The sequence below is a fragment of the Glycine soja genome, chromosome 15 (assembly GCF_004193775.1).
Source record: "Glycine soja cultivar W05 chromosome 15, ASM419377v2, whole genome shotgun sequence".
Taxonomy (NCBI): Eukaryota; Viridiplantae; Streptophyta; class Magnoliopsida; order Fabales; family Fabaceae; genus Glycine; species Glycine soja.
Genome location: NC_041016.1, coordinates 13,619,374 through 13,736,115, shown reverse-complemented (window position 1 = coordinate 13,736,115; position 116,742 = coordinate 13,619,374). Strand labels below are relative to the sequence as shown.

The following is a 116,742-nucleotide window of genomic DNA, read 5'->3' as shown; positions in this document are numbered from 1 at the left end:
TCACGAAGATCCATGAAGTGATCGATATCCTAAACTAAAATCATGTTTTACGATCAGTCTCGAACACTGCTGAGAAAGTGTCACGAAATGGCAGAACCTAGAACTTTGTTAAGATATCACTGAACTTTTCACTCTCCAACGACTTCAAAGCATCAGCAAATCCAAAAATAGTCTGAATGAAAGTGAAGTAAAGGGCCAAGAGGGCCCCAAGGGTTGAAATACCAACAATCCAGTTCCTCTAATATAAGGAATTTATTTATTTTTATTTAAAGGAAATATTTTGAAAATAAAAAAAATGTATATCTATGTCTTTATAAATACAAAAGGATAACAATTAACTTCGGATTCTTAATTATTAAATAGTGGCAACGTCTCACATTAGCATATATTTCCTTCGTTTTGTTTTAGTTGTCGGAAATTTTGAAGAATTTTTGTTCTTTTTAACTGTCGGCAATATCGACATTCTAATTAACAGTAATATGGACATTCAATTTTGTAATATATTTTCTCTTAAATAATTAAAGTGCAATTATATATATATATATATATATATATATATATATATATATATATATATATATATATATATATATATATGTCAAATCTTAGCCGTCTGTTTATTTTTTAATTATATCTAACGGTTCTAAAATGATAGACCACAGAGATGCACCACTTCATAAGTTATAAAATTATAGTGGTACATCTCTGCTTATGTGGGCTCGTTTTCGTCACCCTAACTAAAGCACAAATAATATAACGAAGGACGAATCCCAAGAATGTGATGATAACCAGCTACACGGGATTGAATTATCTCGCTAAGAAATTTAATAAGTTTTGCTAAGCTATCAAGGACACAATTTGTCACTTTTGATTGTCTTTTCACGTTCTCATACGCGGTAAGTTCCTAATGATATTTATATCGAAATGTGGATATATAAAATAAAATAAAATTATCTGTCAGGATTGTTGGGAGAATTAGGTCATGGTTATTTTTTTAATATCTTTATATAAGCTATGGATGATCAATTCTAATATATATACATATATCCTTGACAATGACCATTTTACAAAAGACTTACTAATATAAATAAATAAAAAGAAATTTTTATGGAGTTCGCAGTACAATATTCAGCCGCCTAGAAAAATAGCTTAGAGAGAAAAAAAGACTTACTAGAAAAGAAGTGTATTCTTTTTTATGTCAGTGCAATTTTTCTAGCAGTACAATATTCAGTGCAATTTTTCTATCTATTAATAGATAGAATGAGAGGGATAAACAGATAGATCAAAGAGAGAAGAAGTGTATTCTTCTTTATGTCAGTCGCCTCCCTATGTTAGTACATAGAGTTGTTAGAAAGTCTTTGTTGGTGAAAAAGTTAATTACATCACTGTGTCAAATATTATTCGCGTTGGGAATCCCATACTTCTATTTAAGTTACAATGGTGATTTGATTATTGTGTCGGTCTTGCATCTTATGCTGATGTTGCATTTGTTGTTGGTTTTTTTTTTTTTTTATCATGAGTTGGTCTTTCTTCTGTCTAGCCCGGGCTAGAGACAAGAAAGGCTGAAAAATTGCTGTCATAAAAAATTTCTTGTATCTAGCATAAAACTTAATTACCATGAAAAGGCTGAAAATTGCAAAGAAAACAAAAAAAAAATATTTATAGTTTAGCTTGTAAAAATAATTTATAAATATGAAAACAAATTATAAAAAAAGAAAAAATCAAATGAATTTTACCCTTCATAATTAGCTTAATCGGACTTTTTCTGAAATGATTTGGTTATAAAAAAAATTAAAAATTAAACATCTTTTTTTACAGAAAAAAATTAAACATCTGCAAAATAAAAATAATAAAATAAAAAATAAGAAAGAAGCAAAATAAAAGAGAAAAAAAATAGTAGCCCACAATTAGTTTTTAGAAAGGACCATGCGACTTAAAATTAATTCTCAATTGTAGTTGGACACAAGCAAGACCATGTCCTAGTCCTATTGAATCAAAATTACACTTTTGTAATTTAAATTTATTTATTTATTCTTTCATACGGCATAAAATAAACACCTTAAATTATACAATTTTTTGGAAAATCATCTTAAAATTCTAAATTTATTTTAATTTTTTTAATAGAAAAATACATTTAAAAATAGTTATTTGAAAACTGTCTTTAAATGTGACATAGATGATTATTTGAAAACTGTCTTTAAATATATTATAGAATATATTATAGAACTGATGTAGAAATATCTTTTTGTACTAATGTAAATTATCTTATGATCCGGTCTGCTTGATGCAATTCCAGAATGACAAAACATGAGAGGTACAAAAGCACAAGTCACGCTTGATGCAATTTCTTAATATGTTTGATTTCTTGTTGTCATTTGATACATATAAGAGATAATATTTTTTCTACATAATTTAAATAATGATTGTATGAAAGTGCTCAAGATTCCTACCAATATATTATATAGGATTATTGTTAGCCCATATTTTTGATGAGCTAAAAATATGCTCTAAATACGCATTCGATGTCGTCTTGAATTTTGAAGCGTATTAAAGAACAAGAAGCTTGCCAGATTCTGTTGAATCGAAAAGAAAGAAGAGTCTATTGAAAAGGATTCACAGGTTCAAGGAAGTATTTACAAAATACAAGGCTAAGACAAGAAAGAGGGTTTCGAACCATTGGGCGAATCGAGCTGGCATATGGTCGAATCGAAGTCAAGGCAACAAGATTTCTGGACTTAGCGCAATTTCTGACAAAACTTCACAAAATTAGTTCGACTTCGAGCAATATGGATAACCGTTCTAAGGAGTAGTTATGTGCATGCAAGGTGTACGTAGCAGGACACTTGGCATTAGGATAGTGTTCGACCGTTAGGGCAGTTTATTTTCGAATGTCTATATATAGCAGTTTTTTAGGCAGATTTCGGGGTCGCAAATCATTTCTACAAATCCTTATACACTCAAAGTACCCAGCGCAGAGAGAAACAAGTACGCAAGGAGAATGTATGATTGTGAACCATTTTAAGTTTCTGTAAACTTTACATTTCGAATGCAATGCAGTTTACGTTTCACTTTATAATTCCTGCCTTTTAAATGGTTCATTCGATCGAATGAACTCGCTGATCCTTTAAATTCTGCAATTTACCTTTCCCTTGTCAAGTTACTTCCAGCATTTCGATTCTGTCAAAGAATTTTACTTTCTGCAAATCTCAAACCAGTAAATGTTTGTTGCAATGATGAACATTAAAGGTTTTACATTTAATGCAAACACACAAATGACATGCTCCTGAGATTCACTAGTTGATCTCGCAAGCAATTAACTTAGACTAGCGATTGTTTACCAGATTTCAGCGTAAACAAATTGGCACGCCCGGTGGGACCAGTCAATTGTGTGTTTTTGCTTTAAATTATTATTAAAGTTTTATTCAGTGCTGTTGATTTATTGCACTTTTAATTGTTTTGATCTTGTATGCATTTAAGAAGTGGAAAATCTGTTCCACACTTAACAGAATTTAAAACTCGTACAAGGATGGCTAGACCACCCCCAAGTAATCGAAACAATGACCTTCCAAATATGGAGGGGCAACCAACGCAGACATCTGTTAGTAATGCCAATATAAATTCTGGCATAGGAGCAATTCCTGACCAAACTGTTGGCACGATAGGTTCGACCGCTTCGACGGTTATGAATCAGACAGGGGTAACTTCTCCCATGACCAACATGACGTTGGCAAGTTCGACCACGTCAGCGTCTGCTTTTGCCCCATGGAATAACCCCAGTTTAGGGAATCCCAGTGGAAGTCCCTTTCGACCGCTTCAAAACCCTCTATACGGTATGCCTACATCTTTGATGGCAGGGTTGCAAAACTCTCAACCAAATATAGAGAATCTTAATATGTCCTCTCCATCAGGGTCTGTAGCGGGCAATCAAGGTAGGGTAATTCCTCAACATTTAACCAATACATCCGTTTTGTCACTCAGACAACAAATGGATGAAAGTAACCATGATATGGTTAACATGTTAACACAACAAATAGGAACTGTCATTAACCCCTTAATTCAAAATACAAATGATAGTTACCAAATGTTAACAAATCAAATAAGTCGAATTGCTGACTTTTTTGGGGCACCACCCATACAGCAACCACCAATTCGACAGATCCAAATACAGGCGCCTGTCCAAGAGATACAGATGCCTAACAATCCAGGGATGCAAATGGCTCAAGCACCACAACCATTGGCACACATAGAGCCACCAGCCCAACAGGTCGAACCAAACCCTGGTATAGTTTTGGTAAATAGAAACCAAAATGCTGATGAAGTAATAGGGAATATTCAACAAAACCGTTTCGATAGGCAGAATAACCTGGCCCAAATGGTCGAAACAATTTTAGTACAGAATGGTTTGAACTTGGGCTTACACAGGCCCAATTTTGTGTCTCCATTATCTGAGTATGTGTTACAGACAGAGTTACCAAGGGGTGTGAAAATCCCTAAGTTTACTAAGTTTGCAGGAGAGACAAACGAGTCCACTGTCGAACACGTTGCTAGATATTTGGTCGAGGCAGGGGACTTGGCTAATAATGAAAATTTAAGAATGAAATATTTCCCTAATTCCTTAACTAAAAATGCTTTCACATGGTTTACAACCCTTCATCCTCATTCCATACATAATTGGAACCAATTGGAGAGGATTTTCCATGAGCAATTCTATATGGGACAGTCTAAGATAAGCCTTAAAGAGTTAGCCAGCGTTCGACGTAAGGCACCTGAATCAATTGATGATTATTTGAATAGATTCAGACTCTTAAAGGCAAGGTGTTTCACCCAAGTCCCTGAACATGAATTAGTCGAAATGGCTGCTGGTGGCCTAGACTATTCGATTAGAAAGAAATTAGATACCCAGTATTTAAGGGATATGGCTCAATTGGCTGATAGAGTTCGACAACTCGAACGATTGAAGGCTGAAAAGGCTAGAAATTCTAAGTTCCACAGGAAGGAAAAGGTTGCATATGTTGAAACCAATGACAGTGACCAGGAGTTCGATATTATTTATGAAGATATCGAGGACAATGAGGTTGATTTAGCAGAATTAAAACCTGGACCTCCTTATGTTTGTAAACTCCTTAGACCTTCCAATGGAAAAAACCCTGTTGAACCTAAAAATGATAAATTTGTGCCTAAAACTTATACATTTGACATAACTAAATGTGATGAAATATTTGATTTATTAGTCACAGATGGCCAAATTGTTGTTCCTAAGGGCTTGAAAGTACCCCCAATCGAACAACAGAAGAAAATGGGTTATTGTAAATTTCATAATTTCCTTGGCCATAAAACCTCACGTTGTGTTCTTTTCAGGGATTTGGTTCAAAAGGCTCTCAACGAAGGGAGGCTCAAATTTGGTGAGAAACCAAAGGTTGCCCAGGCAAATGCTGAAACATCCAAAGCTGCTGAAACTCTCTATGCAGAGCCCCAAGAAATAATGATGGTCGAGGCAATGGAGTTGTCTCAGGTGCAAGTTCAGGACATATCTGAAGAGGATTACAATGAACAAATGAAGGTTGTGTATCCTCAGGCTGAGGAGGATTTAATTGATTTCTTGAACAGATGCAAACTCGAAAACAAGATTGTGATGCTCTGCCCTCGCTGCAGTGCAGTATGTGATAGGGAGGCTACTGAGGGCCTCAAAAAATACCAAGTTGTTAACAAGGGGGCAAAGCAGAACCAACGTTTCGATAAAGGCAAAAGGGTTGTGGTGCAGTCGAACACTAATCAGAAGTCTGGTCGAAGGAATACTTTCGCTCCTCCTGGTTCAGTTCCGGTCGAAAAATGGATGCACCAGGGACTCATAAGGTTCAACAAAGGGGCCATGGAAGTAGGTGGTTCGAGTGGAACGAAGCAAATTGGCCCACAGGAGGCTAATAAATACTCTTATAGGAACAATTACAGAGGAAAGAATCCTATGACGAGGACCCAATGGCGCAGGTTCCAGCGTCAGAAGAAATTGGCTCAACAGAATCTGCAAACGGGCCAGTATAAAGAAGTGTCTAGGAGGCCAGTAAAGGAGAGACTCCTGCCTCCAGTGGACGAAGATAAGATGGAGGATGAGGATTTACTGGATTCTGAACCAGACTTTGATGTCATCTGTGTGGTATCTATCTTGCCATCTGAATATGATGTTCAGTCTGAGGTTACTGAGATCGAAGGTGAGTTCGATCATTTTGATATGGCTGACCCAAAGCCAGTGTGCTACTATGTTATGAACAATGGCTGTGTGGAAGAACAATTAGCTTATTTCGAAAAGCCAGATTTTCAGATGAAAAGTCATCTCAAACCTCTTTTCATCAGGGCAAAAGTTGAGAATGTTGGAATCAACAAAGTGCTCATAGATGGAGGAGCGGCTGTTAACTTAATGCCTCGATCTATGCTCTACAACATCGGGAAACATGACACTGATCTATCTGCTCACAACATTGTGCTCTCTAATTATGAGGGCAAAACTGGCTATTCTTTGGGAGCCATTCAAGTAGATGTTGCTGTAGGCAGTATAGTTCGACCAACTCTATTCCTGGTGATACAGTCCAAGGCCAATTTTAACTTGCTATTAGGAAGGGAATGGATCCATGGAGTTGGGGCTGTGCCATCTACTCTCCACCAGAAACTCATTATCTGGAGGGAGGATGGGATTGTTGAAAATATAGAGGCAGATCAAAGCTTCTATAAGTCAGAGGTTGATAATGTTACTCCACAAACCTTTGACAAAAATTTGGCTAACATAGCACCTTGTGGTGACAAGGAGGCTGTTTTCGAGTCAAGTGACAATGTTATCCACTCTGTCAAACTCCATCCTACCTATGGGTTTATATGGGAGAGGGAGGAAATTGATGTTGTTCCCTCTGAAGATGGAGTCATTCCACCAACTGGGTGGAATATATATGAAGATTAATATGACTGAGGCCACTGCATGGGCCAGAATTACGGCTTATATGGCCGAAAATAGACTAAATACGGCCTTTGAGGCTGAATCCCAACAAAATATGGCAGTTGAAGCCAAGATCGAAGATCATGAAAACAAAGAAATAAAGGATCGAAGATTGGATTGCATTTATGATGATGAGCCACTGGGTTTTGAGAAAAATCCCATAAGTGAGGTGCCAAAGATGCAGGCTCAAGATCCTTTGGAGGAGATCGACATTGGAGATGGCTCGATAAAAAGGCCAACCTATATCAGTGCCAATATCACCTCAAGTCTAAAAGAAAAGCTGGTGCCTCTTCTTAGAGAATTTAAAGACTGTTTTGCTTGGGATTACCACGAAATGCCTGGGTTAAGCAGAGAAATGGTCGAAATGAAATTACCTATTAAGGAAGGAAAAAGACCAGTAAAACAACTACCAAGAAGATTCGCACCAGAAATCATGTCCAAGATTAAGGAAGAGATCGAAAGGCTGCTGAGGTGTAAATTCATCAGGTCTGCCAGGTATGTCGAATGGTTAGCAAATATAGTCCCTGTCATTAAAAAGAATGGAACTCTTAGAGTATGCATAGATTTTAGGGATTTAAATAATGATACACCTAAAGATGAATATGCGATGCCGGTAGCAGAAATGTTGGTAGATTCAGCAGCTGGCTTCGAATTTTTAAGCATGTTAGATGGTTATTCGGGTTATAACCAAATATTTATTGCTGAAAGTGATGTGTCAAAAACAGCATTTCGATGCCCTGGTGCTCTAGGCACTTATGAATGGGTGGTTATGCCCTTTGGGTTGAAAAATGCTGGGGCCACTTATCAAAGGGCCATGAATTCCATGTTTCATGATTTTATTGACACATTTATGCAAGTTTATATTGATGATATAATCATCAAATCCTCTTCAGAAGATAGCCATTTGGATTACCTTAGGCAATCTTTCGAACGAATGAGGAAACATGGATTAAAAATGAATCCATTAAAGTGTGCTTTTTGTGTGCGTGCAGGAGATTTCCTTGGTTTTGTGGTGCATAAAAAAGGCATTGAGATAAATCAAAACAAGACAAAGGCTATTCTTGAGACGAAGCCTCCTTCGACCAAAAAACAGCTTCAGTCTTTGCTAGGAAAAATCAACTTCTTGAGGCGATTCATTTCGAATCTAAGTGGCAAAGCTCAAATTTTTTCGCCATTACTTCGACTCAAGAAAGATGAACCATTCAAATGGGGTGAAGAGCATCAAAAGGCTTTCGATGAAATTAAAGAATATCTTATCAAGCCTCCTGTGTTAATGCCTCCTAGTCGAAATAAGACTATGAAGTTGTATATTGCTGCGTCTGACAGGACCATTGGTAGCATGTTGGCTCAGGAAGATGATGATGGCATAGAACATGCAATTTATTATCTTAGTCGTGTACTAAATGATGTAGAAACTAGATATACTGCCATAGAAAAACTTTGTCTTTGTTTGTATTTCTCTTGTGCAAAACTTAAGCAATATATAAAGCCTGTTGATGTTTATGTGTATTCTCATTATGATATTATTAAGCACATGTTGTCAAAACCTATTCTACACAGTAGAATTGGAAAATGGGCTCTAGCATTAACAGAATATTCTTTAACGTACAAGCCTTGGAAATCTGTTAAAGGTCAAATTGTGGCAGATTTTATTGTTGATCACTCAGTGATCGAAATGCCGCAAGACTATGTCGATACAGAGCCTTGGATTTTGTATTTCGATGGTTCGAAACACAAACATGGAACTGGAATTGGAGTTTTAATAATATCCCCCAATAAAGTTCCAACTAAATTCAAATATAAAATCAAAGGGCTTTGTTCTAATAATGAGGCTCTAATTACAGGCCTTGAGATTTTAATTAGCCTGGGGGCAAGAAATGTTAACATAAGAGGTGATTCAGAATTAGTGTTGAGGCAATTAACACAAGAATACAAATGTGTTAATGAACACTTAGCAAAATATTTTGTTATAGCAAGTTCTCTTCTGAATCATTTCGATTACATTAACATTGAGCATATACCTCGACAAGAAAACCAAGAAGCAAATGATTTAGCCCAAATAGCTTCAGGGTACAAAATGTCGATGGAAAAGTTAACTCAGTTGATCGAAATAAAAGATAAACTGGTGTTACCAGAGCCATTAAGCACTAAATTGCCAATGCCAAAACTTGTGGGGGCAAGTATACCACAAAATAATGAAGATAAAAGCATGGATGATCTCCAGGAAAAAATTCAAATTTTGGCTATTGACAATATGTTAGATAATGATTGGAGAAAGTCCATTATTGAATATTTGGAAAATCCAATAGGCAATGTGGCTCGAAAGGTCAAATATAGGGCTTTAAATTACGTGGTTATGGGAAATGATTTGTTTAAAAAGACTGCAGAAGGAGTGTTGCTAAAATGTCTAAGTGAATCAGAAGCATACTTGGCAGTTTCCCATGTTCACAGTGGGGCCTGTGGATCGCATCAAGCAGGCCATAAAATGAAATGGCTTTTATTTCGACAAGGTTTGTATTGGCCTTCGATGTTAAAAGACTGCATAGAATTTGCTAAAGGCTGTCAGGAATGCCAAAAGCATGCAGGGATACAGCATGTACCTGCTAGTGAGTTACACTCCATAATCAAACCTTGGCCTTTCAGAGGATGGGCTTTGGACCTAATTGGTGAAATCAAGCCTGCTTCTTCTAAGAACCAGCGTTATATTATAGTTGGTATCGATTACTTTACAAAATGGATCGAAGCAGTCCCTTTGCCAAATGTTGATCAGGAAGCAGTAATTAGTTTCATTCAAAATCATATTATTTATAGGTATGGTATTCCTGAAACAATTACCACTGATCAAGGTTCAGTTTTTACTGGACGAAAAATGCAAGAATTTGCCCAAAAAACTGGTTTTCGATTATTAACCTCAACACCATATTACGCGCAAGCAAATGGTCAGGTCGAAGCAGCCAATAAGATTGTAATTAACTTGATTAAAAAACACATTGCCCAAAAGCCAAGAAATTGGAATAAAACGTTAGATCAGGTTCTATGGGCATGTAGAAATTCTCCTAAGGAATCAACTAATACTACCCCATTTCGACTGACTTATGGGCATGATGCTGTACTTCCGGTCGAAATACATTTGCAATCAGCCAGGGTACAAAAACAAATGGACATTCCAATCGACCATTATTGGAAAATGATGTCAGATGAGTTGGTTGATTTAGATGAGGAGAGATTAAGAGCATTAGAAGTTTTGACTAAACAAAAAGAAAGAGTTGCTAAAGCTTATAATAAGAAAGTGAAGTCAAAAACTTTTAATATTGGAGATTTAGTTTGGAAGGTTATCCTGCCCATGGATAGTAAGGATCGAGCCTTGGGCAAATGGTCCCCAAATTGGGAAGGACCGTTTAAAATAATTCAGATTTATTCGAATGGTGCTTATGAAGTGGAGGAGCTAACCCCTCAGAAACGTACTTTGAGTATAAATGGTAAATATTTGAAAAAATATAAACCAACATTGCTCGAAGTTAAAATAAGCATAGAATAAGAGAAATACTGGAAACATAAAAATGGCGATAACAGTAAATTGCCACAAAAGGGCATGTGTCAATATTACATCGAAAAGTAGAATCGAAATACAGAATTCGAAATAAAGAAATCATAAGTTCTACTAATTCATGACCAAATCCTCATACAGCTTTTTCAAGGTGGCCATCTCTTTAGTTAAGACCTGGTCAGCACTCTCCATAACTCTTGCCTCATCTGCTACAGCCTGAGATGCGCTAAAGGCCTTCAGGCCTTCCCTCCCTTTTTCAGCAACCAGTTTCTGAATCGAGTTAGCGGCCTTCTCCTGGAGTTCCTTGCGTTTGGCCTGCTCTGTCACAATTTTCTGCCTTAGATCATCGACCTGAAACAGCAGATCCGTAATAGTTGCCTCCCAGGAGGAGATGTTATCATCACAGTCTTTGATCTCAGAAGATCCTTCTTTCGCCTCTTTGGTGAGACGTTCGACTTCATGTTGAGCAGCTCGAGCTTTCTCGAGCAGAAGGATATGTGCCTGTTTCTGGGCATCTAGTCTTGCGCCATTTTCGCGTTTTTTCTGCACAGTACTTGCAAATTGGTCAATGATGGCCTCGATTTGGATAACTTTTCCTAGAATCTCATCAGAGGTAAGGGGGTTGTGCAATTTCTTCAAAAAGTTCAGGTGCCCAAAGGCAGCAGAGGGGTTCTCTTCAATGGATTTAAGCACATCTTTCCGTGCGTATTCCATGGATAACTTCAAGAGCAGAGAATCTTGGCGTACTGAAGAGTTTATTTCAGCATCAGATGAGGACGAAGCACCAGGAATCTTTTCACTTGAGGTGTTGGCTTGACTTGTGTTCAGCAGGAGTCGAAGGGCTGCAGCAGGGTCTTCGTCTTGCATTTGAATGAATGTATCTTCTGCGATCCCTATGCTAGCGGAAAGCTTAGATGTTGAAGACACTGGGTAAATGTCCGAACCTCCAGCTTCAGCCTCTTTTATGGCGTCTTCATCAAAAAAGTTTTCTTCAGATGAACTTTTCTGACTCGATTCATGAGGAGTGGTATTATCTGACTGGTTCGGCTCATGATGGTCATCGACCTCTGCCCAACCATGAGGACGACTGGATCCAATGCCTTGACCTTCACCCCATTCCTCAACATTCACTGCATCCGCCTCAGGAGCGGGAGATGTTCGAGCACATGAGGGTATTTCTTCTGCAGAAACATTTTGTTGTACCTGATTCGAATTGTCATGGAAAAAGGTTAACAAATAGTTTCGTATAAGCTATGATTAAAATCACATTAAGAGAATGATACCTCGACGGCAGGTTGTTCTTGTGGTAAGTTCGGTTGCTCGACAGGGTTGCCCATCTCAGCAATAGAAGGAGCAGCTTCGACTTCAGTGCCGTCAATATCGGTCGAAGGTGGTTGGACGTCAACAGGTTGATTGTCACCTTGTTCTTTTGAAGACTTGGTCTTTTTCTTTTTCTTCTTGGCTGGCTCACCACCCTCGACAGCCACAGAAGGTTCAGGCTCGACCTGCTTCACTTTCTTTTTCTTCTTAGGCATTTGAGCCTGGGAATTGCCTGCCTCTGTTTGTTCAGCAGACTTGGTCGAAGTCGTAGGTAACTTTCTTTTTCTTATGAGTGGTCTTTCCTCTTCTTCCTATATTACGAGGGTAAAGAATTGTCAGAGTATAGACTTGAAAGAAAGCTATAATATTGACATTAGAAATAAAACTTGCATCTTTCTCTTCGTCTAATTCGACGCCCGCATGCTTCGAGCGTTTGGAAGTCGTGGTAGTCTCAGTACTATCATCTTTCTTTTGACTCTGAAAAAATAAAGAAATATGAGGCAAGACGTTAAGATTAAAAGATAAGTCAGAAGAGTTACCTTTTCTTCTTGTTTCCCTTCTTGGATTTTCACCCCAGTGGGTTTCTTGGGTCTCACGTCAGCTCGAGACGTTTCAGCACTTTTCTTCGTCATGATTGTTTTGCCTGAAAGTAATAATATTAGAAAAGGCAAAAACACATATCAATTTAGAAAGTCAAAAGTAAGTTAATACCTCGAGCTTGAAGGTTTGAGCGAATATTCTCGACCGTTGGTTGTGTAAAACCACTCTCAAGCCTGGAGATCATGATAGTAGTGTCTCCAACTGAACGGGTCGAATAATATTTTTCCCACCAGGTAACAAACCCCATGGTGCAGAAGTGGGAATGGTTGAACTCAAAAGGATGCAGGTTATAGTTTTCATCAAGAGAAATCTTCAAAAACTTCTTGAAAGTCTTTTCCGAAAGATTGGCCCCTCTTATGACGTCTTGAGGATCTTCGAACAAGCTTTTAGGACGAATTTGCGAGAGGCCAAATTGTCTTGAAACCAAATTAGGCTGGTATCCAACCAGGCCTAAATAGTTCGATTGAACACCTGTACGACAAGACAGGATCTGTGGATTCAAGTAAAATGACCATATTTCGTTCACTTCTTCTTCATTGTCCGGATCGACGGTAGGGAAATAGTCAGTGAACCAGGCTGGGCCAACCTCTCGATTAATGAATGGAGCATGTTGGGGAAGAAACTTGTCAAAGCTCAGGAAGATCCTCATATACTTTAGGAACAGCTTTTGTGAGTTTTGATCCAAGGTCTTGGGTGTTAGTCGAAGTGCTCTCTGGCCTTCGATCGAGCGATTTGCAACTTCTTCAGCATAATCTTGTGGGATTATTAATCCCATTTCTTGTTCAAAAGTGGCATTAAGCCACAACTGGAGAAGCCACATAGGCCCAGACACTAAGAAGGAAGACCCATCCTTCGATTTCTTCAGATCATCGCATGCCTCACCAAGCGATTCGTATAGCACTGCTAACAAGAGGCGTCCAAATCCAAAGTTCTGACCTTCATGAATTTGTAATGCCATTGGAATAAATCTTTTGGCTACTTGCAAGGATTTCGTGCAGAAGACATAGTGAGATAGCCACAGGGTTAAGAAGGCTACGTGCTCTTCATCAGAAACCTCCTCTTCGACGGGTCCTTTGTGTTCAGCTATATATTTGGAAAAGGTGTTCTCCTTATATACTAGTTTGATATTATCACTAGAATTAGTGGGGTCGTAAGTTTCTCCGCTAGGTCTAAGACCTGTAAGGGCGGCCACATCTAAGAGAGTGGGGGTCATCATCCCACACTTAAACTGAAAGGTGTTGGTAGAAGATTCGAAGAAGTGCATGGCTGCTATCAGCATTTCTGGTCGATATTCAGGACCAGATCGAGAGAATTGTATCAAATCAAAGATGCCATATGTCTTCCAGAAATCCTCATACGCTTGTTCGACTCGATCAAGCCAAGGTAGGTAATCCCTATGGGCTATTGACGGGGCGGATCGAAAGAGTTTGTGGGGTTTGCTTAAACAATTAAAGTTGTAAGGCTCACTATCAAAAATCCTAGGTTCACAAGTTTGGTAGCAGGGAAATACCTTATTCATTTTACTTGAAAGTGATGCTTTGTCTGGTAGGGGGCCACCAAAAGCGTAAACTGTTCTTTCCACTGCAAAGGGGATCATCACCTCTGATTCCCAGGTTTCTGTTTGTTCTGCGTTACCATGGGGTTCTGGAACCACCTTTTCTCCATCATTCCTGACTGTAAAGCGTTGCCACTTCCCAGCGAACGGAACTGCTTGTCCTTGCGACATTGTAAGAAATCTGAAAAGGGATGATTCTTGCGAAGGGTTTGGTAACTGGTGGAATCAGTGAGTAAGAGCTTGGATTCACGAAGAACAGTGGCAAAGTTCAGAGATACGGTGAGGTTGATGATGAAAGGAATAACAAGTATCTGAAAATAAGAAAGTTTCGCCGGAGATAATGGATACGAATTAGAAGAAGAAGGGTTTTGGAAGCAAAGAAGAAGAAAGGTTTTGGAAGCAAAGAAGCTGAAGGGGTTTTTCTGAGGTTCTCTGCGCTATTTATGGAGTTTTTACTTTTAAACGAAAAAGCAATTTAATAATAATCAATGGTCGAAAATCAATCAAATCAGATTTCCTTTCCGACTCCCCAGCGTGACACGTATCCCACTCTGCCTAGAAAAGTGGAATTAATGATGGGTAGTGGGAGATCGAGGCGACGGTTACCAGTAAAACGTGCAATCATGTCGCCATTTCAGGAAAACTGGTAGAAGAAGAAAAAATGTCGACTTCTCATCTTCCTTCGATCTCGAATCGAAGCAGACATTTTTTGGGGGCAATTTGTTAGCCCATATTTTTGATGAGCTAAAAATATGCTCTAAATACGCATTCGATGTCGTCTTGAATTTTGAAGCGTATTAAAGAACAAGAAGCTTGCCAGATTCTGTTGAATCGAAAAGAAAGAAGAGTCTATTGAAAAGGATTCACAGGTTCAAGGAAGTATTTACAAAATACAAGGCTAAGACAAGAAAGAGGGTTTCGAACCATTGGGCGAATCGAGCTGGCATATGGTCGAATCGAAGTCAAGGCAACAAGATTTCTGGACTTAGCGCAATTTCTGACAAAACTTCACAAAATTAGTTCGACTTCGAGCAATATGGATAACCGTTCTAAGGAGCAGTTATGTGCATGCAAGGTGTACGTAGCAGGACACTTGGCATTAGGATAGTGTTCGACCGTTAGGGCAGTTTATTTTCGAATGTCTATATATAGCAGTTTTTTAGGCAGATTTCGGGGTCGCAAATCATTTCTACAAATCCTTATACACTCAAAGTACCCAGCGCAGAGAGAAACGAGTACGCAAGGAGAATGTATGATTGTGAACCATTTTAAGTTTCTGTAAACTTTACATTTCGAATGCAATGCAGTTTACGTTTCACTTTATAATTCCTGCCTTTTAAATGGTTCATTCGATCGAATGAACTCGCTGATCCTTTAAATTCTGCAATTTACCTTTCCCTTGTCAAGTTACTTCCAGCATTTCGATTCTGTCAAAGAATTTTACTTTCTGCAAATCTCAAACCAGTAAATGTTTGTTGCAATGATGAACATTAAAGGTTTTACATTTAATGCAAACACACAAATGACATGCTCCTGAGATTCACTAGTTGATCTCGCAAGCAATTAACTTAGACTAGCGATTGTTTACCAGATTTCAGCGTAAACAATTATGGAAGTTTTATTTTTAAGAAGTCATTTGCATAATTTATATAGGTATTGTATTTGTATTTCTCACTCGTGATCTCTTCATTTTGGCAAGATGGTGAGGAACTTTAAACTACCACATCTCAAGCTACAGGAATTTGGGAACATAGACCTCTGCTTTGCCAATGAGAATGACGCAGCTGAACTTTTAAGGTTACTGTTATTTGGATAAGACCTAGTTTTAAATTTTTTAACTTATGTATTTATTTATTTGAATGAAACATTTATCTATTGAATTGATTTGATGTTTTTGTCATAAGATATGAAATGAAGCAACCAAAGTTCCATGCAAAATTGTTTGCTATGAAATTAGAGTTTTGACAAGCTGCTGGTTGGAACAAGTTTCAAAGGAAAAATGGACCGAAGCCTATCATGATGGCAAAAGATATGGGTATGACAACCAACCTTGTTGAATGCATGAATTTTGTTTTAAAAGGAGCATGTGTCTTGCCTATAATTGTCTTGGTGAAAACAACATTTAAGAGAATAAAATTGTGATTTGTCTTGCCTATAATTGTCTTGGTGAAAACAACATTTAAGAGAATAAAATTGTGATTTGTTGAAAGAGGGGTGCATGTATCCTCCATATTATAGGCAGGACACGACTACCCCGAAGAGCTGGCTGTCATGTTGCAAGAAAATTGTTGTCGTGCCGAGATGCATAATGTGTACGTAAAGGTATACTCACGAAACATCTGAGTTTGAGGTACAAGAGCTAGCAAATCCCCAATTAGGCCGACAAACGATGACACATACTATTAAACTAAATGAATGGTGGTATGACTGTGTGGACTTCCAGGCATTGCGACTACCTTGCTCTCATATTATTGTAGTTGACTCCTCTTGCACTTACATATTGACTTGTTTGTTGATCCCATGTACAAGTTGCAAAACATTTACAAGGCTTATGAACTTCAATTTTACTCGACCTTGAAAATAAGGATTATTGGTCTCAATATATGGGTTCAAATTTTGTTCCTGATCCTAACATGCAACAATTTCAATCAGGCCAGCCAGCTACTAGTCGTATTCATAACGAAATGGATGAATTAATTTCAAATAGGCCGAAGAAATGTTTGGTGTATCGAAATGAAAGTCATCATCATGGTAATTGTCCATATAGGTAATGAACTATGTCAAATATTTTGTAATATTTAATCTTTCAAGCATAATTAATTATTATATAATGTTCTAACATATAAATTTCATCCATACACCACTTTACTTTTAATATATTATTTTTCTTTTTTAAAAAATTTAAAGCATCATAAATTTTAACATAAAAATAAAACTCATTAAAAAAACATATAACTGAAATTGTGGACTACAATACGATTTCAACTTTTTAAAAAGAAAAAAATATAGAAATCTTACCCCCCATCATACAATTTTATTAGAAAAAAGAAAAAAAAACTAAAATCATATTTTCATATATGATTTCAGTTCTTAGAGAGAAAAAAAAAATTGAACAAATGAAAAGTGAAATCCCGCTTTGAGATACAATTTTTTTTTGTGAAATTATATATCAAACAGAGTCTTATTATGCATTGTTGGTATATAATATTTCTAAGGATAAGGTTAGACATAAGATAGGTAAATGTTGTATGTTAAATGATTATTTTAATTAATTTTAATTTTGAACCATTAATTTTTCATTGGGGGAAGCATAACATTAGAGGATATGAAGGTTTTTGTTAGGTTATTTTGTTATGGAAGCTCCTGTCTTTTGCCTTGGTATCAATGTTGAGTAAAAGAAAATAGAACAAGAACTTATTGCAGTGTTTAAATTGTTGTTCAAATTTACGGCCAAAAGAACATACCATACTTCCAACGACTACACTGTTAATCGGTGCAACTTTTACTTTCAAAAGCGGCATTTCCAAATGGTGAGCACAAACGGTTTAAGTTGTGGAGGATGATTTGGGTTGGGTTGGTGGTTTGAGTGGTAGAACTCACAGGATGCAACAATGGACATGACAATGACGAAGTGGTAAGAAGCTTTAAAGCGCAAGAAGAAGAAGCTCCAAAGCACCAACATGTATGTCCCTTGCACAATTAGAAACTTTGATCCCCAAAGGGAGGCTTAAACTGAGAAGTACAAAGTGTTGGTTATTCACCAACACTTTTTCCTTCCAATTGGAAAGAGAATCAACTCCCAGCAACACTCATCAAGATCAATCTCTATAAAGTTTGAATATGGGTTTTTGCTGCAGAAAAAAAAAATGGTTTTTTGCTTAATTAGAAACCTCCCCAAAAGGGAGGCTTAAATTGTAAAAGGGAACACGTTGGTTATACACTCAAACACTCTCTACTTCACTATTGATCACATGATACAAATAAATTTAATTAAGAAAATATATTGTAGAACAATATTCAGCCAATAACAAGACAAAACAAAATTCTAACATCAAAGATCAAGCAAAAAAACTCCATCATTAATATGTCATCATCAAAATTCAACTAAGAACATATTGCGAAATTCCAGCACCTAAATTCCACAACTAAGAATAATATCAAAATTCAACTAATAACAATTTAAAAAACAACCAACACAAAGAAACTTCAACTAAGAACATTTTCAGCAACAAAACATACTGAAATTCAACCAACAATACAGAGCATGACCTCAAACTCACTAAAGAAACCTGTTATAACCAGCCAGATGCAATTTTATAACTATCCATGTACACATAATATAGTATGATTTATTTATTTTTGTTATAATTAAAATGGACAACTTAAAAGGTCAAGGTTTTGTTCTCTCCATTATCTTAATTATACATAATCAATACTCTCTCTCTTATCTTATTTGTATGACAAATGTTAATTAGTGTTTTAAAGATATTTGTTAAGAAATTTAAAATAAAAATATTTTTATTGAAAGGCAGAAAATTATATTATCTATGATTTTTTTTACAATTTTCTATGATTTATACAATAAATAATTTTTTTAATTCCTTAACGAAAAGTACTGATTAACAAGACCTTATCTGTATATGCATTTCACACACAAATCAGTTCCTCTGCAACTAGTTTTCTCTACAGCGGCCAATGTGCAACAGCTCATGTGCAACCAAATCTTAATTTTTGATTAGTTAATTCACGGTAATTTAAAGAAGAGAGAGAATATAGTGAATGATTCAAACTTTGGCTCCAGAGAAAAATGGTGGTGTAGAGGTAGTAGAGGATCAAGGTTCATTTCACACACTACTAACTAAATATAAAATTTCTTTTTTCAATCATCTCAAATTACTTTCATTTTATCATCATCAATGGCTATATTAATCAAAAGTAGCTAAAAAGTTAATTAAAAATTTAAAAATTAACCAGTAGTTGAGAGCTAGTTGGAAATTTTTAAGCTAATTTATTAAATTATAAATGTTTGAACTAAAAAATATAAAATAACATAAATAATATATTTTAAAAAGATAATAAGAAAATTGAATAAATATTTTAAAGAAAAAAATAAATAAATAATTTAAAAAAAATATCACTTAAAGTAACATTTTAAAAAACACTAAAAACTACTAAAAAAATACTATAAGCTACTTAAAAAAAATTATTTATCAAAAATTAAAAAAAAAACTTATAAATTAATAAAACAATTAAAAACTAACTAAGATAACTTACCTAAAATATGTTTAAAGTTTTCTTCTCCATATCATTAATTAAGGCCTTGATTGCTAGAAAAATAGTGAGGCATTTAGAACAAGATAAGAAATGTTCTTTTTATATATATATATATATATATATATATATATATATAGCAGAGAAGAAGTGTTCCTAAACATTTAAACATTAAATAAAGAAAATGAGTGGCTTAAGAAATGCATAGTTTGTGGAAGAGTTTCAATTAATCTAATATTAAGCCGCACAATGAAAACGGTGAAATGCTGTTTTGGGTCAATAGTTTGAAGAGTCCACTTTCTTTTCGTTTTGTCGCTTACTATATATATTCTAATACTGTCGCTGTTGTAAAAGCATCATGACCTATTGGCCCACAAAGAAAGCGCCAAAGCTACGAAGGTGTGGCTAATGGCTATCACCAAGTAAAGAATCATGATAAATAATAATGCCTGAATATTGTTTTATAGATATCTGTATTTTAAAGATATTTATTAAAGAATTTAAAAAAATATTTATTATAAAAATTATAAAAGAATATAAAAAATATCATTAATAATATAATTTTATATATTCTAATAAAAAAAATTTAATTCTTCAACGTGGTAAGAATACTAGTTAGCCTTTTGTCTTATTTTATTTAGAGCATTATCATGTTGCTGATTTATAAATTAATGTTTCTCAATTGACTAAAAGTAGGAATCTGCTTTTGATTCATAGTAGAATTAAGTTCGCACCCTCACTTACACCCTTAATCTGCTAAAGCTTCGTTTACAGACGTATTCCAATTATTAAAGGCTTTTAATTGGGTTTCCACTGTCTGTGGAAAAACTGAAGATTATGATCATGAAGATAAACAAAGTGGTGTCACTTTCTTCAGCTGCAGCTCTTAAATCTGTGTGTTCCAAAACTTTTTGAGGTAAAGTCTCAAAACTTTCTCTCTTTTCTCATTAATCACATTCTTGCTTAATTAGCTCTTCTTTTACAAATTCTTCTTCATTATATTCAGCTGCAGCTCTTAAATCTGTGTGCTCCAAAACTTTTTGAGGCGAAGTCTCAAAACTTTCTCTCTTTTCTCATTAATCACATTCTTGCTTAATTAGCTCTTCTTTTACAAATTCTTCTTCATTATATTCAGCTGCAGCTCTTAAATCTGTGTGTTCCAAAACTTTTTGAGGTAAAGTCTCAAAACTTTCTCTCTTTTCTCATTAATCACATTCTTGCTTAATTAGCTCTTCTTTTACAAATTTTTAATTCTTCATTATATAATTAGTTTGATAGTTGATAGTATATCACTCTAACTCTCAATCTTCCGTTCCTTTTTATCCTCCTTTTTGGTGGAAATAACTCTTCAACAAAAGATATATCTTCATAGAGGAGTTTCAAAATCATTCCTTACAATTTTTTGGGTGGGGGTTCTTTATCATGCTTCTTCTACCTCCCACCACCCCCTCTCTTCCTTTTTGTTTTCCAAGATAATCTTTCTTTAAAAAGAATCTATTTGAGGCACAGTGGGTTGTTAAATTCATGTACTTCTCTTAGCGAGAATTCGAACCTTAATTTGTTAATTAGGAGACTAACTTCTTCTGCTACACTCAATTCTGTTGGCTCCACCTCCCCTCTTGGATATGCAAACGAAACAAGCCCTTCTATCACACCAGTTTTCAAGTAACTTCCTTTTCTCATTCAGTCTATCATATTTTATCATACATCTTATGCTTCTCTAATTCGTAATAACCTTTACAAAGTATCAGTTGCATATAGAGTTCCTTTATCTTTCTTCCGATGCGTTTTCTGCTCCCTGATTCTGCTATTTTCCAACTTTGATCGCGGATTTCTTCCGTTATCTCCCAAACTCAGAAAAAAAAAAAAAAATACTCTCTTCTGTTTCTTATATATACAGGAACGTAGGTAGTATAATATACACTGACTTTGAGTAAGCCCAATTTTGGTTAACTGGAAAGTTAGCTAGCATACTGAAAGATCCTTTGCACAGACTTGAAATACGTTCAGGTATGTATGTATGTATGTATGGAATAACTGAATACGGATAGGTTGTTTGAGGTTTGAATTGCGAAGACTTGGTAGTTTGTAAGTCAATGTCCAAAAACTTTAAAGCAAAAAGATAATCACTTGTAGTTTAATACTACATTATTCTCTCGTGTGTCACGAAAGAGAGTGAGAGTTATCTGGCTGCACGTACCTAACTGACACGTTGCAAGTTAATATGATGATAGAATAAGACACAGGCATGAACACAGCCTCCTTTATTATTCTTCAGTACAAATTAATTTTTGTTTGATATGAGTAATATTATTATGAATGGGATTTTTTTTTAAACTGTTTTAGGTAACTATAAATAAGACTTGAAATTCAAATTATTAATTAAATTAGAATAAAGTTACATTACTTGTTGATCCACGTAATGGACGATTTATAGTCGTTGTAATGATCACGTTAATCTGTTCCCTGAAAGTGAAAAGAGGATTCCTCACCACACCACACCAACGACTCTATCTAATCTCTTTCGTGATTTCAGTTCCAACGTAAGAATCATACTGCTTTGGAACGTTGTTGCTATTTAATTTGCATGTGTATATATAAAATTAATATAATATTATCAAGACTCAATATATTACTAATAAGTAAAAGAAATACTCTCAATTAGCCTATTGGTTTTGGAGTTTGACTATAGCGTTGATCTTAAACAAGCGAACATTAGGTGTGGGCCACAATTGAACACCGGAGCTACAATGAATAATTGAATATTGTAAAAGGTTAGTACTGCGTCATTTGTAAAAAAAGGTAACTTTTTATTTTTTAAATTAAAATAATTATGTAATATGTATATAAATTAAATAAAGGATTAAGACACCAAATTCATGTTAGTTTATATATCACTTCGTTTTCTTTTATTTTCATTTTAAAAAATTAAATAAGAAAAATTGTACATATCTAAAGTTTTCTTCCTTTCTTCCAAATATCTTTAAAACACACCCTAAAATACTTGCTTATCAGAGTAAAGATTCTATGTTTGTTTTACAGAAACATGGATACGGTAAATGCAAACCCAGCAGCAACATCGTCACCATCACAAACGCAGGTGGTTGTTCCTATGGCTTCTGCTTATTTTTCAAGCCCTTCTGTTGAATTAACAACACAAGCACATGTGGTTCAGATGGCTTCTCCTCAACCTCGACACCCTTCCCGTCACATATTGGAAGATAAAAGTACTCTTTCTCTCTCCTATATTTTTATGCATGTATAATACTATATAGTTTCATTTTACTATAATTTTATGAAAATAATTACAAGAAAAATTAAGTCTGATTTAACTTTTAAGCTAGAGACAGCTATTAGAATCATGTGATGTCACAAATTTTGATTTCCAATTTTTAATCAATGCAATTACATAAATCAATTCATGAATTCACCATTGAAAAGATTATTAAGCATTTATTATCATATTGTAATACATTAGACACTATTATTTAGTGATAGTAACATCACTTTGAAAATAAAAGTCTTCGGTCCAATAGACACAAATACTGCCAAAACCAACTTCCAAAAACCAAATACGTCCTCAAACATGTTATAGTTGCAATTCGCAACATTAAAGAATCCACTTATTTTATCAATCATCTGTTTATTTTGCAAAGCCAACGCTAGCAATCATGGTACAAGATGTGGCCCCAATATAGGTGTGGACGTGTGGTTGTAAGAGACTAATCTAACTTATGTGGTCTCGAATTCGTGTTAGGAATGCAATTTGCATAAAATTTATCAGGGAGAGTTTTACCTCTTTAATTAGTATAGTATTATCAAAATAGGGTGATTAAATCCAAAATTAATAACTAACATGTGTTAGTCTAAATGATATTTGATTTGAATTCTTTAAATAAGATCTTGAATTCAAATATTGAGTAAAAAGAGGTCATTGATTGAGAGGAGAAATCTCAATAAAAGTTGGTGGATATTTGTTATGAACAAAATCATAAATACTGTTTGAATGTGTGTATCAGTCGCTTTGATTTTTTATTTTTTAATTTATTTATTAAGTTTTAAGGAGTTTGTTGTTAGGTTATTTGACTGTTATGTATCAGTCATTTAGTGGCTTAAGCTTAGTTGCTGAAGTTTAGTTAGTTGTTATTTTTTATTTTTCAGTTTTTAACTCAATCTATTTAAGTAATATCTGATGCAATCAATAAAGGTGTGCATTTTTGTTATTTACAATATTCAACTCTCTTCTTCTTTAATATATCTCCAACAAACTGGTATCAAGAGCTATTTTTCTCAAGGGGATCTGTGAATAATTCAACAACAAATCTTACCTTCCTTGATTCAATCCATAACATGGATTCTGAAACACCCTTTACAGCATTAGTGCCACAATAAAAAAATTATAAATTATGGGCAGCTAGGATGAAAGCCCACCTTAAAGCGAATGATCTTTGAGAAGCTGTTGAGGAAGACTATGGAGTTCTTCCCTTAATAGATAATCCAACCATGGCTCTAGCTCAAGAGTCATACTTTAAAGAAATCAAGGAAGTCCAAGACAAAACCTACATTATTTTTCGTTGTTCTAGAAGAGATTTTTACCAGAATCATGCACCAAAACTCAGCATTTGAATTTGGAATTTCTTTAAAACTGAATATGAAGGAGATGACAAACTTAAAGGTATGCAAGTGCTCAATCTAATTCGTGCGTTCGAGATGCAGTGAATGAAGGAGTCAGAGACGATCAATGAGTACACGAATAAACTTCTTAGCATTGCTAACCAAATAAGGCTGCTTGGTTTTGAATTTTTTGATTCTAGAATCGTTTAGAAAATATTGTAGGCTAACTTGCAAAGCAATCAAGGAAAGAAAGACAAAAGGTGGAGTTTTAAGAAGAATTTCAACCCAAGTGTTATAGCTAGCGAAAAGAAGAGGGACTTTCCTCTTTGCAAACATTGTAACTAAAAGGGTCATCCTCCTTTCAAATGTTGGAGAAGACCTGATGTAAAGTGTGGGAAGCGCAATAAACTTGGCCACCATGAAAGAATATGCAAAAACAATTCTCAACAGAAGAACGATGCACAAGTAGTAAGCGAACAAGAGGAAGAGCAACAACTGTTCATACCATTATGTTTTACAAGCAGCAATTCAAGCTCTAGTGATTGTTGACTTGTAGACAGTGGTTGTACTAATCACATGACTAGTAATGAAGAACTCATTAGAGATTTGGACAAGTCACAAGTATCCAAAGTTAGAATTGGTAATGGCGATTACATTACTATCAAAGGGAAGGGAATTGTTATTATAGAGAGTAGCACAAGTACAAAACAAATTTCTAATGTTTTGTATGCACCTGACATTGATAAGAATTTACTAAGTGTTAGGCAGCTACTTGAGAAGGGATTCAAAGTCTTCTTTGAGAACAAGCAATGCACAATCAAGGATCCGTATGACAATGAGGTCATAAGAATTAAAATGAGAGGCAAGAGTTTCTCACTTGACCCAATGGCGAAGGAGCAAGCAGCTTATATGGTTGCTATGACCAACACAAAGACTTGGCATAAGAGGCCAGGTCATTTTCATCATGCAGCAATTTTGAATATGCAAAAGAAGGAGTTAGTTTATGGCTTACGCACCATATTGAGTTTAATCTACCAAGCTGCAAGACATGTTATTTTGGTAAACAAGCAAAGCTTCCTTTCCAAAAGGGAGCTTGGAGAGCTAACATGAAGCTGCGACTCATTCATACAGATGTTGTCGAACCTCATAAAACTCCTTCACTAAATGGGAGTAAATATTATATTGTTTTTATTGACGATTATACAAGGATGTGTTGGGTCTATTTTCTTAGGTTCAAGTCAGAGGTTGCAGGTGTGTTCTTTAAATTCAAGAACTGGATTGAGAACCAAAGTGGTTTTAGGATTCAAGTTTTGAGGTCAAATAACGGAAAGGAATACACCTCAAATGAATTTGATAAATTCTGTGAGGAGGCTGGAATTGAGTATCAACTTATAGCACCATACACTCCACAACAAAATGGGGTCAATGAGTGGAAAAATAGAACCATAATGGAGATGACTAGATGTCTGCTTCATGAGAAGGAACTTCCTAGAGAATATTGGGCGGAGGCATCAAATACTGTTGTATTTTTGTTGAACAAACTTCCCACAAAAGCAGTTGATGGGAAGACTCCTTTTGAGTCCTGGTATGACTTTAAGCCACAATTAAAAAATCTGAAAGTTTTCGATTGTTTGTGTTTTACGAATGTACCACAGGTTAAGCGAGACAAGTTGGACAAAAGAGCGAAGCCCGACATATTTATCAGGTATAGCCTAACATCTAAAGCTTATAGAATTTTTCAACCTAACACAAGAAAATTCTAATAAGTAGGGATGTAAGCTTCATGGAGAATGAGAAGTGGAGCTGGAACAATGAAAAAAATCAGCAAACTGATGATTCGAATCAAGAAGAGTTAGTTGATTATCCTCTTGTTCGTGACACTAGATTAATTGCTGACATATATCAGAGGTGCAATGTTGCTGTGCTTGAACCAACAGGATATTAGGAAGCAGAAAAAGATCCTAAATGGAGGGATGCTATGCGGAAAGAGCTTGCTATGATAAAAAAAATCAGACCTGAGAATTAGTTGAAAGACCTCAACATCAGAAGATGATTGGAGTAAAGTGGGTGTCCTTAGTAAGTCTAATTTATATGTTAAAGGTGACAGTGATAATTCTTTTTGTGGTATCCTTATATATGGATGATCTCTTAGTCATTGGCAGCAACATTGAGCTTATTCAACAATTCAAAGAAGACATGATGCGAGTCTTTGAGATAACTGATCTTGGAGAAATGTCTTATTTCCTCGGAATAGAAATCGAGCAGAGACAAAATGAAATATTCATTTCTCAACAAAAGCATGCAGAGGAGATTCTAAAGAAGTTTCGCATGGGTAACTGTAAGAGTATGAGGACTCCTATGTGTCAAAAAGAGAAGTAGTGCAAGGATGATGGAACAACTAAAGTGGATGAGTTCGAATATAGAAGTTTGGTTGGCTGCTACAAGACCATATATTATGTATGTTGTAAGTGTTTTTTCAAGATATATGAATTGTGCTAATGAGTCTCATCTTAGAGCTGCAAAAAGAGTTCTCAAATATGTCAAGGGAACTGTAAGCTTCGGTGTTAAGTTTTTCTTGACACCAAGCTTTGAGTTACAAGGTTATTCTGACAGTGATTAGACTGGGTCTTTAAATGACATGAAGAGCACTTCTAGATTTTGTTTCAACTTCAGATCGGGAATATTTGCATGGAGTTCAAAGAAGCAAGAAATTGTGGCTCAATCAATAACTGAAGCATAGTTCATCATTACAACAACATCTGTTAATCATGCTTTATGGCTGAGAAAAATTTTAAATGATCTGCACTTAGAGCAAAAAACGAGTACCAAAGTCATGGTTGATAATCAATCGACTATAGCTAGCTATCTCAAACAATCCAGTTTTTCATGGCAAAACCAAGCATTTTAGCATCAAACTACTATTTGTCAGAGATGTTCAGAAAGATGGTACAGTTAGATTGAAGTATCGCAAAACTGAAGATCAACTGGCAGACATGTTCACAAAGCCTTTTGCAAAAAGCAGATTTGAAGATCTAAGAGAAAGACTTGAGATTTGCACCTACCGATCCATGATGCAAGGAGGAGTGTTTGAATGTGTGCATCAGTGGCTTTGATTTTTTATTCTTTAATTTATTTACCAAGTTTTAAGGAGTTTGTTGTTAGGTTGTTTGATTGTTATGTACTAGTCATTTAGTGGCTTAAGCTTAGATGCTGAAGTTTAGCTAGTTGTTATTTTCTGTTTTCAGATTTTAACTCAATCTATTTAAGCAATATTTGATGCAATCATGTGCATTTTTATTATTTACAATATTTAGCTCTCATCTTCTTTAATATATATATCTCCAACAAATACTTTATACTAATGACTTGGTGATAAAAATTAAAAATTAAAACCCAAATTAATACCAAATCAACTTAGAACTATTTTATACATAAATAAACTTATGTTGTCTTCAGCTGAAGTAAATTTTGCATTTTAATTTCTGCAGGGGAATACTTAGAGAAATGTATACCCCTTTATAAGCTAGCACTGAGAGGTGACTGGAATGCAGCCAGGCGCATGATAGATGCAGACATTAGTCTATTAAACGCTGCTATAACAAAGGAATGGGGTACACTACTTCATGTTGTGGCAGGAACAGACCGAGTACACTTTGTGAATCAGCTGGTGAAATTACTGAGCCCAGATGACTTAGAACTGCAAAATTTCAATGGAAACACCGCGTTTTGCTATGCTGCTGCATTTGGAAACTTGCAAATTGCTGCTATGATGATCAAGAAAAATGCTTGCCTACCGAAAATCCGGGGCGGAGAAGGAGCCACTCCTCTTTACATGGCTGCCTTACAAGGAAAAGGTGACATGGCTAGGCATCTCTATGATCTGACTTCCGAAATTTTAGAAGAAGACGAGTGGACTACATTGTTCTTCCTTTGCATAAAGAATGGATTGTATGGTGAGTGAATTTGCCTTAGTTTTTCCTCCATTCATGAAAATTTACAAGGTTACTAGATAATTAAGCATCTACATATATCAATTGAGAGGAGTGCATGATTTAGAATATGAGAAGGATTAACCTAAATCAAACAACAATACATGAATTGGTTAAGTTTAAAAATTGTTTAATAATCTCATAATCACTTAAAAAATTAGCATGACTTTTTGATTTAATCTTAATTTTTCATGATTTTATCTAATGATCAAACCCCACTTTCTTGCAAATATAATTAGATCTTAAATGATAAAGATTAAAAAAATATACATAATTTAGTCATGCATATGACCTTTAACTAAATTTTAATCTTGATCATTCATAATTATATGAAGATTTTATAATTCTTCTCATCATAAAAGGATTTCTCACTTGATATATCACTAATATTTTTCTGATAAATAGGAATCAAAGACGATGTGTCAAGATATTTATGATAACTCACTAATATTTATAAAAATAAATTCATCTGTTTACATGGGAATACCAAATTTATATAAATAGTTATATATTTTCCCTCACTTGAATTTTTCATTTGACATACACTTCGCATAAATTTTGAAAATAGAAACAAAAATCAAATTCAACGTTGTTAGCTACACTTAATACGTACGTTTGTCAACAGGGTCATTGTCTCATTTTTTTTACAATTTGATAGGCGAGTTATTGTCTCAGGAATAAATCATAAATGTTTCGTGGTCACATGTCATGTCTATCTATGTCCAACCTATAATATTGACTAATTAAAGGAGAATAATTAATACATTGAACTTTCAGTAATTCAGTTACACCAAATGAATATATATGTTCGTCTTTACAGAATTTCGAGAATGGACAAGAATGAGTTATGAGGATCACATACTAATTAACGGCTCAGGACATGAATTTTTTAGGCTAGACACACTGAATTAAGGAAAGTTTTATGACATTTTCACAGAGAAGCCAAGAGTATAATTCGGTAAAGTTAGTTCTGTAATCATATATTGACAATGAATTAAGGAATAAATAAAGGACAGAATAATTGAAGCATATATATGTTAATCTATATAAATCTTTTCTATTTTATTACTGTTTAAATTGCAGACATTGCACACTAGACATGCCTTTGACTTTTACGTGATCATGTTCTCATGCGTCACAATTGTAACTACAAGAAGGGAAAAGAAAAATAGAGCACATAAACATCCCTTAATTAAGATCTCTACGCAGGAGATCCATTTCTTGGAGAACAACTTTGAAGATTTACACACTTTTCAAAAAAAAAGTTATTACTCATGCTGTTACAGTAAAACAGGCGGAGGAAAATGAGAGAGAAAAATAGTTGAAATACATAAAGGAAGGAGACGAAGAACAACAAAAAAATTAAGCCAACAAAAGATCCATGAAAAACAAAACAACATCAGATCTTTTTTGCAATAGAGAGAACCACGAAACAATTTTTTTAAAAAAATAATACATCACAAAGAAGGAAAAGGGAGGAATACCAGGGAATGGGAGAAGACGAGGTGTGCAAAGGAGGAGGGGAAGGGGGTAAGAAGAAACACGTGAAGGAGGGAAAGGGAGGAAGAAGAAGTGGGAAAGAAGGGGTGTCGAGTAAAGAGACGAAGAGAAGGAGAGTGGGAAAGATGAGGGAGAGAGGAAGAAAGTTGTTGAGAGTTAAAAAAAAAAGAATGTTGGCTACAAAATTTAATTATATTAATATTGGAATTTTAGAGGATCTTTATAAGATATCAATATCACCATCAGGAACACATTACATTAGATTATCAAGAAGAGTTTTAGGAATACCTGAATACATAATGATTGATCAAACAAACGCAGTGAAATATGAATCTGTATGTGATTTCTTATTTATGTACTCTTTTTAAGATCTGTTACGGATCGGATAACCAGCTAATAGCGTAACCTATAGCTTTATAGTTCTTCCTCAACTAGAACATCTTTATTCCTTAATAGGACCTTTGTAACTCTTCATATGGGAAAAAGAGAAACTATATGTGACGGCTCAATATATTGGGGATTATAGTCTTCTTATAGTGTATTAACCTAATAGGATTCTCATTATCCCCTAATGAGTCCACAATCACATTTGCTCATTTAAGTTCATATCCTCTGGTCTAGTTGTCTAACGAGCTCACTTAATTTAATCACATAAAATAAAATCCACTAATGATAAATAACTAATATAATTGTCTTATAATATTAGTTCACATTAATTATTGGAATAGAAAATTTCAACAATCTCCCACTTGGGCTACATATTGTAACAATTATATCAAAAATTCTTAAGCGTGCATCTATATGCTATTTACCTTTAGACTTCAACCTTAACAACCTGGTCCATCTCATGTATCAATAATGGAATCACTGCGTCTTTCGTCACTACAATAAATGTAACTAGACCCCAATGACCATCACATTAATACACTTAATGACATAGGTCAATATGAATAAATAGCATGTAAATTACATGTAATGTGATCTCCGTCATGTCTATTTTTAATTGATCCAAACTTTATTCTTTATAGAGATCAATTCAAACACAACATAAATATTGCAAACAAAACAAGCTTATAATGAAATGATAAACTTTAACTTTATTTCTACAGAAAATTCAAACAACAAAATGTTTGTAAACCGTTAGATATAGAACATAAGTAAGACACCCACTAAACTATGGTACTATCAGGAATTACACCTATATGAGCATTGTGCTCATGAAAAACTTTAAGTGTCATACCTTTAGTAAGTGGATCAGCTAGCATGGAATGAGTTCCTATATGTTCTACACAAATATGTATTTTCTGAATTCTTTATTTAACAATCAAATACTTTATGTCAACAAACTTTTACTTGGTTGAATCCTTAATAATACCGCTAAGATATTGTCTCAATAAACACCTCATGGCTACTTAATGTTGTCGGCAATAGACAAGCTCGTTACAATAATTTAGCAATCATAAATTCTAGTATGATATCTCATAGCAAAATATTAACTCCACCAACACGGTTAAATGTGGATCTTTATGTGAAGTGATTGATATTAAGACATTAAAAAAAAATCAAAGTCAGAATACCCAATGATCTCTAAACTTTTAAACTTTCAATATGAAAACATTTAATTTCTTGTTCTCTTCAATTAATGCATAATGCGCTTTACTACTTTCTAGTATTGCATACCAAGATTATTCATATATTACCTTAGGACTCCCATAAAAACTTATTTCAAGACAATAAAAAAAACTTAAGCATACATGATAAATTGTAATATAATTGTTTTACAATAATAATTCGTATGATGATAGTAGGATGTCATCAATATATAATACTAAAATAATAAATTTACTCCCACTGAATTTTTAGCACACACAATCATCAACCAAATTTACCTCAACATCATAAGATATAATCTTGATGAATTTTATAATATCATAGATGAGAGACTTGTTCAAAAGTATAAATGGATTTCTTTAGTTTGCATAGTATAGACTTTAGATCATCTTAAACAAGGTTTTCTGGTTGCACCGCATAAATTATTTCATTAATGTTTCCATTTAGAAACGTAATCTTTACATCCATCTATGCAAAACAATTATCAAAATGATCTACAATATCATTATAATCCTAAGAAAGTCTTTCTAAGAAATCAGAGAGAAAGTCTCTTTGTGATTAATGTCTTCCTTCTTGTAAAACTTTTGGTCACAAGACAATCTTTGTATATCTCAAAATTACCCATTGAATCTCTTTCAACTATAAATATTTATTTATAACTTATGGGTTTCACACTTTCAAGCAATTTGACGATAAGCCTTTGTACTTATCATTATTTAATTACCATATCTGTTTCTTGAACAATGATAAGTACAAAGGCTTATCTATTGTCAATAACAAATTATTCTTTAAAGACAAAACTCTGAACTCAATTTCCTCGAGGAGTCTTGCATGTCTCAAACATGATCTTAAAGTGGGATTGTAAAACTTATACTTGTGATTGCTTTAAATGTAACAAAAAAAAATTATAACTAATTATCTTTAAGTCCAACTTACCTTCATTCAGCTTATAAGACATTGCTTCGACCGAACATTCCTAAATGTGTATATGCCTAATGTTAGAATTTATCCGACTCATACCTATAGGGTAGTGATTACTTTAATTGGTACCCTAAAAGGATATAAATTGTATTCTTTAATGTCTTTCCCCAAAACGACTTTGGCAGAGAAGAATTAAACTTCTTACCATATTTGTACAGGTCTAGTTTCATCATTTTGCAACTTTGTTCATGCTAGGTTTGCTTAACATTACATGTTGTAAAACAATTTCACAATTATTGAAGAAAAATACATGAGAGACTCTAAACGTTGTACCTTATGTCATATATACCATAATATTCCCCATGGTCACATTTGATAACCTTAATTTTCTTTTTTTTTTGCATAGTTGAAGTTCAACTTCATCTTTGAAAGACTGAATGTCTAGAGGTCAAAACTTCTCATAATTTAAATAAAGATAAATAATCTATGTACATAATAAAATATATTTTTTCATTCCATAAATCCATAAGGAATAGAACACAAATATATGCATGTATTAGTTCTAAGACATCCTTATTTCTTCTAGCACCTGAATTCTATTTTGTTTGTTTATTTTTCCTTTATATACTCAATATAGACTATAAGGGCCAACCAATACAAAGGATCCAGGATTTCCTATAACACAAACATCCAAATTCTCTATTAAAAGATATGATTTAAGCGTTTATGTTATAAAGTAACGAAATTCTCATTTAATTTTAAGTTTTGTACCACCCAAAAAATGTTTTCAATAGGAACACTTAAATATTCATAAAAGAACTCAATTTGCAACATTTGAATCACATGAGAGACTAAATTTATTATTTCTAATTGAACAAAAATAACTGAACTTGTCCAAATTAGAAATAAAATTTGGTTTAATAAATAGCTCAATATATGTCTCAACCAAATTCAAATGAAATTTAGTCTTTTAAAACAACATAAAAGTTCTCATAACTTCAACTATAACTTTATGTCATCGTCCACATAGAAGAATCTTCCATTATCACTTACGCAATATCTTCAACTCTCAACTGACTCCCCTCAAACTTTAAATTTTATACATGCAACTTTGGGATTTAAATAATGAGTAATTTAAACCATACTAGTAACAACAATAATAATTAAAGAAGAGAACAATAAATATACAATGCACCAATAATCTTTATGGTAAATTTTAAGACCCAAACAACATATCTAGTACACCATTAATCCTCAATCTTTGGATTGAAAAAGACAAACTACAAGTGATACTCTCAACGCATTTATCAAACATTGGTGATAAGTTCTATCAAACAAAGGTTATCTTTGGACACTCTGTTACTCACATGGAAAACTTATATGATGATTATTCTGATCAAATAATGATTGTTTTTGAACATTTCATTATTCACATAGAAAATCACACTATTAATAATCGTCGTATGTTTACCATCGCAAGCATATAATTATTCTACCAAATTGTGTCTTCCTTTGGACCAAGCATAATTCGCATGAATAATTCCATGCAACATCCATGTAAATTCAATCAAATCAACTTATGCAACAGAGGTTACTTTGGCAACATGTTGTTTCAATGAATTTAACCAAAAAATACAGGACAATTTAATATAATAAACGTGAGGTCTTAAAATTACACAACTTTCACATATAATTTAGTTATATAAAAATATATACAACATAACATGCAAATATTTTACAGAACAGACCCATCACAAGATACCTAGCTAGCACGACATTAATTCCTAGACAAATTAATTTGTACTTAGTAATGCAATGAATTTTGTCAAATAATAGTCTTTCTTTGGACTGACTATTATTCACATGAAAATACCTTTATAATTGTCACATATTTATCATCACGGGTATAAAATATTATTTGGTCAAATTGCGTCTTTCTTTAGGCCAAACACAATTCTCATAAATAATTTCATACAAAATCTATGCAATTTTAATTGAATCAATTTTCACAATAGGGATTATTTTTGCAATATATCGTGTCAAGCAATTTAATTAAAAAAATATTAGACATACAAATAAATGGGAATGATATGTTACTATTGGATTTAGACTCAATCATGATTAGGGGTGGGAATAGGTCAGGCCGGCCTACAGGGGCTTACGACCTGGCCTACATAAAGCCTTGCTTGGACTGACCTATTTAATTAAAAGGTTAGGCTCAGACTTTTTTAAAAGCCTATTAAATTAAATAAACCAGGCTTAGGCTTATTAAGAAGTCTTATAAGCCTGATAGGCCGGCTTATATATATGTATATATACTTATATTATTTTTTGGGTACAATTAATTTTTTTTTAAAACTAGCAGACTTTGATTACACATTACTCCTCCATAACTTTCATTCCTATAATCAAGTAAGACTTTAATTCAATTTAGGTGTGAGTCATGTGCCCCTTTATATTCCTCATTGTTTTTATTGGGTTTTCCTATTAACGTTTCCTTTTCCTATTAGGTTTCCTTTTCCTTTTAACTTTCCTGTTAAGTTCCTATTCCAGAGCAAACAAAAATCATATCATTTTTACTCCAAGCTTTGATAGAGGTAAAACTTCAAAACCTTACCATTTTTTCTTGCATCTTCTTATTCCTTTAACATTTTTTATTTCATCTTCTTTTTATCTTCTCTTTTCCATGCATATATTCTTTCTTCGTGGTGAAAGCCTACTAGCTCTTCTTCTCCTTTTCCGTGAAGGAATATTAAAGATTTAATGTGAAGAAGGCTTGTAAAAAGGCTATCAGGTCAGACTAGACTTTTTAAAAGGACAGGCCGAGTCAAAATAAAAGTCTTTGATAGGCTATAGGTCAGGCTCAGGCCTCAAAAATTTATCGTAGGCTAGACTCGGGCCTTTTAAAGTCTGACTTGACCTATTCTCACCCCTAATCATGATAGAAAAAATATAAAACATTAATTACGACAAGTAAATATCATATCCTTAACTTATATTTAATGTTATCGTTGATTTATACTTAAAATGCCTCAAGTAAATATTTCATCTGCCAACGTTATCACAAATTTATGAAAGGAAATAAAAAAATCATGTATAAATTCCTAAAAGAAATCTTTAAAATATTTTATATTAATAAGAAAATAATAAGATTATTCATAAAAAATATTTTTTTAGTACTGATTTATATTTGTGATGCTAGTGCAATGCACTTTAGAGACCGAAGAAACTTTACTTCACCTTCAACTTTAATTTGCTCCCACGTTAGAAAACTAGAGTTATATAAATAAAATATATAATAATGTTTCTCCTTTAATTTATTAGCATTACAAGAAACATGAAGTACACATTTTATCCTAAAGGAAGTGAAACAAACCAATACACTATTAGAAAACGTTAAAAGCCAATCGTGAGAAACCATGATCAGGAAAACAACAAAGCAACATTTTTTTTTATGAAACAGAAAAACAACCCAATTCCTACAAACCAATCTATTGCAAAAAAAAAAAAAAAAACTTTGATTCACAATAATCTAACAGTAATGGTGGCGGCTCTCATACCACTTGTTGGAATTTTAGAGGATCCTTATAAAATACCAATATAACCACCCGGAACACATTATATTAGATTATCAATAAGAGTTTTAGGAATACCTGAATACATAATGATTGATCAAACAAACGCAGTGAAATCTAAATCCGTATGTGATTTCTTATCTTTGTACTCTTTTTAGGATCTATTACGAAACGAATAATCGACTAATAGCGTAACCGGTGGCTTCATGGTTCTTCCTCCATCAGAACCTCTTTATTCTTTAATAGGACCTTCATAACTTTTTATATGGGGAGAAGATAAACTATATGTGATGGTTCGGTATATTGGGAGACAATAACCTTCTTATAGCGTCGTAATAAGGTTTTCATTATTTCCTAATGGGTCAACACTAACATCTATTCATTTAAGTTCATATCCTCTAATTTAGATGTCTAATAGATTCACTTAATTTGATCACCTAAAATAAAATTCACTAATAATAAATAACTAGTATAATTATTTTATAATATTAGCTCATATTAATTATTGGAATAGAAAATTTCAACAATTAAATTTAATAAATATTTAAATAAAATATTTAAAAATAGAGTTCATTTAGGACCTATTAAAAGTTATAAAAGATTTCAAAATGAGATTTACCACTAAAAGAAAAAAAATATGAAATCTTTAATCTTATGTAACATTAAAGATCCATCAAAAAATAGTTTAAGATTTCAACATGAGATCTCCCACCAAAAATGCTTTAAGCGGTCATCAATTAGCTATGCAGCAATTGCATTCCTAGCAAATTTGGAAAATTTTGCAGATATAGCTTTGAAAATGCTAAAAAAACACTCAATGCTGGCGTTGGAAAGGGATGAGAACAACGACACGGGCTTGCATGTCTTGGCTCGACAGCCTGGTGGTTTTACTGGTCGTAGTCAATGGTGGCTTCCAAACCAGATCTTGGACTATAGTAAGTTTTTACAGTCACTATTAATACTTGGAAAACTAGGTAAAAGGGTTCATGTTCTCCTTATACTGCTTTTCATGCACTCTAGCCATTTTTACCAGCCAACTAATATTTCAGTATGTGTAAATATTTATCTTTATATAATTAAAATTCATAATAAATAAATATTTTTAATATAAAATTTTATTATGGTTAAAATTTATAAAAAAAAAAATATTTTCAATATATAAATTATATTTTAGATTTATAGTTCACAAATTAATTTATAATATCATTTTTTTAACTATTGATATTTTTTTAAGAAAAACGAAACTTTTGAAATTTAATTTAGAAACAGATAAAAGAATGTATATTGAAAAGAATAGATCAAATATTTAAGAAAATTAAGTATAAAAATAAGGATAAAAGAATGATAGTTTGACTGGAAAGAGATTTTTTTTTATTTTTACAGGTTGCCAAAATAGTATATGAAATGTACATGAGAAAAGAGAGAGGTTACTAAAAATAACTAATTGTATATTGAGAATGACTCACCAAATTGTGTGTTCTAATTTTTAAGATGAGAATATTTTTTTTAACATTATCTTCAATCGATCCACATTTTTAAGATAATAAATACCTTAATAGTATTCATATTATTGATTATATTGCTTCAACCAGAACATTTACTTCATCATTAGTTTCTAATGGCATCACTGACTAGTCCAATTATCGTGACAGGCATGAAGACAACACCATTCGTCCAACTTGTTGAGTGTCTTTGGAACAAGCTTCTCCAACAAGATTACGATGAAACAGAGATGAGGAGTTTCATAAATCTACCATCACAAATAACATTTGATGCTACACAAGTTGGAAATTTTCAATTTGTAGCTACACTTATGAGGTCTTTCCCTGATTTATTATGGGAAATGGATGAGAAAAACCGAAGTATAATTCACATTGCTGTTATACATCGGCATTCAAGTATCTATAGTCTAATACACGAACTAGGCTCCTTCAAAGATTTCATATCGACTTTTGAAGATGATGAAGGAAACAATATATTGCACTATGCTGCTAAGTTGACACCTCCTGATAAACTTAGCTTAATTTCTGGAGCAGCTCTTCAAATGACACATGAATTACGATGGTTCGAGGTATATTTCCCACAACTCACAATACCTGTGGCTGTTATACTATGCATATATTGATCTTTCTCTTTCATTTCATTCAGTTTCAAACCTAAATCAAGGTGATTTTTTAATTACTTTTACTTAAGCATCAGTTGTTTATTATTATTATTATTATATAGACGGTAAGTATATTCAAATCGAAATCTTATTAGACTTTAATTTTAGTACATTTAAATTAAATTCTTATATATTATTGTTAGGGTCAATAATATTTTTAATTCCTGAAAAATGGGTTATTTTTTATTTTAGCTTCCGAATTTTAAAATCATAAATTTCATTCCCTTTATTTTTAAAATATCCTAACTTTTAGTCCCTAAAATTATAAGGTTTGGTTCCCTACAGTATTAGCTTTGAGGACTAATGCTTGGGTATTTCAAAAGTACAAAACAGAAACCTTAGTTATGGTTTAATTTTAAAAGTTGGGGAATAAATCACCAATTTTTCAGGAGAAAAAAATCACCATTAACTCTTACTGACTTATTTTTTTTTAGCACCATTAACCCTTATTATTATATAGTACTATAACATTATAATTTTACATGGCAGGAGGTGAAAGAATTAATGTTGCTATTAGATGTAGAGAAGAAAAATGTCAAAGGCAAAACTCCCCGTGAAATATTTGCTGAGGAGCACAAAGAATTATTGATAAAGGCAGAGTCATGGACAAAGAGCACATCTATTAATTGCATGCTTGTTTCTGCACTCATAACCGCAGGAGTTTTCACTGCTACATTTATGATACCTGGTGGCAACGATAAAAAATTAGGAACTCCCAACTTTTTGCACAAACCAGCATTCTTGGCATTCTCATTATCAGTTGCATGTGCACTGGTATCAGCCTCAGCCTCCATACTAATGTTCTTGTCTATCTATATTAGCTATGCAGAGGAAGAATGTTTCAAGTTGCTCCCTAAAAAGTTACTATTAGGAATGGTGGCACAAATCATTTCCATCATAAGCATGATGGTGGCTTTTAGTGTTGCATTTTACATGTCATATTCCCATGGTTCAAAGTGGGTTCAAATTTTCATAGTTGTGATTTCAGTTGTGCCTATATTCTTGTTATTTCCACTGTGTTGGTTTGATATTTTCCGCTCATCTTACTTTTGTATGACTCTATTTCTGCGGAGAAAATATATACTTAACTAAAAAAGCAGAGCCATTTATATTATTGATTAGTATGTAATTGTATGTTATAAAAATTTGTTTATTTTTTTTAAATTTTTAGACGTATTAAAAATATAATTATTTTCTTTCTAAACATTTATAAGAAGTAATTAAGTGAAAATAAAAATAAAAAAATAATTTTAAAATGATAGTAAAAATAATTAATAATTTTAATATGATTTATTAAAATAAGTATTCTTCTTAAAGTTAAAAGGATCTTATAATTTGAGAGGAAGAGAGTACATAATTCATTAAGATTAAGAAAAATAGATTATTTAATTGATAATAAATTTATTTAAAATTTATATATTTTTAAAAAATGTCAATATCATTAATATTTTTTTTCTCTTTTTAAATGTATGTTAATATATTTTTTTTTCTTATTTAATTAAATGTATTTTTAATTTAAAAATAATTAATACATAAGACAATATGAATTGAATGTTATATAAAAAATAAATAATTTTTTTAAAAAATATATATAAATAACAACGGAATATAATGCAATAATTACGGGGATTAACCTGACAGATGTGAAATAATGTGGGTAAAGGGGACAACAAATTAAACTTTGGATTTTGATCCTTTGCTGTCCGAGGCTGAACTGGAAGTGCAGTTTGCACTGAATGTTTACTTAGTTATAGACCTAAATCCTGTGAAAAATGAAGGTATTTTTTTACATTCTCAACGTTGACTTTTTATAAAAAAAATTATGGATTATTATACGATGATTTCTAGAAAAAAAAGTCATCGTACAATAAAAAAAATAGTATCAACGTTAACTTTTTTAACATTCTCAACGTTGACTTTTATAAAAAAATTATAGTTAGAAAAATTAATCCTCAAATGAAATTCAATGTAACTAAAAAAATATATTTTATGAATTATTATACGATTTAGATTGTTTTAAATTTAGTTAAATACTTTTCTTGTTATGATTTATAACTATTATACGAAAAAATAATGTTATTTAACTAATGTTTAAGAAAAAAAGTTAATATAAATATCTAAATACTCATAAAATACCAAGATGTATATTAAAATTATTAGTTTTATGGAATGTGGATATACATTTTTAGGGAAAATACAAATTAAAAAAATGTATAATATTTTACTTATTAAATAGCATTCTTATAAAGAAATAAACACGATCAATGAAATAAAAAAAAAAGAATCATTTTAAATTTTCTTACATCATATTTTTTTATTAATTTTCTTACTTATTAAATATATTTTTTTTAAAGAAAAATGCATATATTTTTAAGTGATCTATTTCTTTTTCATAAAAGATTAAGAATGATTTTTGTGAAATGTCATCAAATCTAGAGATTGAGCAACAAGAGCAATGAGACATCACTGAATTAAACAAATCAAATAAAAAAAATATATTCAATTTTAATAGTATATATTGATGATTGATGTAAAACTATGAGTACTTAAATATAATAAAACTTAGGTATGCATCATAATCTTTTGGGACTAATACGATTAAAGTACAGAATCTAAAAAAAAGTAACTTCAAAATTTCAATGATGAATTCCAAGTTTATTCTAAAAAAGTAACAACAATTAATTTGCGCAATGACTATACAGATTCATTACACATTAGAGCAGTTATCAGTTGTTCTTGCTTTCCTTGATTTGTGCAGCAGGACAAGGATTTCATCTAAAGAACACCCAAAAGTTGCATTCAACTCAATTGGACCTTTGGTATTAAATTCTAAATAAATGAAAAATATTTCTCCCACATCGTTGTTGTGTTTGAGCTTTATACATTATTTTTCAACACAACCATCACTTACATAGATTAGTTGATGGTAAAAAAGATTTATTAAAATTCTGCAACTTCCGTTTGCATCAAAAATTATTTTCCTTAAGACAGCAAGCGACATGTCCTCACTTATTGTATTGACTTTACGATCACTAGGACATTCAAACATTATTCTTTCATATGATAGAATCATGTCACCATCACAATACACAAGGACAGATACATTCTTCATGCTTAAAGCAATAGGGTGAACACCAGACAAAGGTGTTAAGTTGTATTTAATCCCTACTACTATATATATCAAGTGATCAAATGTTCTCCTATGACTCATAACTAAGATCACATCGATAATATAAGTAGTTTAGATTGAGTCTTAATTAATTACATTTGATTTGTGCAACTAAAAAAAAAATAATATCTAGTCACATCATCTCGTAGAAAGTATTGTCCAGTCACATCGTCTCGAAACAAGCAATGTGAGGTCAAATCGTAAGGGCAAAAGCATCGTGAGGTCAAATTGTCTAAAAAAAAATGAATGTTCAATCAATTCCTATAAGAAAAATGCAATGTTCAATCAATTAATGCATTGCCCAGTATTCATTCAATTAACAAGGACAAAATGACAATCATCCACTACTAGAAGTCAGAGATACAACGACAATTCTTCACGACATTCCACGATAATTTTTTATTGTCATTATAGCCAACATCGTCGAATGTCACAACACATTCGACGATGGTCCGTTAACTGTCTTAGTATCTTTTTCTTCTAAGACGGTTGTGGCATCCAAACCATCTTAGAATAGCTGCCATTCTAAAACGGTTATGACACCGAAATGGTGTTAGAATGGTCCATTCTAACACATTCTAACACGGTTTTGACGTCATAACCATCTTAGAATGTGGCCTATTTAATGATGGTTTTGACAAAATAATCGTCTTTGAAGGGGGCTCTTCTAAGACAATTTTGATGTCATAACCGTCTTTAAAGATTACACATTCTAAGACGGGTTTTGTGAATAATTGATGTTCTTTTTTAACCTAAAATATTAGATAGGAAACCATATATAACTTGGTTTGTCTGATAAATAATAATTATGAGATTAACATATTGATAATCATAACATCTACACAAAGCACAAATAACATTAGGGTCTTCATTCAAAACCTTGTTACAATGACTAGTTATGTATCAATTAGGACACAAGATTGTGTCACAAACCTGATATATGATGCAGTCCACTATTCCCAATGTCAATGTCAGACAACACTAAACTTTTGAAGAGTGTGAGGCCTGAAAGACCAAATAACTATAAATTTCATACCATAGTTGATACTTCAAATCAAATTATTTTATTCAAAAAATCTCAAATTTTCATAACAATGAGAAACTTTTCCCCTTCAGAAAGAATTATGATAAACAAATTAATTAAATTAAAAGAAAAATTATTAGAAAAAATGGATTAAAACCACTGGATCAAGCATCATGTATATCTACATTCTAAACACAATGTCAAGGCTAAATGCAAGCTTAAATTCCCATGATAATTTTGTAAATCTAATTCAAATATTCCAATTTATGCCAAATTCCACATAACTATGAGAGACTAAACTCCCTCAGTTGGGGCCTGGCAGCCAAAAGCTCTTGTAATGTAACTGTTCTTCTTATCTATTAATGCAATTTCAGTTTCTATTATTCTTTCTTGCTTTTATTGTTATTGTGTGGTTTGGCCATCCATGCATCTATTTTAGGGATTATTCAAGGGGAAGTGGTAATGTCTAAAAGAACTAGGAAATAACATCTCAACATTACATTGCTAGGGATAGCTTGATTTTGTTGTGCCCCTGCATAACATCTTTTTACTTAATGTTGTTTATTATTTTGTCTTTGCAAAGGGATTTAGAAGAGAAAATATATAAATTAGGCTCTTCAGTGTGAGGGATCCGGGTTGAGTATATTAGCATATGTGAGTTGGAAATTGGGAAAGCATTCAATAGAGAACATCATTAAAATTGCATCAAGGGTAGTTAGGCATGCTAGATCCCAACATTATCTTATTCTGAACAGACCCTTAACACAAAAGCCATTGTTTAATTTTCTTATTGTTTTTCCTTTTACTTTCTTTACTTCAAATTTCATCTTTATCTCTTCTCCTTCTTCTATTGCTTACAAATTGGGGAATTATCAACGCAAGTACAAACAAAGTCCCTGTGAACTCGACACTTGGACTTCTGTTTTAATCTTTACTACTTGTGACAAATTGGTGCACTTGCCAATCGATTAACAGTACCTATGATTTGCTACAAACTATCCAAACCACCTAAGTAGTAACCAACCCCCATGGCTTAAAATGTATTTTATTAATTCATGTTAACGGTAAAAAATAATACAAGGCATGGTAAATACCTCAGCCAATTGAAGTTTTCCGATTTCCACAATGAGTTTTTACTTTCCATCATGCAAGAACCAACACATGGTTGGGTGCTGGATAGATTTTATAAATATACACATAAGGGTTCCAATAACTATTCACAAGTATTACCAATACCACAACCAATAAATTTTAAAATTATTTGTCAACAGCAAGTGCAAGCATGCATTGAAAAGAAACGAATGAACAAAGTTATAGAGATAAAAATATCGAATGTGTTATAAATTTAGGAAATTATCACTATGTTTGCAACATTAAAAGGAAAAAATAGTCATACCATTTTGCATGTTGTAAAGGATTACGAAGTTGGTATTTTTTCAAGAGCTTCATACTATTGGAACTCATTAAAATATTAGAAAAGTCGGGACATGAAAAATCCATAAAAATTATTTACACCACACATATTCAAATGTGTACTAACAAAATTGAAAAATCTTGTGCTTACCATCAGACAGAGATTACGTATAACAGAAATTTTCTTGACATGCAACCTAACATCTGATAACTGCTATTTATGGGTATATTTTGGGGTTAAATTATATAGGAATTGGTAATTTTTTTCTCTTATTTCTTCCTTTTTGTGTAAATAATTGTTATTTTAACATCATTTAAGTTTTTGTGCAAAAAATATTAAAAACTGATGAATTTATGATGCTTAATGAAAAAAATAAAGCCCAAAAGAAATAATTGGAAATCTGAAGAAGTGTGCTTAGCACGTCCCAGGCACTTAACGCGAAGCACATGCTTAGCAGGAACAACAAGCTTAGCGTCAGGAAGATAACTTAGGAAAGTAAGGCTAATTCAGGAAAAAGTCGTGTTTAGCATGAGCCACACGCTAAGTGCGAGGATTACCGCCACACTCGCTAAGCACTGCAATCACGCTTAGTGAGAAGGTTGCATGAAAACTAAGTTGATTGATAACTGCTAAATATGAGTTATTTTTATAATAAAAATATATTGAAAATATCTTTGAAAATATTTATTTAGCAGTTATTTTTGTATTAAATGATAAGAATTAATATTTTTCTTATTTATGGCTTGCAGATATGAAAATGAGATATTAAAAGAGAAAAAGATCGAGAAAATATCCAAAATATCAGGAAGTCTCAGAAAGATATGATTAAAAGCAAAACAAATCCAAAAGATATCAAAAATATCAAAAAGTAAGATTTCTAGCATCAAGCCCTAGTCCACTACAACAACTATAAAAAGGGAATCAAGTCAAGCAAAAAAACACCACACAAACCCCTCTAGTAGGGGTTTCATTTACCCCCTTTCTTTCACTCATCTTATCCCATCAGTTCTTATACCCCAAGCCCTGAATGACCATGAGTGGATAAACCCCTAGTTAGAGTCTGACAGGCCTAAAAGCCAAGCGATGTATGATGTACTCACTATTTATCAATGCAAAGGTGTTTTCTATTCTATTATCTTTTCTGTTTTTATCTTGCATTATTCATCTTTATATTCTGTTAGGGGTTACACGCTTGTGAGAGAGTAACTTCTAAATAAGATTTAAAGAAGGTATGCATGCATTAGATTAGATTTAGGGGTTAGACGCTCGGAAGATGGTAACTTCTAATAGAACAAAAAGAAAGGATTTCATAGGAAAGTCATTACTAGACATAGAATAATTATTTTATGCCCATGCATTCTTGCAAACATCTAGAATTCATACTTCATGCATTTTATTTGTTGAATCTTTGCAAAGGAATTGAGAAGATAGATAAATAAAATAGGCTTGTTATCGTGAGGAATCAGGGGCAAGTAATTGAACATATGTGGGTGAAATAGAATCACCTAAATTGATAAAGAAAAATCATAAACTCATACATCCTAGCCAAACAAGGCAAGTCAGGTCCCAACATTATCACGATTTTATTTCTTTTATCTTCTATTTTTATCTTTTATTTTTCTTATCTTATTTTTATCTTAATGTTTTATTTTTTTTATCTTTTACTTTTATTTTCTTATTTTCTTTATCTTCTATTTTTATAATCTTTTAATCTAAATCTTTTTTTCTTCTATTTTGATCTTTAAATGTTTGTGTTATCTATTATATTTTCTTATCTTTATTTTAAGTTCTTTATCTATTTCTTTTAAATTGGGTTTGCATTAATCTAAGTACAAACAGAGTCCCTGTGGATTCGACACTCGAACCTCCAAGTACTTTACTACTTGAGACAATTTGGTACACTTGCCAACGAGTTAACAAGTTTTTGACACCGTTGTCGGGAACTTTGTTTTTCGTACTTGATTATTTGCATATTCCAATTTTAAAACAATTAGTTTTCACTTTTTATTTTTTTATTTTACTTTCTTTTTTATCTATTATTTTTTTAGTTGCTTCATTTTATTTTTCAATTTTTTCTCTTTATTCATTCTTATTTTATTCTTTTCTTTTTTATAAAAATAAAAAATTAAAAAAAAATAAAAAATATTAAAAGTTTAATTTTTATTTTGTGATATCGTGCACGGTAGTTGTTTCTTTTGTGAATAGTGCACATTCGTTCTTTAAAGAACGCATCATGGCAGAAGATTATCCACAGAGGATGACACTAGAGGATTACTCTATTATACCTTAATACTTCACCAGCATAACCAGACCAGAGGTGCAGGCGACCAACTTCTCGTATCCATATTCCTTGATCCAGCTGATTCAAGGGAATCTATTTCACGACCTACCAAGTGAAGATCCATATGCACACCTGGCCACATACATCGACATTTGCAACACGGTGAAGATAGACGGTTCCAGAAGATGCCAAGCGCGGCAAACGCGCTTAGTGAGAAGGTTGCATGAAAACTAAGTTGATCTGCACCTATAAAAGAAGGAAAAGAAGAAAAAAAAACACATAAAAAATTCAAAAGAATATTATTCCTTATAGAAGGCAAAGGCTAGAAGAAGGAGAAATAATCATTAGGAGTCATTCCTTCCCTCCATTCATTTTCTTATCTTTCCCCTTTACTATATTCCCCTTTTGCAATTGTAAAACCTCTTTTAACAATGAGAGGTTAAACCTCTTTTGTTGAGAACTTGATAGCCAACTACTCTTGATGTAATTTCTCTTTCTATCTATTTAATAATATTACTTTTGTATTATCCTTGTGTTTAATATTATTGTTTGTGGTTTGATCACCCATTTACATGGTAAGTTTTAGGGGAAAGCGTTGGGAAAAGTTATTTTGTAATAGAACTGGGAAAGGGTATCTAAATAAAGTCATCACTAGGGATAGGTTGTTTTTTGTTTAGCCTGTTATACATTTATATTCTTAATGCAATTTAACTATTTGCTCTTTGCAAAGGGATTTGCAAGAAAAGATAGATAAAGTAGGCTCTTTCAATCAAAGGATATTGGTTAGAGTATATTAGTAGATGCAGGTGTAAATTGGAATAATTATAAATAGAGAAAAAATCATTAACATTACATCAAAAAATAACTCTGGTAGGTTAAGTTCCCAACACTCTCATCTTCGGAATTTCCTTCAACAATAAAATTGGTTTTTCTTATCTTTTCTGTTTTTATGTAATTAATTTAGATTCATGTTTAATTTTTTCTCTTGTTTTTTTTTTAAATTTCTACCAAAATAATTTATTGTTTTTCTTATACCCTTTTCAAATTAATTTTCTTTAACTTCTTTTATTAATCAAATATTCATATACTTAAGTATCACAAAGTCTCTGTTGATATGACATTCAAACTTCTGTTTTCACTTTACTAGTTAGGACAAATTGGTACACTTGTCAATCCATCAACAACATCTTCTGGTAATTCAGATTGCAACAAATTGATTTGAAGTTTCAATGTATAGCCGAACAGTTAGGATGTAAAGGAAAAAAACACAAAGCATAAAAAAACACATTGTTGTAAACAATCTAGTTAAGAAATGCATATTTTCCAAAACAAATTACATGTGAAATGAATGAAAATAAAGAAATTGGGGACTTCAAAGAACACATAGCTTTGCCCCTGCTGGTGGGGTATGAGAAGGGTAGATGTGTGCTGCCTTACCCCTACATGCACAGAGGTTGTTACCAGGATTTGAGCATAGGACCTCTATTTATGACTCACAATCGTACATCCTTACTATTGTGCCAAGGCAAGCCCTCATTCGACTATGATTATTTACCATTGAACTATGATGATTATCCCAAATTTTTTCCTCTCCATATTTGCCATGGTATTGTCCTCGTCAAATTCTATGATGAGAGTCGTTAAGCAATTTAGTAAACCAGTTGATTTCATGCAAAATTATTCACATTCAAGTACATTTTCAAAACAAGAAACTAGTTACAAAAAAAAGAAAGCACTTAACATGTGAGGTCTTTCCTTTCCATAGGAAATTGGCTTCATTATCTTCTATCCACATCCTATGATCCAAATCATCTATGGGAGCCAACCAATGAATATTCAAATTGCGTTGAACTTGTTTAATTTGACCATTGGCAATAAATGTTTAAGTTGAACTATTTAATATTGGAGGAGGATAATTAATTTTTTTGCATTAATTAATATGAATTCATGTTTCAAATGGAACTTCATTAATGATGTGAGAGTCTTTGCATGCATGCATGATGGTTAATATTATACATAGGCCTTACCATTTGTTGGAATTGGGACAATTTCCCTGTGATTCACCGTTTTTAGTGAGCAATGTAACATCTCATTTTTCGTAAGTCAATTTAAAAAGAATTTTTATTTCTAAATAAATAGAGTTTTAGAAAAATGATCAGGTTTTTATAAATAAATAAATAATGATTTGAAGGGAAAAAAAAAACATTTGATTTATTCATTTGATAGGGAATAAAATAGAGTTCTTTTTTTTAAATATTAAAAAAAATAGATTAATAATAAGTTGTGTGTACCCTAAGTATAAATAGCGATGTTAGGTCAGTTTCAGACCGACGATGCCTCATCTTTCCCTCATTTTCGTTTTTCTCTCTTCTTCTCTCAAAACCCTCTATTTTTCCTGCAGGCCACCAAACCTGTCTTAGAAAAATGACGATCTTAGACTCATTCACCGTTGGATCATCGTGAAATTTAAACAAAATATTTGTAACCAAATTCTAAGAATTCGAACCGTTGGAAATTTTTATATCATGTCTGAGCTAAGAGAAATACCCTTCGCATTGTAGTCTTTTCCTTTCCCGCAGAAACCTAGAGCTGTCTCGGTAAAACTATGATCCCAATTTCGTTAACCGTTAAATTGTTATGAAATTTTGATATGTTGTTTGAAATTTAATTGCGCACACCTTCACCGTTGGGATTTGCGATAGAATATTCGTGGAGGTAGAAAAAGGAATCGCACGAAGACAGTACAAATGAGGGCTTCTATCTCTTCTCATTCTCTCTAACGTTTGGGAACCCTATCAGAGCAACCAAAGGAAAAAACCGTTATCGCTGTCGGAAGACACGTGAGTCTGCTTAGAGGTAAGGGATGAGTTATTCACAATTGAGGATTAGTGAGAACATGTGTAGGGATCCTTAGAGTATCAATTGGAATGAGTTTTGGGGTGTTTTCGCAATTTTGATTTTATCCTTATAATTATTACGGTGAATTATATATGTTTGATGAATCAGTTGATGTCTCAATGAGAAATTGCTGTGAAATTGATGTATTCTTGTGTTGAGTTTGAATCCCTTAAAAAAGTAAGCTCTTTTTATTAACGTAAATTATATTTTAAATAATATTATTCAATGACTTATTTTATATAAATTATTATCTTATTCTAATTTTTTCTACGACGATGATTAACATGTTATGTGTATATAACTATTGTAATACTAGAATAATAAATTAAAGAAAATTGTAAGGTTAATGTCTAGTGGTAATTTCTTTTGATGTAATATTAAATTAATTGTTATAGAAATTCTTTGATTAAAAATAATATAGTTTAATTTACTATATACATATACATATATATGTTTTGTATCATGTAAATATTATTATTGTGTGATGTGTATATGAGTTATAAGGTGCAATAAGTTATTATAATGGTATTATAATATTATTGTGAAGATTGAGTAGTACAAAGTTGAATGTGTCAATTTGTGAGATACATGTAAACATGAGATGGTTGATGTGATATTATGAGATGTTAAATTGTGGGCATGATATTTGATTGTGAATAAGTGTGTGTGTGTGTGTGTGTGTGTGTGTTTGACACTTGATGTGACAATAATTATATTGTGAGCTATGAATTATACAATAATCCGACCAGTGTTATCTTAAGAAAAGTGTTGATGCGCAGTGTTTAAGAGAAAGTGTAGTTAGGTTTCCTATTCAAGAACCACTATTAAATTATAGCGTAATGTGTTAAACATGTTTGAAACACGAGTGTGAGGTCGTGAGTATTGTATAATTCATGAACAGTGCTTATAAATGAAATATGTGATGAATTATGGAATAACATATTGTCTTGAGATTATGATAATGTTATTGAGATTAAGTATAAGTGCAAAGTTGAACATGTGTTAATTTGTGTGATATGTGTAAACTTGTGATGGTGGATTGTGATAGTATGAGATGTGAAATTGTGAATGAGTTTTGGTTGTGAATTAGTGTGTGGCTAACACTTGATGTGATATTACTTGTGTTGTAAGCTGTGAATTGTACAATAACCCGACCAATGTTATCTTGAGAAAAGTGTTGATGCGCAGTGTTAAAGAAAAAGTGTAGTTTTCCTATTTATGAACCAGTGTTAAAGAGAAAGTGTAGGTTTCCAATTTAGGAAGCAGTGTTAAATTGTAGCACAATTGTGTTAAACGTGTTTTAAACTCGAGTGTGAGGTCGTGGGTATTGTACAATTCATGAGCAGTGTCTGCATGCAAAAATTATTTTAGGGGTTGGACCTGAATCAGGAGGGAGAGGCTCTGACGGACTCTTCGGAGTGTAGGCCTTGGGGGTCACTGGGTTTAAGTGCTCCTTTAAGCCTATGTTGATCCCATATGGTTGGAGCATTCTCGCAAAACATCGTGACCCTAACTGGTCTCCCTATGATCTTACTTAGTGAGAGTGACCTGACAAACCCATTGTGTGGTGTGCCTTGTTATGTACTCCTAAGCGCCCCTGGGTGGTTTTTCACTGACATGGTACCACATTGCATATAGGCTTGAGTCTTGGCATAATTGTAGCATAACGCCTGCTAATTGTTCATTATGAAATTGATGTGTTATTATGTCTTGATCGGATTATGTGATTCATGTGTAATGTGATTGATGATTGAAAACTGAATTTGAAATGACAAAGTGGTGAAATTACGTGAACTATGTTTAAGCAAGTGGTATCTCATTTATATGATATGTATATTTAGTTGTCTTGTTTTTCTATTAGCTAGGAATGTGATAACTCACTCCCTGTGTGTTGTTTGTGTTTGGATCCTATGATGATCTTGAACTTTGTGTTCGGGGAGCAGATGGCTAGGTGAAGTGCATTAAAGAACCTTGTGCTGAAGGACGTCAGAACACAATGCTCTAATAGGATGTGACAGTGGGGCATAAGTTTTTATATTAATTACATGATGTTAGTCTATTTTATTTTATCTCACTGATTTAACAAAATATTTTGTAAATTTTGTCGGCCTTATTTTGAGCCGAATATGTTTTAATAAGTTTTAATTGATAATAGTGAAGTGAATGTGAACCTTTTACCCGTGTGAATTTGGTTACCGAGATTTTTATATATTTTATTTATTTATATATATGTCGGGGTAGAGGGTGTCACAAGCAAGCTTTTCTCTAGTTGATCCCTCGTCACATATTTTCACATATGGTCACAATAAAAAAAAAGAATTAATTACTTAAACATTTAAAAAAAAAACATATAACAAAAAGACATATTCATATCAAAATGCATGAATGTAGTTCTCCAACCTATTTTTTGTTCTTGTGAATAGGATTGTCACCAAGACCTCTCAAATTCTTAGGTTGACAATGAGCTGCAAAAAGGCCAGTCTAGCAGCACAAAAGACACTTATCCTATCGACACAATTAGACATTGCAAATACAAAGCATTGTGCAAGGGCTTTTTTGACTAGGTTGTAATAAACAAATATATATTAGTCATGAAATAATTGTAATTAAATTAACAAAGTTGTTTATAATGTCTACAACAAACGTGAAAAGCACAATAGAATTTCGTCTTATGTCATCTAAAGCTTTGTAAATGGCATGTTTTTACACTCTAAAAAATATGCTGCCTATTTTTTGCAAATTGTTGTTATGGCCTCGTTATCTAACGGTATTCCATCACCAAACCACTACAAAATTTAAAATATACAAATTAGTGATGTACATGTAAAATTATTTAAAACTCATTCAATTAACAATTCAAACTTGTGAAAGTAAATTTCCATGCTCCATTCATTTTTCAAACCTCCACTGACTATGTTCCACATCCAATGCATGGCATAGTAATCACACTTATAGCCTCTGATTTGAGTATGACTCTAAATTCAATATGAAAAATATTTAACAATGTAGAATTACAAAGTTACAAAATGTCTCAAGTCGGAAAGAAGAATTGATTAAATGACTAACCTTTACTTCAATCCAGTGAGGTGCAGGTTGATCAAATTTACCAGCGGAACTAGCCTTTAATGTCTTCATCACACTGGTTTAAAAAAATGAAGAGATGTATGAGCATAAATGTATTTACATTTCCTAGTTTAGAATACACTGAATGAGTAATAATTTAATACTTAACTTGTTAATTGTAGCTTTGATGTGAATATCAGGCTTCTTACGCAACAAATAGAACCAGGCAACAATATTGTCCCTAGGACACACAAAAACAAGTTGCTAATGGGCCCTAAATTCGATAATAATTAGGTAGATATTATGCAAACATTCTATTAAAGCACCTGAAAAATTTTTCTTACTGATTCAAGTAAGCTCCTATGTAAACCTCTCATTGTGATTTGTTAACCCATGTTTCAATGTAATGTTAACATTGATCACGTTTATCATTTGCATTGTGTATGGATTGAGCCTCAAGGAATCCATCCACCGAACCATGACCCAACCTTGTACTTCACTCATCCATAAACCTATTTTGAACATATCACATGAAAATTGTTAATCATATACATCATAATGAATATTAATTATTAGTTAATTCGAGGAGACCTTGAAATTGAATTCATTTACATCATCCACAATTGTAGTATAGATATCTTCAAACATTTGTAATCAGATATGATTTCATTTACAACAAAATATGTTATGAAGAAAGATGCTTCTTCATCTAGAATCCAAAATTTAGTTGCATCCCACAACAACTCACTTATTTAAGTGGAGAGGGGTCAGGTTAGAGAGTGAGATACTATGAGAGAGACTCATTTAAGAGGGAAAAACAATTACAAATCATTGAGAGAGAGAAAATAAGAGGGAAAATCATTGTGATTTTTGCATATTCACTAGAGAGCATTTTTCATATTACAACTGCAGATTCGTTCACCGTTGGATCGGATTGATTTTTGGATAGCCTGTTCTACGTGCGTGATACTTCAATATTTGGTTGGATTAGAAAAAAGATATCTTTAGAGAGAGATAAGTGTTTCACATTATCTGTTCTATATTTTGGGGTTTTATCTTCTTGTTTCTATTGTACCAATTGGGGGTTTGTTTTGATTTGACTGTTTGTTTTGATTTGACTGTTTGTAGCATGTTTTAGTGCGCTTGTTGGAGGTTATCTTGTATCTTCATTGATTATAGTGGAGTTATTTCTTTGGTCTGGATGACCTGTGATTTTTACCCTTCCATTGAGGGGTTTTCCACGTTAAACAAATCGTGTCTCTATTTTTCCTTAATTTCTATTTTGCGCTCTATATTTCATTGGTGCTCCTCACAGGTTCTTGCAAGTTTGAGGAAATTTATTTTCACTGCTTATGACTCTGTTATAGAGTTTGTTATTGTGTTGGCCTATTTGCCCTATCGGAGTGGTATCAGAGCCCTTGGTTAAGGGGTTGTTTTTTCTACTTGCTTGAACGATGGAGGCACATATAAAGGGTGATAGAGACAAGAGTAGAAGCAAGTCCAAGTCTCGGTACAATAATGTTAAGTGTCATTATTGTCACAGAACATAGTATATCCATAGGAATTATTTTCTATGGAAGAAGGAGAATAAAGACAAGAATGGTAAGCAAAAAGAGAAGGATCATGATGATGATTGTGTGACTACTGCTAACAGTGATGATCTTGTTATTCTCCATGACCCTGATTTGCTTAATCTTGTATTTGATGAGAGCATGTGGATAATTAATAGTGGTGCTACACTGCATGTTACAACCAGGAAGTTGTTCTTCACATCTTACCCTCCAGGTGATTTTGGAGTCTTGAAGATGGGTAATGATGGCGTGTCCAAGGAGATTGGTGTTGGTGATGTTTGTTTGCAAACCAACATGAGAATGTAGTTGCTACTTAGAGGAGTGAAACATGCTCCAGATGTTCACTTTAATTTGATCTCTGTGTAGGTACTTGATTATGTTGGTTATGATAATCACTTTGGGTCTGGAAAGTGGAAACTCACCAAGGGTAACCTGGTTGTGGCCAAGGGGGAGAAAATTTCAAAGTTGTATTGGGCAAAAGCTTTGGTTGCTAGAGGTAGTGTGAATGCTATGGATATAGAGGCATCTTTGTGGCATCGAAGGCTTAGTCATATCAGTGAGAAGAGGCTGAATTGTTTAGCCAAGAAGGATATGCTTCCAGGATTGAAGAATACAGATTTAGAGAAATATTCTCATTGCATGGTTGGTAAGAAAACCAGAGTATCCTTCAAGAAGCATCCTCCTTCCATAAAATCTGAGTTGCTTGAATTGGTGCATTCAAATGTTTGTGGCCCTTTGAAGGTGAAATACTTTAGTGGTGCTGATATGATGACTAAGGCATTACTAAGAGGGAAGTTTGAAGTTTGCTCTGAGATCGCCAGTTTGGCGGTCACCTCCACATAGTTGTGAGGGGGAGATTTGTTGGGTTTTTTGGGTTCCCTTCCTATGTGGAGTAAAGGCCCAAATGAAAAGGCCCGTATATCTCACTTATTTAAGTGGAGATGTGTCATATTAGAGAGTGAGATATAGTAAGAGATACTCATTTGAGAGGGCAAAACAGTTACAAATTTATTGAGAGAGAAAAAAAAGATTCGCATATCCACTAGAGAACTTTTTTCATATTGCAACTGCGGATTCGTTCACCGTTGGATCAAGATTATTTTTGGACAGCAGGTTCTAAGCGTGTGATACTTTAAATTGTCTAGTTGGATCAAATAAAAGATATCTATAGAGAGAGATAAGTGTTTTGCATTATCTGCTTTATATTTTAGGGTTTTATCTTCTTGTCTCTATTGTACCAATTGGGGATTTGTTTTGATTTCACTGTTTGTAACATGTTTTAGTGCACTTGTTGAAGATTCTCTTGTATATTCATTAATTATAGTGGAGTTATTTCTTTGGTCTGGACGATCCGTGGTTTTTACCCATGCACTGAGGAGTTTTCCACGTTAAAAAAATTGTGTCGCTCTGTTTTTTCTTAATTTTTATTTTACACTCTATATTTCATTGGTGCGCCTCACAGGTTCTTGCAAGTTTGAGAATGTTATAAAGTTTGTTATTGTATTGACCTATTTTCCCATCAAAGATGAGTCCTAAGGGGTGTTTGGTGCAAGGGAAGAATAATGATTTCTGATAATTGTAGGCATGATTGTTAGAAATATCTAAAATCTATTCAATTGGTTATAAATATTCTTTAAAATATTTTTATGAGTTTTCTGATAATCAAAGAATAAGTTGATATTTTTATCATAAATTTAATTATTTAGCACATAAAATTATCTAATATGAGTAGTGCGGTATTTTTAACATAATAAAACTATTTTTTCAACTCAAAAAGTTAGACTCCTGCCTCTCCTGTGGGATCAATTAGTTTGTCGAAAAGATAGCTAAAAAAATACATGGAAAACATTATTTCCTAGAAACGCTATTTATTTTTAGAAAATAAACCGAGTATGAAAAACAAACATTTTTCTTATACAAAACATTTTCCTATTTAAAAAAAAAATCCTTAATTGGACAATTGATCAATGTAGGTTTATAATATCTGTCAAGAACACAGTCCAATTTTTAATTGAACAACTCACTCAAAATTGAGTTATGAGCTGAGCAAGAATAAATCCTATTGATTAAATCTTAGGATTATTATTAGGGTTTTTACTTATTTAGTAGCTTAGACAAGTAATTAGCAAACACAAGGGAGAAGAGTTAGAGTGTTACACACTATACACATTTTTATAAATAAAACATAAAAGAGTTGATTTTTTTAAGGATTAAAAATGAATATCCCATTATTTGCATGGGCTAGCAATATATTTAACTTTAATACTTATGAGTTAATGAATGTGGAGTAGAACTATCAAATACATTCCTTATGTTTTTATAATATTTATTATTTTATTTTTTATCACTTTATTTTCGAAAACATATATAAAATCCGGTGAAAAAACTTTTTTTGTTTGATTTAGTATATTCTATAAATTCTTAAAATTAAAATAAAAGTAAAATTTTGTAATAATTAACAAAAAAAATTAAAAATCTGACAAAACAGCCTCGTAAAAGTTTCTCTATTTTTTCTTATCTATCACTAATTACCAACCAAAATAAACCAAAACCGTGTCACAGGGATCATAAAATTAAAAACTTTGACGCATCCTCCCTCCCATTGATAGGCTACTCAACTGTCTCTTTTCTTTCATTTCCATTTTCCTACAACTTTGGCATGCATGTGCTTGATATGTGATTGGATCTTCAATTCCATTTGGCTTTCGAAAGTTGTTGCATTTGTAATTTCATCAGTTCTATTATTGGCTAACTAGTTTATTTTGATGACGCAAACCTTTAAAATCAAACCCCTTCCACACTTACACTTTCTGAAGATATATACTAAAGTCTAGAGTTTTATGAATAATAATAGAGGATGAGCCAACAGTGTTTAATTAGCTCTGTCATTGTTTATTTGGCCCACTACTATGGAGAGTTCTTTGACGTTTACTCCGCGCAGTCAACTCTATTGCTGGTTCTTTCACTGTTGCAAATCATAACTGGATACAGCTTCAGAGAATAAATCTACAGGAATAGGACAATTTCATGATCTTCCACCTAAATGTTTTCAATCTTTCAAAATATGAAATCTTAGAAGGATTCTGTGAGAGTTGTCTTCAATCAAAGTCATCACACCTTTCATGAGTCTCGCTTAGTTTGAATATGATATATCAGGTTGTGATGAAATGTGTGACAAATTGGGTGGAAGAAAAATCAAAGACGAGAAATAAAAAAGTGTATTAATTATGTAAAACTGGGTTAGGAGGGAAGTAAAAGTAATTTAATATTTATCTTTAACAAAAAAATCAATTAATTACTAATAATTCATAGTCCTATAGTATTATTACTATCCATGTAATTACTATTATAATAACTTTCAAGAAGTACTATAATTGTTATTATTATTATCATCATTATTAATTATTATTGTCATTATTACGTCTTTTATGAGATTACATTGTCATCGCCTTCACCTAACACTCTCATAATAGCTATTATGGTTGAGGAAACAACAATCAATGACAGAAGTACACACAAGAGTGTGGGAACAATTATTTTCACAAGATTTTTTTTTATGTATTTGTATGTGTAATAAATAAATAAAATTGTTCCCATAAAAGAATAGGTTTTGTCCCCATAAGCTAATTTTCTTTAAATGAATGTAAAAAATATATGAAACAAAAAAAATAAATTGATGCTAATGTTATTATTTTATCCTTTTAACTTTTAATAATAGATGATGAAAAAAATCATAGAATATTTTTAAAATATGAGAATGCATAAATGACAATCGTAATTTGCATAAACTTAATATTTTAGATTTTTTTTCATGACATTATATGTTTTGTAAAAGTTTAGGATTTTTTTCTTTTGCTAAAATATTATAAACTATTTAGTTAATTATGTTTTTGATCCCTACACTTTTTCTGTAAATTTCACTTATAGTCCTTAAACAAATTTTACACATTTTTGGTCCCTATGACTTTCTTCTATTAATAGTTTTAGTTCATGTGTGGTTCAGTAACTTACGTCATCAAGGAGTCTAAAGCAAGCAACCACATGTAATTTTTCAGCAAAGTATGTTTTTAATATCTGTTTGTTTAAATTAGTTGATGATGTCAAACAAGTTTACAAAAGATTAGAAACACAACTTACCAAAACATTTACATGTGATTGTCCCATCAAATTTCTTGATAATGTGACAATTACTAGACGGTTAATATGAATATTCATCACCAATTAACGATGTTACATGATAATAAGGACTAAAACAATTAACAAAAGAAAAATATATGAACCAAAAATACTAAAAAATATGTTTAAGAGCTAAAAGTGAAATTTGAAAAATTTTAGGAACTAAAAATATAATTAATCTTATGTTATTTCTTGCTCTGATAAGAAATTTTTTTTGGATCTACCACTAACAACAATGATGATAAAGATGGTATCAATGATAGTTGTTGAAAATAATGGTAATGGTGATTGTATATGCATATGATAAAAGGTTGGTGTAATACCAATTGAATAAAGGATGACAAAATCGATTAAGGTTATTAGAACACATGCATCAAATACCTCATAGACAATAGTATTGCATGATTTTTAATCTTGTGAAAAAGAAGAAAGAGATCTAAAACAAAATTAGAGAAATATGTTAGAAGAGACTTCATGATAAATAACATCTTTGAGCCTTTAATCTTTCAGCCGAGTTGAATGACATCGTATGATTCATGTAAACAAGTTACCTCTTGAGATAATCCTTTATTATTATTGTATAGGTAAATAAAGAATACTATTATTTAAGTTATCAATTTCTAAAACAAAGTCACTTAGCTCAAATCTATGAAGCATATGTGTATTAATTATTGGATTGGGGGAGGGGAGGAAGGGAGAGAAATTCAATTTCAAAATATTTTTTACTTTTAAAAATATGATTTTTTTTAGTACTTATACAAAATTTACTTATTTTTCTTTAAAAATTAAAAAAAATGCACTAATAGAATACTATATCAAAATTCTGTATTTTTAGTTTTTGGTGAACTAAAATTGTATTTTTTAAAATAAAGGCTAAAAACAAAATAAATTTTTATAAAATTAAAATAAAATGTCATGTTTTTAAGAATAAATAACATATTTAAATAAAAATATTAAAAGGGATTCCTACTTTAATAGATTTAAATAACAAGAAATATGAAAGACTCCACCTTGTAGAAAAACCTGCACAGAATATTCTGGTGAGCAAGTTTATACTTTAGCATAAAAAATGTTACAAATCAACGGTGGACCCTTCTGTCGACGTGGGCATGACAGATCCTACTTGACTGGTTGACTTCATGCTTCATGTAGACTGTTAAATACTTAAATTAATTGGATGTGGATTGCTCTAGTGACTTGGGTATGACTCACGCTACAAGCCAAATATTACATTACTTTCGTGTGCGTGTCCGTTATATATATATATATATATATATATATATATATGTATGATTTAATTACAAATTTAATTTATTGTATATTTTAGTTATTATAATTTTAAAGTGATTTTTTTGTTTGTTGTATTTTAATTTTTAATCTATGTAATTTAAAAATAATTTTTTTAGTTCTTATAATTTGTATTTTAATTTTCTTTTAATATTAATATTATAGAAAGACTAAAAGAAAATTAAAATTAAAATTATAAAAATTAAAAGGTTATTAAAATATAAATTATAGGAACTAAAAATATCATTTTTAAATTATAAAAATTAAAAGATAATTAAAATACAAACTATAAAGACTAAAAAGATTATTTTTACACTATAGAGACTAAAAGAAAATTAAAATATAAATTAAAGAAAATAAAAAAATTACTTTTAAATATAGAGACTAAAAAATATGAATCCTAAAATTATAGATAACAAATGAATAATTTAATTCATTTATATATATACACACACCTACGTACATTATTTAATTTCAATTTCTTCCTATAATATTAATGCTAAACTTGGCATAAGCGAGACCGAGTTTTCAATGAAAAGAAAAGGAAAACAACAAAGAATATTAGAAACAATAAGTATCTCTTTAAGATTCTATGCCCCAACATATCTAGTGAATCCCACACCCTACGTATGCATAAAGCTGTCCATTAATTTCCAGCCTTTCTAAGCATGTAGCCCAGGTCCTCTCCATTGCCCCCACCATGTCTTAGCTTCTCAAATTGTCGTTTCCCACTATTTTATTTATGAAATTGTCGTTCTCCGTTCGAGAGAATATAATGCTGAAAAGAACATTATGTTTGTAACATATTGCTAAATACTATTGCTCTACAACTAATGAAGCTCTCTTTGCAACTTTGTAATTCATCATTTGTGACCACCTTATTCTGTTTAAACTTTAAAATAACTAATTAAAGGGGTTCAAAAGGACAAGTGTGGAGATACCGTTTGCTTCGTACGAGTTAATGTCCAAGTTCCTAGACCATAGATGGACTAAATACATTCACTGGAAAAAAAAAATGATGGACTATAAATGCATGTTGGTTTTCAATAATTATCTCCTTGACTTGCTGGCAACCAAGAACGAGGAGCACTTTGCTTTTCTGTGTGGCATACTGGCATTCATTCCATACCGTAGCTGCCAGGCAATTTCTCAAAGATATAGAAAAATGTTTGTTTAATCACTTTACGCTTCATTTGTATATTAAAAAATGAAATAAAATAATTTAATCCGTAGTTCATTGAGTCTAATATATAATTCCTTACTTAGCACTTTATATATTTTTATCATCAGACTAGTTTTTCAAATGATCACTAAATTTACCATTTTATATCATAATGAAATTAAATTTAAACCAATAACTTTACGCATACTACTTTAATCCTTTATCACTTAGCTGACCTTAATGAGTTTTTCATAAAATCAATATGGTGATATTTTAAATTTTAAATTAAAAGCTAATTTAAAATAACTAGATAATTGACCTGGGGGCATGCTAATTTTTGAAGAATAATTCAACTAGGAACGAAAAATAGTTGAAGATTTACTCTAATTAAAATACAAATATCATGAATGATTATTTTATAACCACTTGACACTATAATAATTAATGCCAAATTTTGAATTTTGGCTTTATGTTTTCTTTTTAACATGTGTAATTTACTTAAGATATTTTTTTTATTGGAGGAATTGATTTCTAATTTAATTAATTCGTATATATTAATACATACATTGTATAAGATACATGCTTTTTATATAATTAAAATTAATATAAATATCTTTGAATATATGGACTGTATTTTAATTATTGACATTTTCATTTTAAAATTATTAAAATTTAATTTAGAAATAGAGATAAAAAAAAGTTATAAATTAAAAGGGACATGTCACATGTGGTTAAAAAGAAATATATGGATAAAAATAAAAGACGGATACGATTGAAATGATTAAGAGATTTTTGTATACTTATTGTAGAAGTAATTTATGAAATGCATGTTCAAAAGAGAAGAGAAAATACATATCACGAATATCTATTATTTTATGAACCACGTTTAAGTATCTTTTAGGTAATCTGGCTCGATTCAAATAAAACTATTGTATATGAATTTTTTTCCCTCAAATAATTTAACATAATTACATAGAATTTAAAATCGAAACCACAAGCAGTTAAATTAAAATAATTTTATATTAGTTAGACTATGCATTCAATGGTCGAGACAGAACATATAATTGGAAAAGTGAGAACAGTGAAAGCAAAATTGTACATTTTAATTTGTAAAATAAGGGTAAGTTAATAATTATTATTTTTTCTCTAAGTCATTTAAAAATCATCTGCGTGTCATGCCCGGTTAATATCTATTATTTTTAAAATGCAATTGCGGTCCAAACGGCTTTAGTATGTTCCACAGCATAAATGCGGACAAAGACAAAAAAGAGGGAACTGAATTTCGTGAAGATTTCCGATTTTGTACTATAAAAACTTTCACGTTCATGTCCTTTATTATTCGACTGCACTTCTTCTTGTGGTAAGTGTAAGCTGTTCTGCCTCCTAAACTTTCTTAGCCTCTTTCCCCTTTTCTTCCTTTCATATCTTCTCGTTTATGCATGATTGTACTATATACTTCATTTGGGTTCTTCTGTTAATCTATCTTCTTTTGATTATCTCTATTCTTTGTTCCTCTCATAACCTTGTTAATTGTAATAAATTATATGTTCAGTTTGATGAAAAATGTTTAAAGAGGTAATCTATGTGCATAAAATGACATATGAGGAAACTTTATAAGGATTTCATATAATAAAGGTACATAAATCTTTTATATGTTTTTTTACGTTTGTCATTACATTTCTTCTCTTCTGTCTAGAAACTCTTTCGTCGTTCTGTTTCTTATCGAGTCTTATTCATGGTATATCAAAGGTTGTTTCTTTCTGCTTGGCTTTTCTATTGCTTCTTAACCTCTTTGGCTCTTCCTTCTCTCCTCTTACAATGATATTAAGACAAATTTGCCTTAGATACGTTCCACACAATTAATTTTCTTGGAGTTATGGTTTGGTAATTTGGTGGTGAAGAAACAATAGAAAAAAGAGAGATCATGAGTTTGAATCTCTCTCCATTGACAAAAAAAATTAACTACCATTAACTGATAAAAAATACAATTAATTAATTTTCTTTTGTTGCTGGCTACACAAAATATTTTGCTTTTGTCAGAAGATTTTCTTGCTGAGGGCAAGTCCTGACACAAAAATAAAATTGTGTGTTAGTGATCGAATGGTTATGAACCTGAATCTAAAATGAGCATCTTCGTATTTTCATATATGCAAGGAAAAGGCTACGTAAAATTATATACCTTCTTTCATACCTTCGCAGAGCCAAAAGTTGTGATGGGTAAGTTAGTTTTTGAAAGATTGTGTTGCTGATAATCATTTGTTCATCTGTGTGGCAGGCAAGCTAGTGGAGCAGAAAAAGATTGAGTGAAAACTTGGAATTCAGGTATGGAAAAAACTTATACTAATGAAAATTTCAGGTGCAGATAAGATTAACAAGATTAAATTTTCATGAACTTAAGGATGCTATCTGTCACTTAGCTGCTTTGCAGAGGGTGGGGAACAGAAGTGTCATATCACTGTGAAAAAAGAGTCAACTCATAGTTTACTTTTACATATGACAAATTAACGACCAAATTTACAGGCAGGAATTCTGTGTCATATCCACGTATCTATCCTAATATTGTTTGTTTGTTTTCTCATCAAGTGTTGCATGGGCAAGACCAAAAAAGTGCATGACAGGAAATACGTGTAAAATGTCTGGCTTTAATTATTCGATCATATATATATGTACCTCCAATAATTGTTTTTGTGTGTGTTTCTCTCATTCTCTTCATATATCCTTAGACAATTATAGATCATAGTCAAGATTATATGTTTCTTAATTATTAGAGTCAAACATATATGCATAATTACTTTAATTAAAAATAATCTTTTTTAAATTTTAAAATTTTTATATTTTAATCTTATCATTCACCATAGAATATAATAGTTAATTTTTTTTTGGCATTGAAATATAATAGCTAATGTTTATCTAGCATTTTCTCAAAGATAAAAAAATCTCTCATTATGTGTGAATATATAAACTGTGTGTGTTTGTGATATTCCCTATCAAAGTAACATGATTATTTTTTTAAAAAAAAAGTGTAGAAATTTTATTACTTCTATTTTTTTTATCATATCATTATATCACAATAAAACTTAATAGTTAATATTTATCTATCATTTTCACATGCACAGATAAAATAAACTATGTCTCTTTTGTGAATTTAGTTATGCATGGATGGAGTATCAAAATTAAAAGTTTGTGATCATCACATAATTATAACCACTTAAAAGTTATAACTTCCTACATAAGCATATTCAAATTAACTATTTTATTTTCTAATAAAAACTGCTAACAAGATCATAATTACAGAAGTTGGATCTAGTGAAACAAATGTAAAGTGGCGAACCACGATTAGAACTTTCACTAGAAGAACCCTTTGTATTTAATGCATAGTTGTATTTTGAGCAAAATTACTTTATATAAAGATTAAAGAATATAAGTAAAAGAAATTAAAAAGCTTTGATGTAATCAAGGTAACTCCTTTCCTTCCTAAACTTTTAGCCCCAAAAATATCAAAATTGCATTTTGTAAATACAAATGCTAGTAATTAAATTACCAAAACAATAATAAACGGTGTTATTAATTAATTCCTAATACTAAGTTCACTAACTAATTTCACAATAACCTTAGTGATCACAACAAATCAAACAGAAAAGATTCGCAGGTCCAACAAATCTTTTCTGATGTAAATAATTCCTCTTCGTTTTTGGAATAAAAAGTCCTAGTATTCTCTATATATAGAAATTTAAAAAAAGCAACAACAAATCAAACAACGAAATCGTGTGACGAGCACAAAATGAACATGAAGTCAACAACACTGGCCCCCCGCCAAGAAAAAGCTGTCTGCAGCGCCAATCAGCTCCACAACAATATTGGTGTTTCAAACCATTTCTTCATGAAGTAATTTTTCGGTCTTAACATTTTGATTTATTAGAAAAAAAATCTTGAATGTTTGAAATTTAATCTAAAAATAAATAAAATTTTATTAAAAATTATTTCTACCAAAAAAAAACTCAATTATTTCTTGAATAATTTAATCTTAATTTAAACATATTAATCACTTGTCTTTCATTATTTGTTTTTTAATCATGAAGCGTGATGGTGTGGTGGTTTGATTTCGTTCTTATTTATTGCTTTTAAAGTGTTTTTGTTGCATTCTAATGCAATCTTTTGGTGAACTTTTTAAGAAAAAAAACGGAAGTATTAAATAAATTAAGACACGGTCTATGTTTTTTCCAAGATGGAATTTTGTACTTTCCAAACAACACTTTTCACAACATACATATTTTTAAAATATTACTACTACTCGTGAATTCACTTCGGAATAAACATATGCCTTGAATATTTACATCCATACGCAAAACATATAGATTTTTTCAATACATGAACAAACAGTTTTTTTTTCTTTTGTGAAAATAAACAGGACTAGTTTAGCTTCTTGTGGATCGTTTTGTATCTATGTCCTTTCCACCATAGACCAATAAATATGTTCAGAATTTTGGTAATTAAATTCCTCATCAGAAACCAGGATCTTTTGAAAATTGCTTAATCATTCATTATTTAGACTGTAAAAATATATTTAAGGTTTGCTTTTAGTTTAATTATAATTTTCACTTTAGTTTTTTAAAACAAATAAATTAATTAGTCTCTACTTTTAAAATTTAGCAAATTTGGTTTCTTTGCAAATTTTCTATCTAAAACCTAATAAAACATTTAAGTTTTTCTTACTAAAAATCGTCACAAATTGAATTACTTAATTTTTGTTAAACTTTTATCAATTTAAAACTCACCAACTAAAATATTAAATTTCACCCAAAATGAAAAATCTCAATTCTATTCTTTAAATACTAATTTCACATTCTACAACAAACCTTTATATTTTATTATTTTTTTACTACATTTTTAACTTCTAAACTTTTTAAATTATTTTACATTTCAAATTCATTAGAAACTCTCAAATATTTGGATAAAAAAGAATTTGAGGGTTTTAAATAGAAAAAGAAATAATTGGGGAATCCAATTTTAGAAGGAGACATACTTAATTGGCCAAGAAAGTAAGAAGACAATTTAATTGCATACAATCCCAAATAAAGACACAAAAATTATAACTTAATATACAAATTTTTTATTCTGTTAACAATGTTAAGTTAAATATCTGATCAGTTTTTATAAAGAAAATATTTCTAGTAAAATAATTTGACAATTATCTTTTTAATTTTTATCTTCTAATTTTACTTATTCTTTCTTTTATCTATATAATTTGAGTGATCACTCTCTCAAGAGTAAATCTCTTATCAATCTGCATGCTTTCTCTTAAGGAATAAACATTTTTTTGGTACATGGGGAAATAAAAAAATTATTTTATACTCTCTTCCTAATTTAAAAATTTGTTTTCTAATGAATTACACATATTTATTTTTATTTTATATTTTATTTTAAAGTAGATTAATTTAACTTAAATATAAAAGTATTTATAAAATGCATGGAATACATATGGTTACTTTTGTGAACTTTCTGTCTTCGATAATATTAATATTAGTTTCTTTTTCAAATATATTCATTTTTTATTATCATTTCTTTTATGTCCTTTTCAAGAAACTAAAATATTTATTCCAAAAGTATGAATAACATACGCATCCTTGTTTATAGTTTATTTTTTATTTTAATATTAAATAATTTGATTTGTTAATTCCCTTTAAATTTTAAACCGCAAAGGTTTTTCACTATTTTACATGGGAAGGTGAATGATATAAATGAAATTGAAATATAATTCATTCCTCCCAGTAAATCTGTAAATGACTTTATTAAATGGGTTAGCTTCCATATTTTTTATTTACCATAGGTTAATTTGGTTGTGGATTATTTTGTTGTAATTTAAAGATTTTTGTCCTTTCCAGGTAGGGTAGTTTGGTTCTCTCCCGTTTATATATTTGTCCTCCTTTAATTATTTTTTTAATTTCAATTACTTGAGTGATTATCTTTAATTAATTTATAATTAAATATGCATATTGATAACCAAATGGAATTATAGTATTTACTTTTAAGAGCTTGAAAAAAATTATTTAATTAAAAATGATTCAATAATTAATAATATTGCAATTAAAATTATCTAATTAGCGAAAAGGTCAATAAATGTGAAACTGTTTCTAAGGCACAGGATCGTGTAGTATATTTTAAAAGACTTCAATTGAAATTCTTTTTATTGCTTTTACAGTGAAATGGCTATGGCAGTTCGTAATACAACAAATCCAGAAGAATTACAGATAGTCATCCATAAAGTTGATTCAGTTCAATTCAGAAGTCCTTCATGTGATCTAGTACAAAATACAAGTACTATTCCTCTCTCTCTCTCTTATATATATCCTCTCCCTCATTGTTGCATTTGCTCAATCATTCACACATGCAAAGCAGACAAAGTTTGATTTATAAAATTCTCATTAGTTTGCAACTAACTATTTACGTTAAAAAGTCGAGTTGATAAGGTTAACTAAATAGATAATTACCAACCAATTACTTACTTTATTGGTATTTTGGCTACTATTAAATTCTTGTAGTAGGGATCACTGATTTATATTTATATTAATTGTGCTAACTGCACATTGTGTTTACTGCACATATTTGCTAATCTTCATTATTAAGATCACCAGAGATTTCAGCTGCATATGCCATTATTCATTATCCTTCTATACATTAATATTGTAATTTAGGGATTTATAATTATGTATATGTTTTAATGCTAGCTAATATACATAAACCAACAAGTGTTAGTTATCTGATGTTGGAAAGAAGTTTAAGAGTTTTATTTTGAGTTTTCCTAGAATTGAAGTGTGTAAATAAGTATCATTGTGGGTAATTTCTACATTTAGTACCTTGTATTCTGAAAAATTAGTTGTTTACCTAGCTATATTAAAAACCTCAAGAAACTTAAAGAAAAAATACAGTAATAAACTTGACAAAATTTAAAACCTTTAAACATATTGATCGAGACATGTATAAAATTAGAATAAACTAAAATTAATTAATAAAGTGTGTTTAATTTATAAACGAACACTCTTAAGATGATAATTACAAAAGAAATATGAATATGTTAAGCAAATATTTTAATATTCTTTTAATATGTTGACGAGCGACTTTGCTAAATTTGTTTTTGGGCGTGCCTTTACTTCCCTCTTCTATTTAAGGATTTTACATTAATAAAAGAAGAATATGCAGAGGCATCATTATAGGTCCCAACATTCTAACTAAGGTGACACTCCTGAACCTACCAAACATTTGCAACACACCCTGAATATATTAATAAGACAAAGAAGAACAAAACAACTACGGGGGCTTCAACTAAACCCTTGAACAAAAAGCTATAGTTAGGTAAGTCTAATCTATTCTTGTAGAAATCCTGAGCTATAGAATGAGGGATTCAATTCCACCAACAAAAGTTCTATGGACAAAGCAAGTCAACTTTTATTTATGCAGTCAACTTCTCTTTCTTCCCACTTTTCTTTATTTTTTTATTTTAGTTTATCTCTTCATTTCACCTCACATTATTTGTTAACTTTCAGTAGTGTTTTTTTATTCTGTGTTTTTGCCTTTTTTTTTCATCCATAGACCCCAAATAAAGGTATAAATTTAACTTTTTCCTTTATGTATAATTAATTAGGGGATTACGTGAACAAATGTGCTCCCATTTACAACCTTGCAATTAAAGGGGACTGGAAAGAAGCTAAAACCATGTTAGCCAAAGATAGAAGGTTGGCTACTGCTGCTATTTCACAGGGATGGGCCACACTACTTCATGTGGCTGCAGAAGCTAATCACTTGCACTTTGTAGAAGAGCTGGTAAAACTTTTAAGCGAAAAAGACTTAGAAATACAAGACCTGAAAGGCAACACTGCTTTCTGCTTTGCTGCTGCAGTTGGAAATGTTAAAATTGCTGAAGCAATGGCAAGAAAAAATAGGAGTTTGCCAACTATCAGGGGTGGGGAAGGACTCACCCCACTTCACTTGGCTGCTTTACAGGGAAAAGGTGAGATGGCATGGTATCTCTACCATGATACTGTTCACAACCTCAACCACATGTTTGGTGATGCAGATTGGAGTTTATTGTTCTTCCTTTGTATCAACACCGGCATTTATGGTATGTATGTATATCGAAAAATTACACATAAATGACAATACTCTAGTTACACAAATTTTATCTTTTAATCTCTATACTTAAAATTCATCATTTTTTTTAGTCTCTGTATAAGCATTTCCAAATCTCTTTTGATTATTCGGTTATAAAATGGCAAAGATAAAAAAGATAAAGTTTACATAATAACAAGGACAATCAAAAGGGATTTTTTTTCCTATGTATATTATTGTCCCACTTGTTCTCATCCTTTGTTTAACTTTTTGAATAGTTAAAAAAAAAAAAAAAAAAAAAAACTCCTGGAAATTTTGCAGATTTAGCTTTAAAGATGTTACAAGAGAATCCAAGATTAGCCGTGGCTCAGAATGAGAACAAGGAAACGGGATTGCATGTTTTGGCCCGCAAACCTTCGGCCTTTAGTTGTCAAGGTCGAAGGTATCCAAATCAGCTCATCAACTCACGTAAGTTTCCATAATCTATCTTCTTGCTATCTACTTGCACTTTTAACAAGGGTCCTTTTAGGAAAAATTGTGTTCTAGCACCATCATATGCTTATGGTCCCGATCAATCTTTTTGACATATAATTAATTTTTATATGTCACAAGAACATTAGTCAGAACCATAATAGTCCTATCTATAGACGTTTTTTTTTTCATTAGAACATAGAAGGGGAGATAGTATATTTCTTCATATTCAAGATATAGCTATTAACTACTATGAACGAGATTACTGATTTCATGGACACTAGTGTATCATCATATAACCAACATGTGAAATTATTTGTGATAGGTAAGAATCCAACTTTGGCTCTCCAACTTGTCAGGTGTTTCTGGAAAAATCTTCTTTCTCTTGATTGCACAGAGATACAAATGAGAATAGTCATAAGCCAGCTGTCTCAAGTAATATTCATAGCCGCAGAAGTTGGAAATTTTGAGATTATAGCCGAGCTGGTTAGATCTTACCCTGATCTAAGTTGGGAAGTTGACGCCAAAAATCGAAGCATCATTCACATTGCTGTTTTACACCGCCATGCAGCCATATTTAATCTAATACATGAAATAAGAACTATTAAGAATTTTGTAGTAGCATATGAAGATGCTGATCAAAACAATTTACTGCATTGTGCTGCAAAATTAGCACCACCGAGCCAACTTAACTTGGTCTCCGGAGCAGCTTTTCAGATGATGCGAGAGTTACGGTGGTTTGAGGTATCTCATTAATTTGTTATTTTCATTTGTTTCCAAATCATAATCAATAATCATTAAGTGAAAAATACAATTTTGTTCATAAAAGTAGGAACCTATGATGATTTAGATCTTAACCATTTGCTTGTATACAATTTAGTTTCTCAAATTTGTCAATTTCATAAAAAAATTAATCCTCCCAACACAAAATTTGAGACTAAATTTTCCCAAACTTAATATAATTGGGGACTAAATTATAGAACTAGCAAAATCGACCCAATAGTCAATCAGGCGGAGCTGTAAAACTCGAGACCTAACCAGGCCAATATGACCTGGACAAACAGGTCAGACCGAGACAAGACGGTAGATTCTTAGTCCAAACATCACCAAACCTATTTGACCAGACTTTATTTTTTTATTTTGTATCTTTTGTTTACAAAAATACTATAAATTTAAGTAAAAAAAAAAAATAGATTGACCAATTTGGCACAAAGAAAAACATGGCCCGTGAGAAATTGGAGCCAGGCCGGGCTAGATCATTTATGTCTCTTGCTTTTACATGAATCATATTGTTCTATAATTTATGCCTCTATTTTCCAATTTTAGGTATCATTTGACTAAGCTATAGGCTATATCTACCTTTCACATAAATAGAAAATCACGTAGGTTCAATATTACAGGTGGTCAAAAAGGTCATGCCACCTTGTTTCATAGAGAAGAGAAACTCCAATGGGAAAACACCTCGTGAACTGTTCACTGAAGAGCATACAGAGTTACTGACTAAAGCCGAGTGTTGGATGAAGGGCATGGCAAAATCATGTATGATTGTTTCAACGCTCATTGCTACAGAAGTGTTCACTGCAGCATTCAGCATTCCACGCGGTGATGGCGGTGATGACAACAACAATGGCAACCTCAACTGCAATTCTATCTTCATAATATTTGCAATATCAGATGCAACTGCACTGATATCATCTTCAGTTTCTATTCTGATTTTCTTGTCTATGCTTGTCATATCACGTTATGCAGAAGATGACTTCTTCAAGTCACTTCCAATGAAGCTAATATGTGGATTGGTAACACTGTTTATCTCCATAGCAAGCATGATGGTGGCATTTAGCAGTGCTTTCTTCATAACATATTACCATGGCTTAAAATGGGTGCCAATTTTGATCTCAGTACTTGCACTTGCACCAATCACCTTATTCACATTTCTTCTGTTTCCATTATGGTCAGACATTGTCTGCTCAGCCTATTTTTGTAGGTCTGTATTTCGGCCAAGTAAACATGTTCTTTACTAGGAAAACTGAGGCCGTGTAAACAATGATTCTACTGTATGTTAGATAAGTAGTAATCCCTACGTCATTAATTGTAATTCTCAGGAATTCTAAGGAATGAAGAAATTACTCAACATCTATGCTTTGCTTCCTATTTCACCTTTGATGTTTGCTCTGCAATTAGAATTTCTTATTCAAAAGGTGGATCTGAGTGCGATCTCGTGCCCTTATTGGTTGGAAGATGTAAAGGTGTTCACCTTGAAATATGGTTGGAAAAATTATTGGTTTGAATGTCACAGTCAATTTCTTCCATAAGAATATTTGTTTAGAACAAGCAAAATGTCATTTATAAAAGAAATGCTTACGAGAAGGATGGATCACCTTATTGTCCTTACATGTTGACAGATGTACAAATATGAGAATTTCTTTGTGAATTTTCAAAAGTGAGACCCTGATCCATGACCATGGGTATGGTGTGTTTTATTATTGGAGTAAACAAAGTATATATAGGAACATATTTCATACCGGAAGAACAACTTGTAGAGGCACAATCTTGTTGTAATACATGTAGAGAAAAATATTTCTTCCAAAACATGTTTAACATTGTCAAGAATATTTTGGTAGAAACAAAGGATAACAAAAAGCATGATTGGATTCATCTTTAATTTGAGTACACGAGGAAGGGATCTGAATTGTAGACTGCATCATCACCAGTTGCGTCCACAATATTGCAATTTTGGAGCCACCCACGATTGTGGTGTCAATTCAATCCCACAAAACTTTTCAATGGAACCGCAGCCAGGCATCAACAAAAGTTCAGCATCGTTTATTCCACTTTTTATCGGGAAAAATAAAAATAAAGATTCAGACTTTAATCTTTTACTCAAAATGTCGATGGTCATGAGGGCGAGAGGCATCTAATGGTTGTTAGTCAGGGCATTGGGAGGCATAGTGATGCGTTCAAGGCAGGGGAGAAGGTGTGCTCATGAGGTCGTGGGAACAAGGGGAAAGAGTAAGGTAAGGCGGGGGAAATGTGAGGGAACAAGGAGTAAAAAATGGGGAAAGCGTAGAGTTCCAAGCGAAAAAATAAGGTGCATGCATAATGGGAATTGAAATTTTATCGCTAAGGTTTAGGTGATTTAAATACAAAGTGAAAGATTACATTTTACTAGATAAAGTTGTTTGAATTGATGCATTGAAAGTTGTTTTTGTTTCAACTTCCAAGAAAATTTATTTATTATAGTTGGTGGCAATTTTCACTATAAATAGATAAGATAATTAATGGAGAAACAACACATGAAGAGAAAGTGTGTGAGAAGAGAGATTGTGAAACAAAGTCACTTTGTTGAGAGAAAAATGTCTTTGTGTGAGAGTGTTATCATTTCTTGTAACCATTGAGTGGGATACTCGAGTTTGTAGAGTGATACACTATTTGGGGTAGGTTACAATCTTGTAGTCATTTTTGTGATAGGGAAGTACTTTGAAGACGGTTTTGTGGACGTAGGCAAGAGGTGTCGAACCATGTTAAACTCTTGTGTTTGTTATTATTTTTCTTAAGGTGTAATCTTTGTTGTGTTCTCATGATCCTTTGTGGGTGTGGGTAATTTTATTTGAGGGAGTGTTGATTACCCAACAATGGTATCAAAGCTATGGTTGGGAACACACAGAGGTTCGAGATACCATTGTTTGATGGAAAAATAAATTTTATGATTTGGCAGAATACTATTCGAGACCTTTTGGTGCAACAAGGTCTTGATCAGTCATTAGAAGATGAAAGACCGACTTCTATAAATGAAACCGAGTGGACTAAGATCCAAAGGAGGATTGTGAGCATGATTTGGCTAGACCTTACTCCCAAGATAAAACATAACGTGTTGAAGGAGACAACACCAAAGGCCTTGTGGGAGAAACTTAAGAATATCTATGCGTCAAAGTCGCTAACCAATTGTCTTTGTTTGAAGATGGAGTTGTATCAACTCAAAATGGAGATGGGAGGAGATCTCCATGGCCACATCAACAAGTTCAATCAGCTAGTAAGTCAATTGTTGAATGCAGATGATAAACTCTTTGATGAGGAGCAGGTGTTGTTTTTGTTGGTCTCACTACCAAGGTCCTTCAAAGCTTTGGTTCAAATGTTGCTTGTGGGAAGATCAACTTTCAATTTGGATGAGGTGATCACCGCTCTTAGAGAAAATGAGAGAATAATGAGAACTGAAAATGTTGATGATGAACACCATGCAATAGTTGTGGTGGAGTCTGAGTGAGGGAGGAATCATTCAAGAAGACATGATGGGCCAAGAGAAAGATCAAAATCACAATTACGTTCGCAACGAGATATAAGTAACATACAATGTTACTATTGCGGTGAGAATCGTCATGTGCAAGTGAGGTGCAAACAAATGAAGGAGGACTTGAAGAAATTAAGAGATATGAACAAAGATGGTGTAAACTCTCAAGCTAATGTAGTAAAAAGTGTTGAAGATGAAGATGATGTGTTTTTTGACAACAAACGATGAGGTTGCTAAAACAAAACGGGTGATGGATTCTGTTGCCTCAAAGCACTTTTGCAGAGATCGAGAGATGTTTGATACTTTGAAAATTGATGGAGAATTCAGTCATTTCAAGTTAGGGAATGGTGGAAAAATGAAGGTTGAAGGCATAGGGAGCGTGAAGACGAAACTCCATGATGGTGCTATTCAAACTTTCTCAAATGTGAGGTTTGTACCTTCTATTGTTGTCAATATGATTTCTATGAGGGAGATAACATCACAAGAGTACAAGTATGTTGGTTCAAAGTGAGGATGAAAGGTGTACAAAGAGAGACATTTGGTGTTGCAAGGACAGAAAAATAAAGGTAACATTTGCTATTTGGATGGGCAAGCCTTAACCATGATAACAAAGTAAAGAAGAAAGTGAAGTTTTCTAATGTTGTAGAAGTGTTGGGAGATACTTCCGTTGGAGGGGGAGTTTGTTCACTTTTAAATTGATCGAAGAATATTTCTCTTTTTGGCTTGAAGGGGAGAATTGTAGAGTTTCAAGCCAAAAGATAAGGTGCATGCATAATGGGAATTGAAATTTTATCACTAAGGTTTAGGTGGTTTAAAGGCAAAGTGGAAGATTGTATTTTACTAGGTAAAGTTTATTTGAATGGATCCATTAGAAATTGTTTTTGTTTCAACTTCTAAGAGAACTTATTTAGTATAGTTGGTGACAATCTTCACTATAAATAGAGAAGATAATTAGTGGAGAAACAACACATGAAGAGAAAGTGTGTGAGAAGAGAGATTGTGAAACAAAGTCACTTTGTTAAGAGAAAAGTGGTTTTGTGTAAGAGTGTTATCATTTCTGGTAACCATTGAGTGGGGTACTCGAGTTTGTAGAATGATACACTATTTGGAGTGGGTTACAATCTTGTAATCATTTTTGTGATAGAAAAATACTTTTGAGACGGTTCCGTGGACATAGGCAAGAGGTGCCAAACCACTTTAAATTCTTGTGTTTGTTATTATTTTTCTTACGGTGTAATCTTTGTGGTGTTCTCACGATCCTTTGTGGGTGTGGATAATTTTATTTGAGTGAGTGTTGATTACCCAACAGAAAGATTTGGTTGATTTTTTTTATATTCAAATTGGTTGAGGAAAATATTTTTTCAAGAACTTGAACACAACTTCCTCCCAAGTACGCAAGTTATTCGCCTTGAATGAATAGAACCAGTCCTTGGCATCTCTATCAAGAAAGAAAGAGAAAAGGTTCATTGGATGGCTTCTTTTGGCACCTGAGCTATCTTCATTGTGTTGCATATCTCCACAGCATTAGCCAATTGAGTGTAAGGATCTTCGTGAGACAAACCATGAACTTGGTTGGCCTTGATCAAAGTGATCAAAGAAGCTGAATACGAAACATTTTCAGCTTGAAGGGTTTTTGCTATGCTTGAAAAGTAGCGTGAAAGCTAAGAAGTAGCATAGTCTTCAAGAGTAAGAGGTGGCAACTAATCACCATTGTCGCCACTTGATAACTATTAATTATGAGTATATTTTTGGGTTAAATTATATAGAAATTTATAATTTTTCTCTCCTAATTCTTTCTTTTTGAGCAAATAATTGTTAAATTAACATTTTGTGCAGAAAATATTAAAAGTGATGAATTTATGATGCTTAGTGAATAAAATAAAGCTAAAAAAAGTAGGGATAATTAAGGAAAGTAGACTAATTACGAAAAACAAGCTAATTAAGAAAAACAAACTAATTAAGGAAAACAGACTAATTAAGGAAAGTAGAGGCGGACTTAGCGCGAGAAACCCGCTTAGCTAAGCTAATTTGCACCTATAAAAGAAGAGAAAAGAAGAAAAAACACATAGAAATTCTAAGAGAATTCAATTATTTATAGAAAGCAAAGACTAGAAGGAGAAGTAATCATTAGGAGTCATTCCTTCCATCCACCCCCTTTTTATTATCTTATTTGCCTCCACTAAATATTCCCCTCTTGCAATTGTAAAATATCTTATGACTATAAGAGGTTAAATCCTCTTTGTTGAGAACTTGACAGTCAACAAAGGGATTTGAGAGAAAAAATAGATAAATTAGACTCTTTCATGTGGGGGGCCAAAGTTAGACTATAGTGATAGATGCAAGTGTAAATTGGAATAATTATAAATAGAGAAAAATTATTAACATTACATCAAAGAGTAGCTCTGATAGGCTAAGTTCTCAACATTCTCATCTTCTGAATTTACTTCTACAATAATATTAGGTTTTCTAATTTTTCTATCTTTAATTAACCAATTTAAATTCTTGTTTGATTTTTTCTCTTATTTGATTTAATTTTTTACCAATTAAATTTTTTTTTCTCATAACCTTTTCAAGTCAATTTTCTTTAACTTTTTTTATTAATAAAATATTCATCTATCTAAGTAGAAACAAAGTTATTGTAGATTCGATACTCGAAATTCCATTTTAATTTTACTACTTGGGACGAATTGGTGCACTTGTCAATCCATCAACACCAGCTGTCATAGTGGGCTCTTCAAGGATAGGTAGCAAATGAGGTGTGAATGAAGCGATTGCCTCTTGTCTAGCTAGTCTCTCTCATGCCTTCCTCTTCCTTGTCAAACTACTATTCATGCGAGTTCTTCTTCCAATCTCTAGGTCGTATGGCAAAGGATTACATGAGCTCCTAGTTTGTATATACACAAGGAAAACAACACACTAAAAGAGAGATAAGTTAGCACAAGACAACACAATTATGAAAATAAATCTAAAGAATAAAAGAATGAAGCCTAGATAAGTAGGAAAATGCGAAATTGCCAAATCTTGAGATGCAAGTACCCAACAGCAGCGCTAGAAACTTGTTACATCTTTGACATGTGTACCAAATCATACAAGTAGTATAAAATGGAAAGTCCAAGTGTCATTTTCTCAAGGAACTTGTTCAATCTTTTCCAATTTACAGAGTTTTTACTCACTAGACGAAATATGAAGCAAACTTGAAATAGAAATGACCAAAAACCAAGGTAAAGATGTAAACTTGAAAATAAAACTATTTAAAGATGTTTTTTTATTTTTAAATATCTAGATTGCAGAAAAGTAATGATAAATAACGTTGGGGTTCAACTTCCCTAAACCACTCTATCATGCATACACAAAGTATTAATCAATGTTTATCATTATTTTATTATCACCACTCATAAAAATTCTCAAACCCTAATTCATTACAAGAAGAGCCTAAGTCCCTTGACTAGACTACTAATTGTTTGCATAGCTTAGCCAAGTTACTTGTTTTAAGAAAAGGAATCAAAGGTGACTGATGAGCCACTGCTAAAAAAATGGTTTTCTACGAGGGTCCTAAACCACATACAAAGACGGTCGACGACCGTCGTAGAAGCTAACGTCGTTGAAAGTGTTAACTTTCAACGACGGGTAAAAACACACCGTCTTAGAAAACAACAAGCTTTCAAGGACAGTGCTTACGTAAGCACCGTCTTAGAAAGTAAGCTTTCAAGGACAGTGCCTACGTAAGCACCGTCTTAGAAAACTTGTTTTCTAAGATAGTATCTACGTAAGCACCGTCCTTGAAATAAAAATTATTTTTAATTATTGATATTTTTCCTGAAAGAATATTAAAATTTATTTAAAAAATAATTGAAATGATAGATTAAATAAAAATAAGATTAAAAATTCCTAACACATGTTCATAGAAACAACAACATATTAAAAAATATTATTAAAAAGTAGCTCCTAAATTAAATAATTATTTTAAACAAAAATTGAGAGTACCAATTAAAACTTTGACAGCCTCCAAGATATTATCCCTAACGGCAGACACAGAGAGAACCTGAAAAAATGAAAAAAAATACTATATATTACGCTAGAAATCAAATATCCTTAAGTTTGTAATGCAATCATATATTTGATATACAGACCCAAGGTAAGTAAGTAACCTAAGATGAAGACATATCGGGTTGATTAATAATGATTCTTCATTCTCATTATGGAAAATATATGAAAATTAATAATAAATACCTCATTTATCAGCTTATCCAATATGGTTTTTCCATATTGAGCTACCACTACCTTGCATTCTTTGCTCACAACACCAACCGCTCCAATTGCATGGTTGATTTGAGCAATGACACCCTTAAATATACAACGGTGGCAACATATTCTCATTCAAAATGAAGAAACAAATTATGGAAAAATATAACAACTTAGTATTGAGATGAGGCAATGCTATAAACTCACAAGTCTGACAATTGAGTTAACAACGATAAGGCATCTGGAATGCTTCCATTTAACAGATTTGATGATAGTGACCTGAACTTATCAAAAGAAAACAGAAACTTGCATAAGGATATAGATACAAATTGGTGATGAACTGTTGATATACATACAAGTTATAATTATGTGTGCTTATAATTGGTGATGAAGTGATGATAAAGAATGCAACTATAGAATCTAAGTTGGAAAATCACCTTCCCTATGCAAGTCCATTTATTATTAGTGTACCTAATAAATTACATGAGGACTGAATAATAAAATTCAAAGTGAAATGGAAACCATAAAGAGAAATAAGAGTTGACAACAAATCACGCGGACCATATATGTAACTCAAAACAAATCTAAACTACAAGCTTTACATGCCTAAGATGAATATTAACTTTTGGAAGCCTTTCTCCGAAGCAAGCACCCCATCTTGGCTGCAGGACACTCTACACATTAGAATAACTTGCCTTGTTGTTGGGTTCCACTCCTCATCATTGTACAAAATTCATCATAGTTGATTCTACCATCCTGAGAAATCACAAAATTGAGTGTCAACTATGGATGGAACTAGAATACAAAATTGTAGCAAGGCAAAAGAAATATAGGCTTACATTAGTAGAATATAAGGTGTGTTGAGGTTTGAAGCACAAAAAACAAGCAACATAACAATCACAGATGGCAACAAGAAAATTCTTGCAGAGATTTGAAATCCTCTGATCAAATAAGAGAAAATACTCAGAAATTTTATAATTTTTTAATTAGCATTACTAATTAATAGCATTTACACAAATAAGACTTTCTACAAGGCTATTGTATGTCGTAGTAAAATATCTTGTGAAATTAAAAAAGAAAAAAAAAAGCCCCTTCAAATTAGTGTTTCACTATCAATTTCTACAAGATACAAATTGTGTATTCAAATTAACTAAAACAAATGTTTAGGCTCGTATTCAAATTTGCATTACTTTCAGAATAATCAATAATTACATCAAAAGAAGCCCTTTCCCAACAAAGTCATTTAATTTACAAGCACAAAAAGAAATAGTTAAATATGTAAGTGTATAAGACATGAGTACTTGAGACCACCATAAGAAGAATCTAACTATGTGCCAGTCTGAGTTTTCAATCCAATGCCTTAACAGATATGTAAAGAAACAAAATTAATAGGTTCTGAAAATAGAATTAAATCAAACCCCCAACAATCCTGATAGTTGCAACTCCACTCAAAATCAACAATTAATAGGTTTTGCACTAATCCAAAATTTTTGCCGATTATTTTAATTAACATGATAAAGGAATTGTCAAACTTGAAAATATAACTCAATCTAGGTCACAATAACAGTATTGTATATCCATGTTACCAAGGTAAATTGGAGTAAAATGTCAAATAATCTGAGGGAATAGAATATGCATGGGTCATATCAAATCAACATTAATAGTTCATTATATTTTACTTTAGGAAGAAAGATGTTGCTAAAATGTTGACTAACCAAATAGTCTTGTACTTGAATGACAGCTAACGAAGTCACATAAAGCCATCCAATAAAAAATAAACCGAAGCCACCTTTTTCTTTAATAACATATTAAATTAAATAGTGTTGCGTGTTCGTGTGTCAGCAAGTGTACCAATTCGTACAAGTAGTATATAAAACGATAAGACCGAGTGTCGAGTCCACAGGGAATTTGTTTCACTCAGACCATGTAAATTCAGTATGTAAACATTTGTATGAATTAAAAGCAAGGTAAATGTTGAGTTCTGTACTAGAAAACCTATTCGAATATAAACAAAATATCTAAAGCTATGAAGGTGAAAACTATCAAGTTGAGAGCGTTGGATCGTTCTACTGAATTTCTCTTGATGTTTAATATGTATTTTTCTCTATCTAATGTTATCCTAGTGTTCTTATGCTGAGAAACTACTCAAACCAAGATCCCTCTAGTGAATGAGCCTAACTCTCTTTAAACTTTGTCCTTGATCCCTCAACAAACTTAGACTAAAAGAGTTGTATTAAGCCTCCAGCATAATATGGACAAGATCACTGCACTCCATTCCTAGACATACAGATTTCTAGCTTGCTCTACTAAGTTCTAAGGTTTTAAATCATTTCCCAATGCTAAAAATCCTAACTATACATACAAATGGGTGATCAACCCACAAGCATGTAAAATAAGCATAGATAAAAGCAATAAACACATAAAAGTAACATTAAATAGATAGTAAGAGTGTTACATCAAGGTTTTTCAACAGAACTTCTCAACAAAGGAGCTTAGCCTTCCATTACAAGCAAGAAACTCAAACTACAAGAAAGGAATTGTTTTTGGTGAAAGAAATGGAAAAAGATGGTTGAGGATGTCTCCTACAACCTCTAAACCTTAAATTTCTCTCTTTTCTGGCCTAAGCTCTCTTTGCTGCTCTCCTTGTGTCTCTTCTACTTCCTCTAGTGCCAACTCTCTGAACTCCTCAAACCCTTCTCCTTATTTCTGCCAACTTCAATGTTTTAAAGGCTCTTGGACCTTTCAGCTTCCGAAGGCTCGCTTAGCGAGACTGACTCGCTAAGCGAAAGTAAGTGAATTTTGGCTTAGCGAGACAAGACGCACTGAGCACGAGAAGAGACAACATCCTCGTTAGGCAGGTTGGCTGCGCGCTGGGCAAGCACATCTCTGGCTTATCCTCTTCTAGGGTTTCCCAATCCGCTAAGCGAGCTGTATGCCTCGCTAAGTGGATGCTACTTGCTGAGCGGATCTGCCTCATAGAGCGAGTCATCAGCTACTTAAACCTTATCTTCTTTGGCCTGAAACTGAGTTGGATTCAACATAAATTCACAAAAATGGAGTATCTACTCTATAAAATCACACTACAAAGAAAAATATGTATAATTCCTACAAATAGAACCATAAATTGGAGGTAAAGCGCTAATTCCTTGCAAATATTCAATATCAAACTAACTCATGAATAACAACTAACATTGTGGCATGCCATGATAAGAACCTTTGTTGAACTACACCATAAAAGCTAGTTGCCATAGTTGGAGAGCCAAAAACCTTATAAACTCCACTACTATAATCCCATACCTAACATTTTGATCTTAACATCCAATCATGCTCTACAACCTTGTTGCTTTGGCAGGCTGCCTGTGCAATGGCCCGTTGACTAGCCCAAGCTAATGTTGCAATGTCAAAGTCACCACTCGCCGCTTGTTTTCATTTGACAGCTATAATGAATAGCTCTAATAGTAATACAAAAAAATAACTTATTATATTATCAAAATATTAAACATGAAAAAGGAAAAACAAAAATGTTTTTATATATTTAAATGAAAATAAAAGTTGAGAAATTGAGATAGCTGTTAATTAGAGAAAAGATACCTGAATTTCCTGGTAGGTTTCTTTTCTTCTTAGCAAGCGCTTGTGAATCTGAGAATTTAAATGCATACCAATGATAAAAAATAAAATAAAAAATTATACCAACAAAAGGTAACAGAAAAATAATAATGAAAAGATGCTTGCTATACTAAGAATAAAATCTTCAAGAAAGATGCTTGCTATACTAAATATTTTAAATTTATTAACTAGTGCCTAAGGACCCGAGTTAACATTAGAGGTGCTCCCAGAAAAGTTTTTAATTGTTCTGGAAATTATGGAATATGTGCAGTTGCTATCATGGAAGTTGATGCGGTTTTGTACCAAAGGATTCATTTATCCACCGTCTTCTTGGATCAATAACCCTCTGGCATGTATGAATGGTAATAGATCGAGGAAATTAAAATGAAGATTTATGGTTTAGGTAGCTGACTTGAAATGTAATGGTGTAGTGCAAGTGCATTATGGATTTTTGAATGCAATCTTGCAGCTATAGGTAAGATAGAGAGAGTCGGTTACAACTTACAAGTTAAGTACACAACTTACATATTCTTTTAAAAAAACAATAATTAACTTCAATCCTCATATCAAGTATTCAATATCTTATAAAAATTACTATCTTAGCTACATTCCAGAAATACATAGAACAACTCAATTTTGCCGACAAGGCTACCAACATGATACCAATTACAAAAGCATAAACCTCCTATGATAGAATTTCAGTATAGACATAGAGATCGTGTGAAATACAAATTTCTATGAATCCATTCGGGGATATGTTTCTAAAAAAAATAACAAAATAAACAATCACCCAAATAGAAATTTTAAATACATCAGAAAGACAGATGCTATTATACAACCATGGAGTGCCAGTGATTCGTTCCAAACTTGACAAACTGAAATCATCACAAAATGATTTTGTCAAAACTACTTGAAGGAAAATGAAAACTATATATAAATATTACAGTAGTTCCAAGTAAACACCACGAAAAAAAGCATATGCTCAGCAAATAAGCATAGCTAAAGTCCATATCATAAGAGCATATTTTTCATCTATAGGAACTCCAAAGATTAATCAGCCTTGCAAGTTTCAAATCCTCATAAAGAAAAATAAGAGATACCCCATGTCAGGCCGCTAGAACAACTAAAAACAACAATAATTGAATGTCCAATACAACACTCTAATTTACATCGAAGTGTTAGAATAAATTCTAAAATCAAAACAGAAACCACTATTTAGCTGACCAATAAACTCATAACAACATTGGATGCAAATTAAAGGTGAAGTCTGCTTACATTTGAAGATCTGGTGCTCATCATGTAGATCTAGTGGTGGTGTTGGTGTTTTTGGCGCGGTGGCTGAAGGAGCGGGTGTGTACGGTTCCTTTGGCGGTAGCATTGTTGTCGTCAAGCAACATGGCAGTGACGAGGGCGTAGAGCGCCCTCTTGGCGCGGTGGACCTGGTCGTCACTGATATGGGTTTGTTTAAGGGCCGTGACGGAAATCTCGACGAGGAGTTGGAGATCCTTAACGGCGTCGTGGCCAAGGGTGTCGACATTATAGACCTCGACGACACGATTGAGAGAGAAGTTCAAAGATGGAGTGAGGGGAGTCCACGAAGACTAGCTAGGGTGCGAGCTGAGTAGTCACAATAAAAATAAAAACTCACCTCATTCAAAGACGGTTTTTGAAAACGACCATCTTTGAAATGTTCCTTTTATTTACCAAAATACCACCACTTAAAAAATAACGACGGGTTTGAGAGGACAGTCGTTGAACTTCAGCCGTTGAAACTACTTATTTTAGTAGTGAGCCTTGCTCTATTCCTAGCAACAACACTTGTTAGGCACTCTTCTCTGGTTCATAGTTCAAATACATTTTCCAAACACATTAAAACCATAAAATCAAGCAAATGGGTGATCAAACCAAAGAAAACATTAAGCAAAGAAGAAAGCACTTAATGGTGAATAATAAACATCTATTAATAACTCAAAAGATATACATGAGTTTGAGTTTAGTTACATTCAAATTCCCAACAAAGGGGAGCTCAACTACTCATGGTTGAGAGGAACATAAAAAATGGTGAAAAGAAGATCATGGAAATTGGAGGAATAAGAGTCTCCCGAGTATCCTACTTGTGTCCAAACCTAGGTCAGAGAAGAATGTTATATTCTCTAGCAAAAAGCCCCTTAGTTTGCTTTGTCTTTTTCGTACATAGTGTCAACTCAACAGTTTTGACCAAACCAAAATTATGTTTCAGATGGGCCAAAACTTCACTAATGCTTGTTGGAAGAATTCTAGTTGGGCGCACCATCTGGCTAGTTGGGCAAGAACTTCTCAAGTAAATGATTTTTCTTTTCCTTGTGTCTTGTTGGGTCAAACTTTTTGTCTGGTTGAGTCGGTGACAACATTCTACTTTGACCATAGTCCTAAGATATTCCAAAATCCAACTCCAATTCTATATTTCAAAAGATTAAAAACATGAGACTAAATTCCAAATTAACATAAATACATTAGATCAAGGGTTAAGATTTGATCACGTTTTCAATGGAAAAGAGAGAATTACTTTTTTACATAAGTACATAATTTTTTTCTTTTATATAAATTATTCATTTAATTTTATTAATCTCATTTAATAATGATGAAGTAGTTAACATATTTTAATGTTATTGATATCATTTAAAAAATAAATCTTTTGCTGAATTATTTTTTTATTAGAATTTGATATAAGAATTAAAAAAGATAATTAGAAATAGAATGTAAACTAAAAAGAAATAGACCGATTTAATCAATCAATTTAATCTTCACATTGTTAAAAAAAATTCGGTGTGATTTTTTGTCTAATATAAATTTTAATTAAAGTTAAAAGAAAGTAATAAAAAAAGTAGATACTGTACATGAAAATTGATACAGGAGGAATATTAACGTTTACTCATGTAGTTGGAGTTTTCACGCAAATGGTTTCCCCAAATAACAACGCGCCTTCCCTTATGCCAACTGTCCGCGTTTTCCCCACTATAATTTAATGCCCCTTCTTCTTCACCTTTTCCATTGTAATTCTCTCTCTTCATTGGAAACGTGGCCAAATCTATGCCTTCAATTTAATCTAATGGCTGAAAATTTATTAATCGGAGATCCTCCAATTATTTTCAATTGGAGAGGATCTGGATCCGAGATTCTCCTGGAAAGCGTTCGCGTCCGCTCGTCACGTTCCCGCTCACTCCCTCTCGCGTTCGCCCTGTTCGTCCCTCTCATCTATTCATATCTCTCTCCTGTAATCTAGGGTTTGTGTTTTTGATTTGTGAAATATTTAGCACTGTTATTTACTGATAGTAATGTCTAACACTTTGTATGATAGATTCGAACATTGATCCTTCAATTGACTTCACTAATAACTTTAGTCAAGAGCTGCAACTACAAGTTAACACGGGTTTTGTCAATTCTTAAGTTATTTTACTTTATCTTTGAATATTGTGTAGAATTTTCTGTATAAATATTGGATGGATTTATCTCTGTTTATCTGTATAAATATTGGATGGATTTATCAAAAGTGTTAGATTGCATAAATAATACATACATCTCGTGTGTAATGCAGCTGAGCATAGTGGATATGGAATGTGTGGTTCAGGGAATTATAGAGACTCAGGTGAGTTTATATTTTCGTTGAATTATTATAAATTGGCAATTGCTTTTTCTTTGAAGATATATGGGAGATGTTGTGGAATTAAATTGACCTGGCATAGCCATTGTCTCTTGAGGTTAGAAATTTTAGATTTGGGATGCAGCTATTATAAATCATCTTGTTTCATGTTAATGCCATAATCTCCATTTCCCCCGTCTTGTTTTAAGAACGCTGACTGTGATTGCTTGTGTATTACTTGCATTTCGTATTTGAATTCTACCAATGATAGGTAGCTTAATGCTCTAGTTAAAGATTGAGTAGCCACCTGAATGGACCTCTTTCTCAAATAAAAGGCATACAAATGTCTTAAGATGTTTTGTTAGTATGTTATGTTAGTATTACATTTTTTCAGAAGGAATCTTTCATGTTTCTGGCTGTGAGACAACTTTGGCTGTTAATATTTTGTTATCTTTTGCAGCATGTTGAGGCCTTGGAGATTCTTCTTCAAGGACTATGTGGTGTTCAGAGAGAACGATTGAGGATCCATGAAATATGCCTCAAGAGTGGTCCACATCTGGGTGAGTGTTTTATTTCAATATATTTCCATTTGTCTTTGCTGCTATGAAAGTAATTGTATTACTAAGGAAGAGGAAAAGAATATCATTCTACTGGGAAAGACAAGTATGAATATGAAATAACTTACATTAGGAAGCAGGGAAACAGACATTGATACAACAAAGCCTTCAATTCTGATATATAAGCAAGCCCCTGAGAATCTGAGAGTGCATATGATAATAACAGTATTGAGAATAGAGAAAAAGAGCACCATCCTTCACCCTACTCCACCAAGGCAGAAAAAGAGTGCTTCTCCCCAGAGCCTTACCCAATTTCCCCCCTCCTAAGTCTCCAAATGAAATTTTGGAAAATTGCTTCAAATTATGCGGAAATACCCAGGATTCTTTGGAAGCCTGAAATGAGTAGTCCAGAATGACGTATGTGCTTAGCTTCTGGCCACGGTAAAATTAAAGAAAATATTTTTTTGAATGTTGTTTGCAGATAATGTGTACTCTCTGTTGAATGCTTGTTTCAGTATATGCAGTGGCATTTTCATTTAGAATGCATTTGATTTGCTAACAAATGAAGGACTAGACAATACAAATTTCCAAAAAATTTAAAATACCCCCAATTTAGTTAAGCCAGCAAGCACAATGCCCCAATCGGGCTTGTACCCAATGTGAACTCTTACTCCATTTCTAGAACTGCTTGTGGCTGTGCTATATATTAACCACCAAACAGCAGACAAAGCAAAACAATTTTATGTGACTTGGCTTCTTGAGCTGTGCTGTTCTTCAATGAGCATCAAGTGCACCCTTAAGCATTTGTAGTGGACTAGTATCTAAATGGCATGCTTCGTGCTCCTTTTTTGACCCATGATGCTCTTTTGTATTGGCTTTCAGTATTACATGTCATGGAGTTGTTTTGAAGAAATTTATGCTTGTCCAAGATGAGGTTTATTCTGTATTGCATCTTAAGATGGAGATGAAATGTTTTTGATTCCTTAATGATTCCCTGAGGTCCTCAACATTTCTGTCTACTTTTTGAATTAGTTAGTGTATATGTCCAGTTTTCTTGAGTGTATCATATCTTGACCTTTCTCCAATTAATCATATGATTTAATGGTCTTTATTCCTAGGCACTGTAGCCTCAGAGGTTCGACTCTTGTGTGACCTAGAGCAAGCTGAACCTTCCTGGTAAACCATGCAACTTCACTGTCAAAAACTTGTCAGAACTTATGTCCATAATCATATACGAATTTAAGTTGTGCTTGATGGGTTGTTCAGGACTGTTAAACATGTAGGTGGTGCAATGAGGGGAGCAGGTGCAGAGCAAATTTCTGTTCTCGTTAGGTCAATGGTGGAAAGCAAAACAAGCAAGAATGCACTTCGCATGTTTTATACACTGGGGTACAAGTTAGACCATGAGCTGCTGAGGGTGGGATTTTCCTTCAATTTCCACAGGGGTGCACAAATCACTGTAACAGTTTCATCAATCAATAAAATGCTGAAGCTGCATGCAACTGATGAGGCCGTGCCAGTAACACCTGGTATACAAATGGTTGAAGTAACAGCACCTGCAACTGCTGAAACCTACGCTGAAGTTGCTTCTGCTGTGTCATCCTTTTGTGAATACCTTGCACCGTAAGAATCTTTTTGCTTTCTCAATTGCACATTTTTCTATACCAAGTGCAAATATTTTACTCACCTAGAAGGTGATGCTGCAGCTGCTAGTAACTGGCAGGTTTACTATATTGTTAACTTCATCCATATTCGGCCAACAGGTCATAGATTTAATAACTTTGTCATGCTTGTTTGATATTGCTCAGTTGTGATTGTCTAAGGTCTTACCATCATATTAGAATTAGTTATACGGTTATCAATTTAGGTGGATCAGATTAGCAACCCTTTGAGTTTGCAGAAAAATTATCATGTTTTTGCAATGTTCCTTCACATTTATCATTGACATATGTAACTGTTTGGTGTGAATTTCCCAGGCTTCTCCACCTGTCCAAACCAGGCATTTCAACCGGTGTTGTTCCTACTGCTGCTGCAGCTGCTGCATCTCTAATGTCTGATGGTGGGGGTACAAATTTGTAGTGGGACTATACCGTTTTCTTTATAAACGCTCACTTTATGTACATTGAAGTTCCTTGACCCCACTTCTTAATTATAATAGAGACGTGAACATAGAATTTTCACTTGATAATAACATGTAAAAATTTAACATGGGAACATGCCTTCCCATTATTAATTGTTTCATGATGGATTAATTGGTATAGAAGTGCAATTTGATTGTTCCAAGCTGTTTGAGAGTAATATAGTGTCAAGCTTTAATGATAAAAGAAGAGACAATTGAATCATCCAAAGCCTGAACCCCAACTTTGGATTATTTTCATCAGATTACTAAAGGTCTAATCTACACTTATAGCGTACAAAAACTGGTACCCGATCCGTACGTTGTTAGACTAAATAATCATTTTGGTTTTGTATCTTAATTTATTTTGTTTAATTATTTATCTTTTAAAAATTTTATTTTGGTCTTTTTATCTTATTTAAAAAGTTTGAAATAATCATTTATCTTTTAAAAAATTTATTCTGCTATCTCATTTTATCTAAAAGGTTTAAAATGATCATTTAATTATTTAAATATATTTAAAATAATCCTTTATTTGATTGTTATTCAAAAGAAAAAGTTGAACAAAGGATAAAGTTGAATTTATAAAAATAGCTTACTATGTGTTTATAAACTATTCTTTACCTTATTTTTATAAGATAATATTGAAAACAAATTATAACTTCTATATAAAAATAATTTAACCTTATTTTCTCTTTTATTATAAAATAACTATACTTAAGTAAATACTATTCAACAACTACTTAATTAAGTTACTTAACCAAATAGACCTTTAATATTTATTCTTTTAATATAAGTTTCATTTGAGTTTAATTTTTATCTACAGCTTGTAAAAAAATATTTTATTATCAATCAACTAAAAATTATTATTCATGTAATTTTTATGATAATTATTTTAAAAATTTATAAATTTTTCAGACACATTCTATTAAAAGGATTAAAAATATTTACACATTCTATCAAAAATTTATAAATTTTTATGACCAGACCACTGATTAGTAACCATGTAAAAGGATTTTCTAATATTTACACATTCTATTAAAATCTAATCTGATACTCTCTTTTTCTATAAATAAACTGATACTCTTATGTATAATAGGTTAACTTAGAAAAAAGTACAATAAATTAGCTCAGATAAAAAATTAAAAATCAAGTCAACGTAATTATGCGCCTACCGTTCTTGACTGATTTTTACTTAGTCATTGATATACTAAAGATTTTGTTAACGTCATTTTTTTTGTTAACGTTACTGTTTCTTAATACTCGAATCATTCATTAAAAAAGCTGATTTACTATTTTTTTTACAATCACATATTCATTAAAAAATTATATTATTTATTCTTTTTATACAAAGAGACTTGAAGTTTAAATAATATAATTTTATGATTAAATAAAAATTATTAAATTTATGTGAATAATTAACTAAACTAATAACATTCATGTTACTTAAAGGATTTGAGCAAAATAAATTATTTAAAAAGACTAAACAATTAAAAATAAAACATGTGACAAAATAAATTAAATTATTTTTGGAATTACATCAATTATCATCCAATTCTTTTAACATAACATCTTATTTATCTAAATAAAATTAAGCATTGCCATATTTAACATAATATTAATTGCTTCAGCATAAATTATATTTAATATATTTAGAACTTGTATTTTAAAATAGAAATTGTTAATATTAATACCAAATTGTTGTGTACGAAGAGGAGAACAACAACAACAACAACAACGTCTTATCCCACTAGGTGGAGACGGAGAGAAGAACATCCACAACATTTTTTTTTTATATAATTGTTCTCTTCTCTTTACAGTTAAAAAGTTGTGGATGTTTAATATCATATTCACACACACAAAATAAAAATAAAAACTTAAAATCCTCTGGATCTTAGTGCTTCTCTATGGAGTTGTTGGCTTCGCGGCTAGCAGGTTCTTGTAATTTAATATATTTTTAGTTTTTATAATTTAATATTTTTTTTGTTTTTTTCTTGTAATTTTTTTTATTTTAATTTTTATAAATTATGTTTTTTATTTTATTTTTCATTCTTAAAATAATTCAGATAGTAGTTTGAATAGTTAAAAGCCACTATTTAAACCGCTTAAGTGATTTATTTAAAATTATGTACTAATTCATCTAAGCCTTAAGTGATTTATTTAGAAAATCAAGATGTAATTTTAATTGAAAAATCATGAAAATCATACTTTTGCTTTCTTATTTTCTTGGTTTGTAATATTTCATAGATATACTAGACTACTTTATTTAATTTATTTATCATTGACTTGTCTAACAGTCTGGCAGCCAATCATATAAAAAAAAGGTGTTCCATCAATTTATGCATTCACCTATTTCATTTGGACTGTTCTAAACGAACCAAAACACTTCACTTCAGTACTGTGCCCTCTGCAGATGAATTTGGCATTGTGGAAGCAAGCAAAACCAATCACGCTGCAAAAGGGGAAAGTTTCTCAACTTTTCTTTTAAGGTAACATAACTTCCTTCTCTTTCTCTTTCTTATCTATTGCTCTTTGTCCCTCACTTCTCTTCCTTTATATTACTGTAGTTCTTGTTTGTTGGAGCTACCTTGACCAAATAGCTCTGGTCTTTATAGTAGTTAATATTTTCTCTTTTGTTCAAAGAATTTGTTGCTAAATGCCGATTATATGTTCTGGGTATTTATTTATTCATCTCTCGAAATATCCCTAATTGTTCTGGTGTTCAACCATGGAGCAATATAGAACAATAGACAGGATAGTTTTCAAGTATGTTATTATGAAGAAAAAGCTTATATTTCAGATAGTAGAAGAAAGTATGCAGGAAAATAATTAAAAAAAAAACATGTTTTTCCTGCACAATGATCTTTCAGTATTCTTTTGGATTTAACTCATCTGTTGCAATTTTGAAGACACGGCATGATATGCCAAAACTAAAGCCATGTTTGTTCTCTTAGTTTTTTTTTTAATTTTTTTTTTTACAAATTATGTTCCAAAACAAAGAGTTCTAAATAAAATAACAAAAAACAGCTGAGAAATCTTTATTTTTCATCTTTTTCAGTCTCTACTATTTTGTCTCTTCACCAGTTATTGTTTAGTTTCATTTTCTTTAAAGTATTGAATAATGAGTTTCTTATATTCGCAGAGGCAGAAACATTATCCAGAATAGGTGTGCGCAAACTTGTGGCGTGCAGAAGACCAATAATTAGACCATAAATTTTCCACAGTTTTCAAATGATAAGCATTTAAGTATATGAATATAGTATAGTATATCGTATGATACATTACCACCAGTGTCCAACTTATTTTCGTTTGTTGTTGTTAATCACTTGTGTGAGTGCTTATCTGTCTAGGAATCCCAATATATTCCTTAATTAATTAAATCTGCTCCAACCTAACTTTATTTGATTTATTGTCTTTAGAGATCTGGGTCATAGACTCGTAGTGGAAATCTGAAGGTTATTTTTGTTTCTTGAGCCCCTCCCCCTCCCAAAAGCAAGAGAATATTGTAGCAAAACAAGGGGGGAAAAAGTTACCAAGTTTACAGGTATTTCTGATTTAGCTATCAAATTATGTTCGTATGCTTTTTTTTTTCCTTGTCAGTGTTACACATTATTTTTTAATATACTTTATTATTAGCTGAAATTTATTAAAAATTATAAATTAAAATAAAAATTCATTAAATAAAAAATAAGATCAATTAATGAAATTATATCACTTTTGAGTTATTATAAGACTCTATTTCTGTAGGCACTCAAAAGTCAAAGCAAATGCATTTTTTTCTCTGATTTTAGGTAAGCCCTAAAAAGTAGTTTATGACTTAGAAGATTGTCATGCCAAGCATATTCAAGTGCTTAACTAATTACTGAAAAGATGTAATATTGTATTGTATGTTGTCTTTGCAGAGAAATGGCCTTAACACATTCAACATCTTTCCAACAAATGTTTCAGAGGGCTGCTTCAGCTCAGTTTAGGAGGCCTCTCCTTCATCTTGTGTCCACTCGTAAGCTCTCTGTCCCTTCTTAAAGCCCTACCAATTATCTTTTCATAAAATGTGGATTCTTTTTTTTATAAAAAAATGGAAAATAAAAGTAGGGTCTTCTGCGTAACTTACCATAATAATAATTTCAGTAATACGTGGTCAATCAAAATTCAAAATCATTACAAAACCACCTCACTTTTATGATATACAATATCTCCTACTAATGTTACTGGCTGTCTTCCCATACACTGAAGCACCAAAATTGTAGGTCATTATAGATCAAGGTCTACTTTCCTCTTTTTGAAACATCATTTAGTTCTCTATAAGTTTAAAGAACAGTAAATAAATGTCACATGTCATGATTTCAATAGAAGAATACATAATCTGAAGCACTGAAAAAGTGACTTAAGCTGAGAAGACAGTCCAACCTAAAACACTAGTTCATTAAGAGTGCCTCATCATGACTAAAATATCATACTAAGCTTCAATGTGGAACTTGTAAACTTGTTTTTATCTTTAGGAATCAAACTTAGGTACCAAGATTCCAAGAAATTTACAATAACTCGCAGATTATTCAACCACTAAACTAAACTTCCTTTAAACATTGCTACCTCTTTCAAGAGTCATTTCTTAATTTAAGTACCAATTTTTATGACTTAAGCACAATAAAAGAATTAAATCTGAACGACTAATCTATTAAGTGGGAGAGTCTGATGGTTTAAGCACCATGTTAAGCTTCTCATTCCACTCAACGTGACACTCCGAAAACCTTTTTCATCTCTCAGACGGTTAATCTACACATAAAACTAGTAATACTATCATTAATTATAATCCCCTGTGGGGATGCATGCATCAATCGCATTAATCTCTGAAAACTTCATATGTATATATAGGGAATAACACTTCAATTGACTTGTTGCAGAGGAAGCCAGGCACAGGTACCTCACCCAATGTGTTCCACTTCACAAAGCAGCACTAAAAGGAGACTGGAAAGAGGCCAAGAAAATACTAGACCAAGACCCCACGCTACTCAAGTCTGCCATAACAAAGGGGTGGGCAACAGTGCTCCACATTGCAGTCGGAGCAAACCATGAATGCTTTGTAGAGGAGTTGGTGAAACTACTTTCACGCGAAGACTTAGAACTGCTAGATGACAAGGGAAACACTGCATTCTGCTTTGCTGCAGCTGTTGGGAACGTGCACATTGCTGAAATCATGCGCATAAAGAATGAATCGTTGCCAACTATAAGGGGTGGAGAAGGAGTCACTCCTCTTCACTTGGCTGTGTTACAAGGACGGAGTGAAATGACTCGGTATCTGTTTGATAAAACTAGAGAAATACTCTATGATGATGATTGGATTACACTGTTCCTCATTTGTGTAAACTCTGGGCTCTATGGTAAGCATATTAATAACCAAACATTTTGTTTAAGTTTTCAACCTTCTCTCAGTTTTGTGGTCTTCCATCTAAATTCACTTCTTTTATTTTTCCATATAGTTTTATGAATATGTAATTTTAGTCTCCTAAAATATTTATTAAACATTTGGTTCTCATGTCTTTCAAATTGAGTAATTTTCATATTCATGATGGCATATCTACATGCTAATATGATAGTCTAATATTTATGTTACACTAATAATGTGTTGCCGTTGCATGTTAGTGTTTTTCTATTTATGTACAACACACGGTTAGTGTCACGTTAATATAAATGTTAATTGTCATATCATTTATCATATTAGCATGTTAATGTCAAATCATTTCTAATGATAGTAGGAATCAAAAGTGAATTCAAGGCAAGATTTTAAACAAGAAAAGAAACTTAATACCCCAGTTGCTGGTGAAAGTCCAAATGGTTTAATGTTTGATTAATGACTTCAGAAGAATACTTTTAATTTCATTCTTGAAACGGCTGCATCCTTCCCTTTACTGATGAGTGTGAACCACAAATATATCACTAAGTACACATAACTTAAATTAGGCAGTGTAATCTTGGTAGAACTGAACATGGGTGAACACTTTCATTAATCATGCTGTCATCAGAGTTTTTAGTCCACATGATTTGGATCTTCTTGCAGAGCTTGCCCTGGAAATGCTAAATCAGAGGGAATCGCTAGCTTTTGCCCGGGGTGATAACTACGAGACAGCTTTGCATGTTTTGGCTCGAAAGCCTTTGAATTGTGGTTGCCGAAGTCCACTACGATATCCAAAACACCTCCTTCATTTGTGTAAGTGCATATAATCACTTCTTTTAGGAAATCATGACTCTTTTCAATCTGTTACTCTGTTTTATAATTTTCACATGGAGAAATGCTAGCAATATTCTCTCTAGCATTTTTTTTAATATTTTTTCTATAATTGATTAAAATTTATTAAAAATTACTAATTTTAGTTGGCCTCAACTTTTATTTAACGATTATCTTTTCCGATTAGAAGTGAGACTTACCAAAATATAGGATAAATTTCACTCAATCATTAAAAAGTAAAAAAAAGTAGAAAAAGTATTGTTAATATTTATTGTTTATTGTGTTGGTAGTTATATTCTTTAACATTTATTGCTTTATTGAAAATCTCTCAAGCATACACTAAAAAATCAAGTATGCTTCATCACACCTTCATCACACCCTCAGTTCAACTGCTAATTATTACCTTTGAATAAGTATTACAAAATTCAACAATTTTAACTTTTTCATGAGACAACTTTTTTGTGGTTTTTTTTTTTGTTGAATACTTTTTCATGAGACAACTAATCGGTGATATATGTTGTGTGCCGTAGGCAAGAACATGAAGGACCCTCCGGTCCTTAAACTTACAAGACGCATCTGGGATATATTTCTTACCCTTGATGACTCTGAGATGATGGATGCAATAAGAGAACCATCCCAAGTAACATTTATTGCCGCAGAAGAAGGCAATTTCGAGTTTCTATCTGTGATTATGAGCACTTATCCGGATTTGATTTGGGAATTGAATACGATGGGTCGTAGTATAATTCACGTTGCTGCCTTACACCGACATGCTAGCATATTCAATTTGATACACGAAATTGGCCCAAGCAAAGATTTCGTGTTAACATTTTTGGATGATGAAGGCAGCACGTTACTCCATTCTGTTGCAGTAATAGCACCAACAGATCGACTTAATGTAGTTTCTGGAGCTGCTTTTCAAATGATGCTTGAGTTGACATGGTTTGAGGTATAGTCTATACTCCAAGCTTCTTAATTTCATCCTTTTCTATTTTTAAGGTATAATATTACATTCTTATAAATAGTCTCAGAAATACTTGGAATACTATTCTCCTAAATGTGTTTGGTTAACATTTAGTAATAAAAAAGTATTTAATAAGAAAAATGAAAAAACTAAAAGTAAAAGAAGAAATGTGAAAGAATGAAGTGAGAATAAATAGTTGTTATAGGAAGTAACTTCTATTTTTATAGGAATATAAGTGATAGAGTAAATTACATAGATACTTCTAAGATTTTCATTGATTACACCTAATACTCCTTCATTTTGTAACCCTTGCCCCCCTTTCCTCTCACACAAATATATTGTCTCATACAACACCGGACAACCCCTCCCTCACTTGCACTCCCCGTGTTTTATGCAAATTCTGCTTGATATATACTCCATCAACTGATGATATAACTACGAATTTTAATAACTTGTCATGTCATCAAGCAGTCTAATGAGATCATCAAGGGTAATTTTTTGTTGTTAACTGTTTTTAATTGCTTAAAAACTTCTTGACATCATCAATTGTTATGAACTGATGCGAAATTAAAAACACAATTTTTTCAAAAACAATAACACGAGGTTGCTCTATTAGACTCCTTAATAGTATGATAAGTAACTGGGTTGCCGGTATTATACGAAGCAATAAATGGAGGAATATCAAGTGTTATTCACATAAAACACATTATCTATTAATTAATGTTGTTACTTGACAGTAAGGTCTAAAGCTAAGAAAAATAAATAGAGAAATATCAAGTGCTATTCACATAAAACACAAGGGATGCAAATGGAGGAAAAGAGTTCCCAGTATTATACATTATACGAAGCAATAAATTAGAAGATCTTTTTGTAGGATTACATACCTGTTTGGATACAAATCATAAGCTCTTTTGAGAACTTCTCAAAAGAAGTATGAAGTGTAATAAGATAAAACCTCAAGGGAGGTTCGAATAATTGACTCTAAGAGATAGTCATTTTTTCATCTCAAGAATAAGTAATAAAATAAATATGAATATTTTATATTCTTAAAAATAAATAATACTTGGAATGTTTTCTCAAAATTTGTTCACAATATTAATACATGATATTCTGAAATTCACTTTCCCAAGAATAATTTGTAATTAGTTTAAACAAAAACAACCTTAAATTTATGTATTTATACTTCAATTCCATGAAGTAAATAAATAATTTATACATAAATGATATTATGCACATACCCTTGATGTGGCAGGAGGTAAAAAAGATCATGCTACCATCATTTGTAGAGATGCCAAATTATGAAGGCATTATTCCTCGAGAACTATTCACCAATCAGCATGAAGATTTGTTGAAAAAGGGAGAATCTTGGATGAAGCGAACAGCAAGTTCTTGCATGGTTGTCTCAACTCTAATTGCAACAGGAGTGTTTTCTGCAGCTTTCAGCGTCCCAGGTGGTATCGATGACAAGTTAGGATCTCCCAATTATTTGAAGAAACCTTTATTCACGGTATTTGCATTATCAGATGCCTTGGCATTGACCCTTTCTACGACCTCAACCCTAATTTTTTTGTCCATACTCATCTCACGTTATGCTGAGGAAGACTTTCTCAGGTCACTGCCATTCAAATTGATATTTGGACTAGTGTCACTATTTTTCTCAATAATCAGCATGATGGTAGCATTCAGTAGTACTTTCTTCATAGCATATTACCATGCTAAAACGTGGGTTCCTATCACCATTGCTGTATTTGTGTGTTTTCCAATATTCTTATTTATATGTCTACAGTTTCGTCTCTGGCATGACATAATGTATTTGCACTATATTTGTGGTTCTCTGTTTAGACCAAGGAAACAAATGATTCATTAGAAAGATTGAGCTGTTTGCTCAATAATAAATTTTGATGTACTTTTGTCTGCATGTAATTTTTTTTACTGTTGCTCAAAATGATGATCGTATAAGTAATTAACAAAATACAAAGCAGTTAACCCACAGAAGAAGAAAAAAAGGTTTACTGAATCACACAAAAAATATAGTTGTAGTCACGATATTTTTGACATTTTTCTTGTGAAAACAACCATATTCTTATACAAACTCAAATTTAAATAAAAGGAGTGGATTAGACTTCACATTAAATCAGTTTCCAATATGAAAGGCAGAGAAAAATTTGGAATGGCTAAAACAGGGGCGTTAGTCATTGCAACCTTAAGCCACTCAAAGACTTTCTGTGCTTCTGGTGTCCAACTGAAGTTGTTTTTACACAGGAGTGAGGTCAAAGGGACGACAATAGCAGCATAACCTTTGACGAACTTTCGGTAGAAGCCCGTGAGTCCAAGGAAGCCTCGCAGGTCCCTTTGGTTGTTGGGGACTGGCCACTCGAGCATCACGATAATCTTGGAGTGGTCTGGTTCTATCCTATTAGTGGAAATAACATGTCCTAAATACTCCATTTGCCATTGAGCAAACAAGCCTTGGAGTGTTCAAGGAAGAACTACCCCTGCAAGAGAGTTGTGAAAATCAACTCTAAGTGATGGAGGTGAGATTTCAGGGTGGCGCTATAAACCAAAATGTCATTGAAAAACACCGCGATGAATTTTCATAGATAAGGTTGAAGGAATGTGTTCATGGTTGCTTGAAATGTCGATGGGGCATTGCATAGACCAAAAGGCATTACGCGATATTCGTAATAACCCTAACCAACATCATCTAAAAAAAATCTTAACCAATATCGACAAAAAATAGCTTTGGTTGATATCATACAAAAAAATTCTGACTGGAAAAACCTCGGCCAATGTCAGTGAAAAACAACTTATGTCGATATCGGCCGTAAAAACTTTGGTCATCCGTTGTGAGTGTTGAGCGAAAAAGAATCGTGAACAAGAATGTGAGTTAGAGTGAACATCTCCGAAAAAAGAATTTCAAATTCTATATTTTTTTAGAGAATTTGAAATCCCACTATTTTGGTCAATCAAAATGATTCATAAAAATACTAGAAATTCAATCTCCTTTCAAATATTCTATCCAAACAAGTTATTTTATTATAAATTATTTTAAATTCCTTAAAAAAATGAATTTCCTTATTAAATTGCTCCATCCAAACATAGGTAAGATCCCATACAAATTACTCAAATTCTTCGTCACTAAACCAACTTTAATGGATTAAATATAGTAAAAAATGGTTCAAGAATAACATAACAATGCATATAAAAACTAGCGTGTTGACCCATGCTTCGCTGGGGTGATGTTTACTTATATTTGCTATGAACATAAAAAAAAAACATTATAATAAAACTTTGAAAAAATAAATTGTTAAAATTATATAGAAATTAGTAATTTTGAAAATAAAAGTACAAATAAAAATTCAATTTTTTTTTCTGAAACAAAAAGTTCAGTTTTTTTATTAGGTTAAAGAAATAAAGAAAAATGTAACTTATGCGTACTCCAGAGGACATGTGATACCTTCCCATTAGCATTTTTCTGGTACTACCTTTGATGTTGATGAAAGGTTTGTGACCTATGTGAGATTCATTGATGTCTTCGTGAGGTAACTCCTCCTAGTGCCACCGAGGTACCTCTTTTTATATGAGGTACCTCTTGTGAAAGAAGATTATGTGAACATGACTGCCACCTAAATATCGGTACAACTCAAACCTTGATTATATATGACACTGTTAATATACTATAAATTATCACAAGTCGCAGCACAACGCATATTGCGACAAAGAATTTTTCCTTTTAAGTGGAATATTATGATGCTTGTTGACAGAAACATCAATATCATTCATTTTCATTGTTCACTACTGTACGTTGACGACCTAAGTCTCCGGTTTACATTGCAACATTATTAAAAAGCAACTTGTGTTTGAGTAATACCCTGGAAAGTGTCATTTCCCAAAGCCATTTAGAAGAAGGAAAGAATATTCAAAAGGAACGTTCTTCAGCATTTCTTCTATTGTATTAGAGCTATTTTCTTTCTATCCTATCCTTTAAATATCAACTTCATTCCTTCATTTAACACCACAACACCAACCACCACCATCTTCTTCTTCTTCAGGTATCTTTTTCGTCATTCCACCTCCTCTTAACTGTACACTTGTTTCAACTTTATTTCCTTCTCTTTCCCTTTCATCTTATGGACACACTTTGAATTTACGTACCTCTGTATCTTTTTTTATTTTTATGTTTTCTACTACAACTCCATCAAGAACTCAACCAGATCTATGCACTAATTACTTTCCCTTACAATTTTGAAACATTTCATTTCTAATTCTATTTGCCCAAAATACTTATTGGTATTGTTTATCATTTTTGTGCAGGCAATCAAGTGGAGGAGGAAAAGATGCAGTTAAAACTTTAAAAAGTTTTATATTTTTAGGTACGCGCACCTTAATATTTTCTTCATTAGGTTGAAATTTCAGTCACACGTTATTAGGAATTGAAGAAAGATTTGTCGTACAGTATTTGGCCATAATTAATTAAGTTGAGGGCATGAGGGGAAAAACAACAAACGCAAACTTGGATTATTCTCACTGGTGGGGTTTCGCATATGACCCCACCACGTATTGCACGTACTTCTTATATATATATATATCCTTTTTAAGTCAATTTTTACAGTTCTCATGAAATATTTCACATATAATGACATTCTTTTTTCATCTCTCGAGGTAAAATTCGGTTAGGTCGAAATATACGGTTGTCCCGTTAGGTTTACTTCCTCCTGGCTCCTACGTACTCCATCTTTTTAAAGAAAGTATAAGGAGTAATTTAACCCTTATGGCCCTTGTCTAGCTACTCGAGTGCCTTACAGGCTATTTTTATATGCTAAATGATCAACGATCGTGATCCAACTTCGGTAAGATTAAAAGTACTAGTCAATGGTTAATCATACTTAAATATCTTTTCATTTCTTTAATGTGCAAGTGGTCCAAATAGTAGAAAAGATAAAAGAAACCGTCCATACCAAGATATATATATATATATATATATATATATATATATATATATATATATATATATCAATTATTCTTGTCTGACCTTTACCTTTTCTTGTTCTTTCTTCAGTAAACAGAGTTTTTATATCCTGAAGAATCCTATAAGAAAAACAAATTTTTAGGTACGAGAATTTTTCAATATTTATATATTTTTATACAAAATTATATTAGCTTACTCCTGCCTCACTTTAATTAGGTATTCGAGTTTTCTTTTGGAAATCCTTATCTTCTTAGAGACATTTTCCATATTCACAGTACAAGTGTCTGAAACGTCATAATATGTATTCACTTTGTATGAACTCCGTATTCAACTGTTCCTTCACGTTTTTTTTAAAGCATAGGGATTTCTCAATCACTCACGTACGAGTCTAATATGCATAAGAACTATAAATTCTTTTGAGTCTAAATAGGAATGAAAATTTCCACTCATCTCAGGGGATTCATAAGAATTTCTTACCGTGTTTGTTTAGGTGTATTTAGGGGAGAAGGAATTAAGATCGAGGAAAAACACTTAGGAAGGAGGTATTTTATTGGTAGGTGGATGTGGGTAAAGAAGAGAGGAAAGAAGTGACTCTCAATTATTTATTTTAATTTTTTTATGATTCATATTTTCTCTTTTTTTTATATGATAATAATCATTATTAAACAAATTCTTTTCGACATCATCAAAATCTAAAACTTCATGATTCATATTATATTCTTCTTATTTTTTCTCACTTATTTCTTTGTTTCATATTTCACTCTTCGTTAATTCATTTATTAATTAAGGATAGGACAAAGATCATAACATATACTTTATATGTAACTACAAAAGATAAATTATTAATTCTTATTTGAGTGGTCAAGTTAGATGACCACTAAATAAATTTTATCCTTAACATTCCTGGGCATAATATAGTATAAGAAAATATATCCTTGTAGGTTCAACAGTTGTGAATTTGATGAGTAATATCATCACTGAAGGGCACTCTATTTCGAGGCCACCATATTTCAATGGAAGAAACTACACTGAGTGGAAGGAACGTATGAGAGTATTCATACAATCTGTTGACTTCAAGCTTTGGCTTGTGATAAAAAATGGACCAAAAGTTCCAACCAAGCTAGTAGACAACAAAGAAGTGGAGAAAAGTGAAGATGAATATGATGAAGACGACATGAAGAGTTTGGAATTAGAAGCAAAAGCAAAAAATATTTTACATTGTGCCTTAAATCCAGATATTTTTGAAATATTTTCAGATGACCCAAAATCAGCCAAGCAAATGTGGGACGAGCTTGACAGATTTTTTTTTGACAGGTTAAGTATCTTCAATTTGTAGATTCAAAATTTTGAAACTTGGTAATTGCTGAATGCTAACCTTGAATATTTTTTCCTCCTTTTAGTACGCACTGTTTCTAGAATTCTAACGTGTATAATTGGGAAAAAAACAACTCAGACCTCTCCATTTTCTTGATTTTTAAGAGAGACAAAAATACAACATTAAAAACAAATCAAATAAATGAAGAGAACTCCAACCCTAATATAATAATTACGTAATTTGCAATCTTTGCTTTAACAGGGAAATGACAGGTGCCAACTCTCCAACTCCACAAGGACAACTCTCCAAGGATCCAAACACACCAGATGCTACTCAATTTAATTCTCCTGACCTTTACTTTTTTCAGGATACAAGTACGGTAAAAATGATTTGTTCTTTTAAATTATCAATTTTTTATCAAAAACTTGTTAATTTATTTTCAATTTTTAATAAAAAAACAAAAACTGTAAATTAATAAAATAAATTCTTTTTTTTTCTTTTGTAAAGGTTAAATAACTAGCAACAAATTAATAATAAAATAAATTATATAATTATCATTCACTTTGCATACATTGATTAGTTTAGTAAAAAAAGATAAAAATATCAAAATGACGAGTTTTATAGCATGATATGATTGATAAATAATTTTATTTTTTATATGTATGTGCTCAAGACAAGTTAAATAATCAGGTTTATGTGTGGAAAAATATCTATTGAGAAAAAATAATAACCACTTAAAATGAATCTTAATCCTTTGAAGGATTAATCTTTTGACTTTTGGTTGAAAAATATCTTGAATCCATCCGAAAATTAAATTAAGCAATTTTTTTAATGTTTTTAAATTAGTTTTAAAAGAAAAGTTATATATGAGTAGAGGCAGTATTGTAAAAAAAACGTATTAATTAAAAAACTTCACAAGTAATAAATATTAGCTTTGTTTCAGGGGAATCCATGGACAAATTTTTGGATCTTTGTGTGCCCCTTCACAAGCTTGCTCTAAGAGGCAACTGGGAAGCAGCCAAAGTAATCTTAGCAAAAGATGATAGACTGAAGCACGCTGCAATAGCTAGTGGTTGGGCTACACTTCTACATGTTGCTGCAGGAGCAAACGATTCACACTTTGTGGAGGAGCTGCTGCAAGAACTCAAAGACGAACACATTGCATTGCAAGATTACATGGGCAACACCGCCTTCTCCTTCGCTGTTGCATCTGGGAACATGGAAATTGTTAAATTATTGATGGATAGAAATCCACACTTGCCAACAAAAAGGGGTGGAAATGATTATACACCTATTCAGTTTGCTGTGATGCAAGGAAAATGCGACATGGCACGGTTTCTATACGACATGACCAAAGTAGTATTCCAAGACAAGGACAAGATAAAGTTGTTCTTTACCTGTATCAAGACCGGCAACTATCGTAAGCATTTCTTGTTTTAAACACAATTATTAATACACTCTTTTAGACATATTAATTAAAATTTATTAGCACAAATTTTGCAAGACTTTTTTTCTATTTAGGCTAAAAGTTACTTTTGATTATTTAAGTCAATATTTTGCTTATTTAAGTTTTAAAAATTTCATTTTATTTCTTTTATATTTTCAAAAGATTTTATTTTAATCTTTTTTTTTCTATAAGTATGACGAGTCCAATAATACTTATTGATATAATAATGATATCTTAATTAAAATGTCATTTCAAATGATATTATTTTAGTCCTTTAAGATTTTAAAATATTTTAAATTTAGTCCGTTCAATTTTTAAATGATATCATATTGGTTATTTAAATTTATAAAAAAGTTTTATATTATTAATAACAATTCCATATACACATACTCAATGTTTATTTGTTGTAACATAAACTTGTGTTAAATTAAGATCTAAATATGTTTTAGGTTGTTAATAAATGACTTTTTTTGTTTTCAATTTTTATTAAATTTTAATAGATCGTTAATATATTAAAACTTTTATTTTAAGTCTTTAAATTATATTGTGATATTATCTCAACTGTTAATATATATTGAAAATATTTATTCACCAATGTTTCACAATCATTTAACACACAACATGAACTAGAAACAAAAATTTTAATATATGATGAATTCTATGAAAAAAAAATATTAAAATCCAAAATAAAAATTAATCAATTATCATATATTTAAAGCATATTTAAGTCTTAATTTAAAATGAAGTTGAGTAGATATTGATCCAAATATCTTTCAGACATGGCCTTAGAAATGGCAAGAGAGTGGGAAGAGCTAGCTTATGCACGGGATGAAAATAAGGACACAGCTTTGCATCTCTTGGCTCTAAATCAAAACCCTTTGGATTCTTGTTGTCATTGTTCAGAGATTAAAGATCCCATCCAGATCAACCCTGGTAAATTCTTACGTTCACTAATTATAAGGAAAATTCAGACAAGTGGCTTGAATTATTTATTTATTTGTAGAGCTTCCAGATTATACCTTGCTCTTTTACACTTCTTTTATTACAAGAAACCAATTTTTTATATTGCAGACATGAAAAAACATGTGATGTTTCAATTGGTTAATTTTCTGTGGAAAACGATTCTCCGCCACAAAGACCACTCGGAGGCATTCAGAATCATAAGTGTCCCTTCTCAACTATTATTCGATGCTGCAGAAGTTGGTAATTTTGGATTCTTGTCAGAGCTTATTAGTGCTTACCCTAGCATGATCATATGGGAAGTGGACAACAAAAACCAAAGTATAATTCACACAGCAGTTTCATATCGCCATGCTAGCATCTTCAATCTCGTACATGAAATAGGGTCCATTAAGGATATTATAATATCATATTTTGTCAAAGAAAACAACCCGTTGTGTTTTCAACCAAAAAATAAGAACAACACTTTATTGCATTTGGCTGCAAAGTTAGCCCCACCAGATCGACTTGAATTAGTTTCTGGAGCAGCATTCCAAATGTGCCTCGAGATCATATGGTTTAAGGTAACCCCTTTATTTCATTAACTCTGAATGCTTTGCATTTTCACACGGCACTCTGTTTTCACAGCACCACTGCATTGTTATGAGTTTGAAAATTCTTTTATCGTTGCATATTAGGATAAAGTGTTTTTTACTCTTTTCTCTGGTTTTACATTTTTTCCAACTTTGTGGTTGGAAGAAATTTTTTTATTAAAGGTAATTAATCAAATTTTTTAATCAAGATTAATTATCAGAAAATTTGATTGATACCTATAAAACACGAACACCTCTCTTATTTGAAATGTTGTTATATCAAATCTATTTTCGATATTGACACCACATGACACTTGCTCCATACTTATTAATTTAAAAATTGTTTTTTTTGGCTTGAACACTTAAGTTGTCATTTTTACATGATTCATACAATTGAGAAAATATAAATGGTTAATTTAAAAAGATGAATATATCACTCTCTCTATTTGTATGTTTATGTAGTGTCTTTGTGTCCTAGATTTTAGACATAAGTTGTATTAAAATATTCATATTGTGTTCAATATTCGTGTCATAGTATGTGTTTTGATAGGTTGATGCTCCGTATAAATGTCATTGGCAACTAAAAAATAGATGATTTACGTATACATCCATAACATAAATAATGGCTTGGTTTTTTATTAAATAAGTTATGTGTTGATTGAAATATTTACATTTTGGAGAGATCATACATGGATTAATTGTTTATTTTTTACTCATCCATTATAATTCTATTCAAAATTTAGTCAATCCATTTGTTTGTCGATCTTCCATATATGCATTTGTTCCCGCATATATATAGATTCATTTATTATTATGCCTGAAGTTCTAAATTGTAATTATTGAGGTTTATTCACTAAAGTCATCTATACTAACTCCTAACACAGGAGGTGAAGAAAATAATGCCACCATCATTCATAAAGTTGAAAAATTCTGATGGCCTAACTGCTGAAGAATTATTTACAAAGGAGCATGAAGGATTGCGAAAAGAAGGAGAGGAATGGATGAAACGCACTGCTGAGTTTTGTATGCTTATATCAACAGTTATTGCCACAGCAGTGTTCGCTGCTGCTATTAACATACCAGGTGGTATCGATGATGGCACAAATAAACCAAATTACTTGAACAAAGCATCATTCCAAGTATTTGCAATATCAGATGCAGCTGCATTCGTCTTCTCTGCAACTGCAATATTGATATTCTTGTCTATTCTCATCTCACGATATGCGGAGTACGACTTTCACCAGTCACTACCCTTGAAGTTAATATGTGGACTGATAACTCTATTCATCTCCATAGCATGCATGATGGTAGCATTTGGCAGTGCCTTCTTCATAACGTATTACTATGGTTTGAAGGCGGTTCCTGATATAATTGCAGTACTTGCATGTCTACCATTGCTTCTATATATAGGTTTGCAATTTTCATTATGGTCAGATATCATCTACTCAACCTTCTATTGTAGGAATCTATTTAAGCCAAGTAAACGTATGATTTATGTAGCTACTAAAGAATTAGAGGCATTGTAATCAGATCATTTTTTAAAGTTTCAATATATCAAGTCGACTTAAAAAACTATCACTTCTAGTACTTATTAGGTTGAAATTAGATGTGTACGTAACTTGATCTTCTAAAATGTTAAATTCAAAATGTTATTTGTGTTAATTATTTTTTCATAAAATTATTTCTGATTAAAGTTAATCTTAGAATGATGTGTAAGAGCATTTACAATAAGAGTTATTTAATAGGTTATTTAAAAAAATATTATTTTGATGTGTTACATGTGATTATGAAGTGCTTAAATAAAAGAAAATTATTTATATAATTATTGCTCATGAGTTGATTTAAATTTATATTAAATATAAAAGAGATAAATTGAATATTTGTGAATTAAACAATTTGCTAATAAAAATATTTGCTGGAAAGAAAATTAATTGAATTGTTTTAGATTGAGATGACAGAGTTGCATAAAGTGAGAGAAACATAAATTATTATTGTTTGTGTTATAGTGGATAGTTTTGAAAAAAAATATTAATTTAAGATAAATTTAATATTCTTAATTATTTTTCTTAATGACAGTGAATTAATCATTTGTAACTTATAAACAAGAACCAGGAGTAGTAATACTGAATGTCTAACGTGATCTTGTATCATTTTGAGGAAATAATATGATATTAAACCTTAAAGCAAACTAAGCTCGATCGCTCTATTTTGTTATCACTTTACTACATCTAATACCCCTCCTTCTGGGAGACCTACAAATTAAAACTCCCTAATTGATTGAAATTCATTGCACGGACCTTTGTCTATTCTGTTAATCCCGAGAGATCATGTGTCAAGCACATACATTTTAATGGGATTTTTTTTATCCAAATTACCCATGTCTTCTTCGTGGGATCAGCCATTAAAATATGGAAAAGTGATTGAAAAAAATTACACGAAGACAAAAGGTTGAAGAGAACGAACAGAACTTAAAGACAACAAACAAATTTAAAGTGTAAGTCCCAGAAACAGCAATAACAAACCTACAACAGCTCGACAATTTAATCTTTCGACACAACTTGTGGGATTGAACAAATGCAAATAAAGCTCCTTCTCCCAAGATGAGCTCAGAGCTTGGGATGCTTATGCATTGACCGAGTTATATGCTTACCAAGCTATAAGTTGTCGCATCTACAAACACTACGAGCCTACTTAAACAATTTGGTTATACGAGTTGTACAATTCCTTAGTAGAATGGTAACCAGAGTGTCACTAATATGTCTTGGAACTCAGCCACATGCATGCACATAAAATGCTTCTTTTTTTTTAATGCTCATATTAATATCTCAAATAACTAGAACCTGATTGTCCAACAAACTTAAGGATAGAGATCATATGTTTGAAAAATATGGAAAACACGTTCAAACAGTTACACAAGATATTTCGAAACTCTTAAAAATGATACATGTAAGTATGATCACTCTCTTTTTAAAAAAAAAAAAAAACAAAAAAAAACAAAGGAAAAACCCTTCCTAACTTGAGGTCGGAATTCCTAGGAGGTACCACCTCTCATTGTCCAGAGAAGCTTGTTGACTCAAGGGAAAATTCCATAAATATAATTAACTCAACACAACTTGCCAAAAGTGTACTATCCAAATTTTGGTAGCTATAGAAATTTAAAGGATTTACGTGTTTATAATACTTTGATACTTTTTATAAGAAATAAGTGATTAATTATTTAAATATATTATAACTTTTTTATAAAAAGGATTAGAGATGATAACTTATTATAATGTTTTACCTATCTACCAATGACTTTTAGGGTATCACAGTTCCTCAAGTCTTGCCCGATGTAAGAGTTTGATGGACTGTTGGATTTAATAATAAAGTAATTGACAACTGTAACTTTTTTGTACTCCTTTGCTTTTGCAATTTCCGATAAATATAGCTCCCTTAACCAAGGGATCAACATTAGCGGAGCGTTATTCTTTCCTCTCCAAGCTGGGAAAACACACTACGAAAGAGGTTTCAGATGGGAACAAGGGAACTTGTGAAAATCATCGACCCCACCACATAGGTTCAGACCTTGTTTACCATTTCCACATGTAATACTTGAAAATAGTTTATAGAATTGTAAAAATACACAACAAAAGTTATTAAATAAATGGACAAAAAAGGCATAAGCATAGAAAAAGTTACAGCTGTTGCTTACTTTATTAATAAATCCAACGGTCTAGAAAACTCTCGCACCGTGCAAGACTTGAGGAAGTGTGGCACACTATAAGTTGTCCATCTTTTGTATAACATTTTCAGAAGTTTATTTATTATTGTAGTGTATTATTAATTAATGGTATCGATGGTCACCTATCATCATCATCATTTTTTTATGTCTTAGGTTGATATTTGGATGTTCAATAATAAAAAAAAAAGATATTTAATTTGGATGTAAATGATGGGTGTTTTGAAATGTCATTTGCCCCTAACGATATTCTTCCACCGATGAAGAGATTTTTCTTTATTTCTTCTTTTCAGAAAAGAAACATATTTAGAGACAAAATATAAAGTCACAAGATACAAAAGTATAAAATCTAGACATTACAAATGACGTTGTTCAGCTGTCAATAATAAAAAAAAATTATATATATTACAGATATTATTCATGAAAGTAATCCTGTTCGTGTCAATTAATAATATAATATTAAAGCTACATACATTCTGAATGAAATGGTTTCCGTAAGAAACAGATTTTATTCTTTATCGATCAAATTCATATATGACAAGCTGTGAAAAGCCATGAAATAAAATTATCTATAGAAATAATAAATTTGATATGAAAAGAAAAATTAAAGAATTAGAGTATTTTAAAAATAATTGAAATAAAACATAAATAAATTAAAGAACAAAAATGTTAGATTTTCTAGACATACTTTATTTCTATTTTTTTTTTCTTATCTATATTTTTTCCTAGTCCAGACGAAAATGTACGGGTCCATGAAGAGTTCCCCATTATAGTTAGATCCATTGAACTTAGAATATTGGATGCAAAAACAAAATAGTTACACTTTTTCGGTCTACAACCTAGCTTGTTACTATAATTCAATTCCTTTTGATTATTGAGTCTTCACTCTTCAAACTTGTCAATCTTTGTGCTACCTTTTTGGTAATTTCGTGGAAAGAGGCATGGCTTTAGCCCTTATTTTTTTTAGAGAAGCCCTTAAAATATTTAGAACATACCGTATTTATTTCAGAATCTTCCACCCAAAAAGTTTTGATTTATATGCAAATTCAACATGTACGTACTCTAATTAGTAAAATATATTTTGAAAGAACCGACTTGAATGTAAATATGACTAGTGACTCTACCTTTATGTTAGTGGCTTCAAAATTAGGTATTCCGTTCTTTTACTTTCTTTTTTATACATTTTTTTATTTGCTTTCTACAATTCAAAATTGTGTACATCATTAAATATTAATTTGCAACTATTGGTTGTTGACCCCATACTTTAAATTGACTAAGAACAATTAATATTCTCCATTGACGAAACAGTTACTCCTTAGAATATTGCAATATAAGAGGCATCATTGCAGATATTCAAAAGGCGTGTTAGCATTTGATCTGTCTTTAATATGTGTAAATAATTAAATATTGTTTCTCCTTTCTTTATGTACACTTGCTTGGTAAAATTCAATTCAAAATAATTAAAATATAAAATATATTGAATTATATTTTTCAATTTAATAAAAATATTATTTCCAAGAATATAATGAAATCAGGATAAAAAGATAATTATAAAGTTAAGATAATTCATCTATGAATTGGTAAAAATTATCAAAATAAAGTTCCCATAAGATTATCAATAATCATAAAATAATTAATAAAAAATTATAATTATTGATTATTTTCAAATGAATCTTTTATATCATGTTTTAATAGGAAATTTTATAACAATCAATAAGTGTCAGTTAGAGTGCAACTATATAATTATGTTTAAATATATTGTTTAGAAAAAAGTAAATCTCTAATTTGAGTCTATATATAGATGAAAAAACTAAATTGGACGAAAAGTCTAACTAAAAGTTCTCTTACAAAAATTTCTTATCTATTAAAATTAATAGATACTTTGTATCTTTATCTTTAACATGTTTACCGCCTATAAAAGGAAAATTTTATAACAAACTTTAAACTCTTGTTATAAATAAAATTTAAGTGATTTTCACTCTATCATAAAAAAATATTACATCCTTTTATATAATAAATAATTAACTAATTCATTAAAATGAATAAAAATAATTAAATTGATTAACTTTAGTTAATAGTATCACAAATTTAAGTTTTATTCTAAAAATGCCAATGAAATTAATTGATTTAAGTATAATGGTTTTATTTAGTGATACTATACCTAATTTAAGAACAATTTTCCATCATAGATGTAACTTATATTGTTAATAAGTCAATGAATATATTCACTTGCATAAAAAATGAGTAAGTGACTCATTAATAGATTTCACAATAAGTCAAGGATATTAAAAAATACAATAATTTTTTTAAATTGAGTTTATATTTTTTATTATTAGGAATAAAAAAAAATCCATCCAATTGTACGTTTCTTATATAAAGAAACAGAGATAGTAACTTTTCATCTTATAATTCAAGTATAAAAGGTTACACAAATAAAAATATGATTTTTATTTAAAAATATTTATTATATTTAAAATTATTCAATATTTTACTAAGTAATCAAATAAAACATTTATGAAGACTATTTATATAATGTACTTTAACTTATGCACCATTTTTTTTTATAAGCAGAAAACTTTATCAATGAAAAGGGAACTAATTATCTATAGCACAAGCCACTAGGAAAAACAAGGAACACTTAACACATAGAAGGAAAAAGAAAAATAATAATCCACTGGAAACGAGAAAGCCTCCACCAAACAAAAGTGACCTCAATTTAAAAACCCCTCTCATCAGGCTCATTAAACTAACACAGTAACACCAAAGAAAAAGTTTTATGATAATACTAAGCTCAACATATCCCTTAATCCATTCCGCAGCAAGCTCATCCACAAATGACCCTATCACGAACTTTCTCACCAAATACATAAGATAAAGAAGTTTCTATTTTAACAAAACTCGGTCAGTAAACTGGCCTACATAAGAGTTTTTAAGATTCTCAATCGATTTGATCAATTCTAAAACTATTTCTCATTGTTTAGAACGTGGAGCTTCTCTTTTCCACATATTTGAATTATTGGTAATATTTTAAAATTATTTGTGTATTCAAAATTATTTTTTCTTATTATTTTACATGATTAATTAAAATTTGTAATGCTCGAAAGATAGGATTTTTAATTTAAATATTTTAAGTATGATTTATTTCACAATCTATTTTACATGTTTATACTTCTAAGTAATATCTTGTGAGTAATTATTTTTAAACATTGATACTTAAGTAAATCTAATATTTATGAAGAATATCTTAATTAATTTATTTCTACAATTCAATATGTAATATTTTTTACTTATTTAAAAAATATTTTTCACCGTCGTGCAAAACAGGTCAGGCATGTGATTGACAAAGCTTTCTCTGCAGCTTATTGCCCATTCTCTCAACTAAAATAAATACGGATCTTGCTATCAAGTATCATCATGATAATGATTAAGAAACTATGTAATATATTTATTGTAAAAATTATAAAATAATATAAAAAAGTCATAAATAATATAATTTTATGCATTTTAATAAAAAAAAATCTTTTAATTACTAAGTAATATTATCAGTTTTAAGACATAATCTAAGAAAACAAAGTCATTGAAGAAAGAGATGGAGACAGCACGAAGTTCTGCCCCAATCCCTCAGCCCAATTTGGACACCAAATGTATGTATAAATGTATTGGATTGGATAGCGCACCCTCTCCTTTTGTACGTTAATCTGAATGTATTACTGATCTATATGGATCTACGCATTATCAATCCGTATAACATTTATAGGATTTTTTTTTCTTTCAAAAATATAATTTTGAAATTAATTTAAAATTGATGATTCAAGAAGGAATTAAACTTGTGATTTTCGTGTTATTTGCATAATATTCTAACTAAGTTAATAAACTAATTATGCTATAAATTAATTAATATTGTTACGTATAATATTAAAATTTCTAATATATATTTAATGCATGTAAATTTACATAATAAATTTTATAATAATTATTTTTTATCTAATAATTAATTTTTTTACATATATAAATTGTAAATAAAAATCACAAATTTAATAAAATTTTATATGTAAAAAAATACCAAATTTATTTAATTATTAATTACTGTAATAAACATCTAAATATATCATTCAATTAAATATTATATTTGTTTATTTTTCAATCAGTGTAATAAACATCCAAATACACCGTTCAATTAAATATTAATTTTATTTAAATATTAATTATTGTAATAAACATCTAAATACAACATCCAATTAAATATTAAATTTTTTTAATTATCAAATTTTATAAATATAATAATATATAAAAAAATTACAATTTAAAGAAAAAATTGATATATCACTCTCCATATATTATACACCAAGTCGTGCCTAATGCTAACACTCATCTTAATCATAACATTTTTTTTGTCTCTATCTCTCTCTTCTTTTTTTATATGATTTTTTCTCTCTCTCTCGATTTCGGTGATGAGTATGATGTTAAAAAAAAAGGTGGATGATAGTTGCTCATAATTTGGTGGGTGGTAATTTGTGCAATTATAGTATTCTATAATCACTACAACTTTTTGCGGAATTGGTCCAATTGGTAGTGATCAATAATGGATGAAGAGTGTGCCAATGGTGGTGGTGCCCTAACCCTGAGTTCATTATACCTTTCAATGTCAAAATTGTGAAATTTTATTAGGCATTTTTGCTTGCTGCTGAAACGGCTTTGGTAGAAGTCTTCGAAGCAAGGCTCTTTCGAGGTCCTAAGAAAGAACGCGTAGCTAGCCATGAAATACATTGAGGGACGTGATGAAAATAAAAAATTATAATTTTAAAAAAATTCAAAGCCTTGCTTCTGCGTTATTCTTTTTAAAATTGTTTCCACGCGTCCCTAATTATTGTAATATCAAATATTTTTAATTATCAAATAATGTAAATAATTTTTTAAAAACTATAATCTTTTTATACATTATTTTATTTTAAAAATTTGATATTTAATTGGATGTTGTATTTAGATGTTTATTACAATAATTAATATTTAAATAAATTTGATATTTAATTGAATGATGTATTTGGATGTTTATTACAGTGATTGAAAAATAAACAAATATAATATTTAATTAGGGGTGGGTAAGCGGGCCGGTCCGCCCCGCGTAAGGCCCGCCCGTATAAGTCCGCATTGGCAGCAGACCGGGTCAGTTCACCCCACATTCTTACATGGACCAAATAAATTAGTCCGCTCCCGCCCCAAGGACCCCGCGGGTCAAACGGGCCGGTCCGCGGGTCTAGTTTTAAAAGAATTTCAATTTCAATAAAAAATACAACACAATCAAATTAAGTTCAATACAAATGTAAATAAAATCTTGACAATTAGTCAATTATATCAATAAAATAAATAATATTTTAACAAAAAAAAAATCCAAGCAATAAATCTAAAATATGAAACTTAAACATCTCCAATAACAAATGATTTCATATTTGAAGCAATAAAATCCTAATGCGGGCAACCCGCTGACCCCGTGGGCCAAACCCACATAGATGTTTAATTGATTGATGTATTTAGATGTTTATTACAACAATTCATAATTAAATAAATTTGGTATTTTTTTACATATGTAAATTTTTATTAAATCTATGATTTTTATTTACAATTTATATATGTAAACAAATTTATTATTAGATAAAAATTAATTATCACAAAAAATTATTATGTAAATTTACATTAGAAATTTTAGTATTACACATAGCGACATTAATTAATCTATAATATAATTGGTTTATTAGTTCAATTGATTAGAGTGTTGGGCTAACGCGAAAGTCACAAGTTTGATTTATGCTTGGACCATTAATTTTAAATTAATTCAAAAACTATATTTTTGAAAAAAAATTCTATGGGTCTCATACGGATTGGCAATCCGTAGGCCCAATACAGATTGCTAATCCGTAAGCCTCATATGGATAGCTAATTCGTAAGCCTTATACGACTTGTCAATCCATATAAGGACGTATGGAAGGGAAAAATCAACATTGCATTGTTCTGCTGAGTGTACTAGCAAAACTATTGGGTGCGCCTAATAGTTCCCTAAATGTATGTATAATAGAGGGTAATGAATCTGGTTGCTAGGTTCAGTCATGCGTAGTTGCTCATGCACCCAGCAAAGTTCTTGTTCATCCAACATTTTAAGTAAAGTAACGAAAATGTCTTTCATTTAAAATTTTAAAACAAATCTTATTTTCTCTTCTCCCTACACCCATCTGCACCCAGCATCTTCATCTCCTTCATTTTTTTGCACCACACTTCCCCTTCGTTAACCTCTCCATACATCCGTTGCGTTGCGTCACTAGTCCGTTGTCATTGTCGCCATGAGTCCCCTCCCCTTTAAGTTTATTTAGTGTTTGTTTTTAAAAATTGGAATCCTTGGATTGAGAATCCATAGCAAACTTAAAGATTAAGAATTCGTATAATTCATACGGGTTGACAATCCATATGGATTATATAGATTCTCAATTTGTATAATTCTTATATTTTTTTATTTAATTTATTAATTGATAAATTATTAGTTGAATAAAAATTTTTATTTAAAAATAAATTAATATTTCTATTATCATTTTATTATTTTATAAATAAATATTGTTGTATATTTTTAATATGTATTAATTTAATTAATTATATTTTTTGAAGTTGGTTTATAATAATTAATTTATTCAATAACTAATTAATTTATGAATTTTGTTTATTTAAAAATGAATGTATAAATTTTATTGTTATTTAATTATTTTTAAAATATAAGAAATTTACTTATATTTGATATTTAAAATATTTATTTTATAAAATTGTTAAATATCAAAATTTTCACTCCTCAAATTTGTCTATGTCACCAATCAGGTTCATATACTCATCAGCCCATTTTGAAAGTTCTTTAAGTAAATGGTTACGAATCGAAGATTATGAATTTTCACTCATACCTAATAAGACAGCAATTGCACGATATCCACAACTATCATCAAGTTTGACATCAACAATGTTTCCAATAAAATCATGAATGCATGGATGAAATTGATCCAACATAGGCATGTTCCTTTGTGGTTTTGGTTGTTCACATGATGATGTAGCCCGTTTCATTGAAAAATTGTTATTTTACACAGAATGTATTGCATCCACATATTCCTAGTAAGATGGATTACACTTCGTTGATCTTTGATGTTTGTTCATCTGTTTCTTTTAAGCATCTTTTATTTTTTCACCTTTTTTGGAGGAACACACATAGAATTTAGATCAGGGTAGACAATTTTCTGAAGTTTACTCTTTAGAGTAAGTTTGTCACATATATCAAGCTCTTCAAACCGCTTAGATATAATTTTCATCTTTTCAGTTATGCTGACTTCAGGCTCAGGTAAACCTTGGTCTGTAAAACTTAGCATCCACCAAAACATATGGATTGTATCAAGTGATATGATACCAATAACATATCTAGCTAACTCACATGCACATGAAAAACTGTGAGTAGTTCTCATTATTCATCCACAACGAGAACTATTTTTGCCAGCATAATGTACACACTCAAACTCAGCAGGAATCTAGTTTAAAGCATACCTTGATATCATGCCAAGTAGTTTCTTGTATAAGGTAACTTTTAAAAACATGTCCAATCACGTGTACTTGTCTAAAAAAAGATGCCTTAATTGTAGTGTGTTACAGTGTGATTATGTTGTTCATGGCTTCCTAAACACTACATAGGTCTCCAAGGCTATTTTGCAGTAGTCTCTTTAAGGTCCAATGAGCAGACTCAACCCTGCATTTGAAATACACAAACAAGTAAACAAAAAAATATATATTTTTATCCATTAGACCCTAAACCTTAACACCAAAATATATTTACAATTTTCATACCTGTTAGTTGTTGTATTTCCTAGATGCATCACCTTATTCGCCCAGACTTTAATAAATATTTCTTTACAGAAAATCAATTATGTTTGTTTCACATAGTCAACAAGCATTGGTCATGATGAGTGAACAATTTCAAACTTCATAAGTCAATCATCGAACTCTTGTTTAGAAGGACAATCCACCAAACTCCCCCAGGCTTTCATGACATAATCCCATGCATTTTTTTTACCAGCAAGAGTTTTACATTTTGTCTTCATATTATTATGAATGTGAAACTGGCACAAGAAATTGATTGACTCAGGGAAAACAGTTTCACTGCATTCATGAATGTTAAATCTTTGTCGGTAACAATAACTCCAAGGAGTGCATCACATCTTACAAAAATACTTTGAAACTATTCTAGAGCCCAAACAACATTGTTTACACGTTCTCCCTCCAAATAGGCAAATGCAATTGAAAATGTCATCCTTGTTAGTGTCACACCAACAATGTCAAGTAATGACAACTTGTACCTGTTAGTTTTGTAGGTACTATATATGAGAAATACCAAATTACATACATTGGTTAATTTGACTACATCAGGATGACTTCAAAATATATCACGTACAACATCTTTATCCTTCAATCTATGTCAATGAATATATTGACCTCATTCAAGAAGTTTCATTAGTTATTGTATTTAAGCATTATTGTCTCTTATAGAAGAAAAATATGCATATCTTGCATTATATACTTGTTTCATTGTTGTATAACTGCTAGCATTATGCTCCTTTAATGTTAGAAGAATATTTATTGGTTTGATCATTGACTTTGTCATATCACCAATAATAATCTTCTCATCCTTATTCAATCGATCAACATATGGATGTCCAACTAATGACTTAGTCAATGCATAATTATGACTCCCACATATTAACTTCATCATCCATCTTCCAGCTCTCACCACTAGTTTCGCTCGTAACTTAAAGGAACACCCACATTTTCTACTGCCACTAATTGTTCATCCTAAATCTTTCTTCCTAGTCCTATATTTTTCACTTTTTTCACAACCAACTAAAACAAACAAGGTCCTTCCTCTATTTCCAATATTTGTGTCTGATCTTATAATCACTGTCACAAAACCAATATCATACGCAACAACACGAGTCCAATGTAAAACATCATCACGGGTAACAAACACTTACAAAATGGATAATACATGTTTAGTCTTCAAGGGATGTTTATTTACTTACTTTAATGAAAAACAAAATCATGTCAATACATATGAAGTATTGAAGGCATCAAAACAATAAATAATTTGAAACACACCAGGTTCCTTTCCATTTTCTTCATTCACACTAGGTTTTTCTCCATTTTCTTCATTCATATTAACTTTTTCAGACATTATATTATCATATATCTATTGATCTTCGTCCATCTTAACAAAACTTTAAAAAAATTTAAGGATAAACAAACCAATCTTAACAACACCATATATATACTACCACACAATTTTATTATTTTTTTTACTGCAGTTAATAATATAATACAATAAAACTGATAAGCATATATATATATATATATATAATATATATAAATTTAGACTTGCATAAACTAATATATGACACAATTTTATTATTCTTTTACTTGCATAAAGTAGTTAACGAAATAATATTTACACAAATATTATAAAGGTTTAAATACTTATCCGATCCTAGCTACCAAAAAAAATATCAATGCCTTCTTTTATTACCTTTTAGTCCTTGCTAAAAAATATATATAAATAAATAATTACCTACAAATTAGTTATAAAATACCAACTCTTTTTTTATTACAAATTATGTTGCGATAAATTACTTACGAATTACATGCTAATATTTTGTAGTTAATTATAATTTATAAAATTAATCATATTTTCATTAATAAGACTAAAAGGAAGTCAAAATCTATAATATAGGATTAAAAAGACCTCTTTCAAATCATAAGGATTAAAAGATAATTAAAATAAAAATTATAAGAACTAAAAAAACTACTTTTAAAGTAAA

General features: G+C 31.6%; 6 protein-coding genes across 30 annotated transcripts; 5 read left to right on the top strand and 1 right to left on the bottom strand.

Annotated features, from left to right (window-relative positions):
• Nucleotides 1-19,938: 19,938 nt before the first annotated feature.
• Nucleotides 19,939-38,763, top strand: LOC114387906. Of its 11 annotated transcripts, none has more exons than XM_028348157.1 (9): nt 19,940-20,191; nt 20,411-20,449; nt 21,995-22,049; nt 22,318-22,502; nt 27,378-27,842; nt 34,421-34,507; nt 36,271-36,420; nt 37,138-37,556; nt 38,139-38,763. In XM_028348157.1, exons 4-9 carry the CDS (start codon nt 22,322-22,324, stop codon nt 38,739-38,741), a joined length of 1,905 nt encoding a protein of 634 aa, XP_028203958.1. In that variant the 5' UTR covers nt 19,940-20,191; nt 20,411-20,449; nt 21,995-22,049; nt 22,318-22,321; the 3' UTR covers nt 38,742-38,763. The 11 variants fall into 11 exon arrangements, with proteins under 11 accessions (XP_028203964.1, XP_028203958.1, XP_028203959.1 ...); XM_028348158.1 differs by having other exon boundaries at nt 21,985-22,049; XM_028348152.1 differs by lacking the exon at nt 21,995-22,049 and adding an exon at nt 20,282-20,320.
• A 22,326-nt stretch (nt 38,764-61,089) lies between these two features.
• LOC114387558 lies at nt 61,090-70,399 on the top strand. Its single transcript, XM_028347757.1, has 6 exons — nt 61,090-62,016; nt 65,894-66,009; nt 67,334-67,810; nt 68,119-68,265; nt 68,594-69,012; nt 69,669-70,399. Exons 2-6 carry the CDS (start codon nt 65,898-65,900, stop codon nt 70,287-70,289), a joined length of 1,776 nt encoding a protein of 591 aa, XP_028203558.1. The 5' UTR covers nt 61,090-62,016; nt 65,894-65,897; the 3' UTR covers nt 70,290-70,399.
• Nucleotides 70,400-83,435: 13,036 nt separating this feature from the next.
• LOC114385687 (mediator of RNA polymerase II transcription subunit 18) lies at nt 83,436-86,860 on the top strand. Of its 7 annotated transcripts, none has more exons than XM_028345712.1 (7): nt 83,436-83,620; nt 83,739-83,800; nt 83,976-84,026; nt 84,481-84,580; nt 85,696-85,753; nt 85,844-86,200; nt 86,554-86,860. In XM_028345712.1, the coding sequence occupies exons 3-7, from the start codon at nt 83,991-83,993 to the stop codon at nt 86,654-86,656; spliced, it is 654 nt and encodes a 217-aa protein (XP_028201513.1). In that variant the 5' UTR covers nt 83,436-83,620; nt 83,739-83,800; nt 83,976-83,990; the 3' UTR covers nt 86,657-86,860. The 7 variants fall into 7 exon arrangements, with proteins under 7 accessions (XP_028201513.1, XP_028201508.1, XP_028201511.1 ...); XM_028345707.1 differs by having other exon boundaries at nt 83,739-83,810; XM_028345711.1 differs by having other exon boundaries at nt 83,487-83,664.
• Nucleotides 86,861-89,032: 2,172 nt separating this feature from the next.
• LOC114388148 lies at nt 89,033-95,798 on the top strand. 7 transcript variants are annotated; one of them, XM_028348480.1, is made up of 9 exons: nt 89,035-89,182; nt 89,836-89,859; nt 90,113-90,237; nt 90,441-90,484; nt 90,596-90,693; nt 91,595-92,071; nt 92,749-92,898; nt 93,447-93,865; nt 95,133-95,798. In XM_028348480.1, exons 5-9 carry the CDS (start codon nt 90,600-90,602, stop codon nt 95,745-95,747), a joined length of 1,755 nt encoding a protein of 584 aa, XP_028204281.1. In that variant the 5' UTR covers nt 89,035-89,182; nt 89,836-89,859; nt 90,113-90,237; nt 90,441-90,484; nt 90,596-90,599; the 3' UTR covers nt 95,748-95,798. The 7 variants fall into 7 exon arrangements, with proteins under 7 accessions (XP_028204280.1, XP_028204281.1, XP_028204279.1 ...); XM_028348478.1 differs by having other exon boundaries at nt 89,836-89,939; XM_028348475.1 differs by having other exon boundaries at nt 89,836-90,023.
• A 206-nt stretch (nt 95,799-96,004) lies between these two features.
• On the bottom strand, nt 96,005-96,328 carry LOC114385844 (uncharacterized mitochondrial protein AtMg00860-like). Its single transcript, XM_028345903.1, has one exon. The coding sequence runs from the start codon at nt 96,326-96,328 to the stop codon at nt 96,005-96,007; it is 324 nt and encodes a 107-aa protein (XP_028201704.1).
• Nucleotides 96,329-97,785: 1,457 nt separating this feature from the next.
• LOC114387949 lies at nt 97,786-104,718 on the top strand. Of its 3 annotated transcripts, XM_028348247.1 has the most exons (9): nt 97,786-97,932; nt 98,195-98,253; nt 99,340-99,402; nt 99,791-100,163; nt 100,426-100,538; nt 101,108-101,584; nt 102,389-102,544; nt 102,683-103,134; nt 104,028-104,718. In XM_028348247.1, the coding sequence occupies exons 4-9, from the start codon at nt 99,811-99,813 to the stop codon at nt 104,667-104,669; spliced, it is 2,193 nt and encodes a 730-aa protein (XP_028204048.1). In that variant the 5' UTR covers nt 97,786-97,932; nt 98,195-98,253; nt 99,340-99,402; nt 99,791-99,810; the 3' UTR covers nt 104,670-104,718. The 3 variants fall into 3 exon arrangements, with proteins under 3 accessions (XP_028204048.1, XP_028204047.1, XP_028204049.1); XM_028348246.1 differs by lacking the exon at nt 99,340-99,402 and having other exon boundaries at nt 97,788-97,932; XM_028348248.1 differs by lacking the exons at nt 97,786-97,932; nt 98,195-98,253 and adding an exon at nt 98,944-98,991.
• Nucleotides 104,719-116,742: the final 12,024 nt, after the last annotated feature.

Coding starts and splice junctions, on each gene's coding strand:
- LOC114387906 (XM_028348156.1), top strand. CDS start 22,322: ATGGATACGGTAAATGCAAACCCAGCAGCAACATCGTCACCATCACAA. Junction 34,508..36,270: donor TACTCCAAGCTTTGATAGAG/GTAAAACTTCAA, acceptor AAAATTTTGCAG/ATATAGCTTTGAAAATGCTA. Junction 36,421..37,137: donor AAACCAGATCTTGGACTATA/GTAAGTTTTTAC, acceptor TTATCGTGACAG/GCATGAAGACAACACCATTC.
- LOC114387558 (XM_028347757.1), top strand. CDS start 65,898: ATGGCTATGGCAGTTCGTAATACAACAAATCCAGAAGAATTACAGATA. Junction 66,010..67,333: donor TGATCTAGTACAAAATACAA/GTACTATTCCTC, acceptor ATAATTAATTAG/GGGATTACGTGAACAAATGT. Junction 68,266..68,593: donor AAATCAGCTCATCAACTCAC/GTAAGTTTCCAT, acceptor TATTTGTGATAG/GTAAGAATCCAACTTTGGCT.
- LOC114385687 (XM_028345706.1), top strand. CDS start 83,916: ATGGATTTATCAAAAGTGTTAGATTGCATAAATAATACATACATCTCG. Junction 84,027..84,480: donor AGGGAATTATAGAGACTCAG/GTGAGTTTATAT, acceptor TATCTTTTGCAG/CATGTTGAGGCCTTGGAGAT. Junction 86,201..86,553: donor TTTTGTGAATACCTTGCACC/GTAAGAATCTTT, acceptor TGAATTTCCCAG/GCTTCTCCACCTGTCCAAAC.
- LOC114388148 (XM_028348479.1), top strand. CDS start 90,600: ATGGCCTTAACACATTCAACATCTTTCCAACAAATGTTTCAGAGGGCT. Junction 92,899..93,446: donor AAAACACCTCCTTCATTTGT/GTAAGTGCATAT, acceptor TGTGTGCCGTAG/GCAAGAACATGAAGGACCCT. Junction 93,866..95,132: donor TTGAGTTGACATGGTTTGAG/GTATAGTCTATA, acceptor TTGATGTGGCAG/GAGGTAAAAAAGATCATGCT.
- LOC114385844 (XM_028345903.1), bottom strand. CDS start 96,328: ATGGAGTATTTAGGACATGTTATTTCCACTAATAGGATAGAACCAGAC.
- LOC114387949 (XM_028348247.1), top strand. CDS start 99,811: ATGAGTAATATCATCACTGAAGGGCACTCTATTTCGAGGCCACCATAT. Junction 100,539..101,107: donor TTACTTTTTTCAGGATACAA/GTACGGTAAAAA, acceptor GCTTTGTTTCAG/GGGAATCCATGGACAAATTT. Junction 101,585..102,388: donor TATCAAGACCGGCAACTATC/GTAAGCATTTCT, acceptor AATATCTTTCAG/ACATGGCCTTAGAAATGGCA.